This window comes from Schistocerca nitens, chromosome 9 (assembly GCF_023898315.1).
Source record: "Schistocerca nitens isolate TAMUIC-IGC-003100 chromosome 9, iqSchNite1.1, whole genome shotgun sequence".
Classification (NCBI taxonomy): domain Eukaryota; kingdom Metazoa; phylum Arthropoda; class Insecta; order Orthoptera; family Acrididae; genus Schistocerca; species Schistocerca nitens.
In genome coordinates, this window is record NC_064622.1 from 63,368,221 (window position 1) to 63,512,399 (window position 144,179).

Genomic DNA, 144,179 nt, shown 5'->3' on the forward strand with positions numbered 1-144,179 from the left:
ATGTCCAACAGGAGTAGGTCAAAAATGTGAATTTATCTGTAACCTACTTGAGTTTTGTTAAGTCTATGTAATGTCATAAAAGAACTGTATATTTCACATACTTATATTTTCTCATCATGAAGCAAAGACAACGTCTCAACCACAGCCAACTGAGGTGTGGCACAATGAACCACACAAACTGAAAATAGTACTTACATGAGCTTCTGAACTCTTTCTCTTTCCTACTAGAAGTACACACATTCACCTTCACACATACAGCCACAGAGGCACCCAAACATACACACCCATGGCTGCTACGAGACTTACTGTTGGTTATTGAGAGCAGTTAACTCAGCAGATGGAGGTGGGAAGTAGGTAGGAGGGAGACATGAGGCAAGGAGGGGGGAGCAGGATAGTGCTTGGCAGGTCTTTCAACAGATGAGTGAGCAGCTGCACAACAAAGAAGTTCGGAGGATAGATAATATATGAGGTAGAGAGAGGGAGAGGGAAAAAGGGGGGGGGGATTGGAGGTGAGAAAAGCAGAGGAAGGTGAAGATAGGAGAAAGAAGAGGGCCGGAAAAGGGAGCGAGAGAAAGAGAGGAGGAGGAGGACAAGGAGAGAATGCCTGCTTTCAGGGGAAAGGAGGGGGGGGGGGGGGGGGAGAAGAGTGGTGAGGGAAGACAGTACGCAATCTGGATGGAGAAGAAGTGGTGTGGACAAAGAGAAGGGGAAAGGTAACTGTGGCAGTGGGAAACAGGTTAGCAGAGATTTTGGCCAGCAAGATTGTGAGATTGCAGGATATGGTGGACAGACAATTCCCACCTGCATAATTCAGAGAAACTTGTGCCGGAAGGGAGTATCCAAATGGTTTGCATAGTGAAGCAACTGTTGAAGTTACTTGTATTGTGCTGCCCAGCATGTTCAGCAACTGAATGGTTGAGTTTGGCATTTGCCTCAGTTTAGCTTGGCCTTTCATGTAAGTAGACACTTGGTTACTTGTCATGCCTGCATAGAATGATGCAAAGTAATTGCAGCATAGGTGGTATATAACAAGACTGGACTGCAGTAGGAAGTGGTGTGTTGGTGTACGGGACAGGTCTTGCACCTGGCTTGACCACAAGGGAATGGCCCATAGGATGCAGGATTGGGAGCAATATTGGAAAAAGGATGGACAAGGAATTATACTGTGGGGATGTTGTCTACTCCAGGGGCCTTGTTTCCAGTTCAGTCTTTTATTGCTCTGTCAAATGCTTCTCACAGGATCACATCCCCCATCTCGGGTAGGACAACTTTATTGTCTGTAATACAACATACAGTCACCATTGATCTTTATTTTACAATTTCCATTGCCAATTTTGGCCCATATAAACAGGTACTCATCGGCATTTAATTTCTTCTTCTTTCTAGTACTCAACACAAATGGCATACTTGGAACAAGTGTACCATAAGGCTGTTTAGCCAAAAGTCCTGTTCTCTCAGCTATACTCCATGTCTTCCAAGTCAAAATGTTAGCATCTGGAAATGCTTCAAGGCCACCATAATCTGCATGATTGCCCCATACAACAGCAAGCGTCAGCCATGTACTACCTCCAAAAACTGCTTGTACATCACATGTAAAGTTCAAATGGAGTCCACGAAAAACATTTGGACCTCCAATTAATTGTTGTTTATAAAACTGTCCAGCCAAATCAATATCAATAGCCTTCAAACTGCGATACACAGGAACGCTGCGCCGCCAGCGACGACGCCATGCACGTCGCCGAGGCATTGCTGTGGCACGTTAACACAAGTGAACATAGCAAGCCAACGCCCAGCGAGACACCCAGAGCTATGTGTCCGCACTCCTCGACGTTCGCAGAGCGAATGACGCTGCGTGCTGCAGCGCAGCTGGACCCCAGTAGTGCTTATCGAAACCACAACTTCCGGTCGCGGAGCGCCAACTCTGCGCCAGCGCGCCTTATCAGCGCGATTGCGCAACCGGACGTGAATTATTCTGCAACACAGGCCCAGTAATACTAGGGCCCGTGTTGCCCGCTGCTGTTGTATGGGGCAACCATGCAGATTATGGTGGCCTTGAAGCATTTACAGATGCTAACATTTTGACTTGGAAGACATGGAGTATAGCTGAGACAACAGGACTTTTGGCTAAACAGCCTTATGGTACACTTGTTCCAAGTATGCCATTTGTGTTGAGTACTAGAAAGAAGAAGAAATTAAATGCCGATGAGTACCTGTTTATATGGGCCAAAATTGGCAATGGAAATTGCCTTAAAGTTCATCTCCCTTGTATAGCTGCTCTATATACTCCTGTAACATATTCACTTTTCCCTCATATATTTTACATGCCAAATAAAATAAAACACATGGTATGCTACAAGAGAAAATAATGACAGTCCAAACTCTAACCAGTGATGTATCACATGTAAACTGCCTGAGTTAGGAAGCTGTAGTGTAACAGGGATATGTGGAACTAGTGAATAGCAGACCTGTCTTTTCGATTCTGCATCTTCAAAGTCCAACCACACCACCCTCCCCTGTCAGACTTTCCTACCTAAAGAACAGTTAATGGCATCTTGCTCACCAGCATGTGAATTCTGAGGATGAATGTGCTAAGAAAATGACATTCTGGGGAAGTTAATAAACCTATAAATAAATCATAGACAAATCTGGTAAAAGCTTGATATATTGCCGGAGCCCAGTGTCCTCCAATATTTGTGTGTATATGTATTACAACAATTGCACAAAGTTCCAGATGTTTTGATCAGAATTCACAGCACTCTCATGAACTTACCTTCAGCCTTTGAGCCCAACACTATGGGTACAAAGATAAAGTTACTTGCATCAGAACACTAGAACATTCAATAACAATCATCCATTATTCTACACTGCTTGAAACTGTACCTGCCACATGAGTCTTTTTGCCATACTGCCAGGATTGTTTAGGAAATGAAGGCACTTTTTCAACAAACACAAAATAACTGCATTCTCTCCCTGTTGCAACCAAATGGTCATCAGTGACAAAAATTCGTGACGGTAAGGAAGTACACATTGGAGCAGTAAAGCCACCCAGCTTATATACATGCATTGTAAAAATGGCATCACGACTGGCAAAGCTGTGCACACCGAAACTTGTCATTAGTCAAAAACATTTATAATCACCAAATAAAGTTACATCCTAAACAGCTTGACTTGTAAATACATTATTTATGTAATATACTCAAACTTGCAACATGTCACTCGCTTCAGGCTCCAGGCATGTCTTCCCTACTACTGCCCGACTGGAGTGACAATGATGCCACACCTTCGTCTTTAGGAAATGATAATATTTTGGATACTGGAACACCTTCCTTCGATAGCTCCAAGTGATACCCTTGCAGAATGGATATCTGCCAGAATTTTACCCCTCTCCTGACTATTACAATTCCTAACTTAAGAACTGAGAAGGGAGTGAGACAGGGTTATATTCTATCCTCAATGTTATTCAATCTGTATATTGAGCAAGCACTAAAGGAAACAAAAGAAAAATTTGGAGTAGGAGTTAAAGTCCAGGGAAGACATAAAAACTTTGAGATTTGCCGATGACATTGTAATTCTGTCAGAGACAGCAAAGGACTTGGAAGAGCAGTTAAACAGAATGGACAATATCTTGAAAGGAGGATATAAGATGAACATCAACAAAAGCAAAATGAGGACAATGGAATGTAGTCAAGTTAAACCAGATGATGCTAAGGGAATTAGATTAGAAAATGAGACACTTAAGGTAGTGAGTGAGTTTTGCTATTTGGGACGCAAAATAACTGATCATGGCCAAATTATGGAGGATATAAAATGTAGAGAGCCAATGGCAAGAAAAGCATTTCTGAAGAAGAGAAATTTGTTTACATCGAGTATAGATTTAAGTGTCAGAATGTATTTTCTGAAAGTATTTGTATAGAGTGTAGCCATGTATGGAAGTGAAACATGTACAATAAACAGTTTAGACAAGAAGAGAATTTAATACCAGAGGGAAACGCAGAAGGGGGGGGGGGGAGTAAAAATTGTAGAGGGATACCAAGAGAAGAATACAGTAAACAGATTCAGAGGGATGTAGGTTGCAGTAGTTACTCGGAGATGAAGAAATTTGAACAGGACAGAGTAGTGTGGAGAGATGCATCAAACCAATCTTTGGACTGAAGATCACAACTACTTTATCATGCCATACTTTTCCTCTGTCTTTTATGGAAGTTGTACTGTTCCACCTGTTTGGAAAGAAGGGATGTCACTGCAGCAAAGTATGCAGTATTTTTGCTTAGGGGACAGTTTGTATCAATCCACCAACCTTAAAAACTTTCCCAACATCATGGCTTTACCTGTGTCCCCATGACCTGCATTTCCTCAGCCAACTCTACTCCACTCTGTGATAATGGCTGACCCTTCTCACTTCTGGCACTCACAAATCACGATTGATCTGCTGGATTTAAACTTGAATACCTCGTAACTTGCTACTCACATCATGTTGCGATTTTCAACAAAATCACTCTAATAAAATTCTCTATGCAATTATGGAGGATAATACTTTCTCAGTACTTTCTTTCATTATTTTAATTCATCCAGTCATGCCTGAGGAGGACCATGAGCATGGACAGTGGACAGAAAACAATGCCATGTTTCAGTTCTTCAACCTTTCATCTTCCCCTTCTTTGCATTATACTGGTTTTCCATCTGAGCTCTTTATATTTGTACAGCTGCTCCTCTTTTCTCCAGAGGCCTTTATGTGGTATCTAACTTCCCCCTAGTGAAATATGCTTCTAAATTATTACTTTTGTCCTCTGGCCATTCCCGTTTAGCCATGTTTCACTTGCTGCATTTTTATATTTTCTCCTTTCACCATTTAAGTTCAGGATCTTCCCGTCGGGTAGACCGTTCACCTGGTGCAGGTCTTTCGATTTGATGCCACTTCGGCGACCTGCGCGTCGAAGGATCTTCTGTGATAGCCAATGATTTCTGCCATGCCTTGTCTTTTCCCCTATTTAATCCACTGTTACCTTCACTATTTTGTAACATCTCAAATATCGACATTTGGGATCATGGCCAAGCAACCGAAATGAGACCACAGTATCTGGCCAATGCTATGCCAGCTCATCAGCATCAGCAGAAAGGACTTCCATAGTTGGTGCTTCCGTGTGAACAGCATCATGCGGACTTCCATCACACGATCTACTGACTATGCCACACCAGGCCATCAATCCTGCTCCAGATGTTTTGACACAGCCTTCATACAGTGGGCCTTCTGCAACTAACAGCATTGGAAATGGGATTGAAACCACCAAGACTAGCCAGTCGCAGCTGATCCATCTAATGACACATGCCTCTGTAGGGCCGTGAATTGACAACCGTTGCCTGTGTGTCCATCCCCAGCACAGAGACACTGCCTCACTGCTGCATCACCACCCTGCAGCCATAAGCCATCATATGTCATGGTAAGCTGAATTCAGTATCCAATATTATTTTTATACTTAATCCAAACACAATAAAAAAACATGGGCATAAGAAACAAACTATTTACTAAGTCACTGTATGTCAGCTTAAGTACAATACAGTTTAGAGAGCATACACAAGACTGCCAGCTGGAGCCAGTATATTACTACATAAGAAACATTTGCCTGCCAGGGGCTGCTTGGTATTGGCTGCTGCTGATAGAGGCACTGGACACACGTCGGCAGCCTCTGGAGTGGGTTGGAGCAGCCGAACGGTGCACTCCTCACATGTGCACACGTTTTGACATTTGCTGCGCTAGAGGTGGCAGAGGTGCAACAATGTGCAGGTTACTACAATTTTATTCAACATTGTGACAGTGCTTGACTCTCGTGAATTATGATGCAAATACTTAAAATTTGAAATACTGCATGGTACAGAGCAAGTCAAAAATATAGTTTGCAGACCACTGTCTTCATCAAATTGTTGCCTCATATCAATCATCACCCAGGACTTATCTTTTTCCATGTTTCTAGTTGGTAATCTCTATTGTCGTAGCGTTCTTGATCCATTAATTAAATTGTTTCTCTCTGCTATTTGAGTATCATCATACATTTAACTCGTATTAATATGCAGGTGAAGTGGTATTCGCTTGTCATGAAAGCAAAATGTAGAAACCAGAATTCTGGAAGATTTTCCTCAACATTATATGCTCCAAATAGTATGTAGTTGAATACCCTTACTTTGAGAAAGGCTTCATCAAATAAGGAATTAAAAAAACACACACACATTGCACAAGCAGTACTGCATATTCCGAGAGATCTAGAGTTCTAGACTCTCTAGCCGGCTTTTCAGTACTGTTCACATAAATACCAATATTGGAAGTGATATCAATGAAGCAGTACTACCATCTGATATAGCAAAGAGAACAATGCTTTAATGTGCCCTTATGTTTGTGGAATTCTGGAACATGTCTTACTGGATGTTTGATCACATATTCCCCATCGATTGCAATGATGTTTGGATAACCCCCATGGATGTTAGAATTCTTCATTGCATTCTTCAGTTCTGAGGCCCATGTAATAAACAGTGGATTATTTACCCAAGCACTGTGCCTCATAATAATAACACCAAACCCTCATCATGTATACTTCAGCTTCATTTGCAACATCCAAATTCTCTCCATTTCAGGATTTCCACGAGATCCGTACTTGTCAAAAAATGAATACGAGAGGCTTTAACAACTTTGCCACAACCACCCACAAAGAACGCTTGAAGTGAAACTACTGGAGATGAATGAGCACAGTTCAACCTCAATACCACCAAGATTGAGTGGGAAGAGGAAAGAATCTACTAATAATAAAAGTTCCATTTCTGCATTTGAACAATGGATAGGTGCTTTTAGAGTAAAATCAAGCCAACCTGAAGAGGCTTAAAGCATAGCAAGGTAAGGGGAGCTCTCTTGCTACAATTCTACTCCATAAATACGATTTTTTACTCTCTTTTTTTCCATTATGTTTGTAATATATATGCAATATGGTTAATTTCTTATTTAACCTGTAGTTCAAAAAACTTAATTACTTATTAAATAATGTCATTATTTCTATCAAGAAATAATTAGTTTATGTGAAAACAATTTATTTGAAAGATTACTAAGCAATTTCGATCTCTACATAACACTTGGCATTAAGATTGTCTATGAGCAAACAGCTATTTGTTTATAAAATAACATAACTTGGTCAAAAGCCCTAATTTCCCTTTTTCAGGTAAATGTTTTCCTTTTCCTGAGAAGTCATTAACTAGAAACTTATTTGTAATTAACTTTCCACACACCAGAAAATACTTCCATTATTTTGATTTTTTGACATATTTAATTCCAATAACTAAATCTCTTGATTTTGTCGCCCAAATTTTTCTGACCTATAGAATACCTTTGGTTATTGGAATAATCTGTTAATAGATAAATTAAGTTTATTAGAAAGAACTTGTAACATTTTTATGAAGCTTGGTAAATCCTCATGGTAGTATACAGTATAGACACAACATAGCTACTATTATTTTGTTAATTTTCTCATCAAACAAACCATACTTAACCAAACTTGTAATTTTTCTCAGTGTAATTGTGTATCCTTTAAATTTGCTCTCTTTTATGTCAATAACCAATATGTACATCAATGTTTGAGGTTTATTCTTACATGTGTATATAAATGTGAGTAATGGACAATACCACAGGCAGTCTGTGGTCGGTAATCATTACATCAATGTCACAGTGTCAGAGTTAGCACCCTCTAGTTAACTTGTGAAACTCTCTGTACCAACGTCAGCAAAACTGTGAACACTTACTTGTTGGTCAGTGCCAGTGTAAATGTCTTTATGGAAGTTATTCGAGTCGGCATACTGGTGGGTAATGTGAGCAATGATGCTTCAGGTATTTCATTAATAGTATACAGCTGATTTATGAGCATACTGGTGGGTAATGTGAGCAATTATGCTTCAGGTATTTCATTAATAGTATACAGCTGATTAATGATGAAAAGTGAATAGTTTGAGATGTGGCAATGATCTGCTATCTCATTGGCCACATTCATTTCTTAACACTGAAGTTACATAATCTAGTCAGTAGAACAAGACAAGAAATGATAGTGGAACATCCTTGACATGTGTTCTGTTTAAATTAATATTGACTGGTGCATAACACACCTTAATCTGACCATTAGATCGGTAAACATCTGGATCTTCATTTTTGGGGAGACAGCACAATTGTAAACCTATTTCAAGCAGTGTTACTGGAGAGTTGGTACTTAGTAACTTGTGTGCAGCCTTATCATATCTAAATTGTGTGTTAGGGAAAAAGACTTTTCTGACATTAAAAGCAGCTAAAAAGTTATAAATAGGGGCTGCAGGCCCTCATTTCTTCACCTTGTGTAGACAATGACAAAATGTGAACAGTCACATAAGAAGTGACTTTAATATGTGTTTTGAAGTTGTATTTGTAACTATGACAATAATATGAAATGAAATGTCGTGTGACTAGGGCCTCCCATCGGGTAGACCGTTCGCCGGTTGCAAGTCTTTCGATTTGACGCCATTTTGTGTGACTTGCACGTCGATGGGGATGAAATGATGATGATTATGACAACACAACACGCAGTCCCTAAGTGGAGAAAATCTCCGACCCAGCCGGGAATCGAACCCGGGCCCTTAGGATTGGCATTCTGTCGTGCTGACCACTCAGCTGCCAGGGGCAGATGACAGTAATACGAAAAGGGTGGATTGCTACATGGAGAAGGCATTGAGTCACAGACAGACTCAATGAAAAGACTAAATTTTTAGTTTTTGGACAAAAGAGTAGGCCTGACTCCAGGCTGCCAGGCTGTGCCTGTATCTGTTGTGAGCAGAAATCTGGGATGGATGGCAGAGTGAGGAAGAGGAACGGTGCAGAGAGTGGGGGGAGGGGGGGGAGATAGCAGGGTAGGGGTGGAGGAAGATGATGTGCTGCTTGTGGGAGCATGCAGGGATGTGGTGAAGACAAAATGCACAGTTGGGGGGCTGTGCTTGGGCAGGGGGAACAGGAAATGAGAGAGGAGATACAGAGAAGGGGAAAAGACTAGTAGATGTTTTGATGGAGTAGAAGGCACATGTAGTGCTGAAGTGGGGGCAGCAACAGGGTGGGGGACAGGGACTGGTGAAGGTTGAGGCAAGTGACATTATGGGACTGTAAGATATATTGCAGGAAGAGTTACCAGCTGCACAGCTCAAAAAAACTGTTGTTCGTTAGTAGGATTCAGATGTCGCAGGCTGTGAAGCAGGCATTGAAGAGAAGAAAATTGTACCGGGTGGCATGTTCAGCAACTGGGTGGCTTTCTCTTGGCCACAGGCTGTCAGTGGTCATTCCTGCAGACAGGCAGCTCTTTAGTTGTCATGCCCAAGTAGAATGCATTACAGTGGTTGCACCTTAGTTTGTAGATTACATGACTGTTTTCACAGGTAGCCCTGCCTTTGACTGGCTAGGAAAAGCCTGTGACCTGACTGGAGTAGATGGTGATGAGAGGATGTATGGTACAGGTCTTGGATGAGATGAGCCATAAGGCATGGGGTTGGGAGCAGGGGTCGAGTAGGGAAGGACAAGGATATTGCATAGGTTCAGTAGGTGACAGAATACTAGTGTGGAAATGGTGGTGAGGATGGTGGGCAGGATAGCCCTCATTTCAGGGTATGGAGAGGTAATCAAATTCCTGACAGAGAAAGTGATTCAGCTGCTCTAGTCCTGAGTGGTACTGAGTAATGAGAGACTCCTATGGGGCCAGACAGTGCGTAATTGGACAGACAAGGCACAGGAGATCTGTTTTTGGACAAGGTTGAGAGGGTAATTACAGTCTGTGAAGGCCTTAGCAAGACCGTAGTCATATTTGGAGAGGAACTGCTTGCCAGTACAGATGCGATGACCACGAGTGACTGACCCGTTTGGAAGAGACTTCTTGGTATGGTATGGATGGCAGCTGTCGAAGTGGAGGTAATGCTGTTGGTTGGTGGGTTTGACATGGATGGAGGTACTGATTTAGCCATCCTTGAGATGCAGTTCAGCATCACGGAGGATGGATTGTTTGACTGAGGAGGACCAGGTAAAGTGAATGGGGCAGAAGATGTTGAAAATCTGGAGAAATGTGGACAGGGTGTTCTCAACCTCTGTCTAGATCATGAAGATGAATTTACCTGATGTTGCTCATAGTTTAGGTAGCTGGTTTACACACGGCTTTGTTTAAAAAGAATAGCTCAGTGTGGTTATAGGGTTGAGCTGCAAATTTTTGCTTTCATGCCCAGCACCTAACTTGCTGCAAATAATCTGCAGCTGTGATCCTGCAGTCAAATAGTTTATGCATTAGCTAGAATTGTGAATTAATAAAGTCACACAAACAGAAACTAAAGGATTAATTAATAATTTAATAAAAAGAATTCTATTATAATGTATATACTTGATGCAGATGACAGAGAATTATGTTCGATAATGTTTATTCAATAATGGACATCCCAAATAAAAGGACAGTGGTCCTACAATAACCAGTTAAAATACAGACAGAAAATACACTTATCAAGTGCACTAGGGTTATGTCGGAAGTGTTACAAGAATCCCCAAAACTAAACAGCCACCAAAGATATGGGAAAACTAAGTCCATTTCATGATCCAAATACGCAGAATGTTCACCAGATCCAGTATTCAACATGATTATTTACAAATTTAACACACTGCAGTTGGAAAAAGAGTGTCATAGTGGCCGTTCACCACCCAAAATATACTATATCAGCAACAAGTCTGCCCTCTTCAAGAACCAACATAAAATGTGAGCTCTCCACTCGAAAAAAAAGTCTCTTTCTGCTTTCTGTTGTCTGTAGGCTGTCTCCCACAAAAATACATCTTTCTTAAGTTCTACAGACATGGTTTGATTCACCTTGACCACTTCCTGAACTTAACTAATATATTGTGAAAATATTTAAATAAAGAAATGCTATACCGGTAATCATTCACTCGCACTCAGATCCTTTACAATAATTATATATAAAGATTTGTTCATAAATAAATAAGCCAACATTCTTGTGCAAGTGCACTCATTATAAATGACAACAGATGTCATTAAATATTGTATAAACAGTTATTTACATCTGCTTGACAGAAGCGTCTTTTGGCCCTCTTTTCAAAGATGGTGTCAGCTAACACATGCTACTGACCACTTCTTAGATTACCATGATCTTGTATTAAAATGTGTAACATATACATTAAATAAATACACAAGTATGACCAGATAAGAGGAATTCATGCTGCATTCCTTTGTGGATAACACAATGTTCTGACAAACATTTGCATAATGAAAATATATTACTCACATAATAAATCAAGAAATAAAATAGATACAGATACGTTGCTTTCAGTGGTGATAACTATATCATTTGTTGAAATCACATGAAGTGTTTAAAAGTTCAGAGGTTCATTGTGAAAATGTTTAGTCACTGAAAAATATTAACTTTCATAGTTTTAAAGATACTGAAAATATTGTTGTGTCATTTGATGTGTCTCATTTTTCTGAGATTGCAGATGTATTCAGATTTGCTTTATTATTTGACTGTGATTTGTTGTTGAATTTCTAAGAGCTATAAGTAGCCATCTTTCAGCTTGTCTGAAAGTCCACCATTGCTCTTGTATTCCACATTTGCTAAGTGAGCGACCATTGTCCATCCCCCTTCTCATATTATCCCCATTTCTGGCCATGCTGCTCATCTTTGCACCTGGCTTGTTGGTACTTGTCACCTAGCTGGGCTGACTGCAGCGTGCGGCGACCCTGAACCTGTTAGCATTCAGCCACACAAAAAATTCACGTTACCCCGTACAATTCTAGGCAGCCGGTTAGTGTGCATACATACGCACAACATTACAGTGTGCTTCATCCAATTCATACCTGTGTGAGCTGCAACACATTTGACCATGAGTTTCACTGCATAAAGTGTTCTTGTGAACAATGTTCACATACACCTGGACCAAAATTCCTGGAGTGTCCTGAATGACCCCTGGTGCAGCCATTACACTTGCAAGGAGATTGTCCTGTGACTTCACAGGAGTCTTGTAAACAATACTCTTCACATATCCTGGCAGGAAGAAGTCCAGAAGTGTTAAATCGAGTGATGGTGATGACCAATCGTGAACGTGCTGATGGACATCATGTGAAAAGTCGGCTGGTGTGCCATCGTGTTGGAACACACCGTCCAATCGATACACAATGGCACATCCTCCAAATGCTATGCCAGTATGTCTTGCAGGAAGGCCACATAGCTGTGACCCTTTAGATGTGGAAATAAAATACATGGGTCATTCAAACAACCATTGATAATATCAGCTCACATATAAATACTGAAATGATGTTGAAATCTATAGGTGTGTGGCATGAGGCTTTTCATCATCCCAAATGTGGCTGTTACTATGGTTGAGCAGACCTGTTTTTGTGAAGTCTGTGAAAAGAATGATCTAAGGAAAGTTTGGAACTTCAACACACTGGTGTAGGAGCCACGCGCAGTAATCGACATATGGCACAAAATCAGCTGGACCCATTACCTGCACCCTTTGGAGGTGTTGTGGGTAAAGTTGCTGTTCACAGAGAACTCCCAGATGCTACTCTGGGATACATCCACAGAACCTGCAATGTTGCAGGTACTCGTCTACTGGTTATGGTTGGTCAGTTGGAGGACTTCCTCTTCCACATCAACAGTGTGGCACATCAGGTCATGACCCTATTGGCCCTATTAGCCTCGAAGATGCTGGTTTCTTGAAGGTGGTGTCCCAATCTCGCAAAAATTGCATGTAATGGACAGGCACTGTGCTAATCGACCATTCCGTCCACTTTCACTGTAAATGAGCAACACATCATTGTACTCAGAAAATGTGTACTCTGCCATTTTGTAATGCTCTGTCTTTCTTGATCACTCAGTAGCAACTGATGTACATGCACTTTAATTTATTGTGTTGTTCTCTGATGACACTTGACATGATGCCACACAAGATATCACGTGACCTGAGACACCAAATTGTGTCAATGTGTACTGCCTTCCATTATTTGAAGTCTTTTACCTACCAAACAACACCTTTCAGACATGAGTTTATTACCAAATATGGCTGTCCTGAGACCCATCTACAACACCTATAACCGTATTTTAGAAATTTTGAATCACCCTTTAAAGGAGGGTAGATTATGGGTAACAGGCTGAAGGCATCGGTCCATGAGAGCAGAGATTCTCTCAGTGGGGCACAGTGATTGGCCACAGTGGAGTGTCCCGAGTGATTGGGTTCATGGACTTTAAAAAGGAGTGTGCTGAGGGGTGAAGGTGTGGAGAGACAGAGACAGAGAGTGAGAGTGAGAGCAAGAGAGAGATGGATCTAAGTATTTTGGGTGGGAGATCTTGCTGGGTTTCTGGAATGGGTCACTATGACTGAGTTGGTATGTGGATGTATCTGACAGCTAGTGGAGACCCTCTACCAGGTAATGCCTGCAATTCATAACCACAGTGGTGGGATCCATGTTGGCAGGTAGGTTTATAAGGCTGAGATCAGGTTTTAGGTGGTGGAGTCCAGTTCTTTTTTGGAGTTGTAGGGTTGGTTTCATGTTGAGAGATTTGGGCAATGATAGTGAGGAAGCAAGGTTTGAGGTTAGGAAATTCTGCAGTGTTAATAGGGGGTGATTTTAGGGCAGTGGGGGTGGGTCATCGTTGCATGGAGGAGTGAATTGAGTTAGGCAGGATTCAACATAGACTCTGGGTTGAGTCTGATTGTTACAGTTGGTGGCAAAAAAGTGTTTCTACTGTAGGGACTGGGGGAAGGAGAGAAGGTCTTTAACAAGGCCAGCGTAATTACATTTGGAAGCGGGGCAAAATGTAAGGCCTTTGGCAGGACTGATACTTCTGTGGAACTAAGACTTTTGGAGGACAGGTTCATAACAGTGTTTCAGACCTTATATCTTCTGGATTTTGCATGGTGGGGGGAAGCATCATCTGAGAGTGTGGTAAATGTTGTAGGTCTGAAAGCCACAGTTTGTCAACTGTTAGGAGATACAGGGGAGATTTGTAGACTCATGTAAAGGTGGTGGATAGTGTTAGTCCAAGGCAGGTGTAGGAGGTGAAACTGTTGGAGAGCTTTTTGAGACAGCATCATTCATTCTGCTCTAGTCCCTGGAGGGCAAGAGTTTCAGTGTGAGAAATGGGACTAAGGAATTAGGGATTGAAGAGTAGGATAATTTTATGGATGGAGGGGGGATATTGCAAGGAGGTTTGGGTCTAATTTATATGTTTTTGCAGGACTAGGTTTGTGAGGGCTGTGGGCTAATGGAATGTGAACAGACAGAAGTCATTGTGGAATGAGGGATTCCAGCTAAAGATGGGTAATTTGATGGTCAGGCCATTTGGGGTAGATTCCATAAACTATTCATCAATGTCAGAACTGTATATGGGACTGAGTTCTGGCTAGTGATAAGGAAACTTTTCTATATTGACACAGATGGAAGGAGCAAGAATCCATAGTGAAGGATGAGTGAGTACATGGAAAAAATCACAAAAAATATGAAACAATGAGGTATGTGAAAAAAAGGTGAGACCTTAGGGAGCAGGGCCAATAGTAAAAGATGAAAACAAACTAAAAATAATATAAAAAGAAAAAGAATTAAAAACATGACAATAATTGGATGCTGGTCAGTGGGTGGATATGTGTGAAGAAAGGTGGCAGCAAGTGTAACTGGATTAGGTGGGTCAGTATGTGTGTGCTAGACAGAATAAGAGAAAAGAGTACAAGGGTGGGAGTCATTAGGTATGTACTTCAACGAAGTATGTGTGGCACAGAAAGCTTTTTTTTCCTCCTAATGCTTCATTAAGGAATTATGAGACTCTGTATCTGCATTTTTGTCTTTGTTTTAATGTTGAGGTTGACTTGTGATGGAGGGACACAGCATTTCTGCAAGCTGGGACGACAATAAACATTGAACCATATTCGCTGTACCTGCTTGCTGGGTGGTTTATTCTGTGTCACTGGTTCCTACCTTGGAGATACAGTGTGTGGCATAGAGGAAGAGTAGCTGTGACGACACCTATGATATCACGGGGAACAAGAGAAAACTTGTTATGTGGGTACACTCAATTGAAACCTGTTAATTAAGACAAAAGGTTTTTGGACTTTGTCCTTATCGATGTTTTCACAGTATTCTGAATAATGTAACAGCTTTTTAACTATCAGTTATTATAAACAAGAGTACAATATACAGGGTGTTTCAAAAATGACCAGTATATTTGAAACGGCAATAAAAACTAAACGAGCAGCGATAGAAATACACCGTTTGTTCCAATATGCTTGGGACAACAGTACATTTTCAGGCAGACAAACTTTCGAAATTACAGTAGTTACAATTTTCAACAACAGATGGCGCTGCGGTCTGGGAAACTCTATAGTACGATATTTTCCACATATCCACCATGCGTAGCAATAATATGGCGTAGTCTCTGAATGAAATTACCCGAAACCTTTGACAACGTATCTGGCGGAATGGCTTCACATGCAGATGAGATGTACTGCTTCAGCTGTTCAATTGTTTCTGGATTCTGGCAGTACACCTGGTCTTTCAAGTGTCCCCACAGAAAGAAGTCACAGGGGTTCATGTCTGGCGAATAGGGAGGCCAATCCACGCCGCCTCCTGTATGTTTTGGATAGCCCAAAGCAATCACACGATCATCGAAATATTCATTGAGGAAATTAAAGACGTCGGCCGTGCGATGTGGCCGGGCACCATCTTGCATAAACCATGAGGTGTTCGCAGTATTGTCTAAGGCAGTTTGTACCGCCACAAATTCACGAAGAATGTCCAGATAGCGTGATGCAGTAATCGTTTCGGATCTGAAAAATGGGCCAATGATTCCTTTGGAAGACATGGCGGCCCAGACCAGTACTTTTTGAGGATGCAGGGACAATGGGACTGCAACATGGGGCTTTTCGGTTCCCCATATGCGCCAGTTCTGTTTATTGACGAAGCCGTCCAGGTAAAAATAAGCTTCGTCAGTAAACCAAATGCTGCCCACATGCATATCGCCGTCATCAATCCTGTGCACTATATCGTTAGCGAATGTCTCTCGTGCAGCAATGGTAGCAGCGCTGAGGGGTTGCTGCGTTTGAATTTTGTATGGATAGAGGTGTAAACTCTGGCACATGAGACGATACGTGGACGTTGGCGTCATTTCGACCGCAGCTGCAACACGGCGAACGGAAACCCGAGGCCGCTGTTGGATCACCTGCTGCACTAGCTGCGCGTTGCCCTCTGTGGTTGCTGTACGCAGTCGCCCTACCTTTCCAGCACGTTCATGCGTCATGTTCCCAGTCCGTTGAAATTTTTCAAACAGATCCTTTATTGTATCGCTTTTCGGTCCTTTGGTTACATTAAACCTCTGTTGAAAACTTCGTCTTGTTGCAACAACACTGTGTTCTAGGCGGTGGAATTCCAACACCAGAAAAATCCTCTGTTCTAAGGAATAAACCATGTTGTCGACAGCACACCTGCATGTTGTGAACAGCACACGCTTACAGCAGAAAGACGACGTACAGAATGGCGCACCCACAGACTGTGTTGTCTTCTATATCTTTCACATCACTTGCAGCGCCATCTGTTGTTGAAAATTGTAACTACTGTAATTTCGAAAGTTTGGCCGCCTGAAAATGTACTGTTGTCCCAAGCATATTGCAACAAACGGTGTATTTCTATCGCTGCTCGTTTAGTTTTTATTGCCGTTTCAAATATACCAGTCATTTTTGAAACACCCTGTATGAGACATTGTTAATGAGAAACCTCAAATTTATTTCGAAAGTTGGATGTTTGACTTGTACCCTTAACTTCCAGCAGTAACTGCAGCACTTCGAGAAAATAAGTTTGATCAGAAGAAGGTGGCAAGTGTGCTGAAATAATGGACATCCCACACACACAGAAACTAAAGGATTAATTAATAATTTAATAAAAAGAATTCTATTATAATGTATATACTTAGCTCTCAATCAGACTTTACTTCGCCACTCGATAGCATGGTAAAGAACAGCAGAACATTGCACAGGTAAATAACAGTAGAACATTGCACAGGTAAATTCCAGGATCATTCCTTTGAAAAGAGCACGCCCAATTTCCTTTCCCATCCATTCATTATCTACATGTAAATCTACAAGTCTATTCTGCAATTCACACTTAGTGCCTGTCAGACGGTTCATCAAACCTAATTCACACTATTTTTTAATGTTCCACTCTTGAATAGTGCATGGGAAAAAATGAACACTTAAATCTTTCCGTGTGAGCCCCTATGAAGGTGGGCATCAAAAAAATATTTTCACATTCAGCGGCATATGATGGTGACTGAAATTTTGTGAAAAGATCTCACCGCAGTGAGAAACACCTTTGATTTAATGTTCGCCACCCCAACTCGCGTAACGTATCCATGACATTCTCTCCCCTATTTCGCAATAATAGAAAACATGCTGCCCTTCTTTGAACTTTTTTGATTTCTTCTGTCAATCCAACTACACACCAATATCCCAGAAGAGGACAGACAAGCACGATGTAGGCAGTCTCTTTAGTATACCTGTTGCACCTTCTAAGTGTTCTTCCAGTAAAATGTAGTCTTTGGTTTACCTTCTCCACAACATGTTCTATGTGATCATTCCAATTTAAGCTGTCTGTAATTGTAATTCCTAAGTATTTAATTGAATTTACAGCCTTCAAATTTGTGTGATTTAATGTGTAACTGAAATTTAGTGGATTCTTTTTACAACTCATGTTGATGATGTCACACATTTCATTATTTAGGGTCAATTGCCACTTTATGCACTATGTAGCCATCTTGCTTAAATCATTCTGCAGTTGGGTTTGATCTTCTGATGGCTATACTAGATGGTAAATGACAGCATCTTCTGCACACAGTCTAAGATGGCTTCTCAAGATAGTCTCCTAAATTGTTATGCAGATCAGCAACAGCATAGGGTCTATAACACTTCCTTGGGGAATGGCAGATATTATTTCTGTTTTATTTGATGGTTTCCCTTCAGCTATTATGAACTGTGACCTTTCTGACATGAAGTCATGTATCCAGTTGCAAAACTGAGACAATACTCCATAGGCACACAATTTGGTTAGAAGTTGCTTGTGAGGAACAGTATCAAAAGTCTTCTGTAAATCTAGAAATATGGAATCAGTTTTATAGCACTCATGAGAATAAAGAGCTAGCTGTGTTTCACAAGAATGACACTTTCCAAATCCATGCTCACTGTGTGTCAGCAGATCATTTTCCTCGAGGTAATTCATAATCGAGCTTGTGCTCTGTCTCTAAGGAATTCGCTGTTAGTGGGATGTTAAACTCTTGTCTTCCTTCCTCCCTTCTTTACAAGCAATTGACAATCCATGTTCAGACCAACTGTTCAAGAAGAATGCCATATGAGCATTGACACAAGAATGAGAAGTAGCCATTTCCAGGCCTTAGTCATAATTGATAAATAGTAAGATTTTACATAATTCCAATGCTTATTTATAAGGTGTCAGCATGGAGATCTTCCAATTGTGAGGCCAAGAAGGCAAGGATCAACAATGCAGTTTTCTTTTTCAAGTAAAATATTGACAGTGGCCGAAAGAAACTACAGCATGGCTGAACAGGAAGTGATAGCCATCGTATATGGTTTACAAAAGTTTGAGGGGCACTTATTAGCAAATCATACAGTGGTACTGACTAACTATAAGGTGCTTAATTTTCTGAAGAGATGCCAACTACTACATCTTTGGCTAGCCCAGTGGGCTTTGTATCTACAACAATTTTAAACGGAAATCAGGTATCTAGAAGTTAAGAGATAATATTATTGCAGGTGATCTCTTCTGATTGCTAGCTGAGGGACTGCAGAAGGAGTCTGATCTAATTTCAGAATGTATACATGTCTTTTATATGAAAGGTGTGAGGAAAAAAAACTTCAATTTGGTGAATAAGCAGAGAAATTAGTTGAGATCAGAACTAGGATGATTGTCTCAAATATGTCAACTAATATTAGGTTTCCACAAACATCATACAGGAAAGGTTTATTACAACATACAACACTTTATCCTCTTCCACCAAAGAAAAATTTTGTTGCAAATCATCTTTTGTGGTTCACAGTTTTGCCAAAGAAATCATCATCCATGAACTTCATTGTACCTTAGTTTTTGGAAGCTACCATTGTCCTTGCACAAACTACAAGCAATTTTAGTAAATCAGCGTTCGTGATTTAGTTACTTATCAGATTTCTAACTAACATATTGTGCTACATGTATTCCTCCCTTAAAAGAGGAGTAGCCCTTTATATTTGTCTGCATTTGTCATAAATTAACTCTGTTTTTGAGTTTGCTGACAACTATAATTAACCTCAAAACATTTTAGAAAACCAGTAGTTTTTACCAAAGGTTTTTGTGTTGCCTTAATAGAAATCTCATTTTATGTATTTGCTTCAATTAGCAACTTTTTAACTCAACAGATTGAAAGGTAATCTGTGGTCTTAATTTAAAGTTATTTGTTCACTGCCTTGCTCCAACCAAGATGCAGTTTCACTGTGAATGCTGTTCTCAAACAAGGGATGGGTTGGTTGGCGTTCGTAAGCAGTTGGAAATCACCCTGAGTACCATTAAACAGTTGGCAGCTGCTGCGAATTGGTATGTTGGGAGAGCTTCCGAGAGTCATGTACCTATGATACCTGTACCAGAGGTACCTCAAGTACTGTCCTCTCCCTTGGATCCTGTCTTCTCTGCAGAAAGTACAGGATCTGTTATTACTCGTCCACTTGACTACGAGTGGCATGTCAATGGCAGATCTACGCATCCTGTACAAGGTGCACGGGGACCACAGAAGACTCAGGGTGTTGTAACAATCCCCTTAACCACAAAGTTTGAGATGCTGTCTAACTGAAACTGAGGCAGTGGGAGTCACTTAACCTCTTTTGGGGAAACCTGTTTTGTCCAGTGTCATGAGGAGGCAGTCGCAAAATGGTAGGTTTCTATTAATTGTCGGCAATTCAAATGTATAGTGAATGATGGTACCCTTAGGGAAAAGGCAGCAAGAGGCAGGAAAGAACACCAGGTGCACTCAGTGGTGTATGCCTGGCAGCCTCATTCAGCATGTTGAAGAGACTATTCCAGCAGCCACTGAGGGAACACGGTGCAACCAACTGCATATTGTGGCGTACATTGGAGCAAATGATGCCTGTCGTCTGGGCCCTGATGTCATTCTTGGGTCATTCCAGTGACTGGCAGAGAAGGTTGAGATGACCAGCCTTGCACATGGAGTTTCAATGAAGCTCAGAATTTGCAGCATTGTTCCCAGAACTGATTGTGGCTCTTTGGTTCTGAGTCAAGTGGAAGGACTGAACCAGAGACTTCAAAAGTTCTGTGGAAAGCTAGGTTGCAACTTCCTGGACTTGCACCATAGGGTTAGGAACTGTAGGATCCCACTAAATGGCTTGAGTGAGGTGTGCACTATACATCAGAGGCTGCCACTCAGGTAGCTGACTGTGTGTGGGGTGCACACAAGGGTTTTTAGATTAGGTGACTCTCCATCCCCTCCAGATAATGATGACTGTAGGAAAACCAGAAGTATCAATGTAAGATCGAAAGAAATGCTTCCCACAGGTGACAGTATTAAAATCCTAGTGATAAACTGCTGAAGCTTTTGTCAACAAAATGCCTTCCCTTTTACAAAGGAAAGCCCAGGGAAATTGCCCCCAATTTAATCCTCGTACCACTGAAAAGATGAATGAAATAAGCATTGGTGTCGGTGGTGTAGAAAATAACACTCCAGGGCTCGATGAAATTCCTGTCAGATTCTGTGGTGTTACCGCCAGACACCACACTTGCTAGGTGGTAGCTTTAAATCGGCCGCAGTCCATTAGTACATGTCGGACCCGCGTGTCGCCACTGTCAGTGATCGCAGACCGAGCGCCACCACACGGCAGGTCTCAAGAGACTTACTAGCACTCACCCCAGTTGTACAGCCGACGTTGCTAGGAAAGGTTTACTGAGAATTACGCTCTCATTAGCCGAGACGATAGTTAGCATAGCCTTCAGCTTAGTCAATTGCTACGACCTAGCAAGGCGCCATTAGCATTACATAGCTTGTTTCTAAAGAGTCTCACTTGTATCGTCAAGAGCGATGTACCACAAGGATGGATTAAAGTTAAGTATTCCAGGAGCTACGTACTTTTCTTTATAGCATTCATTACGTATCCTGTCTCAGACCTATCTACTAGCCTGCGTGAGTTAACGCGTGCCTTTCGGCTACTTTCGAGTGGCGTGGCTGTCTTGTTACGCCACAACAGATTCTATAGTGAATTTGTGGCTGAGTTTGTGCCTCTTCTAACAGTATTCTATTGTAGATCCCTCAAACAAAAAACTGTGCCCAGTTCTTGGAAAAAGGCGCAGGTCACACCTGTCTACAAGAAGAGTAGTAGAAGTGATCCACAAAACTACCATCCAATATCATTGACAATGATTTGTTGCAGAATCTTATAACATATTCTGAACTCAAATATAATGAGGTATCTTGAACAGAAAGACCTCCTCAATGCCAACCATCAATGATTTCAAAAACATCAATCATGTGAAACCCAACTCACACTTTTCTCACGACGTACTGAAAGCTTTGGTCAAGGCAATCGGGTAGATGCTGTATTTATTGATTTCCAAAAAACATTTGCCTCAGTACCAAATCTACGCTTATTGTCAAAAGTAGATCATATAGGGTATCAAGTAAGTTTTGTGACTGGAGTGAGGATTTTTTTAGGGAGGATGCAGCATATTATCTAGGATGGAGAATGATTGTCAGATGTAGAAGTAGCTTCAGATGTGCTCCAGGAAGTGTGGTGGGACCCTTCCTGTACATGTTTTATATTAATGACCTTGCAGACAACACTGATAGTAAAAGCATGCTTTTATTAGATGATACAGTTGTCTATAATGAAGTTCTATCTGAAACAAGCTTCATCTGTATTAAGCTGGAACTTGATGTTGTTGTTGTTGTTGTTGTTGTTGTTGTTGTGGTCTTCAGTCCTGAGACTGGTTTGATGCAGCTCTCCATGCTACTCTATCCTGTGCAAGCTTCTTCATCTCCCAGTACCTACTGCAACCTACATCCTTCTGAATCTGCTTAGTGTATTGATCTCTTGGTCTCCCTCTACGATTTTTACCCTCCACGCTGCCCTCCAATGCTAAATTTGTGATCCCTTGATGCCTCAAAACATGTCCTACCAACCGATCCCTTCTTCTAGTCAAGTTGTGCCACAAACTTCTCTTCTCCCCAATCCTATTCAATACCTCCTCATTAGTTACGTGATCTACCCACCTTATCCTCAGCATTCTTCTGTAGCACCACATTTCGAAAGCTTCTATTCTCTTCTTGTCCAAACTGGTTATCGTCCATGTTTCACTTCCATATAAATACTTTCAGAAACGACTTCCTGACACTTAAATCTATACTCGATGTTAACAAATTTCTCTTCTTCAGAAACGCTTTCCTTGCCATTGCCAGTCTACATTTTATATCCTCTCTACTTCAACCATCATCAGTTATTTCGCTCCCCAAATAACAAAACTCCTTTACTACTTTAAGTGTCTCATTTCCTAATTTAATTCCCTCAGCATCACCCGACTTAATTCGACTACATTCCATTATCCTCGTTTTGCTTTTGTTGGTGTTCATCTTATACCCTCCTTTCAAGACAGTGTCCATTCCGTTCATCTGCTCTTCCAAGTCCTTTGCTGTCTCTGACAGAATTACATTGTCATCAGTGAACCTCAAAGTTTTTATTTCTTCTCCATGGATTTTAAAACCTACTCCGAATTTTTCTTTTGTTTCCTTTACTGCTTGCTCAATATACAGATTGAATAGCATCAGGGAGAGGCTACAACCCTGTCTCACTCCCTTCCCAACCACTGCTTCCCTTTCATGTCCCTCGACTCTTATAACTGCCATCTGCTTTCTGTACAAATTGTAAATAGCCTTTCACTCCCTGTATTTTACCCCTGCCACCTTCAGAATGTGAAAGAGAGTATTCCAGTTAACATTATCAAAAGCTTTCTCTAAGTCTACAAATGCTAGAAACGTAGGTTTGCCTTTCCTTATTATTTCTTCTAAGATAAGTCTTAAGGTCAGTATTGCCTCACGTGTTCCAATATTTCTACGGAATCCAAACTGATCTTCCCCAAGGTTGGCTTCTACTAGTTTTTCCATTCGTCTGTAAAGAATTCGCGTTAGTATTTTGCAGCTGTGACTTATTAAACTGATAGTTCGGTAATTTTCACATCTGTCACAACACCTGCTTTCTTTGGGATTGGAATTATTATATTCTTCTTGAAGTCTGAGGGTATTTCGCATGTCTCATACATTTTGCTCACCAGATGGTAGAGTATTGTCAGGACTGGCTCTCCCAAGGCCATCAGTAGTTCTAACGGAATGTTGTCTACTCCCGGGGCCTTGTTTCGACTCAGGTCTTTCAGTGCTCTGTCAAACTCTTCACGCAGTATCTTATCTCCCATTTCATCTTCATCTAGATCCTCTTCCATTTCCATAATATTGTCCTCAAGTACATTGCCCTTGTATAAACCCTCTATATACTCCTTCCACCTTTCTGCCTTCCCTTCTTTGCTTAGAACTGGGTTGCCATCTGAGCTCTTGATATTCATACAAGTGGTTCTCTTTTCTCCAAATGTCTCTTTAATTTTCCTGAAGGCAGTATCTATCTTACCCCTAGTAAGATAAGCCTCTACATCCTTACATTTGTCCTCTAGCCATCCCTGCTTAGCCATTTTGCACTTCCTGTCAATCTCATTTTTGAGACGTTTGTATTTCTTTTTGCCTGCTTCACTTGCTGCATTTTTGTATTTTCTCCTTTCATCAGTTAAATTCAGTATCTCTTCTGTTACCCAAGGATTTCTACTAGCCCTCGTCTTTTTACCTATTTGATCCTCTGCTGCCTTCACTATTTCATCCCTCAAAGCTACCCATTCTTCTGCTACTGTATTTCTTTCCCCCATTCCTGTCAATTGTTCCCTAATGCTCTCCCTGAAACTCTCTACAACCTCTGGTTCTTTCAGTTTATCCATATTTCGAAATGGTGCAGAGATTGGCAGCTTGCTTTAAATTTTCAGAAATGTAAAATTATGCACTTCACAAAATAAAAAAACATTGTATCCTTTGACTGTAATATCAATGAGTCACTGTTGGAATTGGCCAACTCATACAAATACCTGGATGTAACACTTTTTAGGGATATGAAATGGAATGATCACATAGGTTCAATGGTGGCTAAAGCAGGTGGTATATTTTGGTTTATTGGTGGAATACTGGGGAAAGGAGATTGCTTACCAATCACTCGTGCAACTGGTTCTAGAATATTGCTCAAGTGTGTGAGACCCAGACCAGATAGGACTAACAGAGGGTATTGAACGTATACAGAGAAGAGAGGCCCAAATGCTCACAGGTTTGTGTAGTCTGTGTGAGTGTGTCACAGAGATACTGTAGGAACTGAACTAGAAGACTCTTGAAGATAGACATAAACTATCCCGAGAAAGTCTATTAACAAAGTTTCAAGAACCAGCTTTAAACGATGACTCTAGTAATATCTTACAACACCCTACATATCACCCACATAGGGATTGTGAGGGCAAGATTAGAATAATCACTGCATGCACAGAGGCATCCAGACAATCATTCTTCCCATCCTCCATATGTGAATAGAACAGGAAGAAACCCTAATAACTCATATAATGGGCATACCCTCTGCCATGCACGTCACTGTTGTTTGCAGAGTATAGTTGTAGATAGTGTTTGTTGCATAGAAGTGTTTAATAATAATGATAATATGTGGTATCCACTCTAAAATGCCTTGTACACAGCCCTTCAAACAGCGCTGCATAGTGACAACAGCCTCACAGCACACTGACTGTCTTACGAAGTTTGTTGTCAACAATATCACAGCTCGGAAACAAGAGTAACATTCACAAATACAATAATAGCAGGAGAAATGATATACATCATTCAGCCTTAGTGTAGCACAGTAAGAAATGTGGTATTTTGCTACAAAAACCTTTGACCATCTGTAATATAGAAATTTAATAGACAATAAAATTAACTTCAGACCCAAACTGAAATCATATCTGCTTGACAACACCATCTCCTCCATAGGATAATTTCTGAGTGTGTGTAATATGGTGTGTGGGGTTGGTTTTTTTTCTTTTTTTAAGAAAGGGGGAGAAACTGGACATAGTTAAGTACACATCACTGCTTACGTCAAAAATCATGTTGCCTTATTCCCCTCTGAGAATGTGTACTATAACTGTAAAACTGACTCATTGCACGTATTAGTGAGGAGTCATAATTATGATCCATGGAACATGCAAATAGCTAACAAACAAACAATGAATTGTGTGTTAAGAGGAGAATATATCAGTGGAAGGCTATGAGGAGGAATCACAGTTTATTTGTAACACAGCTCTTTATTTTATTTCATTACCATTTGATTTACAGAGTTATGAACAAACATTCTTCCAGTGTACCCATGTTCTTGTGTACTCTTGTCTCACTTTTATTCCTTTACTATTTATTGTTCATTTCAATTAATTTTTAAAATTATGTGCACAGATCAAAAGAAATGTTGACATAACCTGTACTTAAAATAATAACTGAAAGAATTGTCAGACCTCACATATGCTGTTCCTTTTTATAATGGAAAGAAATTCTGCTCAAACACATAACCTTTTAGTAAAATATTAATGTTGTGTCAACCTCAGAATCATGAAATTACTTTTACATAAATGTACAAAATTTCTAAAACTAATAGGTTTTTACAGTTATATAAGCTCATTGAACAATCACTAGTATATCCAACTGTAAATTTAGTAATGTATAAAAGGAACTTCCAGTCTCTCTATTTACAAAATATTTTGCAAATCTGTGGGATCAGGAAAAACATGCAAAAGATATATTGCACAAACATACTGTTTTGCTTCTGTAACACATTAATAAGATACCTGGAACAGCAATAAAGAAAGTTTATATTTGTCTTCAGCTAACCTGAGAAATGAACACAGTTACAGAATGTCAGAACTATATTTTACAAATACATAGTACACAATGAGTTACACTGAACTTGTGCGTCAAATTAATAAAATGAAAATAAAAAATACAAGTTGAGACTTTGTCGGTAAAAATATGAAATTTTCACCTGCACAGTTTTATACCCTGTCAGACCTGTGGAAACATCCGCAATGTCGTACAGAAAACTTGACTAAATATTGGGAGGAAGGTGTAATTTCCAAAGGAGAATAGTGATGTAAAAAGCTTTATTTTTTTTCCTTTTTTCTTTCTTTTTTTTGCAAAGTGTGCTTCCTAAAAGAGCTGTGTAAATATGTCTGTATTCTGACTGCACCAAGTTTTGTAATACAGCACCTGCACATCATTGTGAGAGGTGGGCTTATCTGTCTACTGACTGCACTGTGAGAGTCAATTAAACTTTTGGTTTAACAAATTAACTGTGGACAATTTCAATAATTAAATAAAAGAAAAAATACATCTTCAAAGTAATATCTAAACATTCCACAACATTGTTTACATTTGTTAAGAAATTTGCAAAATACTTTTAATGTTGCAACTTTTATGCTGTTTTGACAATAAGAGAGAGAGAAGGGGGGAGGGAAGTGTGGGGGAGGGGTGGGGAGATGGATCAGACAGAAAGAAAGACACTGCCTTCAGTGCGCATATTCATTCAACAATTGGTCATTATGATAATGTAGCAGTTAAATGTAGGGTCTGCCACTTTGAATTTTAATGTGCAATTTGTATCAAACATTATATTACTCATATTACAATGAAAGGAGAATTTCTGATAAGATAAGGACTACACAAGTGTGTTTTACTGTAAGCAAGCAGTTACTCATTATGAGAAAAATCTTATTCAGATGGAAGTGCAACAGGATAACACATTCAAGATATGGCAACTCAGCATCATAGCAGCTGGTCAACCAGTTATAATGGCAAACTGTTTGGTATTCTCTTTATTAAACTGAAACAATTTCTAAGTTACATGTTGTGTGGAATTATCTTTCAACAGCCTACATGTAGCACTGAGTGAAGCCAACATGTATGTGCACAGTCTTAGCCAGCAGATTTTATAATTATGCATCTTCTGTTCCATGTGGGTTTGGGGTGCCAATCTATTACAGTGGTATAGTATGTTATCTGGTGGAATATTTACTTCTGTGTAACAGATTTTATTTATATCTCATTAACATGAATGTGGAAGTTGAACTGGATTTTATGAACACACAATTCTTCAAAGGTTTATTTTTCAAGTGACATTGTCAAACAAAACTGAATGTATCTTCTGCCACTTTGTGACCATTACAGTACCATGCTGGTTTCCACGTGGATGTGTTGTCCTTAGCAGTTGATGGCAAAAACAAAGAGGATGTACCATAATTTAGTACATAATTAAGTTATGTGATAACAGGCATATAGGAGGTTATCTAACAGAAAAATCGAAGAATGTTTAAATGGAATTCAGTAGTGAAAGGTTCAGTGCATTGTGCCCCCTGACACTTTCTTTTCTTTGCAATTTCATCTTGTAGAAAAGGGTAACGATGCACTTTCTGTAAGACAAGATATATTATACATGACAAATGTAATTTAGTGTTTATGTAGGATAAAGCAACAGTATTGATGAAAGCCTCAACTATAAGCAATTAATAAGGCACAGACTACTCAAGTAGTCAACATTCATTGTGCCTGAGAGTTGACCTAAAGATAAGGTATCAGTTTGAGTCACCTTTCCTTTAATTTTCTTGGTATTGTAACAACAACACCTTTTATGAAAATGAGATGTATATGAACTGCTTTAATGTCATATATTGTTACTGTGAAATTAAAATGAGATCAGATGTAACAGTGAAACCTAAACCAACTGATCAAAATAAAAACCAGAAAGTGAATGACAAGAATTAATATTAACTCTTCAACAATTAAGAAGTTACATTATTCCAGTATGGCAGTTTCATTTTATTTCTTCCACAATTTAATCAGTCTGCATTAATTTTACACAATGTATGACACACACACATTCTAATGCTATAAGAAATAAGCATTAGATAAAATAGATATTAATGTATATGAAATGTTTTTTTAAAAAAAACTGAGATTATCACAAAGCTACCTACTGCTTTGCTCTTTTCCATGTACACTTAACAAACCTGAGTGTACAGGAATCCATTTTGTAATTCATAAGATATATTAACAATTTGTGCATTTGAAGAAGGGAAGGAAATAACCATTTTTTAAGAAAGTTGAGCTGAATGCATTTTACATAGTTTAGTGACTTTTCTTGTAGTTTTAAAATTGTTTTTACAAATATTTTCAGAATAGCTACAACATGCTAAATAGCAAATTTAGACATACCACGTTTTATGTTTTAGAAATCTTAATTTAAAATCTTGGCACTAGCTTTTGCATGCAGTTAGTTGGCTGGTTTTATTATTTTTAAATCAATTAGCAAAATACTCTATTGGCTAATATAGATAATGCTTCACTGAGAGATCACTTGCTCCTCTTTATTATTGAATGAGAATTTCAAAAGATTTTGTTTTAAGGAAACTCTTAGGTTGACTTTTTTTTAATATATGTTTATTAAATGTATAAATGCTTGTTATATAACTATAGAAACTTAGATTGCAAGTAAAAGCACTAAACTCAAAATTACAAATTAATAAGCAAATTAAAATTAATTTATATGTTAGTACAAATTACAAACTAGGAAAAGAAATAAAACTTCATTTCAATAGCTCTGTATTACAAAGAGTAGTATTAGGGGCCTGATTATGTACAATGCAGCCAGTTTCTCTGTGCCATCTAAATTGTAAATCCATTGAAAAAAGGTTTCGATACGAGGGTCTCTGCTTTCGTGAAATATCAAATTTGTTACAGCTACTGATTGTCTAATTTTCAGTGTTCAGAAGCAACAGTTCAACTCATTCAGTACTGCAAAAATCTGCACTTTCCTCCCTTTTCTACAATTCATATTAATAGCTGTGAATACATTGATACAAAAGTATCTTACACCTAAATGTACATTCCACATGCTCACAGATGACTCACATTTTGTACAAGTTTAAAAATATGTAAAAGGAAGATTTTTTTATGCTGATAGCTCTTCATACAAAGATACATAATCAGGACCTCAGATACCTATCAACCATGTTCCTACCCATAATTACATATCAAACTTACACAAAGGATGAAAGTAGGAAATTCATCAGGTGCAAAAAATTAAAAAACTAAATTCACATTCTTGTATGATTAAGCCTTGTGATGGAAAACAAAGCACACACAATTTGTGCAACCAGTTAAATATTAATTTTTACAAAGCACTTTATTAGCTACAGCAATAAGTAGCATTATGGCGGCTACATAAGGCATCTAAATGTACTGCAGCGAATTCAACTCTACTACTCTGCTGCAATGCTTGTGATATGTACTGCTCTGCTTGTTTACTACATAACAACGGTGTCACATTGGTTACCTTGTTAGGAATGTATAGCTGAGGAAATATGTTGTGCTGTAGGCAGATTTTGATTGAAGACAGTTGTAACAGTACAAAAGACATAATTTCATTCCCTTTCTTTATATTGTATAACTTATGATTAAATATCAGAAACCGGTCACGAATATTTTGCAGTTTTACAGTTTCAGTACGTATCTGTTTGTGAGGTGGACCAGCAACAGGCTGAGGAAATTGAATCAAAAAGGGGGAACACTGGCTGGCAGGAATCTTATGTATGTGATTTTCTCTAGCAATGTTGCAGTATATAGAAAAATAACTGTGTGAAATATTACTCTCTGCACTCAGTCCTGTAATGAACATCTTTCTTGATGCCGGGCCACATAAAACTTGATCGCTTGGTAGGCTTCTATTTTAGAACTTACATTCTGGAAATGCGATGAAGCATGCAAATCTAAATAAAAGTAGTTTCAATTAGAACAGGAATAGGTCACCCAATCCGGACATGAATGATATTAGGACCTCATACGCCAAGTTCCGATTATAACTTGCAATCTTGGACATCAGAATAAGAATTTGAATGTATATGTAAAGAGATGAATACTTCACAGTATCATTCTGCAGTAACAGGACATAATGACAAGTGCACAAGAGCAGCTGTCTGGTGCTATTGAACTACTTTAGCTACCTCAGTTTCACCTGCCAAACCATTATTACAATCAACACCTGCCTTCCATGTGAAATTATACAAAACATAATGCTTGAAATCAGTATATTTCACACAGCTTATTACTTCTGGTAACCAAGTGCAGCCATATACTAAAAATCAGAAAATATATTCTCTCTCAAAAGTTGGAGATAGCAGAGCTTAGCAACACAATATTTCATCACAGTCTTAGCACTCAGTATGTTACCAACTGAACAGCCACTATACAATCTCCAACCAATATTCAAGTAACTACATCTCCACAAATTACCTTATTTTAATTGTACATTTGGCTGCTTTGTAGGAAGCACCATGTTGACATAACCACAGTACAATAAAGCTAACAACAAGAGTAAAAAAGGTTGCACTGTAATCTGTATCTATAATCATCTTAGCCTGTCTGGTAACTGTAGATAATAGCTCTTTCAGTAATATTTTAGCTGAAAGAACGGAACTAGTTCTGGCAATTTAAAATGAAATAAAGAAACTTGTCTTCGGGCACGAAGTACCAGTCTATTCCTGACAGCGACGAGGAAACTGGTTTACCGTTTTACACACTAGAATCTACAGCTTCTCCACGAAAGTAATTCGCACGTGCATCTCGACTCTCTATAGACTTCACTCGAGGCACATCCATTCAATTAGACCAGTCTTCGAAACTCGACGATCTGCTTTTTAAATTGAAAGCACAATACAGTTACATAACAATTACAATACTTTAACCTGACATTCGCTCGATATCAGAACACATTAATTCGATGCCACACACCATTTCATACAGAGCTATTATGCAAAAGTTATATTCCGGCTTTTTAATGACACAGCAGAGCGCAGAAATGTTAAGTTTCCCTACAAAATATCCCAATTTTAATAACAGCTCTCTCAGTTTCTTCATGCAGAGAAACTGGAGAAATGTCAGACCGTTAGGCAGGTTTCTTTAAAGGGCATACAAAACTGACACTACTGTCAAAATTTGTTACCTCTACCGAGGTCACATTCTAGATACAAAACAAAGATTCTCAAGATTTAGGTAGAACCCAGAGAAGCAACGTTCGATATTAAGTAATCGTTTCCTAAGTACAATGCGGCAAACGTCCGTGTGGGTGGACAACAAAATTTCGAGCGCGAGGAAGGTTACTAGCAGTCCATGCTGCGACATACTCGCTAGGCCCTCGGCAGCTACAGTTAGTGTTTATTTTTCTTCACAGACACCTTCAGTTTGAGCACGTATTATTTCTCACAAACCACAGAATACTCAGAATTTTGGGTCGGTTAATATTTGAATAAGACCATCTCAGGAACCCCACTTTGTACACGCCAGTTCGAACTGCAAAGGTATCTGGTAGAAAAACATTAGAGAACAGACAGCAGAACGCGGTTACGTGGACCCCCTCGTGGCACTCCTGCCGCGCTGCAGGAGGCTACGTATGTGCGCCTGGGCACGCTCGAGGGGAGAGCGCGGCTCGGTGGCATCCGCGCCGGCGCCCGGCCGTGACCGTGCCGACGACAGGTGGTGGGGGGGCAGGTGCAGCTGCAGGGGATCACGCAGCCGTCGCAGGTCCGCTTCCAGCTGAGCGATGCTGTCCTTGAGCTGGTTGTAGCGCCCCAAATCCAATCCCACCTTTCGGGCACGCTTGTGCAGGATGATGAGGTGCTGGCGGTCCTTCACATCTGGAAGGAGGTACTCCTGAAAAATAAGCAGAGAGCAAAATAACCCATGTAGAAAAAAGAATGAGGTATGTCTACAGTGTACAAACAAATATAGCTTATTTTCTTGTTTAAAAAGTTACAAATACAGAACACATATTATTAATAGATTCACTGTAATATTGGTTCCACACAAAACTCGATTGTAGTATATACAACATTTCCATCCCTGCTGACACTTGCAGTATTGCAGGTAGGTGCAGTAAGAAAAATCAGGCATGGCAGAGCACACACTGTGAGAGGTCTACCAAATAATAATTCCATATTCTCAGATTTCCAAAAAGCAACTGACAGAGTGCCCCACTGCAAACTGTTAACAAAGGTAGGACTGTACAGGGTAACTTTCCAGATATGCGAGTGGCTCAAAGACTTCCTAACTCTAAAGTCCCAGTAAGTTGTCCTTGATGACGAGTGTTCATCAGAGATAAGGGTATTGTCAGCAGTGCTCCAGGGAAATGTAATAGGACTGCTGTAATTCTCTATATACATAAATAATATGACAGACAGGATGAGCAGCAATTTACGGGTGTTTGCTGATGATGCTGTGGTGTATGAGAGGGTGGCATTGTTAAGTGACTATAGGAGGATACAAGATGACTTAGACAAACTTTCTAGTTGGTGTGATGATAGGTCTTGTTATTGGAAGAATTTTAGGAAAGTTTGTGTTATCTGTAAAGGAGACTGCATGTAGAACACTACTACAGCCCATTCTTGAGGGCTGCTTGGGTGTTTGGGTCTCCACCAGCCATATTAAATGAAGACATTGAAGCAATTCAGAAGCAGGCTGCTAGATTTGTTACCGGTAGGTTCAATTAACACGCTAGTATTACAGAGATGCTTCGGCAACTCGAATGGCAATCCCTGGAGGAAAGGTAGCATCCTCTTTGAGGAATATCATTCAGAAAACTTAGAGGACCGACATTTGAAACTGACGGCAGAAAACTTCTGCTTTTATCTGTTCAGGGAAGCTACAGAAACTGATAAACATGACACTATCTTTAACAAGAAAGAAGAAAGTATCGAAGGATATGGGTCCTGCATTCCCATGCTGAAGCAAATGACCACTGCAAACAGCAAAAGGAGGACTACAGTGGTAATGAAACGGGGAAAAGCCCTCGGATGTTGGCACACCAGCTACATAAACACTGATCAGGCAGAACATTATGACCACTGATCTACTATCAGTATAAATCCATCTAGGCAATAGCAGTGTCACCTGGCAAGGAATGACTACTAGTCAGACACATCACAGTGCACGCAGTATCGGTGAAAATGCTGTCCATGTGTAGAATGGGGAAGGCATGCGATCTATTTGAGTTCGACCGAGGGCAGACTGCAATGGCTCGGGAGCTTGGCACAAGCATTTCATGAACTGCATGGCTCGAGGAGGAGGATGAGATTAGTGTTGAATGTACCATCGACAATGAGCTCATTAGAGATGGTTGGGTGTTCGAGGAGTGTTGTGGTGAGTGTCTTCAACATGTGGTGAAACCAAGTCCAGATGTCGCAGGGTTGTGCGGCCACCCCTCATTACAGGTGTTGGACATCGTAGATTTGGCAACTGGTAAAACAGGACAGGTGGCAAACTGTGGTGGAACTAACATCAGACTGTAATCCTTGGCAGAGTACAAGTGTGTCCGAATACACAGTGCACCAGACACTCCTAACGATGCACTTTCACTGCTGATGACCCATGCATGTGCCAATGTTGACACCACAACATTGACAACTACGACTGAAATAGTGTGCTGCTGTTTAGTAAACACTTTTTATTAATCTTGATGAATTCTCTAGAATTCAGTAGCCTGACTGCAATATTTTGCATGTTTGAACACCACTTGCATCTCTCAACTTTTTGTTTATTTTTCATAAGTAGCCTTAAAACCCATTTTCAGTGCCCTGTAAAAAATTATTTTATAAACACAGTAATAATTCCTCAGTTGATGTATCAGTTTTTACACCAATCAATAAAATAATTCTGTATTACACTCGGGACTTAGTTAGCCCTACTGCTGATATTCGGAGGGGCAGTCTTGAACTTACACAAGATACAGAAGCCAAATTCCCAAAAGATAGCACATGTTAAGGCAACAATGCTTTTTCAGATTTCGCAGCAGCTCAAGGTATTGCTACCCCATTTTAAATGCTGCAATGATACTATAATCATACATTACAGCTGCACCTAGCAAATATCAAAACCTGACTCAGAAGAGTCAAGGAAGAACATAAAACACTGGTGTAACACAAATAGGTTGGCTCCAAACTATTTTATGTTGATGTTGATGTCTCTGAATACTGAGTTGCACAACCAGGCGTTTTTATTTCCTACTCAAATGTATGGATACAGAATCTGTAGAAAATTCCTGACTTCCTCAAACAGTGTGTAAGATGTATAATCAAGTGCAGACTCCTTTTCTGACATACATTTGCGTGGGAATGCTGCAAAAATTTTAGACAAATAAATGTCTTTAAGAGTAAATGCAGCACCTGCATATATATGCATATATTTAGACCTCTGTATTTGAAATAAAGACTTCAAGTTCAATTGTGCATTGTAGAATTCTCTCATACCTTATTTCTCTGGAAGGAAAAGAAAATTTATTAATCAATACAGATTCTACAATTGTACCATAAAACAGTATCACTAACTAGTCAGTGTCATTAGCTGCAGGTGAGAGTCTGATGGTAAAAGGCCAACAAATGGTTTCTTTGCCATAGTCTCTGAAGTACGTAATAGGCACTTTCTTATTTTTTTAGTGTTATCATTTTCGCATTTACTCCTCATTATTCTGTAATTTGCTTGGCAACTGGCAGCACTGTCCTCCCACCCACCCCCTCAACCCTCCCCCTCCCACACACACATACACCCCAAAAATACATACCTGTCTGGTCAATACAAAGTAGGCATAGGCGGCCATAGCCGTTCCGTAGGTCACGAAGTAAGTGACAGGCTCCATGATGTCCCAGGAGTACTCCCACCAGGTGAGCCGTGCCAGGATGCCAAACTGCACCGACATAAGGCCAAGGCCAACCCACGTCAAGATGTTGGTTCGGCGGGAAGCTATCTGTTCCAGTTCCTGTCGCTTCTGTATGGAGCAGAGAACAGAACATTTTTCGTATTTACACAATACCCGTTTTTATTATAAACAGAGAATTTATTTATTGTAGGAATTTGTATTACTAACCCAAAAATATTTCTGAAATGAAAGTGGTGACAAACATTATTGTGTTTATAGATTATATTATCTGCCCAATATGGGGGCCTCCAAATAGAGGGTGCAGAAGAAATAACTCTTGAGTTTTAGGCTTATATGACACAACAGTGCAAAATGACAAATCCACACAATTATAGACCTATATCGTTGATGTCAATCTGTTGTAGAATTATAGGACATGTTTTATGCTCAAGAATTATGATGTTTGTGTAAAAATCAACATGGATTCCACAAACAGAGATCGTGCAAAACTCGGCTCGCTCTGTTCCTCCACGAGATCCACAGCGCAGTGGACAACGGGGCTCAGGCTGATGCTGTGTGCCTTGATTTCAGTAAGGCATTTGACACCGTCCCGCATTGCCTTTTCATAAAAAAAATACTAGCTTACAGAGTATCGGAGCAGACCTGCGATTGGATTCAAGACTTTCTTGCAGATAGACTCCGACACGTCGCTCTTAATGGAACTAAAACGACAGAGGTAAAGGTAATATCTGGAGTACCGCAAATATATAAATGATCTAGTAGAAAGCATTGGATGCTCTTTAAGGCTATTCGCAGATGATGCAGTTGTTAATACCAAAGTAGTAACGCCAGAAGATGGTAAAAATTTGCAGAATGACCTGCAGAAAATTGATGAATGGCGCAGACTCTGGCAGTTGACCCTGAACATAAAGATATGTAACATATTGAGCATACATAGGAAAAGAAATCCACTACTGTATAGCTACACTATTGATGATAAACAGATGGAGACAGCATCTGCCATAAAATATCTAGGCACAACTATCCAGAGCAACCTTAAGTGGAATGAACATACAAAACAGATAGTGGGAAAAGCAGATACAAGACTCAGATTCATTGGAAGAATCTTATGGAAATGCAACTCATTCACAAAAGAAGCGGCTTATAAGGCACCTGTTCGCCCGTTTCTTGATTATTGTTCATCTCTCTGGGATCCCTGTCAGGTATTACTGATGGAGGAGATCCAACAAATGGCGGCATGTTTCGTCACAGGATCATTTAGCTGGTGAGATAGCGTTACGGAGATGATAAACAAACTCCACTGGCAGATGTTACAAGACAGACATTGTGTATCACGGAGAGATTTACTATTGAAATTTTAGGACAGCACTTTTCAGGAGGAGTCAGACAACATATTACTTACCCCCACATACATCTCGCGTATTGACCACGAGGAGAAAATGTGAGAAACTAGAGCCAATACACAGTCTTACTGACCATCATTCTTCCCACGCAATATTCGAGAGTGGAACAGGTTTGGAGGGATCAGGTAGTGGTACCGAAAGTGCCCTCCACCACACATCATTAGGTGGTATGCGGAGTATGATGTAGATATAGACGAATGACATTCATAAATTTAATGCACAGTTTGAAAGAGTCGTGTTTGCTGTTTACAACACACACACACACACACACACACACACACACACACACACACACACACACACTCACTTTAGGTTTTGAAAATGATATCATCCAGACCGATAGGAAGTGCAAAATGGCTAAGATAGATGCCACCTACAGGAAAACTAAAGAGACCTTTGGAGAAAAGAGAACCACATGTATGAATATCAAGAGCTCAGAGGGAAAACCAGTCCTGAGCAAAGAATGGAAAGCAGAAAGGTGGAAGGAGTATATAGAGGGTCTATACAAAGGTGATGTACTTGAGGGCAATATTATAGAAATGGAAGAGGACGTAAATGAAGATGAGAAGGAATATATGTGTGATGAATTTGACAGAGCACTGAATGACCAAAGTTGAAACAAGGCCCCAGGAGTAGACAACATTTTGTTAGAACTACTGGTAGCCTTGGGAGAGCTAGCCATACCAAAACTCTACTATCTGGTGAGCAAGATGTACAAGACAGAGGAAATACCTGCAGACTTCAAGAATAATATAATAATTCCAATCCCAAAGAAAGCAGGCATTGACAGGTGTGGCAATTACTGAACTATCTTTTTAATAAGACACAATTGCAAAATACTAACATGAATTATATATAGACAAACAGAAGAACCGGTAGAAGCCAAACTCAGGGAGTATCAGTTTGAATTCTGTAGAAATGCAGAAACATGCGAGGCAATACTGACCCTATGACTTATCTTAGAAGAGTTGTTAAGGAAAGACTAACCTACATTTATAGCAATTGTAGACTTAGAGAAATTGTTTGAAAATGCTGACTGGCATATTCTCTTTCAAATTCTGAAGAGGCAAGGGTAAAATACGGGGAGCAAAAGGCTATTTACAATGTATACAGAAACCAGATGACAATTATAAGATTTGAGGGGCATGAAGGGAAGCAGTGGTTGAGAAGGGAGTGAGACATGGTCGTAGCCTATCCCCAATGTTATTCAATCTGTATAACGAGCAAGCAGTAAAGCAAACAAAAGAAAATTTTGGAGTAGAAATTAAAATCAAGGGAGAAAAAATAAACACATTGACGTTTGCCGATGATATTGTAACTCTGTCAGAGACAGCAAAGGACATGGAAGAGCAGTCAAACGGAATGGACAGTGTCAACATGTACACAAAAAAGCAGAACTAGAATAATGGAATGTTGTCAAATTAAATCAGGTGATGCCAAGGAAATTAGATTAGGAAATGAGATGCTTAAAGCAGCAGATGAGTTTTGTTATTTGGGCAGCAAAATAGCTGATGATGGTCAAAGTAGAGAGAATATAAAATGTAGACTGGCAATGGCAAGGAAAGCGTTTCTGAAGAAGAGGAATCCGAGTGTAGATTTAAGTCTCACGAACTCTTTTCTGAAAGTATTTGTGTGAAGTGTAGTCATGTGTGGAAGTGAAACATGGATGATACACAGTTTAGACAAGAAGAGAATAGAAGCTTTCAAAATGTGATGCTGCTACAGAAGAATGCTGAAGATTAGATGGGTAGATCACGTAACTAATGTGAAGGTGCTAAATAGAACTGGGGAGAAGAGGAATTTGTGGCACAACTTGACTTTAAGACGGGATCAGTTGACAGGACATATTCTGAGACAACAAGGGATCACCAATTTAGTACTGGAGGGAAACATGGAGGGTAAAAATCACAGAGGGAAACCAAGAGATGAATACACTAAGCAGGTTCAGAAGGATGTAGGTTGCAGTAGTTACTTGGGGATGAAGAGGCTTGCACAGGATAGAGTAGCATGGAGAGTTGCATCAAATTAGTCTTTGGATTGAAGACAACAACAACAACAACAACAACGACAACAACACATCGTTCAAATGAGGACCATGTTCAATACACATTTAAAGCCCCTCCCTGAAGTGCCACATGATCCTCCTAGTCATGGAACATCACTCTGTAAGAGGATCAGATACCCTGCCAACATTTCTCTGAGAAGGGACCATCAACAACCTGGCTATGTGTACAGTGGTGCCATCTTGTGGAACAACATAGCAGGACTCCCTAAGTAATTAAGTGTTGACTGCAGGAAGTTGTGTAGAAGTTGTACATAATGATCAGATGTTTCTTTCACACTTGTGGCCTTTTCTTTAAAAACGTATGGGTCTACAATTCTGAAATCGGTGAGAACACACCAAACAGTACCACATTCGCTGTTGAGAGGGTAGTGAAGGATCTGTCAAGAATTGCCTGTGGACCAATACCAAATATGTATTTGTTTATTGACATAGCCTGACAGATGAAAGTGTAGTCCGAGAGTTACATAGCAAATGCATGCCTACAGACTGAATGTTGAGGAGATCACAGTGGCTTTATATTAACATTTTAACACCTTCTTATCAAATAATTGAACCATAACAGAATGATTTTCCTACCTGGACCCTTCACCTGTTGACCTATCCTAAAGCGTCTACACGATGAACTCTGTGCTGGAGAACAGAGTGGGCATTATTTGAGTAAGTATCAATCACAAAACCTCAATGATGTGCACTACATGCCTGACTAGTCCTGACAAGCCACTGCATTTGTTCACCCAGGCACCCTTCCTTGTTGCTCGCAGCTGTGGTGTAACAATGCATGTGATGTGAATGGCAAACATTATTCTTTCAAACTGTACATTACATTTGTGACTGTCATTCTGCATTGTTGTGTTTCTTAGGTTTAAAATTTGGGAGGTGTTTCTGAAGCACCATGTAAATCACGACATTACCACCACAGCAAAAAATGGGTACAGTGAATGAGGTGCACTCTCATTTAAAGGGTATGTTAACAGGATAAAATGTATAGAGTTCACTACTACCATTAAAACAAGAAGACACTGCATTTTGTGGCAACCATCTCAGAAAATTTCAATATAACCTTGTCACAGAAAACTGCTTCCATCTAGAGCAAGTGCTCAGGCCCGGATTCAGGCTCAAGTGACACAAGCTGCTGCTTGGGGTGCAAACTGAGAAGGGCACCGGAAGCATCACCACTGAAAGAGTTCTATAAAGGGCATGTCACAATTACTAGTGGCCACTCAGTGCACACAAGCTGGGAAGGGCAGGGGCATCCAAGTCGAAGATCTGATGATTGGTTTGTGGGGCGGTTATCAGTGCCCGTACAAATTCCCAACCTTTGCTCAGTCCAAACTCGCCACTTTTAGGAATGACGATGAAATGATGAGGACAACCCAGTCATCTCAAGGCAGGTGAAAATCCTTGACCCCGCTGGGAATCGAACCCGGGGCCCCGTGCTCAGGAAGTGAGAACACGACCGCAAGACCACGAGCTGCGGACTGTATGGATGCAGTGTGTATCACAGTTAATAGCATAAACTGACACTGCAAAGGTGTACAAGGGATACGAGGGAAAGGGGAGGAAGGTTTCTTTTGGGTCGGGGTGGGGGAGGGGGGGGGGCGGAGTGGGGTGTAGGGGGTTAGGGCGCAAAACATCTAAGGTCATAAGTGCCCAGTATAGAACCATAGAATGCTGGGACCGTGAGGGTAAAAACCGCTGTGAGGTCCAATACAGAAAGGAAAAAAAAAAAACAAATCTAAACCATCAAGATGTTACGGAAGAGTATCTAAAAGACGTCGACAGGACACCAGCATCACCAGGTAGAAATCAAATCTCTTTTGTCATATTACTGCTTTTTAAAAAACTTAAATGCAAGCCACATCTGCTAAAATGTCCGGCAAAGCGGGCGGCAGCCTGACCCTGAGGCTTAAGTGGCTAAAACGGGGCGGAGGATCAGGAAATGTCTGACTGTTAATGGCTGGCCACAGAAAGAACAGCTGGGTGCAGGGGTCGCCACTCAACAAGTGGCGGCGACTAAAGCAGCAGTGCCCTATTCACAATCGAGCTAACATTACTTCCTCACGGTGAGACGGCCGGGAGGAAGTCAACCAGGCTATCGGGAGAGGTTTGACTTCTCTGATGTTGAACCCATGAAGGGAGCACCAATGGTCATGCCAAAGTGGCATGATACGCCGATAGAGAAAAGTACAAATATCTTGTGAGGGAACAGAGTAAGAGGCAGGCTGACCGAGAGGGACTGCGGCCTTGGCTGCAGCATCAGCAGCGTCATTCCCAGGCACACCAACATGGCCAGGAACCCACGTGAACATCACTTGGACTCCCCCATCTGGAAACAAACAGAGGCAGTCCTGGATCCGTCGAATGATGGGGTGGACTGGATCGGGATCATCCAGACTCTGAAGGGCACTGAGGGAGTCAGAGCAGATCACACAGTGAGTGAGCTGGTGCCTTCGGACGTAGTGAACAGCCTGACAGAGGGCAAAAAGCTCTGCTGTAAAAATTGTGCACTGGTCGAGAAACCGGTATTGAATCTTATCAGCCCCGACGACAAAAGCACAGCCAACACTGTGGGTGGACTTGGAACCATCAGTGTACAAAAATATGCTATCGGCAAGTTGTGAGCGAAGTTCAAGAAAGTTGCACCGATAGGTCAGTTCGGGAGTCGAATCCTTCGGGAATGAGCTGAGGTCAAAACAAACACAAACCTATGTCTGAAGCCAAGGTAGTTAAGGGCTCCCCCCCCCCCCCCCATTTGGAAAGTGGCAGGAAGTGGAACTGCAGCTGCTGAAACAGGTGACGAAAGCAGATGGCGGGAGGCCGCAGAGAAGAAACGTACATCTCGTACTGGCAGTCAAGAATATCATCAAAAAAAGGGTCAAGGGTTGGATGGCCTGGCATGGAAGAAAGCTGACATGCAAACCTACTGAGTAGGATGTTGCACTGGTATGACATATGACAGTGATAGTTCACCGGCTTCTGCGTAGAGACTTTCAACAGGGCTAGTACGGAAGGCACCAGTGGCGAGATGGATCCCCAAATGGTGGATTGTATTTAGATAGTTTAAGATAGAAGCCCATGCAGAGGAGCAGACAACGCATCCATAATACAACTTGGAGCGGACAAGAGATCAATAGAGGCGGAGGAGCACAGTCCGGTCAGCTCGCCAAGAGGTACCACTCAATACACGAGGGACATTCAGGGACCGGGTGCAGGGTGCAGCGTGCAGCCAGGTAGGACACGTGGGTAGACCAACTGAGTTTCCCATAGAACGCAAGCCCTAAGAACTTCGTTGCATCCACGAATGGGAGAGCATTTTGGCCCAGTCACAAGGACGGTGGAGGAAATGCCTTGTACTGCCAGAAGTTGACGCAAACTGATTTTGTAGCACAAAAGCGGAAACCATTTGTGACACTGCACAAACAGAGACGGTCCATACAACACTGAAGACAGCTTTGCAGGAGCTGCAATAAATAGCAAATTCGTCAACGAAAAGAGAGCTGGAAATGCCAGCTGGAAGGCAGTCCATAATTGGGTTGATGGCTATGGCAAAGAGGACAACACTCAGTACGGAGCCCTGAGGCACCCTGTCCTCCTGTGGAAAGGTGTGGGATAAGGAGGAACCCACACGTACCCGGAAAACTGGATGAAAGTGGGAAGATGACTGCGAAAGCTCCATGTGTGCATAGTATGTAGAATGCCTGTCCGCCAACAGGTATCATAGGCTTTCTCCAAATCAAATAAAGCGGCCACCGTTTGTCGCTTCTGCAGAAAATTATTCATGATGAACATCAACAGGGTGACGAGATGATCAGCTACTGAGCAGCGCTTTCGAAACCCACACTGAGCATCAGTGAGAAGATGGTGTGACTCCAGCCACCACACTGATCGACCATTGATGATGCGTTCCATCACCTTACAAACGCTGCTGGTAAGAGAAATTGGACGATAGCTGGAAGGAATATATTTATCTTTACCAGGCTTAGGTAGTGGAACAACAGTAGCTTCACATCAAAGTGTGGGAAATGTAGCGTCAGTCCAAATATGGTTGTAGGTATTGAGGAGAAAGTGTTTTCCCACAGGAGGAAGATTCTGCAGCATGAGGACGTGGATTGTATCAGGCCCAGGAGTAGAAGACCTGGATGAGGAGAGAGCATGCTCAAGCTCCCTCATAGAAAAAGGAGTATTGTAGCATTCTCGATTCAAAGAGAGAAAAGAGATTGCACGAGCCTCCTCCACTTGCTTTCGAAGAAGGAAGGCAGGATGGTAGTGGGTGGAGCTTGAAACCTCCACAAAGTACCGGCCCAAAGCATTGGAAATATCTACAGGGTCGACTATGATGTTTCCCGCCACAGTCAGACCAGGAACCGGGGAGTTGGCGGTAGTCCTGTAAAGCCAGCGCAGGCCACCCCAAATGAGAGAGGATGGAGTAAATCTGTTGAATGATATGATGAAGGAAATCCAGCATGCTTTCTTGCTTTCCTTAATAGTGTGATGGCACTGCGCATGTAGTTGCTTGTAGCGGATGCAGTTCGTTAACGTAGGATGATGGTGAAAGATACGAAGCGCATGTCATCGGGCACAAATCGCATTGCCGCACTCTACAGTCCACCAAGGGACTGGGACCTGACGAGGAGAAGTAGTAGTACGAGGGATAGAGGATGCAGCAGCCGAGGGAATAACGTCCACGAGGTGCTCAACCTGATCATCACAGCTGGGAAATGGCCATTTGTCAAAGACTGCCAAGGACGAATAGAGCCCCCAGTCACAGGTGGGAAATGGCCATTTGTCAAAGACTGCCAAGGACGAATAGAGCCCCCAGTCAGCAAGAGAGAATTTCCAATGAGTGGGCTGCTGTGGTGGGGTATGGCTGTACAGGCGAGTCACACAAGGGAAGTGGTCACTCGAGTAAGTATTGTAAAGAGCACACCACTCGAGATGTCGAGCGAGCTGGGCAGATCAGATTGAGAGGTCTAAGTGGGAATGATTGTGCATGGAATAAGAGAGAAACGTGGCTTTGCTGGTGTTAAGGCACACAAGATTAATACGATTAAGAAGATCTGCCAAAAGAGAACCTCTCGGGCAGGCGACAGGCGAGCCCCAAAGAGGATGTTGGGCATTGGTGTCACCAAGAAGCAGAAAGGGTGGAGGAAGCTGAGCAACAAGCTGCATCAGGTCTGCCCTAGTGACAGCAGAAGACAAAGGGATATAAATGGTGCAGAGGGAAAAGGTACATTCGGGAAGGCAAACATGGGCAGCAACTGCTTGCAGGTGGGTGTGCAAGGGGATAGGACAATGACAAACATCATCTCGTAGAAGCAGCAGACCCCACCATGAGCAGGAATCCCCGCCATAAGGGGAAGGTCCATCCGTAGCGAAGTAAAATGGGAAAGAGCAAAATGATATTGAGGACGTAACTTGGTTTCTAGGAGACAGACTACAAGCGGACATTGTGACCACAGGAGCAGCTGGAGGTCTGCCCTGTTGGACCGAAGGCCACGGATATTCCATTGTAAAAGAGCCATAAAATTTAGGAACACCAGAGAATGAATAAGAAACACTCACCTCGACGGCCGCTTAGGGTGAGCCGTCGAGGGAGGACAGCCACTGGAATCCACAGGTGGAGGATCTTCGTCCACAACTCAGCAGGATCAACGGAGCTTCCCTGTTGTCAGTCAGTTGAAAAGGACCGACGAGTCGATAAGGGCCGACGAGTAGGAGAGGGGGAAGACTGTTTGCCTTTGGATGACTGTTTTGGCTTTTGGCAATTGGCAGAAGAGCCAGATGACTGGAAACTCAAGGTACGCAAGAAATCTTCCCGGGAATAATCCTTTTTGAACTGACGGTCCGCTGGCTGCGTTGCAACCGTCTTCGCCAGTGAGGGCAAAGAACGGGTAGCAGAATCTACAGCCAGGAAATGGGAGATGGAGTGTCAGCTTGAAGGTGAGGCGACTTTGCCACCATCGAACTGAACTGTAAGTCACAAGTTTGCGTAGCCCTGTTTTTTGTGGGACGTGGAGAGGCTAAAATGGTGCTGTAGGTTCCAGACGAAGGGACATTCAGTTTACAGCTCGCCAACAGTTTCCGGGCAACAAGAAAAGGTACCTTCTCCTTCACCCTTATCTCCTGAACTGCTGGGTCATCTTGATCAATGGGACAAGAATGAAAAGAAGCAGCATGTTCTCCATGACAATTAACGCAGTGGGGGGGGGGGGGGGGGGAAGGAGGTGGACAGGTGCCCTCGTGTGCATCCCTGCTACAAGTGATACATTTGGCTGCGTTTTTACATGATGTGCTGGTATGATTGAACTGATGACATTTATAACACCTCAACGGATTGGGAATGCAAGGGCGCACAGAGATGACTTCATAGCCTGCCTTTATCTTAGTAGGAAGCAATAACCGATTGAAAGTCAGGAACAATGTGCGAGTGGGCACCAAATTGGCAGCTTCCTTCTTCATAACTCGATGAACAGCAGTAACGCCCTGATCCAACAGATAATCAGCGATTTCATCCTCTGTCAAACCATCCAATAGCCAGGTGTAGATAACACCACAGGACGAGTTAAGTGTCCTGTGAGCCTCCACCTTTATAGGATAGTCATGGAGGATTTGGGCCTCGAGTAGTTTCTGGGGCCGGAGAGCACTATCATTTTCCAAAATCTGAGTACCATTATGGAGACGATAACATGACTTCACAGGGCCGGCAATGCCATCCATGCCTTTCTGTATGACAAAGGGGTTAACAGTAGCAAAAGTCTGGTTTTCATCTAAATGTGAGACTACTAGATATCAAAGCGCAACAGGAAGAGACATTGAGGCAGGAGCCTCATTCCACTTTCTTTTATGTGAAACACTTGGAAAAAGAGAAGGAAAGTCAGTCATTGGGAAAAAGTCCCTCACGATTGCCAGCGTCTCCGATAGCGCGCCCCTTCCAGCCAGGGGCCCTCCAAAGGGGAGCCCCCCCGCCTTAGGTGATTGTCCTCACTTTAGGTCACACCTCCCGAACAACAGATGGAGGGACCAATCGACAGAGGAGGAAGGTAACAGCTCAGGCAGTCACCCCTCCCTGGGCCTGGCCTGCACCAGGGGGTATGTGCGGGCCCTACTTGCCAACCCGGGGCATCAAACGCATGGGTGGCCATCAGGCACACATGGGGAGGAGAAGAAAAGATAAGAAGGAAAGGAAGAAAGAAAGAATGGCCTCAAACGCTGCAGCAGAGGAAAAAGAGATCAGAACAAGGAAAGAACAGAACAAGCAAAGAAAGGAACAAAGAAAGAGTGGAACAGGGAGAAAACTGAACAGGGAAAGAGCTAAACAGGGAAAGAGCTAAACAGGGAAAGAGCTAAACAGGGAAAGAGCTAAACAGGGAAAGAGCTAAACAGGGAAAGAGCTAAACAGGGAAAGAGCAAAACGAGGAAAAAGTAGTACAGGGAAAGGGCAGTACAGGGAAAGGGCAGTACAGGGAAAGGGCAGTACAGGGAAAGGGCAGTACAGGGAAAGGGCAGTACAGGGAAAGGGCAGTACAGGGAAAGGGCAGTACAGGGAAAGGGCAGTATAGGGAAAGGGCAGTACAGGGAAAGGGCAGTACAGGGAAAGGGCAGTACAGGGAAAGGGCAGTACAGGGAAAGGGCAGTACAGGGAAAGGGCAGTACAGGGAAAGGGCAGTACAGGGAAAGGGCAGTGCAGGAAAAGGGCAGTGCAGGAAAAGGGCAGTGCAGGAAAAGGGCAGTGCAGGGAAAGGGCAGTGCAGGGAAAGAACAGTACAAGAGAGAATATTCCTAGAAGCAAACCAATGCAAATGAGCTTCAAGAGCCCATGGAGGCACGAGAAATCTCCCCAAGAGAGGGGAAAAGGACAGGAGAAGAGGAGACAAGCAGCACACAAAGAGAAGCACTGCTGTGAGGGCTGGGGCCCCATGGTTGCCAAGCACGTCCTCACCAAAGAGTGGTGAGCCCCCTGGGAGAAGGGAGGAAGGGAGTGCGTGGTGGCAGATGATAAGTCACTTGTTTGGAAAAAGTTCTCAAACCAACCCTGCAACTCTTCTGGTAAACAATATTCAAATGGCACATGCCATTGTCAATAGCTTCTGTAAATGAGTAACAGTGCAGTACACACAAGAGCAGGAAGATCATCCTGGATGAGCCGGCCGAAGTGGCCGTGCGGTTAAAGGCACTGCAGTCTGGAACTGCAAGACCGCTACGGTCACAGGTTCGAATCCTGCCTCGGGCATGGATGTTTGTGATGTCCTTAGGTTAGTTAGGTTTAACTAGTTCTAAGTTCTAGGGGACTAATGACCTCAGCAGTTGAGTCCCATAGTGCTCAGAGCCATTTGAACCATCATCCTGGATGATATCCTCATCATCGGGTTGGAAAAACTGCCAGTCCATGTGGTTGCACATCAAAGCACTGCTAACAGCTGCTCTAAGCAAAGAGGGAGGTTTCCAAGACTGACAGGTTGCAGTAGACATTTATGCGTGTTACCAGTGCTGTTGAAAAAACCTATTAATTCAAACTGACCATATCAGACTTCACAGAGGCACAATTAAGTAATAAGCTATATTTACAATGAATGCCTGACACTGTTACAGGCTGCATAGATTTCCCCTCCACACTTCTGAGACACAGCTCATAACACCTAAATTTAATCTAAAACATCTACAAACTTACATTATTGAACTACAGTGTTCACTGGAATAGCAAAATGTGTGCAATACATTACCTGTATCTAAACCTATTGCTAATTAAGTCTGTCTTATAATATGGCATACTGTTGTGTGTGTACCTATATCTAATTGTTTATTGCAATTAATTAAGTGATTAAAATCTTCATCAGTCCTTCATGTTTGCCAGCTAAATAAATATGTAAACAATAATGATCATGGCATATTCTGGTAGCTAATGCAATGAGCTATCCAATCACACCACGCACAGGTTCTTTTATCTTTTCATTGCACTGCAGTTATTAATTCTCATACAATTATCACATTTACATAGCACTGCCCTTACCAGTGTATTACATTTACAGGTTTTCAAACTATGCATTGTGGCTTCAAGAGCCATCATAGCATCGGTTTAAGGTCGTCTCAGTGGTTTCATGAAAATAATAATTTGTTTTATTTGTGTTCTGAGTAAAAGAACAATATGTGAGCTAGTAGTGATTTTTAGCATGCCGACAACTAAGTGTCATTACTGTGGCAGTGTGGTAGACGGCAGTCTAGTATTGTGGAAGGAGAAGTTGAATGATAAAGGTATGCATCACATTGTCCCCAGTCTTCACTCGGTTTTAAAAGACAATGACTTTAAGTTGACTGAAGAACTGAAGTCTGTGTTTGTGGATCAGTAATCAGTGATTATTTCTGATGTGCTTTCGAGAAAAAGTTTATCGACACATGTGGATCAAAGGTCTTTTCAGTAGAGGACTTCCCTCATACTTATCACCAAAGAACAAAAGCAATTTATTATATTTCTTCATACTCCACATTTAAATTGAAGTTCATTTCCTCATCACTGCTTAAGTTTTGAAGCTTAGTGAAGCAGGATATCCCCAAGTAGGTAACAATGCCCTATGAATGTTGATATTTCTTGCACCACCCTACTTGCACGAGGCAGAATTTTCAGCATTGGCAGTCATGAACATGAAACATAGGTCGCAAATGAATGTTGGAGATGACAGTGGTAATTTCCAATCAAATGCTGAGATTTGAAGAACTGATGATGAAGAAGTAAGCTCATCCTTTCCGTTCATTTTATTGCAAAAATAATGTGTAAAAATACAAAGTTGATTATAATGTATTGTATCAACAGTTGGCCCGCCTGGTTGGCCATGTGGTCTAACGCACCACTTTCCTGGCGGGAAGGAGCGCCTGGTCCCCGGCACGAATCCGCCCAGCGGATTTGTGTCAAGGTCCAGTGAACCGGCCAGTCTGTGGACAGTTTTTAGGCGGTTTTCCATCTGCCTCGGCGAATGCAGGCTGGTTCCCCTTATTCTGCCTCAGTTACACTACGTTGGCGATTGCTACGCAAACAAGTTCTCCACGTACGCATACACCACCATTACTCTATCACGCAAACATAGGGGTTACACTTGTCTGGTGTGAGATGTTCCCTGGGGGTGTCCACCGGGAGCCAAACCGCACAATAACCCTGGGTTCGGTGTGGGGCGGCGGAGGGGTGAATTGGACTGCTGTAGTCATCGTGGGGTTGTGGACCACTGCGGCTGTGGCGGGGACAGAGCCTCTCCGTCGTTTCTAGGTCCCCGGTTAACATACAATACAATACATACAATCAACAGTTAAGAATGATGTAACTACTCTTTTTTTATTTTTTGGAAACTTTAGTTTATTTACCACATACTTTAATATTAAATGTGAAAGGAGCCATGGGTGTTTATGTTCATTTTAAGGTAACCATAGATCCAAAAAGTTTGAGCTCTAAAGCGTAATATATACAGTGAAGGCCATATTATTCATAATTCTGTGATAACATTGTCTCTAGAAAGGTTCGTCTGGATTTTGTGTAGAACTACAGCTTGTATGTGTATCCTTCCTGTAATACATGAACATGGTGATATTTCACCATCTGTGGCTGCTCAATTGAGTCAGCCATTAAAGACTCGCACTACGGCTGGGACTTCCTGTCAGCCCACTTGTCTTCTACACTGTCCCTCTCCTCTCTCACTGGACGTGCGCGACGTTCACACTCTGAAGTGCACCCAGGGGTTAAAATTTATGGAGATACCCTAATGTCCTAATTAGCAGCCAGTGATACCTGTACTGTGCACCACTGGAAATGGTTATGCACATTTCCTATGGATGTGCAAACACAAGCAAGAAGTCAGCTGTTACAGGCAACTGAGACTGCAGTCGTGTGTGTGTGTGTGTGTGTGTGTGTGTGTGTGTGTGTGTGTGTGTGTGTGTGTGTGTGTGTGTGTGTGCGCGCGCGCGCACGCGCGTTCTGGCTTATGGGTGTCTATTGCTGAGAAAGGCTGCTGGCCGAAAGCTTTAAGTGTGAAAATCTTTTTGTTCTGCCTATCTGCGACTCAGCGTCTCTGCTATATGGTGAGCAGCAACTTTCCTTCTCATAATACTGATTCTTCTTGAATGTTACTTAAATACTGTGTTCAGGTTGTTAATGCTTCTGCGGAATAAAGTTGTGTTTAGTTTAAAGGTCATACGTACTTACACCAAACTACAGCATGTCTGGTAAGTGTGGTTGTGTTATCTGCACTACTTGCTACTCTGGTTGGTCCTCTGTTTATGCTGACTGTGTTATGGAGGACATTTCACATCAGTTGGTTGAACAGCAAGAATCATTCACCATGGCATTGCAACACCAATCACAGGTGTTGGACAATCAAACTCAGTTACTTCAATCACTGGCTTCTGTTTTGTCTAGTCGGCACACTCCTCAGGCCACGTTGCCTGTCGCTTTGCCCTCTGGCCCCCATTGTTTATCCACCTCCCTTTTCTACAAATGATGAGTCCACTGAGGAATGAGATGCATAAAAAAAGTCTGTGACAACACTTTCAAGCTTTTGGGATTACTGATGCTATTTTATGCCATGACTTGTTCCTTTCATGGATATTGCCAAGAATATCCATCTTCTTTCATGTTTGACCAAATGTCTGAACTTCTGTCAAAATACTGTTGCAAGCCCACTCATATCATTGCATCCCGGGTTGAGTTTTACCACTGTAGGAAGCATCCACATCAATCCTATCGAGCATAAGTGGCTGAACTCCAGGGGTTAAGTTGTCATCATCTTCTTGTCTGATGTCCATAATGAGCAGTATGCTGATCAGACAGTGACAGATGCTATCATTCGTTTAGCTCCCCCTGAAGTGCGAGAGCATGTCCTCCAGTGTGAAAATCCATCCCTCTCAAGAGGTTTCAGCTATTGCGAAGTTGTTCAAGGTGTCATGAGCTGCAGGTAACCAAATTCAATCATGGTGTGAAGTATCAGCAATCCAACACTCTTTCATTAACCCCGAGGGCCCACAGACTGGTCAAAATGCTCAGCTACCTGTCATAATGGCCACAAAATAAGTCACACTGCTTCTGTTTCTAATGCAAAAATTCAGCACAAAGATCCTGATGCAGGTATGGATGTAAACATTGTATCTGCTATTTCTGTTGCACCAAACGAGGTTTTCACTGACGTGTTTTTTTTTTTTTAATTCTGCACATGCAAATGGATACAGGAACTCTGGTAGCCTTGTTAAACTCACAAACTCATACAGATCTGGGCTCCCCTCTGCTTATTCTTGTGTCATGAAAGTTGCTAAATTACAATAAACAGAGTATTCCATTTCTCAGCCAATTCTCTGCCCTGTGACCTGCAAGTCAGTATCTAGCCACTTACATTTCTTGTTGCAGATAATGTATGTATGGAGAATCTTTTTTGGATTAGATACTTTTAAGTTGTTTGGCTTTTATCATTTCAGATGAAGTGAATTTAGTGTCAGAACAAGTGTCGTATATGCAGTTAGATGCATTATGTTCTGAGTTTTTCTCTTTGTTCTTTCCTGGACTGAGGTGTTCCAATGATTTTCAAGTGCACAATACCATGGAACCTTCTGCTCAGTCTCATTTTTTCCAGATCCGTCCGATCCCAGTGACACCCAGGGGACAAGACAAAGATTAATTAGATTGCCTCAAGGAATCCAGTATTGTTTGGCCTATTTCATCAAGTGATTGGTGTACCCCATTAGTTATAGTAAAGAAACCATTGGACTGGTTACGCCTCTGTGGCAATTTTAAAAGTTTCTATGGACACACAATGTGTAGTGCATACTTTCCTGATACCGCACTAAGATGAACTCTTTGTGAAGTTATCAGGTCGTCAACATTTCTCAGAAATTAACTCGTCAGATGCCTATTTACAATTCCCTTTACATACAGAGTTACAACTTATGTTAGCTGTCAATACCCCTTTTGGACCATATCAATACTTTCAGTTGCCTTTCGGAGCTGCCAGTGATCCCGCAGTTTTTCAATGTTTTTGTGACAACTTAAACCATCTGTGCCGGTTGTGCAAACTATTTGGATGACATTGTGCTTTCTGGTCCCTCCACTGAGGAGCATCTACATCTACAAAATCTCCGTACTCTTTTTTTTTCTGTCCTCCAAGCGGCTGGGTTGAGATGTAATTTAGAAAAATGTCAATTTTTTTCAACCTTCTATCATTTATCTCTGTTTTGAAGTTTCTCATGAGAGTCTCAAACCCCTGTATCAACATGTTTCTGCTATTGTGTTGCTTCCACACCCTATGTCAGTCAAAGAAATTCAGGTTTTTCCAGGAAAAGTCACCTACTACCATAAATTTTTGACTGGGGCAGTGACAATCGTCACCCGTTACATGCGTTGCTGTAAAAAGGGACTCAGTTTGCTGGCTGCTGGCCTGTGAAACCACGTTTTCCACCCTAAGACCATGTTGCATTCTGCGCCCTGCTTAGTGACATACTAACCAGGCCTCCATTTGGTCCTTGCGATGGCCGCTTCACAGTACAGGCTGGAGGTGGTACTGGCTCATAGATATCCCTATGGCTATGAACAGCCTATTGTTTGCACCTAAAAAATGCTGACTCCTGCTCAAAACAGGTACTCTAGGAATAGAAAAGGAAGCTTTGGCCATTGTATATGCTGTGAAGAAATTCCATGTTTTTCTCTATGGTACCAAATTCCACCTGGTCATCAATCACAAACTATTGATATCCATATTCAGTCGTTCTGTGACATTACCAGATAAAGTGGCACATTGCATTCAACATTGGACTCTCTTTCCTTTTGCATTGAACAACGAAATTCATTTCCGCCCTACGAATCAGCACGCAAATGCCGATGCTTTGTCCCACCTGCAGGTCAGCCTGTACCCAAGATTTGATGAGGAGGAATTGTTTTGTTTCCACATTGATGTCAGCACACAGCAGATGGTTGATGGTTTTCCTGGAACTACAACACAGATCGTGAAGGCATTAACTTTGGGTCCCGTTATGTGCAAGGTCATAATATTCGTACAACATGGTTGGCCAGATTGACCACCTTCTTGTGCATTCGACTCCTCCATAATTATTACATCTTTTGACATTGATTCTTTGTTCACTTGTAGGCATGGATCACATGGCTTCTCAAGTATTGATCCCCTCAGTGCTTTGTTCGGAGTTCTCCATTTATTATATGCAGATCACTGTGGTGTCTCACGCACAAAAGCGTTCATAGTATGTGACATACGAAGCAGCTCCCCAGGCATCATTGTCTACTTGGCAAACACCATCGCTTGCATGGGACCGTATACATATACATCTACATCTACATACATATTCCGCAATCCACCATACGGTGCGTGGCAGAGGGTACCTCGTACCACAACTAGCATCTTCTCTCCCTGTTCCATACCCAAACAGAACGAGGGAAAAATGACTGCCTATACGCCTCTGTATGCGCCCTAATCTATCTTATCTTATCTTTGTGGTCTTTCCGTGAAATGTAAGTTGGCGGCAGTAAAATTGTACTGCAGTCATCCTCAAATGCTGGTTCTCTAAATTTCCTCAGTAGCGATTCACGAAAAGAATGCCTCCTTTCCTCTAGAGACTCCCACCCGAGTTCCTGTAGCATTTCCGTAACACTCATGTGACGATCAAACCTACCAGTAACAAATCTAGCAGCCCGTCTCTGAATTGCTTCTATCTCCTCCCCCAATCCGACCTGATAGGGATCCCAAACGCTCAAGCAGTACTCAAGAATAGGTCGCACCAGCGTTCTATAAGCGATCTCCTTTACAGATGAACCACATCTTCCCAGAATTCTACCAATGAACCGAAGACAACCACCTGCGTTCCCCACAACTGCCATTACATGCTTGTCCCACTTCATATTGCTCTGCAATGTTACGCCCAAATATTTACTCGGCGTGACTGTGTCAAGCGCTACACTACTAATGGAGTATTCAAACATGACAGGATTCTTTTTCCTATTCATCTGAATTAATTTACATTTATCTATATTTAGAGTTATCTGCCATTCTTTACAACAATCACAAATCCTGTCCAAGTCATCTTGTATCATCCTACAGTCACTCAACGACGACACCTTCCCATACACCACAGCATCATCAACAAACAGCCACACATTGCTATCCACCCTATCCAAAAGATCATTTATGTAGATAGAAAACAACAGCGGACCTACCACACTTCCCTGGGGCACTCCAGATGATATCCCCACTTACGATGAACACTCACCATTGAGGACAATGTACTGGGTTCTATTACTTAAGAAGTGGATTTCACTGGCTTCTTTCTCAATGATTATTGTCTGTTTCGTGTTGATGCATATTCTCATTTTCCATATGTTGTTCATTGTGCTTCCATATCCACAACTGCCACCGTTGCAGCCTTGTCCAGAGTTTTTGCACTCAAAAGCTTGCCTACGATGTTAATGTCCAATAATGGTCCACAATTTTCATCGCAGAGTTTGCGGCATTTTGCAATTCCTGTGATATCCATCACATCCTCACCCACCATTCCATCCTCTATCTAATAGTGAGACACAGTATCTAGTGCAAACGTTCAAAATTCAGATGAGACAGAATGTTGCCAACTCTTTGTCCAACGTTGCCTTACACCAGGTTCTCTCATTGTGCCGTTTCACACCATTTGGTGAAATGAGCCCAATGGGGTGACTCCATGGGTGCCAGCTGAGGACACTGCTACACATCTTGTGTCCTGCACCCAGACATCAACCTGTGTGGCCACTGCGCTTCTTCCAGTGGGTGTGACAGTCTGGGCACATGGTTTTGGACATGATACTAAACAGATTCCGGCACCAGATCCTGGGGGTAGCATCTCTGCAACATCTGCACAGAGGATGGCCTCTGCTCGAGACATCATGATCGGTTTGGCCTTCGCACGGATGGCAGGCATCCCCTGATGTCACACCTTCACCTCCTTGTCTGTCCACATCAGGCACCACATTACCTGCTGCAAGCGAGGGCATCTGTCTTCGGTAGCTGAACCAGCAGTTCCTCTATTGCTTCCAACACCATCATCAGAGATTCTGTCATTTGTTGGTACCAGTATCATCAGCACCACGAGCACTGTCACCAGAGCAGATGACCGAGGTCGACATGGAAACAGCCCTGGTGTTGCCATATGGTTAGACTCAGGAAGGTGGGTGCAGAATGTATCTGCGCCCAAAGCGCTTCAGACCAGGTTAACCAAGCTACACTTGGCCTCAGTTCTCTATGTGTATTGTTACAGCTCTTTGTGTATGTAATTGGTTCCTGCTGAATGTTACTTAAATTCTGTGTTCGTGTCACTAATGCCTCTGTGGAATAAAGTTGTGTTCAGTTTACTGGTTATGTCTTCTTATGCCTAATTACAACAAGAAGGATAATTTAAGTGTACAACATATTTGTTGTTGAAATTTCTTTTTACAGACGTCATAACTGTATAGTAATTGCAACATTAAAAATACAAATTTCTGATATGTGCATCAATGATCGTAATGGTAAGTTACAAACAGGACTGAAATATGTATTCCTGGTCATGCAGAACTGAAAATCGATATTGGTAGTGTAGAATGTCCTAAATATTCTTAGAAGGGAAAAAAGTGTTGTGTATGAGAGACAAAGAACGACAGTATCTGACATTATATGAACTTTTTTTTTATTTTAGTAGGAATGGTTCAAAATGTGGAATGTTGTTGTGTTCCTCCAACTGAAAAGTGTCACTTTCGTACAGACTTCCTGAAAATCATACATTTTGGCAGTGAATGGAAGGACCTTGTGCCATTTTTATTGCGAACTACTACAGCTACCGGTAATAGAGTGACTTCAGTCGAAACAGAAATAAAACAATTAGCTGTTTTACCACAATGCGGTCCACACTTAATAAATGAAATTTTACATTAACAAGTTAGATTGTCAACCCTCTGATGCTGAGTATTCTAGTACATCTATGCAAATTAATAAATTTATGTCGCCCACTGGATTTTTCTGTCTCTATGTGAAGGCTAATCTCGGGAACTACTATATGGATTTAGATACTGTTTTCACTACTAGACTTATTCATGAGAAATGTTTGTGTGTGTAATTTACAATTACAATAATGATGAGTATGTAATACATGGATTGTTACCTGTTCCATACTTATTTTGGGTGTGGTGTGACATCTTGTGGTAACAAAGGGAGGTACGAGCTGGTCAGTTACAAAGAAGGCTGTATCTAGTGGCAAAACAGTAAGGTAAACAGTCACTGCAACTCCAGAGAGGAGCAAAGCTGGACCAGAATCTATATGTATTATAAATTCGAGAGTCCACTGTATTTTCCTGTCTCCATGTGAAGGCTAATCTCAGCAACTACTGTAGAAATTTTAATTTATTTTCACTAATAGATACACCGATGAGGAAAGTTTATGCTCACAATTTATTAGCGCTATGCCAGGCACGTTTTCTGACCGAAGATGTTTAGCACTACCCATGCGAAGCCTGGGCAGGACATTAGATGTACTTAACACATAATCAGATGTGACGGTCAGTTCACTGACATTATCCTGAGAGGCCAAGCTGCACACAAGACTGTAACCAAAAGACCTACATTTCTTGTGTTGGCAAGATGGTGGACAATGGCGACCCCCCACACACCCCTCCACTCACCTCATCCACTGCTGCTATCAGGATATGTAAAGCCATCTCCCTATATTCTAATCTCACTGACAACACATACCTTAGTGCTCAGAGGCACGAGAGACTGGTGTCTGGCACCGTAAGACAAACAGTTGCAAGCAGGATAAAACTGACAGAAATGAGATGGCACCAGAGTAGGAGCTCAAAACCTGGGTGAGACCCAACCCTTTGGGCAGCAAGTAGACACATAATAAGAGAGCACTACCTTTAACTATGTGGACATTCCACTAAGATATTTATCAGTTTAAATACATAACCGAGGAACATTGCTTCAACCGAATGAAAGCTGTTTGTCCTCGCGAATATGTGGTCCGGTATTTGCACCACTGTGTTACTTGGCACATAAGCTCACCTGCTCCATTGGTTCCAGCTCGACCTTGAGCTCCTCGAGCTGCGAGCACAGCTCCCTCTCCTTGTGCAGCTGATGCTCCTCCACGTTCAGGGCTTCGTACATCTGGTTCACCAAGTTCCGGACATCTGACAGCCGCTGCAGTTCTTCCTGCAAAACAGAACATGTGCTTAGTAACCGGGAGACTGTCATCTGCCATGTGTATTTCTGACAACAACTTCAGCAGGTGTAGAAAGAGTTGCTACAAAGCAATGTGAGGGTTGTCAAAGTTTTAATTACCACCTTGAAAAAATACAGTTATATATGGCTCTGTAAACTTTCCCGGCAGAATAGTTGGTTGTATTGATGTTGGGTCTCCAGCCGGAACATACCATCATCTGGATACATCCAGATGACAATATGTTCCAACTGGAGACCTGACACGAATGTAATACACTTACATAATTATTTTTTGTATCTTCTTCTCTGCTGAGCCAGCAGCTTGCATAAGGTCACAATAGACATCCTCTTAAACTTCTTACAAAATTAGCTGAAAACTGTTTATTTATTGCTGACGACACAAGTTCACAACAAGCTTGTTTCAGCATATGTACCATTATCCACAGTTCATCTAGATGGAATGACATCCATAAATAATCTTGGTACACAAGTTCTTTTACACTGATCAGCCAGAACATTATGACCACCTACATAATAGCCGGTACATCCACCTTTGGCACGGATAACAGCGGCATTGTATCGTGGCACGGAAGCAATGAGGCCTTAGTAGGTTACTGGAGGGATCTGGCACCACATCTGTGCACACAAGACACCTAATTCCTGTAAATTTTGGTGTGGGGTGGGGGTGATGAGCTCTGACAGCATGTTCAGTCACGTCCCACATGTGTTCGATTGGGTTCTGATCTGGCGAGTTGGAGGATCAGCGCATCAACTGGAACTCACCACTGTTTTCCTCGAACCACTCCATCACAATCCAGACCTTGTGACAAGACACATTTTCTTGTTGAAAATGCCATTGCCATCGGGAAATGATCACCATGAAGAGGTGTACGTGGTCTGCAACTGGTGTACGGTACTCCTTGGCCATCCTTTTGCCTTGCACGATCTCCATTGGACCCTGGGTGCTCGTATGAATGTTACCTGGAGCATAATGGAGCTGCTGTCAGCTCGTCTCTGTCCCGCAGTACAGGTGTCGAGGAGCTGTTCCCCTGGAAGACAACAGTGTTGAAGACAGTCATCACAGCTCTCTTTGAACACCTCCAGTTTGTGCCGATTCCGAAATGCTCATGCCAAGACTCTGGCTCACCACAACCTTCCCGCAGTCAAACACAGATAGATCGAATGCCTTCCCCATTCTACACACAAACAACACACCCACTGATGCTACATGCATCGTGCGTGTGTCTAACTAGTAGTCATCCCTCACCAGGTGATGCTGGTATCGCTTGGATGGGTTTATACCGACAGTAGGTTGGTGGTCATAATATTCTGGCTGATCAGGGTAAGTACTGTGTTGTTAACATAGGTCATGTATTTACACTGTTCAGATGAAGTGACGTTCATAAATCATGTTAGAACATAAATTCTTTTGTGTACTATGCTGGTATTTTTTGTGACCTATCTAAGGCACTTTGCTCTGTTGCGAATCACAGTATTCTTCTAGGTAAATTGAATTTTTATGCAATTAATGGCATATCCAACCAATGGATAATGTCATATCCAACCAAAAGAATGCAGACAGTTGTACTTAGTAGTTCAGTCAACATAGTCTGGGGACGCAATCCCGACTTGAGAGAAATCACATATAGGGCTCACATAAGCAGCTTAATTTTACTTCTACTATTGTTCCTCACATACACAAATAATCTTCCGCCTAAGACACAACAAGCAGAATTACTTCTTTTTGCAGATGATGCTAGTACGGTAATCAGTCCAATGGTACATACAGGAACAGAAGAAACAGTAAACAACGTTCTTAAAAGTATCATTGACTGGTTTTCTGTGAATTTTAAAAAGACACAGAATATTCAGTTGTGCACATCTAGGGGTACTACACCTATGATATGTATAATGATTGGTGAAGAAACAATAAATATAATGGAAGCTTCAAAATTCTTAGGTGTTCATACTGATGAGAATTTAAACTGGAGAAAGCACATTTTGGAACTCCTACAAAACTTAGTTCAGCCTCATTAGGTCTTAGAGTCATTACAAACCCTGGGAAGAGACAAATCAGTACATTGGCATATTTTCCACATTTTCATTCAATAATGTCGTGTGGCATAATGTCCTGGGTAAGTCATCTTTACGAAAGAAACTCTCTACTGCTCAAAAACGCGTTGTAAGAATAATATGTGGTGTCCATCCACGATCATCTTATAGACGTCTGTTTAAGGAGTTGGGGATTCTGACTACTGCTTCACAGCACATTTATTCCCTCATGAAGTGTGTTGTAAATAGTCCACAACAGTTCAAAAGAGGCAGTTATGTACATAATTCCAACAGGAAAAGTGGCATTCATTACTCCACATTAAGGTTGTCTTTAGCACACAATGGGTGCACGATACCCCAACTAAAATTTTTGATCAATTGCCCAGCGATATACGATATCTGACAGACAGCAAAGTAAAATTTGAAAACAAACCGCGAAAATTTCTCCTTGACAACTCCTTCCATTCTTTGGAGGAATTTCTATTATTGTAATGTGTAAAAGGTGGCGAGCAGTTATTACTAACTCAAATCGGCATTATAATAAATAAAAACTTATAAATGTCAACTGGTAGCTATTTTCACAAATTAATTTGCAATGTGAATATAGGCTAAAATAGGTTGTACCACATCTTTATGATTCATCGTACAAAATGGTCCATAGAACGTGATAATAAGTAGCTAATATACGTCACATACTGTACTTACTTCCTGCAGAAATTTCGTGTTATTTTTTGACAGCTGTAAAATGGCAGATCGTGCACACAAAGCATCATTGGAATGATCTGTAATTTTACAACTGTCAAAAAAATAACACGAAATTTCTGTAGAAAGTAAATACCTGACCTTTGTTAACAACGCAGGTACATAAAAGAACTTACGTTCCAAGATGATTTATGGACGTCACTCCATATAGAATCTAGAGGAAACATGATACAGATGCACATATGCGGGAAAAAGCTTGTCGTGAAATCATGTAGTCAACAAGACTTTAACAATTTGCAGCTATTTTTGTGAAAAGTATAAGGAAAATATTTTTCTGGGTATATTTTTGTTCTGCCGTTGAAACTACAAGAAAATGCGTTTTTTTTTCCACCAGACGCGCTTCGTTTTATTGAGGTATAGCGAAACGCGTCTGATGAAAAATAAAGGAAAAAAAGGACACGCATTTCCATGTAGTTTTAACGACGGAACGAAAATACCCTCAGAAATTGTGAAGCAACTACGGACAATATGGCCACACAAATGCAGAAAATTTTTTCGTTTGTTTGCAGACGAAGCCTGTAGTCCAGGTAAATGACGAGATCATCTTAGCCCAGTACAGACAGCACTGAAAGGGGGTTGAGTTGTAAAAGGTGGAGTGAGTTTGATTTTCAGATATGGTGCCTGTATTACCCCAAGTTTTAGATCTCCATTTTGTACGTTATCCATCATCTCGAGAAAAACCGACAAGAAGTGTCACATTTTTCAGTTTTTCCTCAGTAACTCACTGCCAGTGTATTTTACGCTACAATATGTCATTATCAGTTTTAAAGAACGTTAAATTTCCTGCAAGTTTCACATAGAGGGTGTTCGGAAATTCCCATGCACATAATATTTCGAATTGGAACCCATGTCAGGAAACGTACTGTTTCCGTGGTACAGTCGTTTGAAAACATTATTTTTTAGTAGGTACGTATGCAACAGGATTGTCATGGAAGGGGGGTACATCCGATGCCAGTGCCAATGAATAAAGAACCAGCTCCATAGACATTGTTGTACATGATTTCAAGCCAATGCAAAAAATACTTATGGCAACAAATGCAGCTGCAAAAAAAGTGGGACGTCGATGCTCCATTGCATCTTTCAATGTGGATTCGAATTGTACGGCAATGCACCAGATGTTGAATTCATCGTGGAAGAAGACGAGTTCGACGATCCACTGCGTTCTGGTCGAAGTGGTGAGCTGTACACGTCTGAGGCAAAACAACACAAATTGTAAGTTTTTAGCTTAAAATCTTGTATATATCATTAAAATAAACCGTAATATCTATTTTTAAATTGTAATTTGTTGAAATATACGTATATGTAAAAGAGTTGAAAATTGGTGTTTTTCAGAAGAGCTTATTCCCCAGAAATTACGTGAATCTCCTAAATTACATGCACATATTGCACACATAACGGCTAAAGATGATATTACTTTTAGGAATACTATTTTTGACTGAGGATGTGTGGCGAAACAATTGCTGTGTCATTTGAGAGATACAGAGCCGAGCGAGTGTACCAGGGGGTTGGTTGTTCCAGTTCACTGCTACCAGCGCGACGTCTACATAACGCGCCTATGCGTCGCATACAAATATTGCATCATAATCTAAGAATGAAATTAAAAATTAAAGTAGCTTTTCCAAACTTTGTCAGTGTATGCTTCAGTATATTAATGTTTAAACTGTTAAATCTCAGAGTGACAAGATGAATATGTTTCCCTAAATAGATCGTTATAAATAAAAGGCAAGTGGCACTAAATAATGACGGTAGAAAGCCAAAAATTATTCAGGATGTGCAAATGTATTTCACAATCAACTGTTACAAGTCTCAACTTGATGGGTGCAATATTTTCGTCAAAATCAGTGTTTTTACGAAACACTTAATGCGCTAAATATTAGACTGGGAAGTTCTGGGTAGGGTAAAGTAACCCAAATCGCACCACATTTCATAAAAACTGCTGTAAAAGCCTTAAAATGTTCTATTTTAGTTACATAAACGGAAATGAATACAGGGTGGCGCAGATGGATCGGGTGGTTTTGAAGTGGACTGTACGTCTGGAGGGGGGGAGCCAGGTGTTCGGCGACTTCGTCCTGTGGTGGGGGGGGGGGGGGGGGAAGTTTCAGTTGCAGGCTGGCAGTCAGTCGCGATTGCTACGTGGTCCGTTGAGCATCGTGTTTTCGCAGTGGAAGAGTTCATACGCAATAACGAGTCAATTGTTGCTGTGACGCGTGCCTTTCGCCGGCGTTTCAACATCCCACCTCGCGGTAGTGTTCCTAAGCGAGATACGATATTGAGTTGGGTGCATAATTTCCGCACTACTGGTTCATGTGCTCCAAAATGGACGCCTAGACCGCCAACAATAACAACGCCTGAGAACGTGGAGCGTGTGAGACGCGATGTCACTGCGAGCCCACGTCGATCAACGAGACGTCGTGCTCAAGCTCTTGGAATGTCACGTCGGAGCCTTCAAAGGATTCTTAACGAAGAACTGAAATTCCACCCCTATAAAATCCTGTTGGTACAGAAGATTCTCCCAACAGACCATCTTCAAAGGCTTCAGTTCAGCCAACAGATGTTGGAGTTATTGGAAGATGTAAACCTGATTATCATGATGTCTGACGAGGCTCACTTTCACATTAACGGATACGTAAACAAGCAAAATTGCCGTTACTGGGCCGACACTAACCCAAGAGATCTACACCAACGGCCTCTCCATAGTGACAAAGTGACGGTTTGGTGTGGGGTTTCTAAGGTAGGGATAATTGGTCCTTACTTTTTTGAAAATGAAAGGGAGCAGGCGGTTACTGTTAATTCGCAGCGTTATGTGAACATGATTGAAGATTTTCTTCTCCCACAACTTGAAGAGAACAATTACGACATGGGCAATATGTGGTTCCAACAAGACGGGGCAACTGCACATACCGCTAGGATATCAATGCAAGCTGTACGCGCTCTGTTCCCTGGCCGTTTGATTTCCCGTAATGGAGATGTCCATTGGACCCCTCGCTCGCCGGACCTCACGGTATGTGACTTTTTCTTATGGGGCTATTTAAAAGCAAGGGTCTACATGAACAAACCCCGGACCATTCAGGAGTTGAAGGCAGCAATTCACACCGAAATCACATCAATTCCTGGTGATGTGCTTGAGCGGGCAATGCGGAACGTTAAGGACCGACTCCAAGAATGCGTCGCTCGAGAAGGAGGGCATTTGATGGATGTAATTTTTAAAAACTAACATTACTATTTTTTTGTTAATAAACTTCCATTGTAACTACACGTTTTGCACTTTATTTCAATCCAATACCTTTACAATTGACAGTTTGACAAGTATTTTAAAACCACCCGATCCATCTGCGCCACCCTGTATTTGTGTTTTGGGTACAAAACCATTTACAAGAATTTTTGCCATAATATACATATTTATTTTTGACAGTTTTGTAAAACTCTGCAATTGGTGCCATTTGGGCTAATGGTTTCCTAAATTGCACCACGGGGTGCCAAAATCGCTCCTGTTCCTACTATTATGCGGTTTTTGGTTGAAAATTAGTTTTTAAATTTAAGGGTATATAATTAATTATTTATTTATTTCTCTGAATATCTCACACAAATAGCCTTTAAAATATTCGTAATAATGCTTTGCTGTTATTGAAAAAAAGAAAATAAATTTATCATTGTTCAGATACAGTTTAACTTATGTACAAACTCACACTGAAAGGTCATTTCATGTTTTAAAACACCAGCACAGGTTTCATGAGCCCATTTTCTGCAAATTGAGCATTGCAGCATATCCTCCACCACACTTTCTTCACAAATCAATTTCAACCTGAATATTTTCGAGAGATGATGACGATGAAGCAGTGTTATTTTCGTTGCATCTCTGCTTCTTCCTTTTGAAGGTCCAAGCCCATCAGTTGATTTCAACACTTTCTTTGCAACATGAAGTGATTTTTTTGTCCCTAATATCTTGCAATGTATTCGTATGCTTCAAGTCAACATTTAAACTTTCTGAGCACCTTTCTTTTGTCTTTTTCGTTGTCTGGTAGGCGTAACCGGTTTTGACAAAGGACTCATTGCATGGACGGTCACAGCAAGACTTCATGAGGCGCTAATTAGAAGTGGTTGCTATGCCTTTGTATTTGCTCCGTTGGAGAGGCCTCCTTCAGCTTCTTGACGCCCATTCTCAGCTCTGTCATTGGGAAGAGTTAGGCACATTGGCGCCTCTTCAGGTTGATTTGCGTTGCTTTTCTGTGAATGGGTAATAGCTGGAACAAAGTCAGCATCGCGAAAGACATTTCTGTCTACGGGCCAGATTCCAGTGGTTCTGAAACCATTCATTGCATTGATGAAGTTTGCTGCTCGGATGAACGCTTCGGAAAGCGGAGAACAAACCTCGAACTGAGTCGCAGGGGCCTCATTACCTCGCAGCCACTTCCACAGTGCTTCATCATAATAGGAACGGTGTGTAGTGTGCCCAGCAAGTTTTAAGAGTAAAAACAGCATGCGACCTTGCAAATTTAATAGCATCAAGATTCATGGAGTGTGTCGAGTGTCCAACCAACACAAGAAGAACTTGTCTCTCTGCGATGGTTTGACATACGCAATAAAATGCGCCAGCCATTTAATGTGTCTGAAATTTCCACAACAGCGCCTGGCGGAGCACCAGTTTTCAGGGAAGGATGCATCCTAAGCCTCTTAAATATTATCATGGGGGTGGGGGGTGGGGGTGGCATAAGTACCACGAGCACTCGTACAGCAGACAATTGTAGTGTTAGTTCCTCTTTCGGCACTAGCAACACTACCCACTTGATGTTTCCCCTTCTGTGCCAACATCTTAGGAGATTTCTTTTGTACAGTTGAGAAACCCGATTCGTCGACATTGAAAATGAGCAGTCCATTTAGTTTTTATGCTCGTCTACATTTTTTTCCAGATTGTCAAAAGACTTGTTAACATTTTCTTTATTAAAACCTCCAGCCCTAGCAATAGATACATTTTCAGGCTGTCGTAAAGTTAGTGTCGGATGACGTTTCACAAAAGCGTATAACCATTTCTTACCACCCATTTTTTTCTCTTTACTGAATGGATTGTCAAGATGGGGATTAGCCTCAATTTTATTTGAAAAGCTAACTTACTTACTTCAGTTATTCGCAAGACCGAACAGATTCTCTTCGAATTCTAAAATAACATTAACAAGTTCTTCTACAGCTGAAAGTGATAGTAATGCTGTTTGTCTTCCATTCACTGCCCCATTGTTGCCACGGTTGACTCCCCGTATAATTTCACCTCGAATATGTCTTAGAAACGGTTTCTTTGGTATTTCTTTTTTCTGCAACATTCGTTCAGTTTTAATTTTCGTTCTTTAAAATCTTCTCTAAAATCCTCCAATAAATGTATTGAAGGATTTAGCCTAAATGGCTTTCATTACTAAGGTTCTAAAATCGCACCAGTAAAGATTCCTAAATCGCACTGGTGCTATTTAGGCAACTCAGCAGTGGTGCGATTTCGGCAACCATCCCATTTTGTGAGTTTGTCATGCTGTAAGCTAAACAACTGACTGAATGACAATTATAACGATGTCAAAGAGTAGTTAAATATATCTTAATTATATGTAATAGATGTGAATGAAATTATGTTTTGTACCTTAGTAGCAGGCTCCTTACGAAAAGTACACAAATCTCACATTAAAATCGTCACTTTTCTTGTAAACCAAATACAACACGAACTACCGCATCCACTGAAACCGAACTATTGTCGCATCATGGGTGTGTTCCCTAGTTCAAACTACTTCCGTTAGGTGGTGCGGAAGTATCACCGGTAAATCTAAAAACGTGGTGGTGCGATTTGAAAGCCGTTGCGATATAAGCTACTTTCCCCAACAGCACTTGATTACATCCGTTAAATAATGAAGCTATAAAAAGTTTCAAGACTTTGATGTAAATACCAATCAATACAAGGTCTCTTACGGATGTAGTTCAGAGGTCATGTTCAACTGTCGGTCCCGTTTTAAAAATTCTAGCCGGCTCGAACTTAATGCAGTCGAGCTAAAACTTTTTCTGTAATTAAAGCCAATCTAAATCCATTCATATAAAAATAACGAAGATTGTAAATTGATTCATAGCCGACTTCCTAAATAATAAGAGTCAGAGAAAGCGGCCAATTAGATGCTACTACCTCGGTATACAGCAAATGACGGCAGGTTCCCTTCGACCGTCCGCTGTGCCCTTATATACAAATACGGCCTGAGAACCCAGTGACGACCAAGAAGACGAGCCAAACTGAGAAGACAACAAATACACTGCGATTCACCGAACCGCACAATAACCCTGGATTCGGTGTGGGGCGGCGGTGGGGTGGGTGGACTGCTGTAGCCTGTAGTGGGGTTGTGAACCACTGAGGTGCGGACGAAGCCTCTCCATCGTTTCTAGGTACCCGGTTCAATACACACAACATACCTGAAAATCTAAATTACTCCACTATTTGCAATCAAAAATGGTATCTCTGTTGGCTTATCTCGCCGCTAGAGGAGCTAAACAAAATGGTGCAGTCCATTGACAGTGTAGCATCATGCGGTATTTAGTTTTCTGCCTTTGAAGGGGAACAACACTGCAATAACCCTTGCTGAGTCAGTGGAAGGGTAAAAGAAGGATGGACCATCGTATGACACAGTGGTTATGTGGCGTCGACGCTTTTATTGTTGTCAGACGACTCCGAATGACGAAGAATTAAGCGACAGACCACTCCTCTGTAAGTGGCAACCACAAAGAAAATGGACGTCCTGGTGCTGGAAGACCTGTCGATCGCAATCGAGGCGATAGCAGAAAAAGTGAAAATCACTCTCTCAGCAGATCTCAACATCCTTCACGACATTTTGAACACGAAAAATTTCGCCGCCCGCTGAATTCTGTGACCGCTCAACTCCGTTAAGAGAAGCCTGCCGAACGGAGACATCAGCCGAAGTCTTGCAGCTGTATCAGGCCTATCCAGATGGCTTCTGGAGCTGCCTAATCATTGTGGACGAGTGCTTGGCGTACCACTATGACCCCAAGACAAAAAAAAGTGAAAACAAATGGATTCACAACCACGCCGAAAAAGAGCGAGGACCCAGCCATCAGCGCAGTGCGAAGAGTCACAGGTTCTTCGGCTATCAAATTCAGATTCTGTCTCTAACCCCCCCCCCCCCCGTTTTCTCCTAACATGGCACCCAATGACTTCTTCCTGTTTCATCGGAAGATCAAACCATTGCGTGGCGGCATTTCCAGAATGACTACTACAGCCAACATCTCTGCCGCGTCAGCCGCTGATGGTGAAAAATGTGTCAAATGGCTCTGAGCACTATGGGACTTAACTGCTGAGGTCATCAGCCCCCTAGAACGTGGAACTACTTAAACCTAACTAACCTAAGGACATCACAACATCTATGCCCGAGGCAGGATTCGAACCTGCGACCGTAGCAGTCGCGCGGTTCCGGACTGAGCGCCTAGAACCGCTCGGCCACCGCGGCTGGCTAAAAATGTGCCACATTGAAAGGTGAACACAGACACAAATAGCATCACCAAGTTTCACCGGCACTGGCGCAGCTTGATCATTAAGAGGTGATAATTAAAACATGGTGACTGCCCCTTGCATTCAACGTATCGAACACGACAATAAATAAATAAAATGAAAGCAAAAACTGTCCAAACAAAGATTGTTTTGTTTCCCAAGCCCCGTGTGTTTGCTTACACTACTGAAAATCGCTTGAAAACACATTGTACATAAATTCCAATGTTCAGTTGTTCAGTACCAGGTTGTTTATGTTTCCGTGTCTCAATATGTAAAAGTGGAACCTTTACGGTATCGCTTTATTGTTCGTGTGCCTGTCCGACTGTTAAGAATCTTTTTTATCAGGAACGAGTACAGGTATAAAGTTCAAATGTATGTCACATATTAGGGTATATGGTCCCATGGCGGTGTAAAAATTTTAAGCTTCTAACTCAATTCAGTCAAAAGATATGACCGTTTATGTTACATATTTTGATACTCGCAAACTGACTCACCAAAACCCACAGAGTACCTCTCGTTGACCTAGAATTATGAAATCTGGCAAGAAGCAAGGTTCCAGACTACGACTAAAGGGAAAAATCCGAAATTGTTAATTTGTAATTACATCGACGAAAAAATTTTCTTTTGTCATTTGTTATCCGACATAAAATTGAAATTAAAACATTCTCTAAAGTCTTTGAATCCTTGGAACGGATGTCTTACGAGTATCAAAGTCAGTAGCAGGCAGAAGTGATAGAGATTCTCGCTTCCAGGAATGTATGAACTGTCTACAGTTACAATTAAGTTTGTACGGAACCCTGAGTGAGCGAGTCCTACTGGCACATCTCTATTAAAAAAAAAAAAAAAAAAAAAATGGACTACAGTGTTTTTTTGTACCAAGAGACATCTGAGACAAAAGCTGTTTTGTAGATCACAGATGGCAACACGAAGTAACAGCACAATGGATATGGGAATTCTTATGCTGCCGGCCGCGGTGGTCTCGCGGTTCTAGGCGCGCAGTCCGGAACCGTGCGACTGCTACGGTCGCAGGTTCGAATCCTGCCTCGGGCATGGATGTTTGTGATGTCCTTAGGTTAGTTAGGTTTAAGTAGTTCTAAGTTCTAGGGGACTAATGACCACAGCAGTTGAGTCCCATAGTGCTCAGAGCCATTTGAACCAATTCTTATGCTGTTGTGGCAAGCCTCCCGGCACTACTATACGTTGAGAGAAGATTAGATTAGATTAGATTAGATTAGATTTACATCTACATCTACACGGACACTCTGCAAATCACATTTAAGTGCCTGGCAGAGGGTTCATCGAAACACCTTCACAATTTTCTATTATTCCAATTCGTATAGCGCGCGGAAAGAACGAACACATATTAACTTTCCGTAAGAGTTCTGTTTTCCTTATTTCATCGTGGTGATGGTTTCTCCCTATGTAGGTCGGCGTCAACAAAATACACTCCTGGAAATTGAAATAAGAACACCGTGAATTCATTGTCCCAGGAAGGGGAAACTTTATTGACACATTCCTGGGGTCAGATACATCACATGATCACACTGACAGAACCACAGGCACATAGACACAGGCAACAGAGCATGCACAATGTCGGCACTAGTACAGTGTATATCCTCCTTTCGCAGCAATGCAGGCTGCTATTCTCCCATGGAGACGATCGTAGAGATGCTGGATGAAGTCCTGTGGAACGGCTTGCCATGCCATTTCCACCTGGCGCCTCAGTTGGACCAGCGTTCGTGCTGGACGTGCAGACCGCGTGAGACGACGCTTCATCCAGTCCCAAACATGCTCGATGGGGGACAGATCCGGAGATCTTGCTGGCCAGGGTAGTTGACTTACACCTTCTAGAGCACGTTGGGTGGCACGGGATACATGCGAACGTGCATTGTCCTGTTGGAACAGCAAGTTCCCTTGCCGGTCTAGGAATGGTAGAACGATGGGTTCGATGACGGTTTGGATGTACCGTGCACTATTCAGTGTCCCCTCGACGATCACCAGTGGTGTACGGCCAGTGTAGGAGATCGCTCCCCACACCATGATGCTGGGTGTTGGCCCTGTGTGCCTCGGTCGTATGCAGTCCTGATTGTGGCGCTCTCCTGCACGGCGCCAAACACGCATACGACCATCATTGGCACCAAGGCAGAAGCGACTCTCATCGCTGAAGACGACACGTCTCCATTCGTCCCTCCATTCACGCCTGTGGCGACACCACTGGAGGCGGGCTGCACGATGTTGGGGCGCCAGCGGAAGACGGCCTAACGGTGTGCGGGACCGTAGCCCAGCTTCATGGAGACGGTTGCGAATGGTCCTCGCCGATACCCCAGGAGCAACAGTGTCCCTAATTTGCTGGGAAGTGGCGGTGTGGTCCCCTACGGCACTGCGTAGGATCCTACGGTCTTGGCGTGCATCCGTGCGTCGCTGCGGTCCGGTCCCAGGTCGACGGGCACGTGCACCTTCCGCCGACCACTGGCGACAACATCGATGTACTGTGGAGACCTCACGCCCCACGTGTTGAGCAATTCGGCGGTACGTCCACCCGGCCTCCCGCATGCCCACTATACGCCCTCGCTCAAAGTCCGTCAACTGCACATACGGTTCACGTCCACGCTATCGCGGCATGCTACCAGTGTTAAAGACTGCGATGGAGCTCCGTATGCCACGGCAAACTGGCTGACACTGACGGCGGCGGTGCACAAATGCTGCGCAGCTAGCGCCATTCGACGGCCAACACCGCGGTTCCTGGTGTGTCCGCTGTGCCGTGCGTGTGATCATTGCTTGTACAGCCCTCTCGCAGTCTCCGGAGCAAGTATGGTGGGTCTGACACACCGGCGTCAATGTGTTCTTTTTTCCATTTCCAGGAGTGTATTTTCGCATTCGGAGGAGAAAGTTGGTCATTGGAATTTCGTGAGAAGATTCCGTCGCAACGAAATGATGTCCAGCCCAAATCCTGTATCATTTCAATAATACACTCTCCCATATTTCGCTATAATACAAAACGTGCTGCCTTCTTTGAACTTTTTCTATGTACTCCGTCAGTCCTATCTGATAATGATCCCACACCGCGCAGCAGTATTCTAAAAAAAGGACGGACAAGCGTAGTGTAGGCAGTCTCCTTAGTAGGTCTGTTGCAGCTTCTAAGTGTCCTGCCATTCCAATTTAAGTTGTTCGTAATTGTTATTCCTAGGTATTTAGTTGAATTTAGATTTGATTGATTTATCGTGTAACCAGTTTAACGAATTCCTTTTGGCACTCATGTGGATGACCTCACACTTTTCTTTGTTTATGGTCAACTGCCAATTTTCGCACCATTCAGATATCTTTTCTAAATTGTTTTGCAGTTTGTTTCGATCTTCCGATGACTTTATTAGTTGACAAACGACAGTGTCATCTGCAAACAACCTAATACGGCTGCTCAGATTGTCTCCCAAATCGTTTATATAGATAAGGAACAGCAAAGGGCCTCTGACACTTCCCTGGGGAACGCCAGAAATCTCTTCTGTTTTACTCTATGACTTCCCGTCAGTTACTACGAACTGTGACCTCTCTGATAGGAAACCACAAAAGCACGCAATTTCACTACGAGCCGCTTGTGTGGTACAGTGTCAAAAGCCTTCCGGAAATCCAGAAATACGGAATCGATCTGAAATCCCTTGCCAAAAGCACTAAACACTTCACGCGAATAAAGAGCTAAACATCGAATGTTTGCATCCTGTGAACCACTGTAAAAGAAAGTGTAACGACATACTGTGTTTATTTGTGTAAATAGCTTAATAATGCACGTTATACGAAGCAATCTGATGTGAATACCACAAGGCAGTAGTAGGGGGGGCAAGGGGGGCATCACCCCAGACCAGAACGTCGCTCCAAAGTACCGTTAGACCTGTGACGTCACCCCCCCCAAGACGGCGGCCATGACGTCACATGATGCCGCAAGTACCGTTAGACCGGTGATGTCACAGACACACTGATTGGGCTCCCACCACAAAGTAGGTCACCCCAAGGGCCGGCGTCACTCCAAAGTAGGTCACCCCAGACCAGGACGTCGCCCCAAAGTACCGTTATCCAAGATGGCAGCCGTGACTTCAGAGACACATCCCCGAGATGGTGGCGATGACGTCGCCCCAAAGTAGGTCACACCAGACCAGGACGCCCAAAGTAGGCCACCCCAGATGACGTCAGTGACGTCAATGATGACGCAAGTGCCACACCCCCCTGGTGGGAAGTGTGAATTTTGTCAGATTTTCGCGAGTGCCACGCCCACCTGGACTTGGAGCGAATTAGTTAAAGTCTCCACCACGATCCTCAACCGACCGCCACGCCCCCCAACCAACCTATGTTGGCGGTATATATTATCTTATTATGATATTTGGAAAATGTACATCAACAGCAAGGATCCCAACATAATTCCCATGGGCAAGTGTGCAGTTAGATTTACAACTGTCGACTCAAGACGACACGCTGCGTCCTCGCTGCTAAGAAAGCTCAAGAGTTTTCTTTGATATCCAATACACTCCACTTTCTTTAATAAACGTTGGATTATTACCGAGTCAAATGCTTTCCGGCAGTCGACAAATACTGCACCCACCTGACTGCCTTGATTCTTGGTTTTCAGGACGTAATGTGACAGATGTGCAAGTTAGATTTCACATGACCGACGTTTTCCGAATCCATGCTGGCTGCTACGGGAGAGGACTCCTGTTCGAAATATCTCATTACATAATTATGAAAAGCTCTGCTTTGAACAGGAACAAATTACTTTTTTTAACATCCAAACATGTTTCGATGAAGTTGCACCATCGTCAGTACGTTCATTTATTCTCTTAGATCACATATTTATGTTTTTGTGGCCGTCTGTCATTTCCAGTTCAGTTCCAATTTATCATTTTTGTTGCTTCAACTTTTTCATGTGTCTACGTAAAATTCACTGTCTGGCATGCACTGTGTTGTCATGGTTTATTAGATTTACTCTGTTCCATTCTGTCACGCCAGTGCATTTAATCCATTTCACATGTATTCCTTGTGGCAGGCAAGCCAAGGTACTCCAATGAGTATGTTCTCCCAGTGTGTACGATTATGATGTATCTCACGTACTAAATTGTACGAATGCATGCTTTCGCGACGATATCGTTAATAAAACATTCACGGGTTTCAAGCCGCGTCAAGTGGTTTACTGCCCACGAGCTTTCGGCAGAGATCTCCTCTGCCATTATCAAGTGGATGTCCACTTGACAATGGCACAGGAGATCTCGTGGGCAGTAAACCACTCGACGCGGCTTGAAACCCGAGAATGTTTTATTCACGTACTAAATTTGTTCATTATATTCAGTGTCCAAGTATGGTACAATCTTATGACGCTCTACATTGACCAGAAAACAACGAGTCGTCTCGTCGTGAAAAGACAAGTAAAACAACGTTGGGGACCGCTGCGATGCTTGTAGGCAGACAGTCCAAGCAGTAACGAGGTAGCATCACTGAACTCCACACTACAGGAATTATTTACTGTCTTTAAAAAACTTTGCGAATGTTGAATGCTAGGCCAGAATTAAAAAACTCGATGGGAAGATACGCAACAAGGACTGCGATGATGTTCATTGTTAAAGAACAGAATAACAATAGAACGCAGTACTGTTCCCACTTTTGAGTGGTGAAATCTAGTAATCGCGTGGATGGTAATCTCTTAAACCACCGACAGTCAATGCCATTTTGAAGATCCACGCTGAACGCCGTAAATGAGTCAATATATAACTCGAGCGCTGAGAGTTTTTCTTTTTTTTTTTATCAGCTCCATTCTACAACAAAGGAGAGCCAACATGGCCAGTTCCTTTTATTCCAACGAAGAATTATGAATTTTGTAACGGAAAAGGTAGGGAAGCTACAGACTGCAGGAGGCTGCTGAAGACCTCGAGATAGCAGAGCAGTTCCAACGATAACATCGGACGGTGAGTACTGCCACCGCACCTTAAGAAGACCTCCGACGAGTGCCCATTTGGTTGCTTGTGTTTTTAAATCACTTAAAGAAGCATTATTTGACTAGAGATACGTTTTTTGCTGTCCTTACATGAGTACGTTTAGAAATATCTTTGGTAGTGAGTTCAGTAATAATTTTAAATAATGTTTTGCCGTCAATATTGTGATATTTCTGAGGTGAAAATTGTTAATCAAGTTTGGAATAACCAACAATAAACACTGAATCATCGAAGTTCGTCAAGAAATCCGAGGGGACGTCGCAAGCGGCGCTATTTCCCACATACGCTTTGGGAGAGATTCTGGTGGTAGTGTTCGGAAATCATAGGTGGAAACATCATCAGTGACAATGGAAGTTTGAGTCAGACCTGATATAATTTAAGTAATCGACCGTCGATTACTGAAGCAAATTGGATCGCGACACCTTCCAACGGAGTCTTTGCCCCGAGCCTAAAACGATATTTTGTAAATTGTATTTTTGTTATAGATAAGACGTGTTTTTAACAACAGCACGACATTGCTGATCGTTTGGCTCAAATGGCTCTGAGCACTATGCGACTTAACTTCTGAGGTTATCAGTCGCCTAGAACTTAGAACTAATTAAACCTAACTAACCTAAGGACAGCACACACATCCATGCCCGAGGCAGGATTCGAACCTGCGACCGTAGCGGTGCTGATCGTTTGCTGATTCCTTAGATACCGTACAATCCATCCGAAATCGTATTTTTAGATCCCTACAAGAAATCAATATTTCGAATGTTGAAACCAGATAAATTAATTACCTCATATTTTGCTACCATGAATTTAGGATCTGTAACTACTAAAGATCACGATAGGATAATCGGCTTCACAAGAGACCTAATCCTTCGGATTATTACAAAACTGAATCACGTATTGACAAATGGATCAGTTATGCAATGTCAAAATTCAACGGAAGGATGTTCTCAGAAGTAAAGTTCATTCAACAAATGTTAGAGGACTAAAGACAATGCTTTTCACACACAAGTGGGTTCCAACCGCATCAGGTTAAATAATATTAATAAAATATTAACCACATTATTAAATTATGCTGAACTTTGGAAACGCTGCCAACTCGTAAAATCTAAGATCTTTCGGAATCAGTATAACGATTCCTTTAAGATGAGACTTTATACATCATTTCAAAGCCACTCTGAAGTTCGTTGGCAGAAAGAGTCGTAGCAGGAACAAACGAATCAAATATTGTTGCTGCCAGTTTGTATACATTCTGATTTAATATACAACATAAATACCCCAATAAAAACCAAACCTAACAAACTAGACCCTCCAACTTTCCAAGAAGTAGAAGAAATTCTTAAAGAACAAAAAAATTATAAAGCATGTGGAGAAGATCAGGTTTTTGTTGAAATGTGGAAATATGCAAGTGACACAGTCAAGACCTCCTTACACATGGCTCTAACAAAAATTTGGGTAACAGAACGATTCCCCGAACATTGGACCACAGCTATCATCCACCCACTACACAAAAAGGGAGATAAGAGCAACCCGGACAACTACAGAGGAATCTCTCTCCTAGATTGCACATACAAAATTCTATCCAAGATCCTATATGAAAGAATCAAGGAGCAATTAGAACAGGAGTTAGGGGAATATCAGGGAGGTTTCAGACCATGGAGAAGCTGTGCAGAGCAGATAATTAGTTTAAAATTGATTATGGCATACTACAAGAAACGGAACAAACCTCTGGCAATAACATTTGTAGATTTTAAGAAGGCATATGACTGTCTCCACAGACCTTCAGTATTAAAAATTTTAAGAAATCTAGGACTCCATCCAAAACTAATTAAAATAATACAACTCACTCTAACCAACACCAAATCAAAAGTGAAGTTTAGAGGAGAAATTTCGGAACCATTCCTCATAAAAACAGGCTTAAGACAAGGTGACTGCCTATCACCATTACTTTTCAACTGTGCACTGGAATACATAATGAGAGAATGATACAAGGACATTCCAAAGAGGATAAGAATTGAAAGTGCAAAAGATGATATTAGCTTAAACTGCTTGGGATTCGCTGATGATCTTGCTCTCCTAGCCAACACCGTTCAAGAAGCCAGGCAACAAGTGAAATCACTACAAGAAATAGCAGAGAAAGTAGGCCTTAGAATATCATTTGAAAAAACGGAGATTATGTTAACTGATCCACCACTTGCAAACAAAATTACAGTAGGAGAACAGGAAATCAAAATTGTTGATAAATTTAAATATTTAGGCGAAATAATAACATACAATCTAAATGAGAAGCCATCATGGCAAAATAGAATAAAAAAACTGAACTATGCAAATTACATTACCAAAACTACATACAACAAAAAAAGCCGATCTATAGATGCAAAATTAAAACACTATAAAACAGTTACACAACCAGAAATAACGTATGCAGCTGAAACTATCTTCAAAACAACTAATACAGCAGAAATTGACAGAATACTAAAAATAGAAAGAATAATAATTAGGACATGTATAAATAAACAGTATAAAATAAATGGACATTGGAGAATAGCATCAAATGAAACAGTATATAAGAAAATAGAACCAGTCATGAGCACAATCAGGAAGAAACGCATCTCATTCTTTGGACATCTGATGAGAACTCCAGAAAACAGAATTAGTAAAAAAATAATACAAAAATTGTGGAATAGCAAGAGCGACATTAAATGGATCACAGAAATTAAGGAAGATATAAAAGAACTTCAAATTACAGTAGATGACCTAAAAAACAAGACAGAGAAAACCAGAATACTGCAAGACCCGCAAACCAGACTACAAATGAAAATCAATAAAAGGAGTACAGGAAGAGTTGTCTCAGATGAAGAAAGAAAGAAAATATCTGAAAGAATGAAGAAATATTGGGCAGACAGAAGAGCAAAACACCTTTCATATAAGAATAGCCTCTAATAATTATATTACCTAAATATCATATAAAGTTATTGTCGAACCAAATTGTATCCCTGTGTAACAACTTGTTTAGAACTTTGTATTTTTGACTACAGTGGTCCAAGAAGGCCATAAAATAAATAATAATAAATAATAATAATACAACTAGCTTAGCGCTTGCTACTTCGATCACGTAGACTATATGGTATGCATAGATTTCTTTGTTTTCCCTTAATCGAATTTTTGTATTGTTCACAAATAGAAAAATCTTTTAAACTTTTAGCGCTAATTACGGCCATAAAAACATGATCTTTCCGGAATGTACTTCTGATAAAGAAAGCGTTTCTGATAGCTAGTCTGAGGTCTTTGTTAATCCTGCCTTTTGAGTTCTTGTGATGATATTTCCACAGAAACTTTCATCTCCTAACACCTACATCTTTAGAAGTCAAATAAATACCAATTTTCATAGATTTAGCTTTATGTATGTTTAATATATGCCCTTATGGGGTTGTATTTCCGAAAAAGACAAACTTTTTTTTTTTCAACCGAGAAGCCAAATACAAATCTTCATAGATTTAGTGTCTAAAATGCTTTCGTAATGAAATATTTCCGCGAAAGCTTTCATCCACTCTTTTATTCCCTTATGGTTTGTATTAAGAAAAAGCTCTGAAACACACATTAAAAAAAAAAGATTCTAACCGAGAAGACAAATACCAATTTTATGTAGCTTTAAACGTGCTTTAGTAGTACTTTAAGAATGATTTATTTTTAAAAACGGTTCACCCATGATTTCACCACCATAGGGGTTAAAGCTCCAAAAATGCTGAAACCGGTACTTCTTATTTCCGACCGAGAAACCAAATACCAATTTTTGTAGTTCTAGCTTTAAAACTGCATTAATGGTGACATATTTAAAAAAAAAAAAAAAAAACCTTCCATCCCTAACGACGCCTACACCCCCACCAGAATTCAAGTTTCTGTCTTTAGCGGTTTGGGCTGGGCGGTGATGAGTGAGTGAGTCACGACTTTCCTTTTATACATAAAGATGACAATCTACTGTTAGTTAAAAGTACTATACGTTTAAATAATGCTTGCTGTCAGGCAGTTCTAAGTGATTTGTTGGTGAGGTACACCACTGAGACCTCCAGTCTTTTTTTTTTTGTGTTTGTGTGTGTATGTAGGCCTGCTGAAGTTAAACATGGCCGATGGTTGTTACTGTCACCTCTGTGAACATGCAGTTTGAATAAATATTTTGAGTTATTGTTTGATATGTGGCACACAGCTCCGTTAGCACAACTGGAATCTGGTGCCAATCTTCTGGAATCCATGTTAGGATTTGTGGCATAATTTATGGGGGGCTCAGAATTTAACTGTCTTTAGACATCTAGTGATAGGTGACGCCACAACCTTGAGGTGTACTGATATAGGGTAATGGTTAAGGAGACAGCTCACAAAAGATAAGAACTGTGGGTTCGAGCCCCGATCCGGATAAAATATTCTAAATTATATTTGGAACATATTCATTTCTTTTCATTTTAGCTGTATTTGAACTCTATCCTCCAAATAAATAAGCTGCGAGTGCCTTAATTAAACTTGCGATCTCTAATATATCGTGTGGTTATAATTAAACTTTCGCTACTTCAGAGGGCCCCATCAAAAATGAGTGAGCGTGGGACACACAAACTTTGCGGAAAAAATTTTAAGGACATGCGGAAGAGAAATAACGAATAAACCTTTGAAAGAAACACATTTTAATTTCCTCTTGAGAGGGTAACATTAGGTAATTGCGTTCCATGCTTATGTTCCAGGTAGCAAACGACGATAATTGCTTCCACGACAACCTGGAACCGCACAAGAGATAGCTCTACTGATGCCGGAAAAATCTCAGGTGGAAGGTTGGCCATCTTCCTCGCTATTCTCACCTGCAACCTCCAACTTATGTTAGTGTCCCGTTGTCCTTCAGGGCCCGCATCTCGTGGTCGTGCGGTAGCGTTCTCGCTTCCCACGCCCGGGTTCCCGGGTTCGATTCCCGGCGGGGTCAGGGATTTTCTCTGCCTCGTGATGGCTGGGTGTTGTGTGCTGTCCTTAGGTTAGTTAGGTTTAAGTAGTTCTAAGTTCTAGGGGACTTATGACCGCAGCAGTTGAGTCCCATAGTGCTCAGAGCCATTTGAACCATTTTTTTGTCCTTCAGGTATCCCCACAAACAGAAACAACATGGGCTCTAATCTGATGATCTTGGTGCCCACACAGTTTCTAACAATCTGACAAAGATTCGGTTTTCTTCAAAAGTGTTACGGAGTTACCGACTGACCTCACCAGCAATGTGAGGTGAAGCTCCATCGTACATCAAAACGATTGAGTCCAAAGGACTTCCCTACCTTACAGCAAGTATCACATTTTGGCGAAGCAGATCACAATAACGTATGCGGTCCACGCTGCATATCCTTGGTCCTTGGGTTCAGATTTCGTCAAAGAAACTTGAGCGATTCATGATCTGTGCCGTGAAGCCACACCATGAAGAGATGCGTTCACTATGCAGGGAAACCTCGTGGACAATCATAGATGGTGAAGATTCCCAAATACGAAAATTGTTGATGTTCTCTTCTCCAGTGAGCGTGAAGAGTACTTCATCACTCCGCAAAATGTACCAGGGTCACACGTCAACTTCAAACATTGCTAGAAACATAACAGGAAGTCTACTCTGATGTCTGCATCACGTGGCAAAACTTGGTTGGTACTGTGAAGCTTGTACGGATACCATACCATAACTGTTCGCAGCGCTTTTCGAACTTTGGACTGTGGAACGTTTAGCTGTTGTGACACAGTTCGTGTACTGCTTCAAGATCGCACATTGCGTCCAGCATTCTCAGCCACGGCGAACTTAACTTCCCCAACAGTTTGTGGCGCAATTGCCTGTCGGCCTCTCCCAGCAGCAATTCCCAAATCGCCAGTTAATTCGAACTCCCGAATCATGTTCTGCAACCACGATGCAAGAAGAGGTACTCACCGCCTTCGTGTAATGCGTTGATACTCGGGAAGACCAGAAGCACTATTGTTGCTGTTTTGATAAACTAGTTTGTCCAAACACATGTTGACGTAATGCACACTGACGCTTGTGTTTCAGCCCTGCGTCACCTTACAGTTACTGGCGCCCGGGACTAGGCAAGACTAGGCGGCTGTCTAGGACGGCAAATTTTCGGGCCGGCAAAGTGCGGAAAAAAATGAAAAATTTACAACACCGAATCGTTTTCAAAAGGGTATAGAATTACTTAACTAGTATTTAAGAGTTACTTAATTTGTCTTTACTTACTTTGAAGAAAGTAAGCACATTGCCTCTACCAACCTCAAAACTAAAGCAGCCCCTACTGAGTACGAAACGGAAACAGACATTCTTGCAATTAAATTAAATAAATAACTGATGCCAAAATTCGGTTGCACTGACATATTCTGTTGAGTTCTGGTGGAAAATATTCAGCACATTTTGGGGAACTTCAAAAACAGAGGACAAAGCACGGAACCTTAGTTTAATGATTAAAAGTATAATACGAGATATGCATTGTTCTGCCGTTGGATATTCGTGGTGATGGAGGGGCCGGGGATTTCGTGGAGACCGATGCTTGTAAAAAAGGGGGGCGTCACGTTTCAATTCTCGCCTAGGGCGGCAGAACGCATAGCAATGACCCTACCTGAGCCTAAGAGCATGTCGTGTGGCCAACAGTACTAACAACGCAAATCTTGCAGCACCCAGTCTGAACACATTTCCTACTAAGTTTGGTAACCATACGGTAAATACGAAATCGCAGCGCCTTGTTATTCCGAATTACAATTCAATGTACGAGGGTTGCCAAGAAAGTAATGCACCGCATTTTTTTCACAGCCGAAAACAATGCCACGAAAGCGAAAGGTCACTTCTGTATTATTTGAAGTTTCCTGATTGAACGGCACTTCCGACAGACCAGTGCAGCTGCAGGACACTTTCAAAGTGTCGTCTGTGGGTGATGTACGTCACAAGCAACGTGCCGTCATTGCATTTATCACTGCAGAGGAAGAAACTGTGGGGAATACTCACAAACGCTTGGGCAAAGTCTATGGAGCACCTGCTGTCGATAGGACAGAGGTACAGTTAGTCGCTGGAGAGTGAGGTCATCAGAAGGTGGTTCGGCGGAGCTCCACGACTTGCAGGGGTCGGGGAGACCATCCCCGGCTCTCACATGACATGTTGCAGCGAGCTGATGTTGTCATTCGCTAGGATAGACGCATTAAAGGATGCCATTCGTGAACGACATTTTGAAGACGATGAGGAAGTGATTCACACAGTGAAACACTGGCTCCGCTACCAGCACAACGATTGGTACGGACAGGGCACGCATGCCCTTGTTTCACGCTGGAGGAAGGCCACAGAACGGGATGAAGATCACGTGGAAAACAGGATGTGTAGATAAAACACCATTCACTCGTGTGTGTAAGTCTCATTATGTTCAATAAAGAATTATTGAAGAAAAAATGCGGTGCATTGCTTTCTGGACAACCCTCGTACCTTTGGACATACATGCATCACGCGCTGCGGCGACTGCAGCCTTTATGAAATGTTGTTGTTGTTGTTTTTGTTGTGGTCTTCAGTCCTGAGACTGGTTTGATGCAGCTCTCCATGCTATTCTATCCTGTGCAAGCTTCTTCATCTCCCAGGACTTACTGCAACCTACATCCTACTGAATCTGCTTAGTCTATTCATCTCTTGGTCTCCCTCTACCATTTTTACCCTCCACGCTGCCCTCCAATGCTAAATTTGTAATCCCCTGATGCCTCAGAACATGTCCTACCAACCGGTCCCTCCTTCTTGTCAAGTTGTGCCACAAACTCCTCTTCTCCCCAATTCTATTCAATACCTCCTCATTAGTTATGTGATCTACCCATCTAATCTTCAGCATTCTTCTGTAGCACTACATTTCGAAAGCTTCTATTCTCTTCTTGTCCAAACTAGTTATCGTCCATGTTTCACTTCCACACATGGCTACGCTCCACACAAATACTTTCAGAAACGACTTCCTGACACTTAAATTTATACTCGATGTTAACAAATTTCTCTTCTTCAAAAACGGTTTCCTTGCCATTGCCAGTCAACATTTTATATCCTCTCTACTTCTACCATCATCAGTTATTTTGCTCCCCAAATGGCAAAACTCCTTTACTACTTTAAGTGTCTCATTTCCTACTCTAATTCCCTCAGCATCACCCGACTTAATTGAACTACATTCCATTACCCTCGTTTTGCTTTTGTTGATGTTCATCTTATATCCTCCTTTCAAGACACTGTCCATTCCGTTCAACTGCTGTTCCAAGTCCTTTGCTGTCTCTGATAGAATTACAATGTCATCGGCAAACCTCAAAGTTTTTATTTCTTCTCCATGGATTTTAATACCTACTCCGAATTTTTCTTTTGTTTCCTTTACTGCTTGCTCAATATACAGATTGAATAACATCGGGGAGAGGCTACAACCTTGTCTCACTCCCTTCCCAACCACTGCTTCGTTTCATGCCCATCAACTCCTATAACTGCCATTTGGTTTCTGTACAAATTGTAAATAGCCTTTCGCTCACTGAATTTTACCCCTGCCACCTTTAGAAATACATGAAATGTATTCGTAGTTGCAATCCGGGGACGTCAGATCCGGTGAACGTGCGGGCCATGGTATGGTGCTTCGACGACCAATCAACCGGTCATGAACTATGCTATTCAATACCGCTTCAACCGCACGCGAGCTGTGTGCCGGACATCCATCTTGTTGGAAGTCCATCGCCAGTCTGTCATGAAGTGAAACATCTTGTAGTAACATCGGTAGAACATCACGTAGGAAATCTGCATACATTGCACCATTTAGATTGCCATCGATAAAATTGGGGCCAATTATCCTTCCTCCCATAATGCCGCACCATACATTAAGCCGCCAAGGTCGCTGATGTTCCACTTGTCGTAGCCATCGTGGATTTTCCGTTGTCCAATAGTGCATATTATGACGGTTTACGTTACCGCTGCTGGTAAATGACGCTTCGTCGCTAAATAAAACGCGTGCAAAAAATCTTTCATCATTCCGTAATTTGTCTTGTGCCCAGTGGCAGAACTGTACACGACGTTCAAAGTCGTCGCCATGCAATTCCTGGCGCATAGAAATATGGTACCGGTGCAATCGATGTTGATGTAGCATTCTCAACACCGACGTTTTTGAGATTCCCGATTCTCGCGCAATTTGTCTGCTACCGATGTGCGGATTAGCCGCGACAGCAGCTAAAACACCTACTTGGGCATCATCATTTGTTGCACGTCGTGGTTGACGATTCACGTGTGGCTGAACACTTCCTGTGTCGTTAAATAACGTAACTATCCGGCGAACGGTCCGGACACTTGGATCATGTCGTCCAGGATACCGAGCAGCATACATAGCACACGCCCGTTGGGCATTTTGATCACCATAGCCATACATCAACACGATATCGACCTTTTCCGCAGTTGGTAAACAGTCCATTTTAACACGGGTAATGTATCACGAAGCAAATACCGTCCGCACTGGCGGAATGTTACGTGTTACCACGTACTTATACGTTTGTGACTATTACAGCGCCATGTATCATAAAACGAAAAAATTGGTCCAACTAAAACAGTCATATTTCTTTACGTACTACACGAATATGTAACAATAATATGGGGGTTCCTATTTAAAAAAAAACGCAGTTGATATCCGTTTGACCTATGGCAGCGCCATCTAGCGGATCAACCATAGCGCCATCTGATTCCCCCCTTCAAGCTATACAAGTTTCGTTCATTGTAGTTTTTTCGTTTGACGCTTATTTCGTGAGATATATGGCCCGGTCACGATCAATGGACCACCCTGCATTGGTCCAAGTAGCGAAAGTTTAATTGTAACCTCCCTGTACATGAAATACAGGAGGAGAATGGGGGTGCAAATTACACAGTACACCAACAGTTTACGTGGGAAGACTGATAACTTTCTTGAGGGTGTTGCCCAACCTAGTCATACAAACGTGCATACCAGAGTGATTTCGATTTGCAACGCCGACTGCTGCAATATGGTCACATTAGCGCACACCGGCGCCCCTTAAGCTGACCTGTTAGCCAGGCAAACTTTGCATTACGCACCGTATTTGTGCACAATACAGATAGCAGCAGCAGTTCTTAGTAACAGGAAGGAACGGAGTAATCTTATTTGGAATGTCTTTCCAGTGGGCGCAATAAGCAAATCGAGACTTTATATTAAAAAAACTAGAAACCCGCCTCGATTGGGAAAAAAGTACCCGGTGTTAACCAGATGCGATAGAAACTGAACTGGACACACTTGAGAATATTGCTATAAATAATGGCTATAGGCCTCAATTGGTAAGACAGATGTATAACAAGAAAATAAATAAAAATAATATTACGTCTTCCACTCTAGGGGATGCGTTAGATGACAAACAAGTGGCAACGATATCTATCCCTTACATAGGCAATATTAGTTACAAATTGGGGCGTTTACTCAGAGCCCATAATTTCAGAGTCACCTGTTCTACTAATAATAGTTTACATAGGAATTTAATCCACTCCTTGCACAATAAGAGCGATAAACTTTCCCAATCAGGAGTATATAAAATTACATGAGGGCTCTACTTATGCGGAACACCTTGTGCAAAGGGCTCATGCGCCGAGCCCTCCAGTTAATCTCGAGTTACTTCATGCCGAGGTTAAGGGCTTAAAACTGGATGTTTTGGAAGAAATGCAGGTCTTTAAGCATCTGCAACATGATAAAGACAATATCCTTAAGGACCAACTCCTACTAAGAAACAGAAAATTTTTTGAAGGTTTCGCACCTTTAATTTGTTCTTCATACTTGAAAATCTGATGATCTGGGGATTTTGATATGCGTGCGCTGATTGGCGAGCGCGGTTGGTCAAGCTGTTCATCTTTTTTCTTTTTTCCTCATTTCCTTTTACGATGAATGTGATTTTAGCCCGTTGAACACCTCACGTTTTATCCTTATATCTTTATTACCACGACGTCTTTAGATTACGTCCCCTCAGCCCCCCTCCCCCCCAGACTAACTACTGGCTTTAGGAATAGTTTTTAAGAGTTCCTCCTGTCGTCATAGGTAGCTTCATATATGTTTCTTTCCTAGCAGAAGCAACCATGTGCGGTTATTTTTAGGCTTCATCTCCTATTTAGCTCGTCACTTATTCTATCCATTCTATTTTTTGATATACGTTGATCCACGGTTGGGAATATAATGGCTATTTAGCCACGACCCATGTATAAACTTTCACGTATTCGTATGCGCATGCGCAATAAAGTAACTTCTCTTGTCTTGCGCATGTGCCTAGGTAGCGGGTCGGGCGTGTAAGTGAGCGACCATTTGTAGCTGAAGTTTATGGCGGGTCATGGCCCATCGAACATAGGCCGGTGTGAGGTGGAGGTTACACCATTAAGTTAAGTAGTGGTTTAGACTTTGTACATGTGTACTGTATGTGTTTGCGTTTTTTCGTTTATAAATGTATAGCTATGGTGTTCCTTTAATCATTGACAAAGGTCTTCTTAGGCACTTGTGGGTTTTATTGTTCTGAAGGTGTAGTTATCTACGCCGAAACCTAGGTTAACACTAGGTGCTTTTTTCGCAATCGAGGCGGGTTTCTAGTTTTTTAATATATTAACCAACGATTGCTGACGCGCTGCGATGTTAAAGGTTCTTAAATCGGGACTTTTTTGGCGCGACGGAGCTCGCCCTATTGATTGTAGAGCAGAAGGGGACACGGGCAGACCGCACGAGAATTCCGCAACCACCTATCTCCTACGTCCTCTAGGCCATGGAGTCGGACACTGGCCTCTTCTACGCTACGCCAGAATTTATGAAAAGGTGATCCTAAAAAAAGAACGCAAAACTCTGAGGAGGATAGTTGGTCCCAAAAGAACGGAAGGCGGATGTAGACTGAAATCCCGAAAAACCATCGAATCTCGTGACAGACGTCAGAAAAATAAGAGCGAAATTTTATGGGCATATCGACAGACTCACGACAACAAGACTCACTCCCACAAAGTCGCGATGTAAATAGAACTCAGAACCATATACTGAATCCAGAAGATCAAAAAGGATTTAGAAGAGACTAACTTAACTCGGTCAGACATTTCCAGGAATTACTGCCAGAGAATGAGGTCACCACCAGGCCAGGGACAAAATGGACTGAAGAAAGCAAAAGAATAAACGGAGGTAAAATGAGAGCCAGTTGCAAAATCTGGTGATTGAAGCACAATAGCTTAGTGTCATCCAATAGAGTCCAACCGCACCTAATAATAACAACAATAAGAATAACCCCCCCCCCTTACGGAAATATCAATATCACTGCTGGAAACATAATTACTGTACTTGAGGTTTGCAATATGTCATCTGATTACATAAACGAGGACAGAATTTAAGCTATATAAACTTGACAGAAAAGGATTTGTATGCCACTTGAAATACATGGTGACACAGAATAACGGGAATGTTTGAAATGAGTAGTGGCAGCCATGGGCAGGTGGCAACACTGCAAGTTCCTGAAAGCGAGTAAATAGTCTGCCATTTCAGTAATCATGGATCAGTGGAACAGATAACAGCGTGCGTTAGCCATAAAAATGTTTTATAAAAGCAATGATAGTTTGGTAGCGGCGCAGAGGGAGTTTCGACGTTTTTATAATTTAGGACGTCATGATGCCGTTCCGTCGAAATACGCGATAAAATTTTCGATTAGTAAGTTTGAAGAGACTGGATCTACCCTCAAGAAGAAATCTACAGGGTGACCAAGAAATGTGCCTTCTCTAGCGAATATTGATGATTTACGCGAGTCGGTCTTACGGAGCCCGATTTAAAATTTCATCCGTACAAACTACAGATGATGCAACAATGGAAGAACAACGATTACCGGTTACGATTAGGATTCTGTCAACAAACAATAACAAAAATAAACAATGTCGATGAATTTCTAAATAAGTTGTGGATGTCAGATGAGGCATATTTTCATCTCACAGGTTATGTGAATAAACAGACCTACCTACCGTTACTAGGCAAACACAAATCCTAATCATGTTCATGAGCGCCCTTTGCACTCTAGTGAAGTTAATGTATGGTGTGGTATTTAATCACATGGGATTATTGGACCATATTTTTTCGCAAATGAACAGGGAAAAACAATAACTGTCAATACTTATCGTTACGTGGAGATGTTACGAACTTTCGTTGCACCTGCATTGAACAACTTTCCAGAAGGACGGAACGACATCACACACTGCACGGCAATCAGTGGCACATGTGCGAGACTTGTTTGGCAGCCGTGTGATCTCACGATTCGGTAACATTCCCTGGCTCCTGAGATAGCCAGATTTATCTGTTTGTGGTTTTTTTTCTTGTGGGGCTTCCTCAAGAGCATAGTCTGCACGACTCGACCAAGAACCCTGGATGAGCTAAAACAGAGAATTCGGGATGCAATTCACAGTATCCCAGCTGAAACGTTGCAGCTGTCAATGAGGAATCTCAACAGCAGATTTCACGAATGTACTCGTGTTCGTACACGAGGACGCCATCTAAAGGACATAATTTTTAAAAAAAATGATAAATGTCTTCAATGCTTCGTAAGTGGCAAAGTTGTAAGGTTTCAATTACTATGAATTCAATTTCTTTCCTTCATCGCTTCTAGTTTGATTGGATTGTGAACATGTTCCCGTTTTTCTGTGTCACGCTGTATTTACTGTAATGTAAGTATTCATCAGCTCAACCAAAGATCTCCATAATTTTTTAAACTTACTCTAAAGTAATAGCAATTTTTGGCTACATGTTCTTTGTATTTCGTGATAATCTTTATGTTTTGCTAAATGTTATTTGAACCTATTTGTTTCTATACACCATCTCTCTTTCAAAATGTGACAGCTTATACAGCGTGTATCATAATTAATAGCGTAAACGCATACAGTTGAAATTACATGATACTAAAAGCAAAAAAGTCTCAGTAAACATAGGGTCGAAAATGCAATGCTACGAGCAATTTTTCCACTTTCGATACTGTGAAACAAACCTATTCTACTGCAAGTTCTTTGCTTTCCATATTTTGGGAAGTGGTAATATGGACCAGAATAAGAAAAAAATGGCCGTAAAACGCATACTTTAAAAGTTACGAGCACTGTATCATTAGAAGAGTTGTGTGTCACAGTAGAAAAGATTAACAAGAGTTCATAGCTCTTAAGAAATGCATTTTAGAGCACATGTTTACTGGACTACTTTTTCTTGTTTTGGTCCATACTAACTGTTCCCAAAAAATGGAAAGCAAAGAACTTGCAGTGGAAGAGATTTGTTTCACAGTATCGAAGATGAAAAATTGCTCGTAGTTCGTAAGGTGTGCATTTTCGACCCTATGTTTACTGAGACTTTTTTTGCTTCTAGTATCGTGTACTTTCAACTGTATGCGTTTACGCCATTAATTATGATACAACCTGTATATGATGTACTACGACAGAGAAAGCAGCCAGTGACCACTGGAGGTATCCTATTTTAGTTGTTTTATTTTCGCATTCACGTTTAGCGTTTAGTCAAAAACTTCCCCACATGCGTGTTCTGAAGTAGTGTTTCGTTTCTTCACTAGACATCTGATGATGGAGGTTTAAACCTTGAAATGCGTTGTGGATATAATACACAGTGATTGGTAACAGTAAACTTGTTATTTCATTAGATGTCAGAACCCAAGCCTGACTTTCTTCGTCGTCATTCCACCTGACAAGGGAATCTCCCCATCGCACCCCCCCCCCCCCCCTCCGATTAAGTTATAAGTTAGCACAGCGGCCTTGAAAAACTGAACACAGATCATTCGAGAAAACAGGAAGTTGTGTGGAACTATGAAAAAAATATACGAACTGAGTAGTCCATGCGCAACATGGGCAACATCAAGGATAGTATCAGCTTAGGAGCGCCGTGGTCCCGTGGTTAGCGTGAGCAGCTACGGTAAAAGAGGTCCTTGATGCAAGTTTTCCTTCGAGTGAAAATTTTAATTTTTTTATTTTCAGACAATTATTATCTGTCCGTCCGTGTCAATTATCAAAGTTCCGGCACTCACACATAATCAACTTCGCTCTCCAAAATTCCAGGACATGTTCAGATTTGCGTGTACATATGCAGGATTTGACGGTCTACACACGGAAAAATTTGAAAACGTTAAAAACAATATGTTTTGACAGAGCACAGGGAAAACTGTGTGACTGTGAAACTGTTGCATTCATTTGTTGCAGTTTATGTGACAAACTCTTATGTTTTCATCACTTTTTTGGGAGTGATTATCACATCTACAAGAAAACCTAAATCGGGCACGGTAGAAGAATCATTTTACCCATTCGCCAAGTGTACAAGTTAGGTGGGTCGACAACATATTCCTGTCATGTGACGCACATGGCGTCACCTGATCAGACGTGTTTTCCTGTGGAGGAATCAGTTGACCTATGACCTTGCGATCAAATGTTTTCGGTTCCCATTGGAGAGGCACGTCCTTTCGTCTACTAATCGCACGGTTTTGCGGTGCGGTCGCAAAACACAGACACTAAACTTATTACAGTGAACAGAGACATCAATGAACGAACGGACAGATCATAACTTTGCGAAAATAAAGAAAGTAAACATTACACTCGAGGGAAGACTTGAACCAAGGACCTCTCATTCCGCAGCTGCTCACGCTAACCACGGGACCACAGCGCACCTGAATTCATACTATCCTTGATGTTGCCTATCTTGCGCATGGACTACTCAGTTTGTTTATTTTGCTTATTTTTTCATAGTTCCACACAACTTCTTCCTGTTTTCTCGATTGATCTGTGTTCAGTTTTTCAAGGCCACTGTGCCAACTTAAAACTAAATCTGAGGGGGTCTGAGGGGGGGGGGGGGGGGGGGGTGCGATGAGGAGGTTCCCTTGTGAGTACTGTAGTGTAGTGTAGTGTAGTGTAGTGTATGGTAGGGTAGGGTAGGGTAGGGTAGGGTAGGGTAGGGTAGGGTAGGGTAGTCGGCAGTGTATTAAACTGTAGCTTTCTCAGAAACGTATGCTTTCCACATTTAAAAGAATTTCGAGTGACTGGAAGGGTAGAAAGTCACAAAACGCTATTTTGGCTTTCAAGAAATGAGAATTTGCTAACAAGAACTGAGGGATATGTTTATTCGGTAATCAAATGTTGTACAACAAAGCAGTAACTAGTTACTCCCAATGGTAACTTTAAGCAAGACTTGCAAACATTTGCCTCCAACAAGGTTCGGAGGAGAGCATGTACGAGTATATTGTCGCTACACGCCACCGTCTGCACTACAGCTGTGCCCAATATCTACTTCGTTCTCTAGGGAAAAAACGTGTGATGTGCTATTTTTTGCATAGCTTAATAATATTCTGAGTAAGATTTATGAACTGATCAATAGGGTCCTCCACTGGAGACAGTAACTCTACAATGAGTTGACAAAAGTCGTGGGATACCGCTATGTAGAAACACAGATGGCGGTAGTATTGCGTACACAAGGTATAATGGGGCAGTACTTTAGCGGAGGCGTCATTTGTATTCAGGTGATTCGTGTGAAAATGTGTCCGAATGATTATGGCTGCACGAAGGGAATTGACAGACTTTGAACGCGGAATCGTGGTTAGAGATAGACGCATGGGATATCCATTCCGTCTCGGAAATCGTTAGGGTATTCAGTACTCTGAGATCCACAGTGACAACAGGGTGCGAAAATATCAAATTTTAGGTGTTACCTCTCACCACGAACAACGCAGTGGCTGACGGCTTTCACTTAACAACCGGAAGCAGCAGCGTTTGCATAAACATGTCAGTACTGACAGACAAGCAACACTGCACGAAAGCCGCAGAAATCAATGTGGGACGAACGTATTCGACAGGACGGTGCGGCGAAATCTGACGGGCAATGGCAGCAAACGACCGACGCGAGAGCCTTTGCTGACGGCAATATATTGAAATTACAATTAAGTGAACAAGCTGCTTACAGGCGTTGACATACGTCAACGGGGACAGATGAAAATGTGTGCCCCGACCGGGACTCGAACTCGGGATCTCCTGCTTGCATGGTTACCGATGGTATCTGTTCTTTCGGGCATGTCCGAAAGAACAGATGCCATCTTAGTATAAAGCTAATTATTGCTATTCGGATCAGATGAAGCGCCATGTGTCGGACATTTTTTGAACGTTTGTATTTTTTTTTGGTTCTAATGAAAACCCATGTCATTCCAAGCATGTGTGTCAATTTGTACCTCTCTCTCTCTCTCTCTCTCTCTCTCTCTCTCTCTCTCTCTCTCTCTCTCTCTCTATATATATATATATATATATATATATATAAAGGCTCACCGGCCGCTTGACCATCTTCTTCTTCTGTGCGAATGCACAAACAGTGCCCGAACTCTTACGGGAATCGGCAACGCGCTGCGACTAATGAGCATAATGGGCGGGGACACTACGAACGTAGTGCAGGACAATACGTTGAGAATGTGGGTTTCGCGGGAGGCGTGCCAGAGATAAATCCCTGCAGTCGCGCTATCCTCTGTGTCCTCGGTGGCTCAGATAGATAGAGCGTCTGCCATGTAAGCAGGAGATCCCGGGTTCGAGTGCCGGTCGGGGCACACATTTTCATCTGTCCCCGTTGACGTATGTCAACGCCTGTAAGCAGCTAAGGGTGTTCATTTCATTGTAATTTCATTCTAACGAGCTGCATGGTCACCGATGGTATCTGTTCTTTCGGACATGTCCGAAAGAACAGATACCATCTTAGTACATATAGCAATATATTGGTTGGATCCTAGACGGCTGGATAACTGTGGCCTGGTATGAGCTGACGGTAGGATTCGAGTGTGGCGCAGACCCCACGAAGCCGTCAACAAGGCACTGTAAAGCTGGTGGTGGCTTCATTATGGTACGGGCTGCGTTTGCATGAACTGGACCAAGTCCTCTGGTCCAGCTGAACCGATCACTGACTGGAAATGCTATGTTCGGCTACTTGGAGACCATCTGTAGCCGTTCATGGAATTCATATTCTCAAACAACAATGGAATTTTTATGGATGGCAGTGCCCCATGTCACCGGGCCACAGCTGTTCGTTACTGGTCTGAAGTACTGGGTGATCAAAAAATCAGTATAAATTAGAAAACTGAATAAATCACGGAATAATGTAGATAGAGGGGTACAAATTGACACACATGCTTGGAATAACATGGGTTTTCATTAGAACCAAAAAAAAAAAAATACAAACGTTCAAAAAATGTCCGACACATGGCGCTTCATCTGATCCGAATAGCAATAATTAGCATAAGAAAGTAAGACAAAGCAAAGATGACGTTCTTCACAGGAAATGCTCAATATGTCCAAAATCATTCCTCAACAATAGCTGTAGACGAGGGAAAATGTTGTGAACAGCACTGTAAAGTATGTCCGGAGTTACGGTGAGGCATTGACGTCGGATGTTGTCTTTCAGCATCCCTAGAGATGTCGGTCGATCACGATACACTTGCGACTTCAGGTAACCCCAAAGCCAATAATCGCACGGACTGAGGTCTGGGGACCTGGGAGGCCAAGCATGACGAAAGTGGCGGCTGAGCACACGATCATCACCAAACGACGCGGGTAATATGGGGTGGAGCGCCATCCTGCATAAACATCGTACGTTCCAGCACGTGTTTATCAGCTAGGCTGGGGATGATGCGATTCTATAACATATCGGCGTACCTCTCACCCGTCACGGTAGCAGTTACAAAACCAGAATCACGCATTTCCTCGAAGAAAAAAGGCCCGATAACGGTAGATGTGGTAAATCCAACCCATACCGTGACTTTCTCGTCGTGCAATGGAGTTTCCACGACAGTTCTAGGATTTTCGGTAGCCCAAATTCTGCAGTTGTGGGCGTTGACAGACCGTCGGAGCGTGAAATGAGCTTCGTCGGTCCAATCGTCATCTTCCGCAATCTTTTGAAACGCCCACACCGCAAATGCCCTCCGCTTCCCTAAATCTCCAGGTAACAGTTCATGATGCCGATGGATTTTGTACGGATAGCATCGGAGGGTACGCCTAAATGCCAACCAAACAGTAGTGTATGGAATGCCGGTGCGACTGCACGAGCGCTGACTTCCCCGTGCATAGACGAACCCGCTACAGTCTCCATTTCTTCCTGAACTGTCTCAGCAGCATTACGCCTTGTGCTCGGACGGCCAATACGTGGTGTATCGTCTAAACAACCCGTGGCTTCGAACTTCGAAATCATTTTCGCCACAGCTGCATTTGTCAACGGACCTCTACCCGTTCAAACCCCTTCCTATGACGATAGGATCGTAACGCTGAACTAGCACATTCCCTATTCTGATAATAAAGCTTCACTAAAAGCGCCTTTTCAGGTAACGTCAACATGCTGCGACTGCTGGCGCATCTGATTCTCTCTCTCATTACAGCTCCTTTTATACACGATTGTCATGTGCAGTCACTGACGTTTTGTTGTCCAGGGCCATCTGTCGGACATTTTGTGAACTTAGTTTTTTTTGTTCTAATAAAACGCCATGTCATTCAAAGCATATGTGTCAATCTTTACCTCTCTATCTACATTATTCCGTGGTTTATTAAGTTTTTAAATTTATACCGACTTTTTGATCACCCGGTACATTCTAGACAATTACAATTTGGTCACGCCGATCGCGCGACATGGATCCCATCGAACATCGAGAGGTCATTTCGAGCAAAAAAAAAAAAAATCCTGTGTCGCAACTATGCATGGCTATAGCGGCAACATGGCTCAATATTTCTACAGAGAACTTCCAACAACTTGTTTTGTCCGTGCCGCGTCGAGTTGCTGCACTACGCCAAAAGAAGGTCCGAGACGATATTAGGAGGTATCCCAGGACTTTTGTCATCTCAGATATTCGTGAAACGAAATTAATATCCAATTAATCAACAGGTGTGCTGTGTTACTGGCACAATTCTGACTTTTCATTACCTCTATTTCGCCAGTATTTAGACCGCGCAGCCGGCCCGTGCGCCTCTCCGTGTCGGAATCGCTACCCGCATCGGAGTCGCTATCTGCGTCGGAATGTGTGTCTTCGCTCGACGTGGCCTGCTCCCTCTCACACACCTGCAACAATCCGCGTCTCTCCTCAATCGCCGCGACTCCCCTCTATCTTCCCGCTTCCTCTCAATCGTCGTCCTCAAACCTCGCGCCCCTCCCTCTCCTCCTGTATCTTCTCGCCGGCGATAGCTGTTTGACAATCTTAGGCCGGTATTACACTATCAAATTGCTTTGTCAAAGATTTGATCAAAGATGTGATCAAATATTCGTCAAATATATCTGACAAAGATCTTTGACGTGGCGCTAAAAAGGGGTATTATCACAGTCTAACAAACCATCGCGACACTGCTGTAAAAGTTGTTACCGTTTGACAGATGGAGCGACAGTAGCGCTCCAAGTGGCAGGTAAGGTGAACGTCAGACGCGTCGTAAGCATAATGTTTGTTTGCATCCATCTCCTAAGTAATTTCCGAATTATTCGAGTTATTTTCTTGCCTCCAAGAGTTTGTGTAGTATCGGAACGCATATATGTTTCTAAAAGTGATTCTAAAATAAGCGCAAGTATGGACAAAAACCATGAATAGAGTGGCATGCTACAACACATTCGTGAAGAAACACTTGTGACATTGGACAGAATTGCAGCTTACCACGTTGATATCAAAAGAGTATAAACACACAGATTCAAATGTGAGAAGCACAGACATGTACCTCTACATGTAAAAGCGATCGACAGCTCGTTTATCGTTCTGTAGGCCTACTGTGTGTGTCATTGCCGCCTGTTGCCACAAGTACGACCTTCAACTCTATATTATTTATTATTCTAACAAGGGAACCTCCCCATCGCACCCCCCTCAGATTTAGTTATAAATTGGCACAGTGGATAGGCCTTGAAAAACTGAACACAGATCAATCGAGAAAACAGGAAGAAGTTGTGTGGAACTATGAAAAAATAAGCAAAATATACAAACTGAGTAGTCCATGTGCAAGATAGGTAACATCAAGGAGAACGTGAGCTCAGGAGCGCCGTGGTCCCGTGGTTAGCATTAGCAGCTGCGGAACGAGAGGTCCTTTGTTCAAGCCTTCCCTCCAGTAAAAAGTTTAATTTTTTACTTTCAGACAATTATCAAAGTTCAGGCACTCATACATAATCAACTTCGGTCTCCAAAATTCAAGGACATGTTCAGATCTGCTTGGACATATGCAGGATTTGACGGTCTACACACGGAAAAATTTGAAAACGTTAAAAACATATGTTTTGACAGAGCACAGTGACAACTGTGCGACTGTGAAACTGTTGCACTCATTTGTTGCAGTTTATGTGACAAGCTCTTACGTTTTCATCACTTTTTGGGAGTTATTATCATATCCACAAGAAAACCTAAATCGGGCAAGGTAGAAGAATCTTTTTACCCATTCGCCAAGTGTACAAGTTAGGTGGGTCGACAACATATTCCTGTCATGTGACGCACATCCCGTCACCATTGTCGTATAGAATATATCAGACGTGTTTTCCTGTGGAGGAATCGGTTGATCTACGACCTTGCGATCAACTATTTTCGGTTCCCATATGAGAGGCACATCCTTTCGCCTACTGATCGCACGGTTTTGCGGTGCGGTCACAAAACACAGACACTAAACTTATTACAGTGAACAGAGACGTCAATGAACGAACGGACAGTTCATAACTTTGCGAAAATAAAGAAATTAAACTCTTTCACTCGAGGGAAGACTTGAACCAAAGACCTCTCGTTCCGCAGCTGCTCACGCTAACCACGGGACCACGGCGCTCCTGAGCCCACACTATCCTTGATGTTCTGACACTTCACACGCTTTTGTAAGACACGAACAGCTGCACTTATTCTAACTACTTCATCGCCCAAGCAGGTCTGTGTTGATGTTCACACGAATCTGGCACTGATACATGGAGAGTTGAACTGGCTGCTTCTGTGTCATAGGACTTTTTTACAGCTTTAGATTGAATGTCGAATCTTTGTGGCAGTTTCCTCTTCATCGTCAGTTGAGGTGGCTTATTTGGAATGTCAAACGGTGTGGGTACTGCATCCCACACGAGTTTGTTATTGTCTGCGTTCATGAACTGGTTTTGTTCGAAATGTAGCAGACAAAACCTAATATTATTGTACAAGTAAACTGGGTCTTTCTTCATAGGGTCTTCTCGTCTGCTATTAACTAGCCATTTTCTGCTCCTAAAACGAAACATTCATCATGTATACACATAGTTTGCAAGTGAATCCTGACGATACAGTTTAATAACATTATGGTATATACCTCTCAGGATCCTTAGGAAACCTAAAAAAAAGACAGCTGTGGTGTCTTCTTCCTGTTGTTGCTGCAATTAATTGCGATACAAACGCTCCTGATGGTAAAAACCATTGTATAAATCAAAATAAATAATCACTATTCGCTTTCACGATCGCGCCGAACTCACAGTTCAACCTACCGGCCGCTTGGGGCCCTGCTGGCGCTATAGGCAAAAAATCGAGGGGAAGTGTCGCGACTGTTATTACAATGTCATCATATTTTTCGCCAAAGTTCAAGATGGCTGACAACAAGAACTTGTTATTAACTGCAACAGTTGCATGTACCACAACTGCACTGTGTGCATCTGCGGAAGAGAAGCGGGGGAAGAAAAGGAAACGTACCTGGATGAAGCCGTGGGTTTTACGACGACACAATATAAGCATTCATCAAAACTTGTTACCTGAGCTTATAGTGGAGGACGTCAAGTCGTACATCAATTATTTAAGAATGGATGAGCATACATTTCTGTATGTGCTCAGGGAACTGTATCCTCATATCACAAAGCACAATACTCACTTAAGAACTGCTATATCTGCAGAAGACAGGCTCACTGTAACACTCCGATTCCTTGCTACAGGAGAGGGTTAGGTTAGGTCAGGTCTCCAATCTTCTTAATCTATTTTTGTATTCAGGGTGCCTCACGTTGTAAAGCGCCTCATCATTATATATCTCTATTAATTTTGTAGTTGTCGGTACACACCAATTGTATTTACCGGCAATGTTTATAAAAACTCTACAGATGACAGACGCTGCAGCGATGCTAGCGCTGCACATGGTAACACGTCACATTGCAGTGAACAGAAGACAAGCGACTTCTTTGATCAAATCTACAGAGAGGCCCTATATTTGATCAAATATTTGACAAAGTTCCCTATTACACCATCAAATTTCTTTGACAAAGATATTTGACAAAGAAATTTGATACTGTAATACCGGCCTTAAACCTCACAAGCCGCGTAGTAATAGGCGTGCAGACGATGGTAGCACACTGCCACTATCGCCTAGAGGGAACCGCAAGGCTGACACCTTAGATCTTCAAAGCGTCAATTAATTTCCAATACTGTTCTGAGGAGTCGCAAGCTAATGTGTGCTACCCTTGTAAGCACACGTAATATCGCTGTCTGCCCCGCGGCAGTTCTTATAATCGCGTCTCCGGAGAGCGCAGTAGCCGAGAATCTTGATTCAGTTTGCGCGATGTGTGCCAAGTGCAGTACCAACGTCACGGCAGCAAAACCCGAGTTGGGTATTTTGATTAAGTAAGTCTTTACCTCTGAAGTAGCTGCTTCACATCAGTGTTGACTGCTCGGTTTTAGTGAATTACTTGAGTGGCGAAACTTTCGAACTCGTGAGTCATGCCGGGAGTCAACAATCAGCCGCCTCGTGGCTCTTGTGCTACCAACAGCGTCAACTTGATCAAATCTGAGTGGGTATTTTAAGTGGCAGAGAGAGATATATAATCCGTCCGACTAAATTTCACGCGTGGAATTACTTTTCGTTCGCTTATCGTGCTGCAAATTCTTCATCACCCGCGCCACAAACAATCATGCGCACGCCGGTGAAAACAATTGGCAATTGAATGCGGCAAATCATATATAGGGCAAACAACACGAACTGTGCAGGAACGCATTGTGGAACACCAACGGCATACTCGCCTTCTCCAACCCAAGTCCGCAATCGCCGAACATTGTATTTCCACAGACCATTCCATGAATTACAACGACACAAAAATTTTGGCCCATACATCAAACTTTTGGAGCTCGATTATCAATGAATCTGTGGAAATAAGATTGTCTGACAACGAGACTCTCATCAATCGAGATAGCGGTTATCAGCTGAATTCTGCTTGGAATCCTGTTATAGAGAAACTTCGTAGTCGACGTAGTTATCTGCATAAAGATGGAAATCGACCTGACACCGATACGTCAGGCTTGCACAGTGGAGGGCGCGAGGCGCAGCGCACGGAGCCGTTATGAACGCGCACGCTGAGCAGCGCATGCGCAATGTCACCTCAGAAGGCTTTAAATAGCGGAGCTCAGCGCGTACTCGTCAGTAAGGACGCTAAACAGGATGCGGCGCCATATCAAAGCGGCCGTTGATGCACACAGGCAACAGCAGTGGGCAGACAAAATTGCGCAATTAAACATCGAAGATGGCAACGCCTGGAGGGTAGTGAAAGGTTTCCTGCGCCGCTCACTGAAGATACCACCCTTGCAGGTCGGCGCTGACTACGTTAGCGAGCCGAATGCGAAGGCAAATGCCTTGGCAGACGCTTTCGCCGCTAACTTCGTGCCGATCGAAGACCCAGTGGACGCCGACCACATTGGTTCAAATGGCACTGAGCACTATGGGACTGAACTGCTGTGGTCATAAGTCCCCTAGAACTTAGAACTACTTAAACCTAACTAACATAAAGACATCACACACATCCATGCCCGAGGCAGGATTCGAACCTGCGACCGTAGCGGTCGCACGGTTCCAGACTGTAGCGCCCAGAACCGCTCGGCCACTCCGGCCGGCGCCGACCACATTCAGCTCGTCAGGGAGCGCCTCCCTGTCTTCCTGGCAGCGAGGGATGAGGACCACGACATTACACCAATCAGCGCAGACGAGGTCACCGTGCAACTCCGCGCACTCAACAGCAAGAAGACAGGAGGCCCTGACCTGGTTACCAACATTCTTCTGATGCAGCTGCCAGACAGCAGCGGATGTTCTGGCAAACGTCTTCAACCGTATATTGCAAACCGGCACCTACCCAGGCTGCTGGAAACACGCTGAGGTGGTAGCGCTTCCCAAGCCAGGGAAAGACATCCGCTTGGCGAGGAACTACCGCCCCATCAGCTTACTGCCAGCCCTGTCGAAAGTGTTCGAGAGATTGTACATCCAGCGCCTCCACCAGCTCATTGAAGACGAGGGCATCTTGCCCAATGAGCAATTCGGCTTCCGCCAGGGTCACTCGACGGTTCACCAACTGTTGCGTCTAACGGAAGAGGCGTTCGGAGCCATTGACCGACGTGAGTACTTCGGCGCTCTTCTGCTCGACGTGTCTCGCGCCTTTGACTCCGTGTGGCACGAAGGCCTCCTGTACAAACTTTTTGTGCTGGGGGTTCCGACGCCGCACGTGAGTCTCCTGCAGAGTTATCTGCAGGATAGGACGTTTCACGTACGGGCTGCCAGTGGAATTTCCAAGGAGCGTCGAATACTCACGGGAGTACCACAAGTCTCGGTCATTGGCCCGACACTCTATTCGTTATACACAGCGGACCTGCCGCGTACAGAGCCAATCAAACTCGCTCTGTACGCGGACGACACCGCAGTCTACGGCCGCAGCAGAAGTGCCGCGATACTCCAAAGGCGACTACAATCGGCCACAGAAGACCTGACGCGGTGGGCAGTCAAATGGCGACTCTCCTACAATGCTGAAAAGTCGCAGGCCATCCTTATCTCAAGACGACACATTCCACCGGGACTGCCACGCTTATCAGTCCGAGGACGTCCAGTAGAGTGGAGCGCCAGTGTCAAATACCTTGGCGTCACGACAGACAAGCGGCTAACGTGGCGCCAACATATAGAAGAGGTGAGGGCGAAAGCACTGGGCAGACTACGTCTGCTATACCCTGTGCTAAACCCGACATCAACGCTTCCTGCCCACTTAGGTCTCACGCTGTACAAGACTACAATCCGCCCCCTTCTGGAATATGCAGCGGTTGTATGGGGCAACACAGCGGAGACCAACCTACGCCGATTGCAGACGATCCAAAATAGGTCTCTGAAGCTGGCACTCCGCCTACCACGAGATTTTCCCTCGGAGAAATTACACGTCGTCGCCGACATTCTGCCACTTCGAAGGCGGTTCACGTAAACCGCCAAGAAGTTCTACCACAATACCGAGCAAGCAAGCAATCCACTGATTCGCGAGCTCGGACATAGACCACACTGGTCAAACACCACCAGGTGGCCAGACTTGTTGCGGCTTGACTAATCAAGCTTATCCACGAATCATCTCAAGGCTCCAGTGCTGAGCAACTTAGCCAATCAAAAGACTTTTTCTAACAAGGACAAACCACATATTAGAAGGAACAATAGTAAGAAACTATTACAGACTTCTCCAAACCCAGGTGTTGCGCGGAAGGAAACCCGCTGCAACTCCAAACTGAAGCACAAAGGTACTCGCCAGTACTACTACAGGGCATTCACCTGAAGAAGGCCAGAAGACTCTGCGCCGAAAATATCGTGGCAGGAAGCTACTGATATCCGGCAGTTCTCCCGTGTTTTTATGGAACAATTGGTATCACTGCTAAGAGGAATAATTGATAATTTCTGAGAACAGTGCCACCCATCAAAATCTATAATACCCTATTCGAACATGAAATGTTACACGATTGTGCTTCAAATAATCGAACTAACACTTCGACGTCAGCATACTTCTAACAGACTACGTAGTCGACTGCCAATTAATGATTACGGACAGGATATGAAAATATCAGATGTGAACAGTTCGGCGAAATTTACAGAGTTTTGGTAACAGAATATACAGGGTGTTTCAAAAATGACCGGTATATTTGAAACGGCAATAAAAACTAAACGAGCAGCGATAGAAATACACCGTTTGTTCCAATATGCTTGGGACAACAGTACATTTTCAGGCAGACAAACTTTCGAAATTACAGTAGTTACAATTTTCAACAACAGATGGCGCTGCGGTCTGGGAAACTCTATAGTACGATATTTTCCACATATCCACCATGCGTAGCAATAATATGGCGTAGTCTCTGAATGAAATTACCCGAAACCTTTGACAACGTGTCTGGCGGAATGGCTTCACATGCAGATGAGATGTACTGCTTCAGCTGTTCAATTGTTTCTGGATTCTGGCGGTACACCTGGTCTTTCAAGTGTCCCCACAGAAAGAAGTCACAGGGGTTCATGTCTGGCGAATAGGGAGGCCAATCCACGCCGCCTCCTGTATGTTTCGGATAGCCCAAAGCAATCACACGATCATCGAAATATTCATTCAGGAAATTAAAGACGTCGGCCGTGCGATGTGGCCGGGCACCATCTTGCGTAAACCACGAGGTGTTCGCAGTGTCGTCTAAGGCAGTTTGTACCGCCACAAATTCACGAAGAATGTCCAGATAGCGTGATGCAGTAATCGTTTCGGATCTGAAAAATGGGCCAATGATTCCTTTGGAAGACATGGCGGCCCAGACCAGTACTTTTTGAGGATGCAGGGACGATGGGACTGCAACATGGGGCTTTTCGGTTCCCCATATGCGCCAGTTCTGTTTATTGACGAAGCCGTCCAGGTAAAAATAAGCTTCGTCAGTAAACCAAATGCTGCCCACATGCATATCGCCGTCATCAATCCTGTGCACTATATCGTTAGCGAATGTCTCTCGTGCAGCAATGGTAGCGGCGCTGAGGGGTTGCCGCGTTTGAATTTTGTATGGATAGAGGTGTAAACTCTGGCGCATGAGACGATACGTGGACGTTGGCGTCATTTGGACCGCAGCTGCAACACGGCGAACGGAAACCCGAGGCCGCTGTTGGATCACCTGCTGCACTAGCTGCGCGTTGCCCTCTGTGGTTGCCGTACGCGGTCGCCCTACCTTTCCAGCACGTTCATCCGTCACGTTCCCAGTCCGTTGAAATTTTTCAAACAGATCCTTTATTGTATCGCTTTTCGGTCCTGTGGTTGCATTAAACCTCCGTTGAAAACTTCGTCTTGTTGCAACAACACTGTGTTCTAGGCGGTGGAATTCCAACACCAGAAAAATCCTCTGTTCTAAGGAATAAACCATGTTGTCTACAGCACACTTGCACGTTGTGAACAGCACACGCTTACAGCAGAAAGACGACGTACAGAATGGCGCACCCACAGACTGCGTTGTCTTCTATATCTTTCACATCACTTGCAGCGCCATCTGTTGTTGAAAATTGTAACTACTGTAATTTCGAAAGTTTGTCCGCCTGAAAATGTACTGTTGTCCCACGCATATTGCAACAAACGGTGTATTTCTATCGCTGCTCGTTTAGTTTTTATTTCCGTTTCAAATATACCGGTCATTTTTGAAACTCCCTCTACCTGTATCACACAGGGTAACTTTGGACTTCATTGGGTGAGTGCTTCCCAAACACACGAGTTATAAATGAACTTTACAGGATTGGCTCCAGATGGCGCGACAGCAGCAACAGTATAACAGCCAATGGGGAAAGGGACACGGACAATTTAGGCGAGCGGTGGTAATGTATTCAATCCAAGTGCCTGTGTTTTATGTGACTTCGTGCAGCATCAGTGTGAGAGAATTTATTTAGTTTGATTCCCAGCGGTGTTACATCCTGTTTTCATGAGCAGTTATATAGCATTTTGACTGCAATTTCTTACGAGCATATCGATTTCGATTTCAAGTAGCGGACATCTTGATAGCCGGCAAACGGAATTTACAGGTTCTCCTTCCTCAACCCTGAGTCCGCTTGCCTATTAATTCCCTGAAGCAGAATACATTTTCCCCAGACATCCACGCTCATTAAACTAGCGATGCAAAAGTAATCAAAACGGGAAAAAATTACGGGGTTGGCATAAATGATTTCAAAGCGCTGTTTACCGACAAGTATATGACGCGAAAAGAAGGGCGATACATGAAAAGACAGAGTCACTCACCAAGTTTATAAAGCCCGCGTCGTGTCTCGCGTGCAAGTTGGGCGACAGATCTGTGACAGCACTCTTCAAGCTGACGGTAGTACAGGAAAGAGATTTTGTGAGATACGAGGAGCATTCAGTAAGTAATGCAACATATTTTTATATGAAAGCAGGTTGGTTTCATTCAGAATTACAGTAAGCCATCTTATTTTCCACTCTTTCTACAAAACCCTGTTCTCAACATAATCTCTGTTCAGAGCGGCAGCCTTACACAAACTTACTGGCAGGGCCAGTATGTCAGTGTGATATCATTCTACTGATCGACGTGGGATCCAACATCCTGCTGCACCACTAACCTCCGCATTATCCACGTACTACACTACTGGCCATTAAAATTGCTACACCAAGAAGAAATGCAGATGATAAACGGGTATTCATTGGACAAATATATTATACTACAACTCACATGTGGTTTCATTTTCACGCAGTTTGGGTGCATAGATCCTGAGAAATCAGTACCCAGAACAACCACCTCTGGCCGTAATAACGGCCTTGATACGCCTGGGCATTGAGTCAAACAGAGCTTTGATGGCGTGTACAGGTACAGCTGCCCATGCAGCTTCAACACGATACCACAGTTCATCAAGAGTACTGACTGGCGTATTGTGACGAGCCAGTTGCTCGGCCACCATTGACCAGACGTTTTCAATTGGTGAGAGATCTGGAGAATGTGCTGGCCAGGGCAGCAGTCGAACATTTTATGTATCCAGAAAGGCCCGTACAGGACCTGCAACATGCGGTCGTGCATTATCCTGCTGAAATGTAGGGTTTCGCAGGGATCGAATGAAGGGTAGAGCCACGGGTCGTAACACATCTAAAATGTAACGTCCACTGCTCAAAGTGCCGTCAATGCGAACAAGAGGTGACCGAGACGTGTGACCAATGGCATCCCATACCATCACGCCAGTATGGCGATGACGAATACACGTTTCCAATGTGCGTTCACCGCGATGTCGCCAAACACGGATGCGACCATCATGATGCTGTAAACAGAACCTGGATTCATCCGAAAAAATGACGTTTTGCCATTCGTGGACCCAGGTTCGTCGTTGAATACATCATCGCAGGCGCTCCTGTCTCTGGTGCAGCGTCAAGGGTAACCGCAACCATGGTCTCCGAGCTGATAGTCCATGCTGCTGCAAACGTCGTCGAACTGTTCGTGAAGATGGTTGTTGTCTTGTAAACGTCCCCATCTGTTGACTCAGGGATCGAGACGTAGCTGCACGATCCGTTACAGCCATGCGGATAAGATGCCTGTCATCTCGACTGCTAGTGATACGAGGCCGTTGGGATCCAGCACAGCGTTCCGTATTACTGTCTTGAACCCACCGATTCCATATTCTGCTAACAGTCATTGGATCTCGACCAACGCGAGCAGCAATGTCGCGATACGATTAACCGCAATCGCGATAGGCTACAATCCGACCTTTATCAAAGTCGGAAACGTGATGGTACGCATTTCTCCTCTTTACACGAGGCATCACAACAACGTTTCACCAGGCAACGCCGGTCAACTGCTGTTTGTGTATGAGAAATCGGTTGGAAACTTTCCTCATGTCAGCACGTTGTAGGTGTCGCCACCGGCGCCAACCTTGTGTGAATGTTCTGAAAAGCTAATCATTTGCATATCACACCATCTTCTCCCTGTCCGTTAAATTTCGCGTCTGTAGCACGTCATCTTTGTGGTGTAGCAATTTTAATGGTCAGTAGTGTATTTCCTGCGGAGTGAATCCTTCATTGGGTCGTAGAGATGGAAGTCGGAAGGTGCGAGAACCGAGGAACCCAGTGGCCACAAACCTTTGAGTACCCCATCTGGTGGACACGTGTCAACACTACCAGCAGAGACGTACAGTTGTGGAGCGAGGTGTTTGTTAGTGATCCATCAATTACTTCGAGTGAGAGTGTCCACACGTTCCAGCATTGCAGGAGAGACAGCAGTGTGCTGCCAGCCGGCACGTCAGAGATAGGACAGGTTTGGGCGACCTTACTGCGATCATGACAGGCGCCTTGCCCAACCTCACTGTGCTTTTGTTCACTTCCAGGTCTCCGTAGACGTTCTGCAAGCGTCTATAAATATCTGCGCTACTCTAGTTTTCCGCCAAAAGAAACTCAGTGACAGCTCTCTGCATGAAACCCACCTCAGTTACAGACGCCATTTTGAAGGCTACGTATAGCTAGGATGACCAGATGCAATTGTTTAAAAAGGAGGACACACAGCTTCAAAAAGGAGGACAAAGGAAGAAAAAAGAGGACACATCAACTGCAGATGAGGATACCACCCTCAGCTTTGGACAAGTCACGTGACTGCCGGGAATTACCGGCAAAACCAGTAGTTAACTGTTACTGATGGTCAGGTGTTGGTTAACTGTGCAATATAAAAATAATTAAAAACATTGATTGCGGTGTCAGTGTGGCGTCAATTGTTTTGTTGTGTCAACAAAACGGAATTGTTTACAAACGTAAGACCATTCAAAAAATGGTTCAAATGGCTCTGAGCACTATGGGACTCAACATCTTAGGTCATAAGTCCCCTAGAACTTAGAACTACTTAAACCTAACTAACCTAAGGACATCACACACACCCATGCCCGAGGCAGGATTCGAACCTGCGACCGTAGCAGTCCCGCGGTTCCGGACTGCAGCGCCAGAACCGCTAGACCACCGCGGCCGGCTAAGACCATTCACCTTCCTTCATTCGACGCACCACTACCAACATCTACAATTCAAGAAGCAGCTGACGACATGTAAACTGCACTTTAACCTGCCGAATACAAATAAATTGATTGACTATGAAACAACGAAATAAAACCATGACAGTTAATCTGTTGGGTTATTTCTTACCTTCATTGGCCACTGAGACGTACGTTCCAGCTCCACATATCTTACATTCCGCTTCAAATTTATTTCTCCCTTTCTTAATGCCGGATATTTGCAGGAAAGGACATCAGAAAATGTACACTTTCATTTAGGCATAGCCAAATATTTTACGTAACTCACTCGGTTAAAAATTCCACTCACAAATCACACGTGCACTACAGGAAGCCAAGCCAATACAAAGCGTAGATACGAAACGAAAATTTTAAATAATCGATATTTGCATTCGCTTATAGGTACAAATGGCTCTGAGCACTATGGGACTCAACATCTGTGGTCATAAGTCCCCTAGAACTTAGAACTACTTAAACCTAACTAACCTAAGGACATCACACACATCCATGCCCGAGGCAGGATTCGAACCTGCGACCGTAGCAGTCGCGCGGTTCCTGACTGAGCGCCGAGAACCGCTAGACCACCGCGGCCGGCCTTATAGGTACATCAACGATAACTTCGACGATCCTTGTGGCAGCTACTAACACCGCCTTCGTGCGTGTTTATCACGAAGGTGTGCCAATAGTTTAAGTAAGAGCAATAGAACGGGACGAATTGTAAATATAACTACGCTCAAATTTGCGAAAAAGCCGGACACTGTAAAAATCCTCCCGGACCCCGGACAAAGAGCTAAAAAGGAGGACATGTCCGGATTAATCCGGACGTCTGGTCACCCTACGTATAGCACTGCCACCAATCGGAACTACTAGAAGCTACAGAGGTTGGTTGACGCGGGGAGGGGACCAAATAACGTGGTCAATTGTTTCATTAGATTAGGGAAGGATGGGGAAAGAAGTCGGCCGTTCCCTTGTAAAGGAACCGTCCCGGAATTTGCCTCAAACGATTTAGGGAAATCACGGAGAACCTAAATCAGGACGGCCAGACGCGGCGCTCGGTAAACTGTAGAGGCTGAAGCGGGAATATTCCAACACGTACCACAACAAATTCCCCTTTTTTTTGCACCGGAAATTGGTAGAGAAAAAATTTGTTGCATTACTTATAGAGCGCCCCTCGCAGAACATGCTAAGTGTTTGTCGGTTACGAGCGTTCATCGTGCATCCGTACGTAAATATGGAAAAGCTGCATCCGGTCACCAGAGCATTTTGCGTTGGTTTCGCCAGTTTTGTGATACCGGTTGTCTGTGTAATGGGAAAATCACGGAGCGACCGTGTGTCTCAAAAGATGGAGCGCGTCACAGTGAGAAATTTGTGCCCAGCCGACAAAAACGAATCGTTGGTGCAACTCGTGAACTGGCCATTCCGCAGGAAACAATGTGGAATGTTTCGTAGTGGTGTTTGCATTTCAAACCGTTCCGTTTGCAACTGTTACGGCACCTGACTTCAGTTGAATGTGCCCGCCGATAGGAGCTCTATACCCGAATGCAGCAAGCTAAGGAAGATGATGACGATTTCGCGGGGACATTAATATTCAGCGGCGAGGGGACTTTTCATCTGTCGGGAAATGTGAGCAGTCACAGTGTGAGAGTGCGGGGTACTGAATGTCCGTATTTCCAAGTTGATATGAATGGCGCTCTCCAAAAAGTGAATGTCTTAAGTGCCGTATCCAAGACAAAAGTGTATGGTTCCGATTTCATCATCGAGCGCACGGTGATTGGTCCTATGTACCTGGAAATGTTGCAGTTATGTTGTTGTCGCAACTGACTGCTGACTCTTCGAGTTTCAACTGGACGGGGCTCCACCTCACTGGAGCATAACTGTCCGCACCTCTGTCACGTCGCTGGATAGGCGCGCTGAACTGGTTGGTGTTCCTCTGTTCTCATGGCCCCTCCAGGCCGCCACATCATATGTATGTGCTTTCCTCATTTGAGGCCATGTTAAGGGCAAGTTTATGGACTCCCGGTGCCAAAAACTCCGCGAGAGTTACAGGAACGCATCAATGCAGCTGAGACGAACATTACCGAAAACATGGTAGCGTACGTATGGGCGGAACTGGATTACCTTTTGGATGTGTGCCGGGTATCCAAGGGTGCACTCATTGACCTCACCTGGTGAGTGACGTGTCTTTTCATGTATCGCTCGTCTTTGTACGTCGTCTGCTTTTAAATAAACACTATTTTGAACCTGACGAATCATTTAGGCTAACATGTATTACTGTAGCTCTTTTCTTTGTTTCATTGTCACGGAAAGGTAACTGATACATCTTTCCTCAGATCTGATCGATAATTTAACCTCTCCTACCCATATATTGTGCGCAGTCTTTAATATATATATATGGTGTTACAAAAAGGTTCGGTCAAACTTTCAGGAAACATTCCTCACACACAAATAAAGAAAAGATGTTATGTGGACATGTGTCCGGAAACGCTTAATTTCCATGTTAGAGCCAATTTTAGTTTCGTCAGTATGTACTGTACTTCCTCGATTCACCGCCATGCTTTCATACGGGATACTCTACCTGTGCTGCTAGAACATGTGCCTTTACAAGTGCGACACAACATGTGGTTCATGCACGATGGAGCTCCTGCACATTTCAGTCGAATTGTTCGTACGCTTCTCAACAACAGATTCGGTGACCGATGGATTGGTAGAGGCGGACCAATTCCATGGCCTCCACGCTCTCCTGACCTCAACCCTCTTGACTTTCATTCATGGGGGCATTTGAAAGCTCTTGTCTACGCAACCCCGGTACCAAATGTAGAGACTCTTCGTGCTCGTATTGTGGACGGCTGTGATACAATACGCCATTCTCCAGGGCTACATCAACGCATCAGGGATTCCATGCGACGGAGGGTGGATGCACGTATCCTCGCTAACGGAGGACATTTTGAACATTTTATGTGACAAAGTGTTTGAAGTCACTCTGGTACGTTCTGTTGCTGTGTGTTTCCATTCCATGATTAATGTGATTTCAAGAGAAGTAATAAAATGAGCTCTAACATGGAAAGTAAGCGTTTCCGGACACATGTCCACATAACATATTTTCTTTCTTTGTGTGTGAGGAATGTTTCCTGAAAGTTTGGCCTTACCTTTTTGTAACACCCTGTACATATATAAATAAACGGAGTGGGTGGGTGTGGCATTGTGAATAGTCGTCTTCTGGAGCGGTATTTGGCGGAGTTGACCGTAACTGTCAATGCAGCGGTTGAGGGAGGGTTGGCTAAGGTAAACAGTGACCGGGTGGACGCGAGAATTTTCTCCGTGGGTCCATGAAGAAATGGCTGAGGAATCAGACAGGACACACTGGGGGGGGGGGGGGTACAGTGAACGAAACATAAGACGAAAATTGAATTTTCATGGAAACTACGTTACATACAAACGTGATGCATTAAAACCAAACACCATAAAAATCACAGATATGATGTGAGCTGATTGTATCTAAGCATGATTGTGCGTTAAGTATTAAGAAAGTTACAACTGTTTTTTAATTATGAATATTATGCTGGATAATAGAAAATAATAACAATTACACAGTTGGAGCGATCATATCGCGTCAAGTACCAAATGAAAGTTGTCCACAACAGCAAACACAACAGCCCAGTTTCCAAATCCTGATTGTATCTCAAAAGTTGCAGACAATTCGATAAAAGATCGATATGAAAATATGCCACAGCCATAAATCCTCCACAAGTCACACGTCGTATGAAGGAAACATGAATTACCTAGTTCCTCCCATAATCATACCAGGTAATGACTACCTACAATTAGCTTTTAGATATACTTTAAAGGAGTATTTGTGAAAATGGCCATTAATGAAAGTTATATAAAACATGAATAACAAAATTAGCCAGGCGTGAGTAGGACTCGGGCACTCGAGAGTCCGCACAAACTTAATTACGTACATCGACAGTTCATGTATTCTGAGAATTGAGAATCTCGGCGATTTTTGTCTGTTATCAACATTAATAGCGACAAGATATCGGTTCGAGGCATTCCACCACTAACGAGAATGTTTTAATTTCAAGTCTAAAGTCGAGTACCAAGTGACAAAACAGATGTTCTTTTCGTGTGATATAATTACAAATTAAAAATTCTCTCAACTTTTCCTTTACTTTTACTGTGAAATCTATTTTCTCAGCACATTTAATGATTCTACATCACGGGGAAGTAGCCTATAGATTTTAATGAGCGTGTTAGCGAGTATCAAATTATGTGACATAAATGGCAGTATCTCTCGACTGCACTAGCTTAAGAAGCTTAACAATTTTTACACCACCAAAGGACTGTAGATTATAGCAAATGACCTACATTTCAGCTTGATACGTCGACCTGTTTTTGAGAAAAAAGGGTTTAACAGACGGACGAACAGACAGACAGACAGACTGATAACAAAAACTTTTTCCCTGTGGTATAATTAAAAATTCACAATTTTCGAATTTTTTTCCTTTTGCTTGTACAATGAAACCTTACTCCAGGCCACATTTCATGATTCTAGATCAACGGGAAGAACCTTGTTGGTCCTGAAGGGTGAGTCTGCGAGTATTACATTTTCTGTAACGCAAATGGCCGTATTTTTTGGCTGCATTGACTTAGAAGCTTCACATTTTTAACATTGCCAAAGGGCCGCAGACGATAATGTGTGACATAACTTTCAGATTGATACCTCTACGCGTTCCTCTGAAGAAGGGTTCTAACAGTCGGACAGACAGACAAGAGACATACGGCAATAAGGTGATCCTATAATGGTTCATGTTTTACCAACTGACATACGAAACCAAGAAAACTAAAACACAAGTGTGAACTGAGATGTATCTAGACGGTAGAAGGACCCTCTTTCTTCAGGCTGGCCAAATGTATTCTGCAATTTTAATGTAATTATCTCCTATTTGTTACAGACGTAAGCATGCTTATGAATTCTGCTAATAACATACGTAATACTATGTTGTTTTTGCGATGAGAAGTCCCAAATGACTGTAATAATTGTAGGTGTCCCAAGAGGGATGGTGAACATTCAGGAATATGTCAGGAACGATCATTCTAAGCAAGAAAGTCCAACAAACATGGGCTATATTTCCAGGGGCGGTAGTACGGACCAAAACAAGAAAAAAGCTGTCCAGTAAACATGGGCTGCAAAGTGCATATGTTACGAGCTATGAGCACTTGTCCATCTTCGCTACTGTGGCACGCATCTTTTTTACTAGGTAAGTGCTCATACTGCTTACGGTATTAATCTCAGAGCCATATTTGCTAGACACTTTTTTCTTGTTTTGGTCCATACTACCTCCTAAAATATGGAAACCAAAGAGCGAACCACCTGAAGCGCCAGCTCCTTCGCATGAAACCCGCATTGACGACATTAACCTCTTAAGAACCGACGTGTTACAGCTGAATATACAGCAAAAACAGTTGCAGTAAGTGTTGGCACTGTTTACAACGTTATCAGTGATAAGCTCAAGTATAGCAAAACAAGTGGAAGGTGGGTACTTAAAAAGTTGCCGCAAAACACAAGGAAATAAGACTCGGAGTGTGTACAGACTTGAAAGAACGCTATGAAATGGAAGGTGACCCTTTTCCATACAAGATTCTAACGTGTGATGGAACTTGGGTTCATCATTTTGAGTCCAATAGACAAAGCATGGAAAGGAAGCAAAGGAATTCATAACACAACCATCAGCGGGAAAAGGCATGTTGACCGTATTTTTAATTACTTGGGAGATCGGCATACAAGAAACAGTCTCTACTACCCAGACATGCAGATGACCAAAATAAAACTAGCAATGAGAGAAAAACGTCGCGGATAAAAAAAGGGTTGATATTTACTAAACGACAATACTCACACCGCCCAGCTGAACCCCGGAAACCACTGGAAAAATGTGTTGGAAGGTGCTGCTTCATCCTCCCTACTGCTATGATTTCGCTCCCTCGGATTTTCATTTCTTTGGTCCACTCAAGGAGGAAAAATGTTCAGCAACAACGAGGAGGCCACAGAATTTGTGGGAAAAGTGGCTCGAACAACAAGACAAAGACTTCTTCGCATTATGCATAAAAAAACCAGTTGATTGTTGAGACAATTGTATTAATATTGGCCGGGCTGAGAAGTAGTAAAAGTTTCATTTTGTACCAATCCACAGTTTTTTTTCTATATCAATTTGTCTCTTTAATTACTGAATGTCCCTGTTAACTGAAGAAGGAACGAAGAGATCAAGAGCAAATGAAGACATTAAAAAATACACCAACATGTATTGGCTCAAATGGCTCTGTGCACTATGGGACTTAACATCTGAGGTCATCAGTCCCCTAGACTTAGAACTACTTAAACCTAACTAACCTGAGGACATCACACACATTCATGCCCGAGGCAAATTCGAACCTGCGACCGTAGCGGTCGCGCGGTTCCAGACTGAAGCGCCTAGAACCGCTCGGCCACACCGGCCGGCCCCACATGTGTTCGAATATGAAAAAAACGCAGGTTGAAGTTAAATGGGCGTATTAAAAGAAAGAAACAACTTGATTAACTAGACATGTTGTGGAATTCTCTGGAAATCACAGTAAACCAAAAGACGAAACAATACAACGGATCGGCTTACTAAAAAAATAAATCAATAAATAAGTAGATAAAATAAAAAAGACTTTACAGCTGCCGGGCGAAACGGGACAGAGTTGCTGCGTTAGGCGAGCAACTCTTGTTTGTACGTCTGTAGCCGTCTGCCAATACACAAAGCAACCAGCAGCCGGCTCCATTTTTAAAACTGAACTAAAGCTACTGGGGTCACAGAGGCTTTAATACTACGTAGCATCAATTACTCAGTTTACAGTCAAAACCACGCCTTGCTTAGGTCAAAACGCTTAGCAAAACCAAGCTCTCAGAATCTTTTGATCAACACTTTACTTGGGTAAAGAAACACGGAGTTATCGTTGGAGAGTGACTCACCACACCCAGAGGTCGTGCAGAAGTGTGTGCAGAGACATGCTGTACTTACTTTGGTTAGTCTCTCCTGCCGGGGCGTGTTCACCACGTAGACGCTGTCGTTCACGATGAGTTTGAAGTCGTTTTCCATCAGCACTTCTATGGTGTTGGACGAGGCTATCCGGACGTCATCTGCGCAGATACAGAAAATATGCTGACTCATCTGTTCATCTACTCCGAAAAATTAGCTATACTGAAGATTGGTGGCAGTCGCACCAGCAGCATCAACATCAACAGCAACAACACAGAGCGAGTAATGCCACTGGAGCGAAAGCGGACCCCATGCTCAAATGGCTCGAAGCACTATGGGACTTAACATCTGAGGTCATCAGTCCCCTAGACTTAGAACTACTTAAACCTAACTAACCTAAGGACACCACATACATCCATGCCCGAAGCAGGATTCGAACTTTCGACCGTAGCAGCAACGCGGTTCCGGTCTGAAGAGCCTAGAACCGCTCGTCCACAACGGCCGGCTCGGATCCCATGTTCAGCATACCTGGTCTGGTTGGGCTCTGCCTCTGAGACACCACATTTGGTTCACAGAAGCTCTTCTGCAAAACTTGCAGAACTAGCACATGGCTTAGCCACAGCCTGGGGTATGTTTCCAGAATGAGATTTTCACTCTGCAGCGGAGTGTGCGCGGATATGAAAGTTCCTGGCAGATTAAAACTGTGTGCCGGACCGAGACTCGAACTCGTGACCTTTGCCTTTCGCGGGCAAGTGCTCTACCATCTTCAACTTTCGCAGAAGAGTTTCTGTGAAGTTTGGAAGGTAGGAGACGGGGTACTGGCAGAACTGAAGCTGTGAGGACGGGTCATGAGTCGTGCTTGGGTAGCTCAGATGGTAGAGCAGTTGCCTGCGAAAGGCAAAGGTCCCGAGTTCGAGTCTCAGTCAAAAAATGGTTCAAATGGCTCTGAGCACTATGGGACTTAACATCTCAGGTCATCAGTCCCCTAGAACTTAGAACTACTTAAACCTAACTAACCTAAGGACATCACACACATCCATGCCCGAGGCAGGATTCGAACCTGCGACCGTAGCGGTCGCGCGGTTCTAGACTGAAGCGCCTAGAACCGCTTGGCCACCAACGGCCGGCAGTCTCAGTCCGGCACACAGTTTTAATCTGCCAGGAAGTTTCAAACGGAAACTTATTGATCACCTCTTATAAAAGTATTTCGTGATTTACACAAATGTCTTTGACAGGTCAGTAAATACAAAATAAACGGGACACTGTGTGATCTACTAGGTCTACAACTTTGGGAGTATGCGTGCGGAACGATTTGAAGTAGAATGATCATATAAAATTAATTGTTGGTAAGGCGGGTACCAGGTTGAGATTCATTGGGAGAGTGCTTAGAAAATGTAGTCCATCAACAAAGGAGGTGGCTTACAAAACACTCGTTCGACCTATACTTTAGTATTGCTCATCAGTGTGGGATCCGTACCAGATCGGGTTGACAGAGGAGATAGAGAAGATCCAAAGAAGAGCGGCGCGTTTCGTCACAGGATTATTTGGTAAGCGTGATAGCGTTAGAGGGATGTTTAGCAAACTCAAGTGGCAGACTATGCAAGAGAGGCGCTCTGCATCGCGGTGTAGCTTGGTGTCCAGGTATAGAGAGGGTGCGTTTCTGGATGAGGTATCGAATATATTGCTTCCCCCTACTTATACCTCCCGAGGAGATCACGAATGTAAAATTAGAGAGATTCGAGCGCGCACGGAGGCTTCCGGCAGTCGTTCTTCCCGCGAACCATACGCGACTGGAACAGGAAAGGGAGGTAATGACAGTGGCACGTAAAGCGCCCTCCGCCACACAGCGCTGGGTGGCTTGCGGAGTATAAATGTAGATGTAGATGTAGACCTACCACCTGAACCCCACTTGGCGCTACTGCCGTCTATTGCAAAACGACGGAAGCAAAGTTGTACACCTAACATATTTAAATTTGTCAAGTGTCGAGAGAGTTAATAACTGAAGTGGAGATGGGAGACAGGCAGGACAATGATGAGTGCAGGGACGTGAACAGTGAATGCAAAGTAGAGGAAGGGTGGTTGGTATTTGGATGGAGAAGGGGCAGAGAGAGAGAGAGAGAGAGAGAGAGAGAGAGAGAGAGAGAGAAGATATAACAAAGAGCGGATCCTTTCGTCACGGATTTGTTTAGCACACGCTACAAAAAAGGCGTGCAGACGCAGCAGGCTGGGTACTGACCGAGGCTGGAGACGGCGACGCGGTCGATGCCGTGGTCCTCGTGTCGCAGCATGGCCAGGAAGTCGCCCACCGTGTTGGAGACGGGCCGCAGCGTGAAGCGGCAGCGCTCGCGCCGCGACGGAAGCGGTACCGTCACCTGCGGTAGGCCGCGGTAGTACTCCACCGTCACCTCGCCGGCTGCAACACACAGCAGAGGGGGCGCATTTGACAAGGGCGCAGCCAGTGGAGGCAGCCCGACTAGAGCGGGCACAAAATACCGACTGCTAGACAACATTCCATTACAACTACTGACGGCCTTGGGAGAGCCAGTCCTGACAAAACTCTACCATCTGGTGAGCAAGATGTATGAGACAGGCGAAACACCCTCAAACTTCAAGAAGAATATAATAATTCCAATCCCAAAGAAAGCAGGTGTTGACAGATGTGAAAATTACCGAACTATCAGTTTAATAAGTCACGGCTGCAAAATACTAACGCGAATTCTTTACAGACGAATGGAAAAACTGGTAGAAGCCGACCTCGGGGAAGATCAGTTTGGAAACCCGTGGAAATATTGGAACACGTGAGGCAATACTGACCCTACGACTTATCTTAGAAATAGATTAAGGAAAGGCAAACCTACGTTTCTAGCATTTGTAGACCTAGAGAAAGCTTCTGACAATGTTGACTGGAATACTTTCTTTCAAATTCTGAATGTGGCAGGGGTAAAATACAGGGAGCGAAAGGCTGTTTACAATTTGTACAGAAACCAGATGGCAGTTGTAAGAGTCGAGGGACATGAAAGGGAAGCAGTGATTGGGAAGAGAGTGAGACAGGGTTGTAGCCTATCCTCGATGTTATTCAATCTGTATATTGAGCAAGCAGTAAAGGAAACAAAAGAAAAGTTCGGAGTAGGTATTAAAATCCATGGAGAAGAAATAAAAACTTTGAGGTTCGCCGATGACATTGTAATTCTGTCAGAGACAGCAAAGGACTTGGAAGAGCAGTTGAACGGAATGGACAGTGTCTTGAAAGGAGGGTATAAGATGAACATCAACAAAAGCAAAGCGAGGATAATGGAATGTAGTCGAATTAAGTCGGGTCATGCTGAGGGAATTAGATTAGGAAATGAGACACTTAAAGCAGTAAAGGAGTTTTGTTATTTGGGGAGCAAAATAACTGATGATGGTCGAAGTAGAGAGGATATAAAATGTAGACTGTCAATGGCAAGGAATGCGTTTCTGAAGAAGAGAAATTTGTTAACATCGAGTAAAGATTTAAGCGTCAGGAAGTCGTTTCTGAAAGTATTTGTATGGAGCGTAGCCATGTATGGAAGTGAAACATGGACGACAACTAGCTTGGACAAGATGAGAATAGAAGCTTTCGATATGTGGTGCTACAGAAGAATGCTAAAGATTAGATGCGTAGATCACATAACTAATGAGGAGGTATTGAATAGTATTGAATAGGATTGGCGAGAAGTTCGTGGCACAACTTGACTAGAAGAAGGGATCGATTGGTAGGACATGTTCTCTGAGGAAGACTGAGACATCGACGACAACAGCAGCTGCAGCAGCTGTTCTGCGACCTGAATAGTACGAGGGTCACTACAAAAGAAATGCACACTATTTTTGTAAAAACAGAGTTTTCATTCTGCATGTGTGAAAGTTTTACAGTGTGTTGATACATCCTTCCCGCTTGTTTTCAAACTTAGTTCAACCTGTTCCCTTGAGTGGCACCGTCACAGCTTGTCTTCAAGATGGTTGCTACACTTGACGTTCGTCAGAAGCAACGTGCTGTCACAGAATTCCTCTGCTGTGAAAACGAGACAGTGGGGAACGTCCACAAGAGGTTGAAAAAGGTGTATGGAGATGCTGCTGTAGATCGCAGTACAGTTAGTCGGTGGGCAAGCAGGTTATGTGATGAAAACAACCACGGCAATATTGAGGATTGTCCTCGCAGTGGCAGGCCTCGTACTGGACACGCTGCAGACAATGTGCAGAGAGTTAACGAATTGGTGACTGCTGACAGACGCATCACGGTGAACGAATTGTCACGCTACGTTGTTTGCAGAATACTGAAAGTGTTGGCGTTAAAAAGGTTTTTGCCAGGTGGGTTCCCAGGATGTTGACAGTGGCTCACAAAGAAACAAGAAAAACGGTATGCAGCGAACTTTTGGAACAGTACGAGAATGGTGGAGATGAATTTCAAAGAATAGTGACAGGTGATGAAACATGGCTCCATCATTTTTCACCAGAGACGAAGAGGCAATCAATGGAGTGGCATCATGCAAATTCACCCAAGGAAAAAAAAATTCAAAACCACATCTTCTGCTGGAAAAGTTATGGCTACGGTGTTTTTCGATTCCGAAGGACTCTTGCTTGTGGACATCATGCTAAGTGGAACCACCATAAATTCTGATTCATATGTGACAACACTGAAGACACTTCTAGCTTGACTGAGTCGTGTTCGACCACATCGGCAAATGCAGGATGTTTTGCTGTTGCATGACAATGCACGGCCACATGTCAGTCAAAAGACCATGGAAGTGATCACAAAACTCGGATGGACAACACTGAAACAGCCGCCTTACAGTTCTGACCTGGCTCCGTGTGACTATCATCTCTTTGGGAAACTGAAAGACTCTCTTCGTGGAACAAGGTTTGAAGGTGATGACTCCCTTGTGCATGCTGCCAAACAGTGGCTCCAACAGGTTGGTACAGAATTTTACCGTGTGGGTATACAGGCGCTGGTTCCAAGACGGCGTAAGGCAGTTGAGAGGGATGGAAATTATGTGCAGAGATCTGAAAATATTGTTCCTAAAGGATGTATCTACACACTGTAAAACTTTCAAACATGTAGAATAAAAGTTGGATTTTTTAAAAAAAATAGTGTGCATTTCTTTTGGAGTGACTCTTGTACATGTTTAACATACACTGTGTAACACCGAAAATGCAGGATGCACGGCACCTGCTACTGATATGTATCTTTTTTTCTGAATTTATGTAAATATTTGTAATTTAAATGCTTTCTTTTAATAAGTAAGGACATTGCTTCACTGTAGGTGTACATTTAGGTAGAAGTCTGTTGACGTTTCATTGTATTTATCGGTGTTTTACTGTGAAACTTATATGCTCTGGGAAAAAGTCAAAGTAATTGTTATTTGCATCGACTAGCAACGATAATAGCAGTGCTTGTGCGTTGTAAAATCTTTGGGTAGGGAGCGAGAGACTGGTTCCAGCGCTTGTAGTGTGCGGAAGTGTGGTGTTTAACGCTCTCGCAGTAGAGAGTACTATTTTCGGCGGCATCACGTACGCGCCCCGGCCAGATGTCTAGAGCAGGAGTACGGACAGTGGACGGGCGGAAGAGACTGTATTAATTACGATTGCCCGTCCCTATAATTAGCCGTGGCTCCACAATATGCTACCGTCTTCAACAACAGCAGCAGTTCCAGCAACACAGATTCATCGTCGGCTCCGAGTTTCGTCGTATGCACAGCACTGAAGTAAGACTGTTCATTGGTAGAAAGTATTAACGGCTAACCCAGCAGCACAACTGAATGTGATTTGATTGATAAGATTTATTTAAATAATAATGAGTTAAACTCAGGGCGATTGTGTCCTCATTGCCCCCAGACATTGTTACCAAGCAGGATCCTTGTTCCTTTCTTTTTCCTAATATGCTAACTGAGTGTCATAAGAAACAAATTGAATAGTTACAGCCAGTTTATTAATGAATAATTTCTCTTTTAAGAATTTTAGCCTCAGTCTTCTTTCAATTAACTGTTGTACAACAGAGGTTTCGTTATATGACTAAAAGTAAAGCAATTTCTTTTTTCAAGTTTCAGAATCAATCACTGGAAAGAATCCAAATATAAAGAAACGCACAAATTAAGAGTGCAGAAGTTTTATTTATTTTACATATAGCTTGGACCCCATGGCTGTTTGGTTTGGTACGTATTCTAGTGTTTAATTCTGTTCAAGTCAGTAAAAAAAAAAAGGACTCAGTTGTTCAGTCAATAATATGAAATCCAATTTGAAAAATAACTAACGGCAAAGTAAAAAGTGCTGCTTTTTTTCTAAATTTCTTTGATGACGTTATGCTGAGGTCACTGAAAGTCATTGTTCACGTAACGAAGTTCAGTACTAACATACAGTTTAATTGCATATTTTCAAATCATAACTCGATTGCCTTTTTCAAAATTTAATGCCAAACATAACGTAAGAGTGACTTCTCAGTTTTCTTTATAATTACATACTCACTTAAAATTAGTGTAAAAAAAAGGAGCAACCTTTAAACCTTTAGTTGCCACGTCAGTGTTTAATAATACATGTTTTTCTTTCCCATCATCTTTTACAGTATTTTGGTGTAAATTGCTCCAGTGGGCTGGCGACCGTTAATTACTTCCTTTTCGTTCATTAGTGTAACTTTTGGATTCATGATCAGTGGTACCCCTTTCTGTCCAGTGTTGTTTGTGAGTTATGCGCAAAATAACTTTCATTTTCCAAATTAAAGCCCTGTTCGGTTTAATTACGTTTAATTTTAGTAGACTTTCCATCAGAAGGCTCGATTGTACACTTTCCTCCTACTCATCGAGAGCCTTATAGAATTAGAAAAAATCCATTAGGCATTCAAGCGATCCACGGTCATATTTTATAGCGCAAGCAGGGTAGGCCGTTTAGAAAGAGGGAGGTTACAACTGCCGCAAAAAAAATTAGTACACTTGGAAAGACGACGTCGATTTTGATCCAGTGATGGCAAATGCCACCTCAGTGATAGTAAGTGCACTGATAATGCTTTGAAAATCGCCCCCCCCCTCCCCAACAGATAGCATAGTGGCATAGTTACCGGAGCGCTCATTGTTGTGCAAACATGTCAAGCAAGGAGGCAACTATGTCATTAACACGCACTCACGCTTCCTACAGCCAACTGAGCGAGTGTCATCATCATCAGTTATCTGCTATGTTAGCAGGTCCTCTGCCTCTCCATTTTCTGCGATCCATTGCTTCCTTCTTAAGGCTGCTGTATGTTGTACCCTCCATCATGTCATCCAGTATCTGGAACCTCTTCCTTCCTCGCTTCCTTTTCCCTTCTACATAACCTTCTAAAACTGTTTTTATCAGTCCGTCATTCTTTCTTAATATATGCCCAATCCAATTTCTTTTTCTTCTCTTTATTACATCTAGTAACTGTCTTTTCTCTCCCACTCTTCTCAGTACATCTTCATTTTTTACTCTGTCCATCCAACTTATTCTTTCCATCCTCCGCCATGTCCAGATCTCAAAAGCCTCCAGCCTTTCTCTGTCTTTTTTCCTCATATGCCGTGTTTCAGCGCCATATAGAAGAACACTCCATACAAGACATAAAATGAGTCTCTTTCTGAGTTCTCTGTCCAGACCGCTGCAGAAAATTCTCCTTTTCTTACAGAACGCCTCTTTTGCCATTGCTATCCTTGTTTTAATTTCTGTGGTGCACTTCCAGTCGGTGTCTATCCTGCTTCCAAGATACTTAAAATTTTGCACCTGTTCTAGTATTTCTCCATTCAGCATAATTTTTATTTCCTTATTTCCTCCTAGTGCCAATACTTTTGTTTTATTTGTGTTAATTTTCATTCCATATTTTTTCCGTTATTTGCAATGGTGTCCACCAAATCCTGTAATTCTTTTTCCCCTGTGGCTAAAAGGACCATGTCATCAGCAAACCTCAAACACTCTACTCTTCTTCGTCCAATTTCTACTCCTTTGTCATCTAATGAGCATTGGTCAATCATATTTTCCAAGTAGAGGTTGAAAAGAGTAGGTGATAGACAGAATCCTTGCCTTACTCCTTTTCCTAGTCTGATCCAGTTTGTACTTTCTCCTCTCACTTTAACTGAAACTTTTTGATTAAGATGTAATGAGTTTATAAGTCTTCTGGTTTTCCAGTCCACTCTCTTTTCCCTCATTATAGTCGCCAGCTTGTCTCAAACCACATTGTCAAATGCCTTTTCTAGATCGATGAAGCACATACACTCCTGGAAATGGAAAAAAGAACACATTGACACCGGTGTGCCAGACCCACCATACTTGCTCCGGACACTGCGAGAGGGCTGTACAAGCAATGATCACACGCACGGCACAGCGGACACACCAGGAACCGCGGTGTTGGCCGTCGAATGGCGCTAGCTGCGCAGCATTTGTGCACCGCCGCCGTCAGTGTCAGCCAGTTTGCCGTGGCATACGGAGCTCCATCGCAGTCTTTAACACTGGTAGCATGCCGCGACAGCGTGGACGTGAACCGTATGTGCAGTTGACGGACTTTGAGCGAGGGCGTATAGTGGGCATGCGGGAGGCCGGGTGGACGTACCGCCGAATTGCTCAACACGTGGGGCGTGAGGTCTCCACAGTACATCGATGTTGTCGCCAGTGGTCGGCGGAAGGTGCACGTGCCCGTCGACCTGGGACCGGACCGCAGCGACGCACGGATGCACGCCAAGACCGTAGGATCCTACGCAGTGCCGTAGGGGACCGCACCGCCACTTCCCAGCAAATTAGGGACACTGTTGCTCCTGGGGTATCGGCGAGGACCATTCGCAACCGTCTCCATGAAGCTGGGCTACGGTCCCGCACACCGTTAGGCCGTCTTCCGCTCACGCCCCAACATCGTGCAGCCCGCCTCCAGTGGTGTCGCGACAGGCGTGAATGGAGGGACGAATGGAGACGTGTCGTCTTCAGCGATGAGAGTCGCTTCTGCCTTGGTGCCAATGATGGTCGTATGCGTGTTTGGCGCCGTGCAGGTGAGGGCCACAATCAGGACTGCATACGACCGAGGCACACAGGGCCAACACCCGGCATCATGGTGTGGGGAGCGATCTCCTACACTGGCCGTACACCACTGGTGATCGCCGAGGGGACAATGAATAGTGCACGGTACATCCAAACCGTCATCGAACCCATCGTTCTACCATTCCTAGACCGGCAAGGGAACTTGCTGTTCCAACAGGACAATGCACGTCCGCATGTATCCCGTGCCACCCAACGTGCTCTAGAAGGTGTAAGTCAACTACCCTGGCCAGCAAGATCTCCGGATCTGTCCCCCATTGAGCATGTTTGGGACTGGATGAAGCGTCGTCTCACGCGGTCTGCACGTCCAGCACGAACGCTGGTCCAACTGAGGCGCCAGGTGGAAATGGCATGGCAAGCCGTTCCACAGGACTACATCCAGCATCTCTACGATCGTCTCCATGGAAGAATAGCAGCCTGCGTTGCTGCGAAAGGTGGATATACACTGTACTAGTGCCGACATTGTGCATGCTCTGTTGCCTGTGTCTATGTGCCTGTGGTTCTGTCAGTGTGATCATGTGATGTATCTGACCCCAGGAATGTGTCAATAAAGTTTCCCCTTCCTGGGACAATGAATTCACGGTGTTCTTATTTCAATTTCCAGGAGTGTATATAGGTCTCTTCCTTTTTCAATAAACCTTTCTCCCAAGATTCGTAGGAGCCCTATTGGGTCTCTGGTGGCCGTATTCCGTCTAAAGCCGAACTGCTCCTCGCCAAGATTCTCCTCCATTACTTTTTCAAGTCTTTTATTAATTATTCTTAACATCACTTTGGCTGCATGTGAAATGGGGCTGATTGTCCTGTGCTCCCTGCATTTCTTGGTTCCTTGATTTTTCGGTAATGGAATCATTACTGTTGTCAGAAAGTCCTCAGGCCATTCACCACTGTCATATATTTTATTACATAACCTCAATATTTCTCTTATTCCATCTTGGTTCAAGCATTTTAGTATTTCTCCCGGTATTGTATCTGTACCTACCGCTTTGCCATTTTTCATTGCAGCTATGGCAGAATTTACTTCTTCCATTATGATGGTTGGTCCTTTCTCGTCATCACTTACACTGTTGTATGATTCAAGCGAGTGTAAAAGAGGTCAAATCGTAGCTTCCACAGTGGCGCGAAGATCCTGTTCGAGAACTGTCACACAAGTTGAGCATGCTGCGTCATTGTGCAACAGTGCTATCAGTGGTCAAGTGAACAGTGTCACCCTCGTACTCGAGGTTCTGGGCGTGCACGCAGCACAGACGCCCGCCAGGTTCGTCGTCTTGTAGGAGCAACAGTGGCAGATCGCACAGCTACCACGGCACAGATAAGAAGGATTGTGAGCCCAGATGTGTCAACACAAGTTGTTACAAACCGGTTATTAGTAGTGGGACTATGTACAGTCGTGGACAAAACGAGCCAGACCCCCTCGCCTTTTCGTTATGCTGATCCGCACAGCTTTAAAGTCTGCTACACAGCATAACAGGCAAGGCGACGAAGTGCTACCAACATACTACGCACAGGCGTGAAATTGACAGACTATCCGAACTTTGTCGCACTGTTTTCAATCATGTGTATGACTATGCCGATTAGTGTGTTAAACACAACACGTAAATATAAGATGTAAATGAAAGAAGAAACGCTAGTTAGTATGAACTGTACTAATAAAAATTAATTTCAGTTTATCGAGACAACATAACTGTTTTAGTAAGACGAAGTACCCCAGATCGTTACCAATTAGCAAAATATTATGCGTATTCGGCTGCAAAACGGTCTGTGTCAACGTTCAGACCAGTCATACTGGATTACCGTTGCTGACCTACCATGATAACGTGCAAATTTAGCAATGCATGAAGATTCATAACGAAATTCAGTCAAAAATCATTCAGTGCCACACGTAAGTCAATTCAGTTACTGACAGAAGCGGAAAAAGTAATCAGTAAGAAGTATGAAATTCTACAAGATATTCATATTTACATACACAGGACGCCGGTACAGAATAAAGGTAGCAATAAAACGTATTGGGGGCGCGTGAATTTCTTAAAATTGCTTTACTGCCAATCTACCTGCCTCCATCGAGATTAGAACCGAAAACAAACCAGATCTCCCTTGCAGTAGCAAACACCTTTCACTACGCTAGCAGACAACCCAGGCAAACTGCCCTCCATTATTACCCCAGGAACCGCGCGACCGCTACGGTCGCAGGTTCGAATCCTGCCTCGGGCATGGATGTGTGTGATGTCCTTAGGTTAGTTAGGTTTAAGTGGTTCTAAGTTCTAGGGGATTGATGACCTCAGATGTTAAGTCCCATAGTGCTCAGAGCCATTTTTTTACACCAGACTTGAATAAGCTGGCAATTTCGCAGTGAAAATGGCAAAATGATCTGCAGTTTCCGTTGCACAGAGCTTTCTGTACTCAAAAACAAGAATTTTGTACCTTTATGTGACCGCTTATGTGACAATCATTCGGGATGTTTATCGAAATAACAAAATACGGTTATTAGCGAGTAAATTTAGTAGGATAATTCTGCACCACCCGAGGACATAAACAGCTACATAGCTGCCAAACGTATTCTACAATGATTCGAATTCTCCATTAGACTCGCCATAGCCAGAAGACGTTCATTAGCCGAAATGTTTCTTAAGCTACCTGGCAATGGGAATGTTCGCACTTCTAAAACGCGGCGGCATTAATACTGGGATCTGAATTACCACGTGTATAGGCAAATGGATTTTATTTGCATTCCTGTAAACGTGATTTGGATCGAAAGCATAGCTACGAGTAATATGCTGATGTATCGACTGCAGATAGAACATTTCCAATAAAGAGTAGGGGGAGGGGGGTTATTTATGTGGCCCTGATCTTCAGTAACTGTCGTAGCTATTTTCGTTTTAGGATTTCGTCACCTAAATCGGGAAAAATGGAACCCTACTAGACTCACTTTCTTGACCGTTTGTCTGTCGGTCTAGCCAGCCCTTAAAACCCGTTTTGCTAATTCGTAACGATCTGGGGTACTTTGTCTTACTAAAACAGTTATGTTATCTCGACAAGCTGACATTTATTTTTATTAGTACAGTTCATACTGCCGGCCGGTGTGGCCGTGCGGTTCTAGGCGCTTCAGTCTGGAACCGCGTGACCGCTACGGTCGCAGGTTCGAATCCTGCCTCGGGCATGGATGTGTGTGATGTCCTTAGGTTAGTTAGGTTTAAGTAGTTCTAAGTTCTAGGGGACTGATAACCACAGATATTAAGTCCCACAGTGCTCAGAGCCATTTGAACAGTTCATACTAATTAGCGTTTCTTCTTTCATTTATATCTTCTATTTACGTATTGTGTTTACCACACTGATCAGCATTAACATAGTCATACATATGATTGAAAACAGTCTGAGAAAATTCGGATAGTTTGTCAATTTCACGTCTGTGCATAGTATGTTGGTAGCACTTCGTCGCCTTGCCTGTTATGCTGTGTAGCAGACTTAAAAGCTGTGCGGATCAGCATAACGAAAAGGCGAGGAGTCTCGCTCGTTTTGTCCACGACTGTACATGCACATCTCTAGCTCGTCTTCCACTCACGTCACAGCACTGACGTGCACGGTTCGACTGGAGCTACCAGCAGGTCACTCGAAGGATGGAATGGTGAGCCGTGGTCTTCAGCGAAGACAGGAGATTCAGCCTGGATGCAAGTAATGGTCGTTTTCGCATATGATGTAGACCTAGTGCATTCATGCAAGACACACTAGCTCCATCCAAGGCTTTATACACTCCTGGAAATTGAAATAAGAACACCGTGAATTCATTGTCCCAGGAAGGGGAAACTTTATTGACACATTCCTGGGGTCAGATACATCACATGATCACACTGACAGAACCACAGGCACATAGACACAGGCAACAGAGCATGCACAATGTCGGCACTAGTACAGTGTATATCCACCTTTCGCAGCAATGCAGGCTGCTATTCTCCCATGGAGACGATCGTAGAGATGCTGGATGTAGTCCTGTGGAACGGCTTGCCATGCCATTTCTACCTGGCGCCTCAGTTGGACCAGCGTTCGTGCTGGACGTGCAGACCGCGTGAGACGACGCTTCATCCAGTCCCAAACATGCTCAATGGGGGACAGATCCGGAGATCTTGCTGGCCAGGGTAGTTGACTTACACCTTCTAGAGCACGTTGGGTGGCACGGGATACATGCGGACGTGCGTTGTCCTGTTGGAACAGCAAGTTCCCTTGCCGGTCTAGGAATGGTAGAACGATGGGTTCGATGACGGTTTGGATGTACCGTGCACTATTCAGTGTCCCCTCGACGATCACCAGTGGTGTACGGCCAGTGTAGGAGATCGCTCCGCACACCATGATGCCGGGTGTTGGCCCTGTGTGCCTCGGTCGTATGCAGTCCTGATTGTGGCGCTCACCTGCACGGCGCCAAACACGCATACGACCATCATTGGCACCAAGGCAGAAGCGACTCTCATCGCTGAAGACGACACGTCTCCATTCGTCCCTCCATTCACGCCTGTCGCGACACCACTGGAGGCGGGCTGCACGATGTTGGGGCGTGAGCGGAAGACGGCCTAACGGTGTGCGGGACCGTAGCCCAGCTTCATGGAGACGGTTGCGAATGGTCCTCGCCGATACCCCAGGAGCAACAGTGTCCCTAATTTGCTGGGAAGTGGCGGTGCGGTCCCCTACGGCACTGCGTAGGATCCTACGGTCTTGGCGTGCATCCGTGCGTCGCTGCGGTCCGGTCCCAGGTCGACGGGCACGTCCACCTTCCGCCGATCACTGGCGACAACATCGATGTACTGTGGAGACCTCACGCCCCACGTGTTGAGCAATTCGGCGGTACGTCCACCCGGCCTCCCGCATGTCCACTATACGCCCTCGCTCAAAGTCCGTCAACTGCACATACGGTTCACGTCCACGCTGTCGCGGCATGCTACCAGTGTTAAAGACTGCGATGGAGCTCCGTATGCCACGGCAAACTGGCTGACACTGACGGCGGCGGTGCACAAATGCTGCGCAGCTAGCGCCATTCGACGGCCAACACCGCGGTTCCTGGTGTGTCCGCTGTGCCGTGCGTGTGATCATTGCTTGTACAGCCCTCTCGCAGTGTCCGGAGCAAGTATGGTGGGTCTGACGCACCGGTGTCAATGTGTTCTTTTTTCCATTTCCAGGAGTGTAGTTTTGACTTGCAATAAGCTAGAAATCTTTTTCACCTTTGGTGTTTCTGGAGGGAACGCTAACCAGCCCTCAGTATGTCCAGAACGTTGTCAGACCTGTTCTCGTGCCGTTCTTGCAACAGGAAGGTGGTGTGTTGTTCCAACAGTATAATGATCGACCACACACTGCCCATGAACCTCAACGTGCAGCAATATCCCTCGCCGGCACGACCTCTAGACTTGTCTTCAGTTGAGTAAGTGTGGGATATGATGGGACGAGAAGTGACTTGTGCAACTCGTCAGACAACAACTCGTACAGAACTGTGCGAACAGGTCGAGCGGGCCTGGTATAACATATCCTAGGGCAGTATTCATCGTCTGTACAATCGGCTGGATGTCGGAGTCAGTGCCTGCCTTGCCGCTCATGGAGGCTACATCATGCACCAATACGGGTATTTCAGCATGGTTAGGTACCTGGAACCTCAGAACTGTTTGTGCTACTGACCTGTAAATGTAGCCATCTCATGTAATCTGTGGTGTCACCGCCAGACACCACACTTGGTAAGTGGTAGCCTTTAAATCGGCCGCGGTCCGTTAGTATACGTCGGACCCGCGTGTCGCCACTATCAGTGATCGCAGACCGTGCGCCGCCACACGGCAGGTCTAGTCTAGAGAGACTCCCTAGCACTCGCCCCAGTTGTACAGCCGACTTTGCTGGCGATGGTTCACTGTCTACATACGCTGTCATTTGCAGAGATGACAGTTTAGCATAGCCTTCAGCTACGTCATTTGCTACGACCTAGCAAGGCGCCATATTCAGTTACTATGAACAGATAATATTGTGAATCATGTACCGTCAAGAGCGACGTTCGTCATTAATGGATTAAAGTTAAGTATCAAACTAATTATATCCGCTTTCTGAATTCTCATTCCTTGTTATGTTCCAGACCTCACGTCAGTATAGTTCTTCCCTCTTCACGCCAGCCTGCGTGAGCTAAAACGCGTGCATTTCGGCCTCCACTCGTAACATGGTGTTGGCTCTTCTGCTAACACAAAATAATCCATATGCACTGTAGCAAGAATAAATCTTGGGTGAAATGGAAACCTCTAAAAGATTGTACAAACTTTTCTTCCAGCTGATGTTGGAAAGATAGTACCACACTATGACAATGGTCTGATGCGTAGCGGCGAAGGTGTAGCTAAATGTTGCAAATAAAACATTTTTAATTTTCAATTGGTTTTCACTTCACGACCGATCATAGGTTGAAAAAAATTAGCCCTGGTATATTTTCTTATTACATTTTGAAATGATACAATTCACTTTATGTCTGCTGCAGTGTCTCTCTAAAATTACAAAAATTGTAAGTAGGCTGTTTAGGTTTTTGTGCTGGTAACGCCACGTAGCGCTCTATATGAAAATCACTGGCTGTGCTGTGTGCAGTCTGTGGCTGGTTGGCATTGTTGGAACATTCGCTATTGTAGTGTTGGGCAGTTGGATGTGAACAGCGCGTACCGTTGCGCAGTTGGAGGTGAGTCGCCAGCAGTGGTGCATGTGGGGAGAGAGATGGCGGAGTTTTGAGAGCGGATGATCTGGACGTGTGTCCATCAGAGACAGTAAATTTGTAAGACTAGATGTCATGAACTGATATAAATATTATGACTTTTGAACACTATTAAGGTAAATACATTGTTTGTTCTCTATCAAAATCTTTCATTTGCTAACTATGCCTATCAGCAGTTAGTGCCTTCAGTAGTTTGTAGCTGGCAGTAGTGGCGCTCGCTGTATTGCAGTAATTCGAGTAACGAAGATTTTTGTGAGGTAAGTGATTCATGAAAGGTATAGCTTATTGTTAGTCAGGGCCATTCTTTTGTAGGGATTATTGAAAGTCAGATTGCGCTGCGCTAAAAATATTGTGTGTCAGTTTAGCGTTGATCAGAATAAGTAAAGAGAGAAATGTCTGAGTACGTTCAGTTCTACTCAGCTGTTTGAAAATCAAATAACGTAAGGGGTTTACCAGCACAGTAATTCATAAATTTTTCTAAGGGGATGTTTCAAAATTAATACGGAAAAGTAGGATTTTTTCCAAATGTGAAAAACTGTTCGAGAGCACAACATGGTTCATGTACCTATGAGCAAATATTCTGCTCAGATTTAAAAGTGTTGCAACCGAGTAAATCTCGTCAGTACAGTATTTAATAATCTGTGTGTTACGTTATTAATCTACTACACATCAATAATGAATAAGTGAAATAAAATTAAGAAATAAAATCAAAAATCATTTACAAGTTAAAAACATCCTGAAATAGAAGCTGCTGGCAACTAACATAAATTTCCATTTTAAAAACAGGGAAAATTGTTAAGACCTTAAAGAAACTCAGTTCGTTTGCAAATGTCATGCGTGCCTTGGTAGAAGTAGCTCTGTTTCAAAGAACAAGATGGTGCACTACTGTCGAAGTATGGCTTATTAGTCCACATATTATGTAACTAATTTTAAAGATCTACAGAATTTTATCCATCATAAAGCACTGTAATTGAAGAATGAACGATGTCCTCCAAATGGCTTTCATTGTAAGTCTGACACAGGACTTAAATGTGTAGAACTTAGAATATTTACAAAGGCTGACACAAAACACAAACTCATGTCTCACAGTAACAAAACAGTAGAGAACGCTGGATACTGCCGATGGTGATTTCTAGTTCGCATTTCTTCATGTGATTCTAAGATAAGTCACTAGAGTGAAACACCAACAAGGAAACATCTCATCCGCTGTATTCTTAATTGTTTTAAGAAATATAGCACCACGATTTTATATACTGAATTTTGATGGGAATAAAAGTAAACTCTCTTAAGTCGCAACACGAAGTGCAGCAGGCCAGCGAACATGGTATAAATTACGAGCACTTCTTATACTCTTCTGTAACGGGGCATTAAAAACATTATCTCCCACACGAAATTCAAAAGTCATCAATACGGAAAAGATAAATTCGCAAATGAGTGATCAAAACAATCACAATGTCTTCATTCACATAAATGTTTACTATTTAGGACTTAAATTCTGAATTTTTCTTTTTCTTTTACAATTATTTCAACATTTTAACTCTTAAGGTGTAGCATAAATTACGCGTAAGCTATCGTAACTTCTGTATTTCGTTTGGAAGATGTCATGAGGATATCCTGCCGACGTCAATATATATTTCTTTAAACAATAATCCTTCTGTTGTTTTTAAGTGACCCATTATAGCGGTGTATAAGAAATGCGCATAAAAGTAAATTCTACACGATTATGTCCTAACGAATAATTACTTAATATATGTGGGTAATTGTCGAAGGTCAACATATAAGCAGAAATGTAATGTGTAACTGATATGAAAAAAATCATGTAATCGTAGCAAAATACATATGTTAAATTAATAAAATAGTGTAAAAGTATTAGTTATGAAACGATTTATAACGAAATGTACCTAATACCTGAGTAGCTTTGTAAAATCTTTTTAAAGGAATAAATAAACTGTAATTGCATTTCCAGAACTGAAACATTTGAGTTAATTGTTCAAAAAACATAAATAACGGATGGCGATGGCTGCAAGATTTTTGTTTTTGGGTTTATTGTTCATGTATTGCTGTTCTTATGAATTAAAATTACATTATAAAAAGTGCCTTATTTTATAAAAATTACCAACCCATAGACCATCAAATATTTTCTCAGATAAACATTAATAATGGTTGACTTACTGTCACGAAAGATGCCACAACTCAATAATTTTTTTTGAAATATTTATATTGTGACAGTCAGTCGTGATTAGTCACAATTGATAACTAGTTACGATCAGTCAATGATCGTCTTCAGATCACATATATATGTACATCTACATGGCTACTCTGGAAAATCACACTTAAGTGCATGGCAGAGGGTTCATCGAACCAGCTTCACGCTAAGTCTGTATTATTCCACCCTCGAAAATCGCACGGAAGAAAATAACACCTTTCCGTGCGAGCTCTGATCTCCATTATTGTATTAAGATGATCGCTTCTCTCTACGTAGGTCGACGTCAACAAAATGTTTTCGCATTCTAAGTAGGAAGTTGATGATTGAAACTCCGTGAGAAAATCCCACCGCAACGAAAAACGCCCCCTTTTTTTTGTGATGCCTACCCCAAATCCTTTATCATGTCATGACACTCTCTCCCGTACTTTTCGATAATACAAAACGTGCTGCCCTTCTTTGAACTTTCTCGATGTACCTCGTTAATCCTATTTGTTAAGGACCTCACACTGCACAGCAGTACTCCAAAAGAGGACGAACAAGCGTAGTGTAGACACCAGATTACACATCAGAATTATGACTTGTGAAAAAGTGAAAATTGTTTTAAAATAACAATCATAAGCTGTACAATATTGCGCAGCATCTACCAATTTGTCTACGCACAGCGCTGTATAATGCAAAGTAGGTTTATTAAAATGCTAGATGCCACGGAATGTTGTGAGAAGTGCGCTGTAATGCTATTTCTTTTACTGTACAGCTTATGGCTACGCTCTTTTCAGAGAATTTTGATTGAAGATATTCATTAACTGTCATCGAAACTAGTTATAGCCCAGGTGACGGGCAGTAGACTGCCGATATAATGTGTCGAACGACAGGAATTGTAACGGCAGGACTAGAGGCTGTCAGGCCATCAGTCTGAACCATTGGACCATCATAAAAATACGGACTGAAACTTCTTCCCAAGCTTTGTTTATCTACACAAACTTGCACAAGTCGTTGCTCTGCCACGTTTGCAACAGCTGTGGCAACCCGCGGCTTCTACGCAGGCGTGATACCGTCACACTGAGATGTGTCGTAGCCATTCCAACATCTACATCTACGCTTCTCAAGTCACCGCATGGTGTGTGGAGGAGTGTACCTTGTGTGCAACTGTCGTGGAAGCCGCTCTCCCACCACCATTCCTGCTCCAGTTGTGAATGATGCGCGCGAAGATCTACTGTCGCTAGAGCTCCCACATGCAGATGCGCATTGTCGATCCCATCCATCTGTTCCAAAGGTGTGACCGCCTCAGACTGCTGAGCTCTGAGCTTCTTTCTTTTATAAGCTGATAATTGGCCCATTTGCAGACTCGCTAGCTAAAAAATTTACCAGCCGTGCTTGTGAGTAGGCTACAAGTGCTGGACGGCGCCTCTCCTGTCACGCAGTGGCCGCTCTCAACAGGACCCCTACCACTACCGCTGACCCCACGACTACTGCATCTGACTACACATTTATGGGTCACATTGTTTAGATCGCACTGTAGGCTTCCGTGTGTGACCTAATCTCGCTAATTTTACTTTCACGTATGTAGGAGGAAACAACAGATTGGCTGACTCTTCTAGGAAAAGAACGGTCTCGGAATTCCACCAGTAAAGCACACTGTGATCCACAGTGCCTCTCTTTTAGCATCTGCCACTGGAGTTGGCTGAAAGCCTCCATTACTGTCATTCTTACTACACGAACCTATAACTAAACGCGCTGCCCTTCACTGAATATGTGGACACTTGTGGGTTCCTCCTCTAGCCACGCTACCTGGTAAAGGACAATCTGTTCTTGACACCAGGCTTTACGGGTTCTCCTGTGACCAGGGGTCAGTGGAATGCACCTTTCAGGTCTCCGGGCGAATAAACTATGTCTGATCAGTTGTCTGTAGACTATGTGTCTGGAGACAACTGTTCCAGTGGCTGCAGTAAAGTCCCGAGCAAGGCTACTTGCAGTACTCCGTGACGGTCTGCGGGCACTGATGGTGAGATATAGGTCTTCTTGTGGTGTTATATACTGTGGACGTCCCGTACTGTAGCGCCTGGACACGTTTCCTGTCTGTTCGAGTCGTTGCCATAATCTTGAGATGACACTTTGTGGCACACGGAGGGCCCGTATTACGACCTGCTGTGATTGACCAGCCTCCAGTCGCCCTAGTATTCTACCCCTCATAACGTCATCAATATATGTTCTTCGAGCCGTTTTCAACACACAGTCAACATTAGCACGTCTGAAAACGTCTGCACACTTACTCGCTGCACCGTACTCTGACATGCACCAACACACCTCTGCGTATGTGGACTGCTGCCAGCGCCACCGTGCGGCGACCGCAGGTCAAATGCACTACATGGTCATACCCCGAGGTTATTTAAACCCGCAAACCGCCCACCAGAGCGTTGTTTCACCATGTATCAGCGTTATCCTTAATTTATGAGCATGAGTGTACACTACTGGTCATTAAAACTGCTACACCAAGAAGAAACGCAGATGATAAACGGGTATTCATTGGACCAATATATTATACTAGAGCTGACACGTGATTACATTTGCACGCAGTTTGGGTGCATAAATCCTGAGAAATCTGTACCCAGAACAACTACGTCTGGCCGTAACAACGGCCTTGATACGCCTGGGCATTGAGTCAAACAGAGCTTGGATGGCTTGTACAGCCCATGCAGCTTCAACACGATACCACAGTTCATCAAGAGTAGTGACTGGCGTATTGTGACGAACCAGTTGCTCGGCCACCATTGACCAGACGTTTTCAATTGGTGAGAGATCTGGCCAGGGCAGCAGTCGAACATTTTCTGTATCCAGAAAGGCCCGTAAAGGACCTGCAACATGCGGTCGTGCATTATCCTGTTGAAATGTAGGGTTTCGCAGGGATCGAATGAAGGGTAGAGCCACGGGTCGTAACACATCTGAACTGTAACGTCCACTGTTCAAAGTGCCGTCAATGCGAACAAGAGGTGACCGAGACGTGTAACCAATGGCACCCCATACCATAACGCCGCGAGATACGCCAGAATGGCGATGACGAATACACGCTTCCAATGTGCGTTCACCGCGGTGTCGCCAAACAGAACCTGGATTCATCCGAAAAATTGACGTTTTGCCATTCGTGCACCCAGGTTCGTCGTTCAGTACACCATCCCAGGCGCTCCTGTCTGTGCTGCAGCGTCAAAGGTAACCGCAGCCATGGTCTCCGAGCTGATAGTACATGCTGCTGCAGACGTCGTCGAACTGTTCGTGCAGATGGTTGTTGTCTCGCAAACGTCCCCATCTGTTGACTCAGGGATCGAGACGTGGCTGCACGATCCGTTACAGCCATGCGGATAAGATGCCTGTCATCTCGACTGCTAGTGATACAAGGCCGTTAGGATCCAGCACGGCGTTCCGTATTACCCTCCTGAACCCACCGATTCCATATTGTGCTAACAGTCACTGGATCTCGACCAACGCTAACAGCAATGTCGTGATACGATAAACCGCAATCGCGATATGCTACAATTCGACCTTCATCAAAGTCGGAAACGTGATGGTACGCATTTCTCCTCCTTACATGAGGCCTCACAACGACGTTTCACAAGGCAACGCCGGTCAACAGCTGTTTGTGTATGATAAATCGGTCGGAAACTTTCCTCATGTCAGCACGTTGTAGGTGTCGCCACCGGCGCCAACCTTGTGTGAATGCTGTGAAAAGTTAATCATTTGCATATCACAGCATCTTCTTCCTGTCGGTTAAATTTCGCTTCTGTAGGTCATCATCTTCGTGGTGTAGCAATTTTAATGGCCAGTAGTGTAGATTCCACACCTGTCTTCTGTATACCATCCCTCCCCCCCCCCCCCAATGGTTCCATCGATTAGTACCAATCATTATTCTTGCCACGTCCAGGTGCACTACATTTCCTTGTGGCCTTACGTCATCAGTAGCGCTAGCAACGAGCGTTGCAAATAATTTCGAAACATGTGTTATATAAATCCAAACATGTGTTATATAAATATCGGATACACGTGGCTTGAGAAACTGTTTACTACAGTAGTATATGGCAGAATGAAACTGGAAAATAAAAACAAATACGCCTCGACCCAGAATCGAACCCCTGACTTCCTGCAGGCCAAATCGCTATCCACTGTACGAACTGCACAGCACTGATAAAATGTGCTGATAAAGGTAGTTACCGTACTTGTGATAACAGCGTTGCCAGACTGACAGTCTTTAACGTCCATTTACTGCCGGAAATATGCGTAGGACGAAATTTTGAGACACGTTTTTGTATTGTTAGTATGTGAGGAATTGGGCTGCGAGGTCCGAGTGCGCGAATTTTACTTCGCCCAATGAGACGACTGCACTTTTGCGGTATTCTATCAATAAAACCATCGCAGGCAGACAGTAGTTTTCGTTGTGAGTCTACGAGATAATGTCCATGGTTAGAACTCTCGTAGTCTCTCGTTCGCGTTCTCCCTTCCCGAGCACGTGTAACACCATAGCTTTAATGCTGTACTGATTTATTCTGCTTTTGTTTCATTTAATGTTACATCGCTGAGCTCCTGTAAATGTGTTTGTTTGAATCAATAACACAAAACTGTATACTCCTTTCTTTGTAAGAACTTTGATGTCATGATTTGATTATATGCAATGTAGTGTATCTGTCATTTAAATTCTTTGTCCCATTTGGAGGGAACAAAACTTACTGTACATAATTGTAATTTCTGTGTGAATAATTTTTTGAAGAAATGTCAATATGTTAAATGTTCTGTTTTATTTAATGTATTTCGTTACTGTTATGTAAACTGCTGACCTTCACTTGGGATTCTTAATTAGTTTGTATGTAAAAGGTGTAGTGGTTCCCCTCGGGAACGGAACTGTGTAGCGCGCGCAAATTGTGGTTGGCCTAGGTGGAAAAGGTGGAACAAGAGTCAGTCGGGGACGAGCTACGAATCGGGGACGAGCTACCAAACTGTGCACTGCCATGTAAAAATTGCATATTGTGCTGGTTCCGAGAGAGGCTTTTCTGCTACTTTCCAATGCCTCGGATGGATGGATAAATAGCTGGAACGATTCTGGATTTGGTATTCATCATCGCCACCAAGAAGGGCCAGAGTCCAGCAATTCTGCCTGCGAATCCACCTACCAACATGCAGTTGCCACCACGTTGCGCAATCACTGTAACGTAATAGTATAATGATGTACAGTGAAGGATCAGCTTACTGGATGTTTTAGTGTGCACAAATATAAGGTAACTTATAACTGAATTTATTTCCTTATCATAACACCTCTCAGGTTCCTCTCCGTTTGAACTAAAGTGATTACAGAGTGTCCCTACTGAAAGAACATTGAAGACCAGTGTTTTGCTAATTAATGACTCTTGAACTTAGTAAAAAGAAAGTTAAAGTTAATGTGGCAAGAGGGTGAGTTAAAGTAAATGTTGTTTGCTGAAAATAATTTTCCTGTTAAAACTGCTTATTAAAGTGCTGTTGCCAACTGCAAAATTAAAAGTTCTTAAGACTGAGGCTTATAAAGTTTTGCTTAGCAAATGATCACCTTGCTATCTGTAGTAAATTCTAAAAGGTGAGTCAGCTTCTTGCAACTTTGTCAACATTGTGTTTCGCTGTAGTAAAAGTGGAAAACTGCAATAGTAGGAAATTATATGTTCATGATTGCTAAGTGTTTGTCTCTCTTGTGTATTGGAAGTGCATATTAATAGTATAACTGGATCCACAGTTTGTCTATTGTGTTAATGCTCGGTAACAAGTAACGGAAAGACCATTAATTATGAAAATCATAATTTATTTCTTCAAATGATAGTGAGAAGCAACCTTTCAGTGGATTCCAATTAACTTTCATTTTAAATAGTAAAGTATTTAACTGAGAGAGACTTAACCTATATCCAATTAATGATTCTGCAGTGAATATAAATAGTAACGTTATAAAGACCATTCAGTTTGAATAAGCCCTGAAAGTAATAGTGTGTTTCGTTATCTATCATAATTTTACAAATAGTTTGTGCTGCTCCAGTTGTTAGCTTCGATCTTAAAACATATGTATGTGTCAAAGTTCATTGCACTCGCGTGTGGCCAAGTCTAGGTTGTGTTTGTCCGTTATAGATACTTATACCTACTTGCTTAAACGAGAACGTTAATCTTTCTCTTGCCTAATTAGGCTGGCGACCGTTTTCCTTATTCTTTAAACATTATAGCTAGGCAAAACTATTGTTTGTTACTGTTCGAATATTTACGTAATTCTGACTTTCATTTCCGATAAGCCATTTCCGTTAGGTACAACACGGTCAACCTAGCAAAATTCCTCTCAGAGGGTAACACTGTTCTGTTGCGTTATACCATAATTGCTTTAAGATTGTTTTATTTCACAACCTGCCTCCAGCTTCGAGGTTATAGTGTAGCAGTAGCAGACGGTAGTGTTATACATGGGGTCCCGGGTTCGATTCCCAGCGGGGTCAGGGATTCTCACCTGCCTCGAGATGACTGGGTGTTTGTGTTGTCCTCATCATTTCATCATCATGGACTGAGCAAAGGTTGGTAATTTGTACGGACGCTGATAACCGCGCAGTTGAGCGCCCCACAAACCAAACGTCATCATCATCATGGTGCGAACTACAAGTGACAACTTCAAACCGGCATTTATTTTAGCCATATTTCAAGGCACACGTATGCGGGACCAGAGGCATACAGATCATAACAATCCACTTCTTATAGGATGCAATTAGCTGTAAAAGTTTTTGAAAATCAGTTCCTCCGTTCCACATAACGCAATAGTAGTCAGTGCAGTCTCCATCGGTCGCTGGTGGCCGTTCTGGCTTTTACGGTGGTAGGGGCTTATAAACATTTTCACCACATTTTCATGAATTTTTGATAAAGAATTTGGTAAGTAATTATTATCATATGCTATAAATTGCTGTCAGTTTATCTGACTAAACCAGAGGTTGTACAGAGTTTCAGGGAGAGCATAAGGGAACAATTGACAGGAATGGGGGGAAAGAAATACAGTAGATGAAGAATGGGTAGCTCTGAGGGATGAAGTAGTGAAGGCAGCAGAGGATCAAGGAGGTAAAAAGCCGAGGGCTGGTAGAAATCTTTGGTTGACAGAAGAAATATTGAATTTAATTGTTGAAAGGAGAAAATATAAAAATGCAGTACATGAAGCAGGCAAGAAGGAATACAAACGTCTCAAAAATGAGATAGACAGGAAGTGCAAAATGGCTAAGCAGGGATGGCTAGAGGACAAATGTAAGGATGTAGAGGCGTATATCACTAGGGGTAAGATAGATACTGCCTACAGGAAAATTAAAGAGACCTTTGGAGAAAAGAGAGCCACTTGTATGAATATCAAGAGCTCAGATGGAAATCCAGTTCTAAGCAAAAAGGGAAAGCAGAAAGATGGAAGGTGTATATAAAGGGGCTATACTAGGGCGATGTACTTGAGGACAATATTATGAAAATAGAAGAGGATGTAGATGAAGATGAAATGGGAGGTATGATACTGCGTGAAGAGTTAGATAGAGCACTGAAAGACCCAAGTCGAAACAAGGCCCCAGGAGTAGACAACATTCCGTTAGAACTACTGACGGCCTTGGGAGAGCCAGTCCTGACAAAACTCTACCACCTAGTGAGCAAGATGTATGAGACAGGCGAAATACCCACAGACTTCAAGAAGAATATAATAATTCCAATCCCAAAGAAAGCAGGTGTTGACACATGTGAAAATTACCGAACTATCAGTTCAATAAGTCACAGCCGCAAAATACTAACGCTTTTTCTTTACAGACGAATGGAAAAACCGGTAGAAGCCGACCTCGGGGAAGGTCAGTTTGGATTCCGTAGAAATGTTGGAACGCGTGAGGCAATACTGACCCTACGACTTATCTTAGAAGAAAGATTAAGGAAAGGCAAACCTACGTTTCTAGCATTTGTAGACTTAGAGAAAGCTTTTGACAATGTTGACTGGAATACTCTCTTTCAAATTTTAAATGTGGCAGGGGTAAAATACTGGGAGCGAAAGGCTATTTACAATTTGTACAGAAAGCAGTTATAAGAGTCGAGGGGTATGAAAGGAAAGCAGTGGTTGGGAAGGGAGTGAGACAAGGTTGTAGCCTCTCCGCAATGTTATTCAATCTGTATATTGAGGTAGCCGTAAAGGAAACAAAAGAAAAATTCGGAGTAGGTTTTAAAATCAATGGAGAAGAAATAAAAACTTTGAGGTTCGCCGATGACATTGTAATTCTATCAGAGACAGCAAAGGTCTTGAAAGAGCAGTTGAACGGAATGGACAGTGTCTTGAAAGGAGGATATAAGATGAACATCAACAAAAGCAAAACGAGATAATGGAATGTAGTCGAATTAAGTCGGGTGATGCTGAGGGAATTGGATTAGGAAATGAGACACTTAAGGTAGTAAATGAGTTTTGTTATTTGGGGAGCGAAATAACTGATGATGGGCGAAGTAGAGAAGATATAAAATGTAGACTGGCAATGGCAAGGAAAGCGTTTCTGAAGAAGAGAAATTTGTTAACATCGAGTATAGATTTAAGTGTGAGGAAGTCGTTTCTGAAAGTATTTGTATGGAGTGTAGCCATGTATGGAAGTGAAACATGGACGATAAATAGTTTGGACAAGAAGAGAATAGAAGCTTTCGAAATGTGGTGCTACAGAAGAATGCTGAAGATTAGATGGGTAGATCACATAACTAATGAGGAGGTACTGAATAGGATTGGGGAGAAGAGAAGTTTGTGGCACAAGTTGACTAGAAGAAGGGATCGGTTGGTAGGATATGTTCTGAGGCATCAAGGGATCACCAATGTAGTACTGGAGGGCAGCGTGGAGGGTAAAAATCGTAGAGGGAGACCAAGAGATGAATACACTAAGCAGATTCAGAAGGATGTGGGTTGCAGTAAGTACTGGGAGATGAAGAAGCTTGCACAGGATAGGGTAGCATGGATAGCCGCATCAAACCAGTCTCAGGACTGAAGACCAAACAACAACAACCTAAGATGATGAACATCGAACATAACTTCTTAACACGGAGTTGCCTGCAGATATATTTTCAGGTCTACCACTCACCAACGCACTCGTTGTGTTTGTCAGTAATTTGGTGCGTTCCTCTCTGTGGTACGTAGGGGCACGTTCTGTTGCTCGTGTTGTTATTTGCTTTGTTAGGACAGGTGATGTTTCCACACAGTTTGTCACGTGCAGTACTTGTAGCACACCAATGCTGCGTACTCCCGTGATCGGACACGGGGTTTCACGGTCGTTGGCTCAAGTTTGCCTGTTTCGAGCAGGGTTCTACCTCATCGCGAATCACGCTGCTGCAATGTTTCACTATCTTCCGTTGCAGTATTTACCGCTACCGCCGCTCTCGTTTGGTTCCCTGCACTATTAGTGTTTGTTAGTAGTGGGTCCACGGTGGGGCTCTCTCCTAGATGTGGGGATGTGGGCTGCGCCCGCCGGCGGATCTAAGTAGCCCGCCAGAGGGCGGAACTATGCGGCCGCCGGTTCCAGTTGCTTCCGCTGCCGTGAAGGTCGCCCGGCCAGAGACTTCTCGGAAAGATGTGTGTGTGTGTCCGCGTCTCTGGCTTGTGCGAGCGACTGGGGCACACAACACGGCTCCCACGGCACGGCCAGTCTTCAAAACGAAACTACTCTGATACAATCGCCATCCACTGTTCTACAGAGTGTCTTCAAAAAGGATCCCTTCTTCTATCCCGGAGTGTATCGTATTGAGTGCGATAAAAACCAGTAGTGTAAGCATAGAGTAAATATCTCTGGAGTGAGCATTACGTTCTGCGCATGTTGTCAACATTAAACCAGGATTGTCACGTGTTGTCGGGACTTCGCTGTGCGTGTGTGCTTTCCGCAGGGTTTGAAGTTTATAATATCCAGAGTTTTTGTTGTGTTTCACCGTTTATTGATAGTGTAATAGCGATGGTGAATAACTGTTATTACTACGGATGCAAAGAAAAATATGTGAAGGGAGGGATAGTGACTTTTCATGGGTACATACCATGTAGCTCTAATTATAGTTATATTAGTAAGAGACACCGTATATGTTAAAAATTTCGAGACGCATTATAATTAAGGCTTGATTCTTTAGACCTATTTTTCTACGATTTTATGACTATATAATAGATATTACGGCTCGTACAAAAGGTTACAAACAATCGCTTCCTCTCGTAAATTTGCTAGAGGAACAGGAAAGGAAATGGTTAGTTGTTTTACCAGATACTATCCTCCATGCATTTATCAGTGACTTGTCGATTATGTATATAGATTACTCAGTCTACTATTTATTTAAGAAACTGGGAGCAAGTACGTAAAATGCGTTAAATAAATACTTCAAAGTGTCACCAGTAAGAAAAATTGTGCTTTAGGTCGCAAAAACGAGAAAATAAATACGCAGAAGTAGCAGGAAAAAAAGGACGAATTGTCAGGGATATTATCGCTAATGTGTCGCAAATTCGGTGTTTTTCGGACACTTGCAAAAGTACTAGCGTACTGTCAAGTCGTTTTGCAAGACTATTAGTGCAAAAATGTACGTCAGGCTCTGTAATACTATAAAGTGCCGTATCATACCGAAAACTGCCAAAAATCGAGTCCATCTGAACTGTGACACCTATCGCAAAGAAGCAGAATGCAGTATCACTTGCCCTTAAAAGTTACGTAGCTGGTTTATTCCCCGTATCAAATGGATACTGTTAAAATGTCTGCGCAACGTATATAAATAATCCACGGCACGTACGAAAAGAATCCGTCTGTACTAGGGATGTAGTGACATTCTAAATATACAGGGCGTTATACGGACAAACACACGACGTCCCGAGAACACTTGACCAGGCCCGCAATGTATGCTGACAACACAAAATCGGTTCTGCGCATGTGAATGCTCACTCCAGAGATATTTACTCTATGAGTGTAAGAGCAGGTACACTGACCAGACAGGCAGGAATTTTTATACGAGAATTGTAAATGTAAATGCCTTGTGGCTAGGGCCTCCTGTAGGGTAGACCGTTCGCCTGCTGCAAGTCTTTCGAGTCGACGCCACTTCGGCGACTTCCGTGTCGATGGGAATGGAATAATCATGAGAAGGACAACACAACACCCAGTCGCTGAGCGGAGAAAATCTCCGACCCAGCCGGGAATCGAACCCGGGCCGTTAGGTATGATGACATTCCGTCGCGCTGACCACTCAGCTACCGGGGGCGGACATACGAGAATTAAAGAACACAAAGTCCAGACCAATTCCAAGACAGCTCTGACAATACATTTGATTCAAAACCAAATGTTCCGGAAGAAATTGAAATCTTAAGAAGTCTTCATTCCCATCCTGTCAATAGAATTAATGAGCGAACAAACCTAAATCACACAAATACTTTAGTTAATTATGACATAACCCAGGTAGATTAAGCTGTCCATATAAAGTTATATTTTTCCTTCTTTCTTAAAATGCGCAGGTTCTCTTCTCTCTCGATTTTGTGAAGGTTTCGTCTCCTTTCTGCTCTTACTTCCCGCTTTTCTACTTCAAACAAACCGCGCCTGCGCATGGTTCGTATGTGTCTTCAGTACTCACCGCCAGCACTTACTATTACATAATTTTCCTGTTTGTGTTCCCGGTCAGGCAGCACGAGGGAACAGTTGTTATGAAATTTTTGTTAGTACTTTCACGCTATTTGTGATTTCCCTCTCCCCCCCTCCCATTTTATCCCATTTTACATGTTTCACTATTTTGGCAACTTTTGGGGTCCGGTCAAAATGTTCGCTTTTTCGGAAATTTTTATGTCCGTTTTATCCTTTCGACACGGAACGTTTGGTTTCATGACAGCGGGGTGAGGATGACCTCAGATGATTAAGTTATTTTATTTTTTAGTAACTTCCTGTTCTCTCTTTTAATTTGTTTTAATTTAGTCGCTTATCTGATATTTCAGACTGCAGGATACCCTTCCATTCGCGTGTAACATAATTTTTTTTTACTACAGTTTACACCAGATGATGGAATTTAAGCGTTCCGAAACCGATCGTGTATACAATGAAAGATTATGGATTAAGCAACTGCTCTGTGGTTTCTTCATTTTTGCAAAACTTGTAGAGTTGCGGCTGCCCCACAAGAAGAACTATCTTTTCTGGTTTCGGCTCTCGAGGAAGAATGAAATGCCATTCCCCTACAGACATTTCAGAAACCTCACTGAAAGTATCCCCAGCAGAGTTTAGCCGCCATAAAGGCGAAGGGTGAACACACCTCATATTAATGCCTACTAATAGGCGTCCTGATATTTTTGATCACATACTAATATTCGTGGTGCCAAACAGATATCTGCGATGACAGCACAATGGTCAGTGGTACAGTGTGTAACGCCTTTGGAGTGATGCGGGAAAGCTGGAAGAAAGCAAGAAGAGTAGTGTACTAAGGAGAGGCGCTGTGTTGTGGAAAGGGGCTGTGTTGTGGTCAGCGGCTGCCACGGTCCGCTGGCCCCACGCGGGTGTGTGTGTGTGTGTGTGTGTGTGTGTACGCGCGCAGCTTTCCCAGCTCAGCCCTGCTAACGAGGCAAGCTCTACCACACAAATGGGTCACCTGAGGCACAAGACTCCAACAGCCAGCAGCCTCAAGGTCACAGCTCAAAGCCTCCATCTACCATACGCTCACTACAACGAGACTCTTCGCGAGGTGCCTGGTGCAAGTGGAAGAATCGATAGAAACAGAATGTCTACCAACTTACCTCGCAAACCACGCTTCGTGTAATGCGCCTAATGTACCAATAAACACTAGTATTTCAGACTCAATTACACATAACGTTTCACCAATAGTTAATTCAGTGTGTCGCTTGCGCTTTTGTAGACACAGGCGCACTGGACAACTGTCGGTGCAGTTAACTCCATCAGCCACCTCGCCGACAGTGTATAATGCAATAAAAGACAAATTAAAACAATTGTCTGTGTCAGTCCTTTTTCAGTTCTCCCACGGCACACTTACAGCCTCAGCGTAAGGTGGTCCAGCGGATTACATTAAATTTTTCTTTGCTGGATGTAGCCAGTTGTCTTCATTTCAAAGATGCTCCAGCAGAAAGAACCCAGATATTCGTTAGAAATACACTTAAGCGTCCGCAGCTCGTGGTCGTGCGGTAGCGTTTTCGCTTCCCACGCCCGGGTTCCCGGGTTCGATTCCCGGCGGGATCAGGGATTTTCTCTGCCTCGTGATGACTGCGTGTTGTGTGATGTCCTTAGGTTAGTTAGGTTTAAGTAGTTCTAAGTTCTGGGGGACTGATGACCATAGCTGTTAAGTCCCATAGTGCTCAGAGCCATTTGAACACTTAAGTGACAAACGTCATGGGACACCTCCTAAGATCGTCTCGTACCTCCTTTTGCCCAGTGTAACGTAGCAATTCGATGGTGCATGGGCTCAACAAGTCGTTCGAAGTCCCCTGCTGAAATATTGAGCCATGCTGCCTATATATCAGTTCATAATTGCAAAAGTGTTGCCGCTGCAGGATTTTCTGCACGAATTGACCTCTCAATTGTGGGTCATAAACGTCCGATGGGGCCGATGTTGGGCGATCTGGGAGGCCAAATCCTTCGCTCGAATTGTCCAGAGTGTTCTTCAAATCAATCGCAAAAAATTATGGCCTGGTGACACGGCACATCATCGTCTATAAAAATTCCATCAGTGTTTGGGAACATCAAGTCCACGAATGGCTGAAAATGGTCTCCAAGTGCCGGAAATAACCATTTCCGTTCAATGATCGGTTCAGTTAGACCAGAGGACCCAGTCCGTTCCATGTAAACACAGCCCACACCATCATGGAGTCATGGAGCCACCACCAACTTGCGCGTGCCTTGTTGACAACTTGGATTAGTGGCTTCGGGAGGTCTGCGCCACACTCGAACCTAACCATCAGCTCTTACCGACTCATATCGGGACTCATGCGATGACCCCACGGTTTTCCAGTAGTCTAGGGTCCAAACGATATGATCACGAGCCCAGGAGAGGAGCCGCAGACGATGTCGTGTTAACCCATTAACGCCAAATTTTGCCCAACCGTCCTAAAGGATACTTTCGTAGTTCAAAATGGTTCAAATGTGTCTTAGCACTATGGGACTTAACTTCTGAGGTCTTCAGTCCCCTAGAACTTGGAGCTACTTAAACCTATCTAACCTAAGGACGTCACATACATCTATGCCCGAGGCAGGATTCGAACCTGCAACCGCAGCGGTCGCGCGGTTCCAGACTGTAGCGCCTAGAACCGCCTGGCCACCCCGGCCGACCTTTCGTAGTAAGTCCTATATCGATTTCTGTGGGTATTTCACGGCGTTTTGCTTGGCTGTTAGCATTGACAACTCTACGTAAACGCTGCTCTCGGTCGTTCAGTGAAGGCCGTCGGCCACTGCGTTGTCCGTGGTGAGATATAAAGTCTCAGATTTGGCATTCTGGACACACTCTTGACACTGTGGATCTCGGGATATTGAATTCGCTAACGATTTCCGACATGGAATGCCCCATGCGACTGGCTCACATACCATTCCGCTTTGAAAGTCCGTTGATTCCCTTCGGGTTGGCACAGTCACGTCGGTAACCTTTTTACACGAATCACCTGAGTACAAA

General features: G+C 42.9%; 1 protein-coding gene across 1 annotated transcript; it reads right to left on the bottom strand.

Moving 5' to 3' along the window:
* Nucleotides 1-25,464: 25,464 nt before the first annotated feature.
* LOC126204002 (calcium uniporter protein, mitochondrial) lies at nt 25,465-114,119 on the bottom strand. The gene is made up of 5 exons (XM_049938433.1): nt 113,846-114,119; nt 111,652-111,770; nt 56,431-56,577; nt 34,832-35,035; nt 25,465-31,929 (listed from the first exon to the last, which is right to left on the bottom strand). Exons 1-5 carry the CDS (start codon nt 114,117-114,119, stop codon nt 31,621-31,623), a joined length of 1,053 nt encoding a protein of 350 aa, XP_049794390.1. The 3' UTR covers nt 25,465-31,620.
* Between the last annotated feature and the right edge of the window lie 30,060 nt (nt 114,120-144,179).

Bases quoted from the DNA above. Each gene is read 5' to 3' on its own strand.
- LOC126204002 (XM_049938433.1), bottom strand. From the start codon at position 114,119: ATGTTGTCTAGCAGTCGGTATTTTGTGCCCGCTCTAGTCGGGCTGCCT. The intron at 56,578-111,651 runs GTAAGTACAGCA...TCTGTTTTGCAG, and splicing joins GGCAGGAGAGACTAACCAAA to GAAGAACTGCAGCGGCTGTC. The intron at 35,036-56,430 runs GTGAGCTTATGT...TGCTCCATACAG, and splicing joins AGCTGGAACCAATGGAGCAG to AAGCGACAGGAACTGGAACA.